Here is a 142,594-nt window from a genome sequence, read left to right as displayed (position 1 = left end):
AGGGTAAGAGAACAATTATGGCATTTTGAACCTCGAGATGCAGTTGAGCCTGAAGCTACTCCATGAGCTAGTAAAGTGCCCTTTTCCCTAAGTGTATTGGATTTTTGATATTTAAAATCATCAGCCTGAGCTAATACAGAAAGATGTCTTTTCCTCCAGACAGAGAAAGTTTAAAGAAGAGGGGATGTATGAGTTGAATTTGAAGAACATGTAGGAGTTCATCAGGCAAAAAAAGTGATATTAGTTTTGGGGATTTAGTAACAAATCATAATTCCCAGGAATTCTTGAGATTTTTACCCCCCAAATGATAAATTATTCTATATTTTTATAATATTTTATGTAGTTCTTTTCAAATAATAATGGGTGACCACAGTAATAAACTATGAATCATGTTTCTGCAGTAGAGTTATAATAAGCATTTCAGAGATTTTGCATTTTTAAAAAGGTATAATAATAAATGCATAATTTACTATTTTATGAGGAAATATATAGTGTTTGTACATTGTATATTTCAGTAACACAAATAATCTCTACCTGATATAGACATTTGAGAGTATAAAACATGAAAAATTATACCAAAATAAATAGCAAAGTCATTAAAATTGAAATATATTATCACAAATACTGAAAGTTATTGTTCTTAAAATGAAATGTTTAAACACAAAGAGCATCAGTTGCCCTGAACAAAGGTCTTGATCTTTGTTTCACGATAAATATTCCAGATAGAAAAAGACCTTTCATTTTGTGTTGACACAGGTTGAATTGTTGAGAATGCATCCAAAACCATCTTCAAGTTAGGCTGGAGAGTCCATGCTGCTTCATGTAAACTCATTTCCTATGTAATGAGGAAAACATTTTGTCTCCCCATCCTGATTATGATTTTGTCTTTAGAATAAGCATCTCTTTTGCTAGTGCAGACTTTAGGCTGTGCCTGACTTTGTGTCGGAGGGGGGCTGCATAACCCCATCATCTTCTCATGGCGTTTCTTCTTTTCTAGCTGGGTACCCCCAGCTACTCAGCAGGGTTCGTCCATTCTGGCTCTGGGGAAGGCCAGCTGCTGGTGGTACTGCTTGGCTTCTGGGTCTCCAGGTAGCTTCAGCCCTTTGTCCAGTCCTTGGCCAAGGACCACCACACTCAGAGCCCTGGGTAGAAACTCCCTTCTCTCTGTTTAACCTCCCCACAAATTCCAGGGGCTTCAGCAAGACTACCTCTCTCTGCATCACCTTGCTGTTGTTCAGAGAATGCCCCCCAGAGCAGGAAGCTGGCATGGATGTGGGGCCGTCCTTGTGTATCTCAGCTCTGAAGGGTCACAGCTCTGAGTTACTCACAGTCCAGTTCCTGGAAACAGTTGTCTCATCTATTTTGCTCATTTTTCTAATCATTTTAGCGGGTGAGTATATCCAGTATCAGTTACTCCAACGTGGTCAGAAATGAAAGCTCACCCTGATTTTCAATAGAATATTGTGACTATGCTTATGATTATTATTATATCATCCAAGTTTATAGCATGTCTGTTCTGGTTTTGTGGCCATAATTCCACTCCTTTCTTTTCTTTTTAGCAATAATACTATATTTAAATAGATCCAATATTCTAATTCCCTAGTGTAATTTTTATAATTATCTTTCAATTCTTGAGTGTTTTATTTGATTCATTCCCCTAAAGTTTTGATTTTAAAACAAAATAGGTGTTTTGTGGTTTTTTTGCTCCAGAAAAGACTTACAGGTGCTACATTCCTGAGCTCTTTCAGGCTTGGGAATGTCTGCTTTTTGTCTATATAATGAAACAGAATCTTATCTGGAGAAGGCGATGGCACCCCACTCCAGTACTCTTGCCTGGAAAATCCCATGGGCAGAGGAGCCTGGTAGGCTGCAGTTGATGGGGTCGCTAAGAGTCAGACATGACTGAGCAACTTCACTTTCACTTTTCACTTTCATGCATTGGAGAAGGAAATGGCAACTCACTCCAGTGTTCTTGCCTGGAGAATCCCAGGGATGGGGGAGCCTGGTGGAGTCTATGGGATCTCACAGAGTCGGACACGACTGAAGCGACTTAGCAGCAGTAGCAGCATCTTATCTGGGCATCATTTTCCCAGCCATGCTTTCTCTATAGTGCTACATATTTGTCTTTATAGTGGTCTATTTTCTTCCTTAATTATTTTCCTAGTGACTAAAAAGGCCTTTAAAAACGTCAAACAACAATGAGATATCATCCCACAACTGTGAGAGTGGCTATCATCAAGAAGCCTACAGATAACAAATGTTGGTGAGGATATGGAAAAAAGAGAACCCTCGCACATTGTTGATGGGAAAGTTAAGTTGGTATAGCTACTATGGAAATCAGTATGAAGGGTTCTCAGAAAAGCTAAAAATAGAGCTACCATATGATCCAACAATCCTACTCCTGGGTATATAGCTGGAAAAAAATTGAAAACACTGATTCAAAAAAGGTACATGCAGCCCAGGGTTCAAAACAGCACTGTTTATTAATATAATAGCTAAAAGTGTGAAAGCAACCCATTTGCCCATCAACAGAAGAATGGATAAAGATGTTGTATATCTATCTATCTATCTACCTATATGTATGTATGTGCAAAATAGAAACAGATTCACAGATATAGAAAATAAGCTAGTGGTTAACAAAAGGAAGACAGAAAGGGGGAGAGACAGATTAGGGGTAGAGAGTTAAGAGATCCAAACTGCTATGTACAAAATAGATAAGCCAACAAGGATATATCAGACAGTAGAAGGAATTATCCGTTATCTTGTTATAACCTTTAATGAAGTAGAATATAAATTAATTACATTAATTAATTTTTAATGTCTAGAATTTTGTTCCCTTTTTACTTATGAAATACTGATACCTACCGTGATGGTGGTTTAGTCTGTAAGTCATGTCAGACTCTTGTGACTCAATGGACTGTAACCCGCCAGGCTCCTCTGTCGATGAACTTCTCCAGGCAAGAATACTGGAGTGGGCTGCCGTTTTTTTCTCCAGGGGATTTTCCCGATCTAGGGATTGAACCCAGGTCCCCTGCACTGCAGGCAGATTCTTTACCGGCTGAGTTACCAGAGAAGCTCAATACCTACCGTTTATAAACTATATATATCAGAAACCATCATCATAAAATGAATATGTATGAATTCATCAGCTAACCTCCTAATGGGTACATTATTACTACTAGAAAAGCTTCCTTTTAGGCACCTCCCCACACTGAGCTCCTCCCACAATCCCTCAGTTCAGTTCAGTTGCTCAGTCTTGTCCGACTCTTTGTGACCCCATGGAGTGCAGTACGCCAGCCTTCCCTGTCCATCACCAACTCCCAGAGCTTACTCAAACTCATGTCCATAGAGTCGATGATGCCATCCAACCATCTCATCCTCTGTCGTCCCCTTCTCCTCCCACCTTCAGTTATTCCCAGCATCAGGGTCTTTTCAGATGAGTCAGTTCTTCACATCACGTGGCCAAAGTATTGGAGTTTCAGCTTCAGCATCAGTCCTTCCAATGAATAGTCAGGACTGATTTCCTTTAGGATGGACTAGTTGGATCTCCTTGCTGTCCAAGGAACTTTCAAGAGTCTTCTCCAACACCACAGTTCAAAAACATCAATTCTTCAGCACTCAGCTTTCTTTATAGTCCAACTCTCACACTCATATATGACTACTGGAAAAACCATAGCTTTGACTAGACGGATCTTTGTCAGAAACGTCTCTGCTTTTTAATATGCTGTCTAGGTTGGTCATAACTTTTCTTCCAAGGAGTAAGCGCCTTTTAATTTCATGGCTGCAGTCACAATCTGCAGTGATTTTGGAGCCCAAAATAATAAAGTCTCTCACTGTTTCCATTGTTTCCCCATCTATTTGCCTTGAAGTGATGGGACCAGATGCCATGATCTTTGCTTTCTGAATGTTGAGTTTTAAGCCAACTTTCTCACTCTCCTCTTTCACTTTCATCAAGAGGGTCTTTAGTTCTTCTTTGCTTTCTTCCATAAGGGTGGTGTCATCTGCATATCTGAGGTTATTGATATTTCTCCCAGCAATCTTAATCCCAACTTGTGCTTCATCTAGCCCAGCGTTTCTCATGATGTACTCTGCATATAAGTTAAATAAGCAGGGTGACAATATACGGCCTTGACATACTCCTTTCCCGATTTGGAACCAGTCTGTTGTTCCAAGTCTAGTTCTAACTGTTGCTTCTTGACTTACATACAGATTCTCAGGAGGCAGGTGAGGTGGTCTGGTATCCCCATCCCTTGAAGAATTTTCCACAGTTTATTGTGATCCACACAGTCAAAGGCTTTGGCATAGTCAATAAAGCAGAAGTAGATGTTTTTCTCAACTCTCTCGCTTTTTCGATGATCCAACAGATGTTGGCAATTTAATCTCTGGTTCCTCTGCCTTTTCTAAATCCAACTTGAACATCTGGTTGGACAACGACCCTTAGAGGAAGTCATGATACTAAATTTTCTATAAAACTTATCAGGAAAATTTCCTTAAGTAATATAGTTTTTTTTTTTTTTACATGAAATATGGAGTCTCTTTCTTTTTTTATTGGGGCAGTAGTTCATGGGGTTGCAAAAGAGTTGGATGCAACTTAGTGACTAAACCACAAAGAAGTTGCTTTACAGTCTGTTAGTTTCTGCTCTACAACAAAGCCAGTCGCTAGTTGTATACATATGTCCCCTCTCTCTGGAGTTTCCCTCCTACCCCTACCCACAATCTCACCTCTCTAGGCCATCACAGAGGGCTGAGCTGAGCACCCTGTGCTATACAACAACTTCCCACTAGCAATCTGCTTACACATGGTAATGTTTATAAGTTAAAACTACTCACATAAATTTATCCCACCTTCCCTTTCTCTCCTCTGTGTCCATACACTTGTGCTCTACATCTGTGTCTCTATTTCTGCTTTGGAATAGGTTTGTCTGTACCATTTTTCTAAATTCCACATATATGTTAATGTATTTCTTTTTCTCTTTCGAACTTACTTCACTCTGGACAACAGACTCTAGGTCCATCCACATCTCTGCAAGTGACCCATTCTCATTCCTTTTTATGACAGGAGATCAAACCAGTCAATCCTAAAGGAAATCAACCCTGAATAGTCATTGGAAGGACTGATGCTGAAGCCCTTCCAAACTCCAATACTTTGGCCACCTGATGCAAAGAACTGACTCATTGGAAAAGACCCTGATCCTGGGAAAGATTGAAGGCAGGAGGAGAAGGGGATGACAAAGGATGAGATGGTTGGATGTCATCACTAACTTGATGGACATGAGCTTGAGCAAGCTCTGGGAGTTGGTAATGGACAGGGAAGCCTGGCGTGCTTCAGTCCATGGGGTTGCTAAGAGTCGGACACGACTGTGTGACTGAAGTGAACTGAATATTCTGTTGTACGTATACACCACATCTTCTTTATCCATTCGTTTGCGGATGGACACAGGTTGTTTCCACGTCTTGGCTGTTGTAAATAGTGTACAGTATGTTTCTTAAGATTTGGTCACATTAATGTGTAGCTTAAGTTTGTTTATTATCACTGTAGGAAAGTATTCAATTTTATGAATATGCTACAAGGAAACAGTGGAAACAGTGTCAGACTTTATTTTTGGGGGCTCCAAAATCACTGCAGATGGTGATTGCAGCCATGAAATTAAAAGATGCTTACTCCTTGGAAGGAAAGCTATGACCAACCTAGACAGCATATTAAAAAGCAGAGACATTACTTTGCCAACAAAGGTCCGTCTAGTCAAACCTATGGTTTTTCCAGTGGTCATGTATGGATGTGAGAGTTGGACTGTGAAGAGCACCAAAGAATTGATGCTTTTGAACTGTGGTGTTGGAGAAGACTTTTGAGAGTCCCTTGGACTACAAGGAGGTCCAACCAGTCCATCCTAAAGGAGATCAGTCCTGACTACTCATTGGAAGGACTGATGCTTAAGCTGAAACTCCAATACTTTGGCCACATGATGTGAAGAACTGACTCATCTGAAAAGACCCTGATGCTGGGAGAGATTGGGGGCAGGAGGAGAAGGGGACGACAGAGGATGAGATGGCTGGATGGCATCACCAACTCGATGGACATGAGTTTGGGTAAACTCCAGGAGTTGGTGATGGACAGGGAGGCCTGGCGTGATGCAATTCATGGGGTCGCAAAGAGTCGGACACGACTGAGCTACTGAACTGACTGACTGACTGACTGACAAGGTATCTATTCTCTTGTCAATTGACTGATTGTTTCTAGTTTTTTTTTTTTCTATTATGAGCAATACTGTTATGAACATTCTTGTGCTTGTCTCCTAGAATATTTACAGTAATTTTTGTAGGATATACATTCAAGGGTGGAATGGGTGTGATTATAGATATGCATTTTCAGCTTTACAATCTAATGCCAATGGAACAGTTAAACAAATACCCATGCCCACTGTAAGGGGCTGGTCTTGTCTTTGCTTGGTGGTTTGTCTCTACTCTCTCCTGGCCTTGAATGTTGCTTGTGAAGAGGACTGAATCTTGCTGGGTTTTGCTCCTCTAGAATGATTTGCTTTTTCTGTCAAGATGCCTGAAGAATTTTTATCATCAAAGTTCACTAGTTTAATTAGACTATATGTTGGTATGTAACACTCCACATCATGTTTTCTTGGAACATAGTGTATTCTTCTTATTTATATGCTTCAGTCATGTTTGACTCTTTGTGACGCTATGGACTGTAGCCAGCCAGGCTCTTCTGTCCGTGGGATTCTCCAGGCAAGAATACTGGAGTGGGTTGCCATGCCCTCCTCCAGGGGATCTTCTCCACCCAGGGACTGAACCTGTATCTCCTGCATCAGCAAGCGGATTCTTTATCACTGAGCCACTGGGGAAGATGGTTGGGCCCTCTACCTAAGGGCTTTGAGTAATCTTTATATTCAATCATTACTTTTCTCTATTTCTCAATCTCTCTCTTCCATACCTATTTCTTTCTCATTTACATTCACATGACTATCTCAAGTTTTTCTCCTGCATAATAATTCAAATTTCAACAGTATCTATTGAGTTTCTTATTTTGTTCTTATGTCTAATCTATATTTTCATTCTATAATAATATTGCCCTCTGTTTCCTTAAATCTGAAATCTTCCTTTTCTTCTCATTTCTCTTGTTTTCCCATCTTGTCTTTGAGTTCTTTCACTAGATTCCTGCTCTAATTAAGCCATATAACATGAAATTGGGAGGAATGTCCTTCCGTTGCTTAAGATTTCTTCTTGTTCACAAGTTGCTTCTCCCCGACCCTCACTCTGCAGGATGGTTTTATAGTTCTCATACTCATGCTTTCATTTTGCTCACGCATAGGGAACTACATCTATTCGGATTATTTGCTCTGATAGAGCGTGGGGGACTTGTGGACCCTCCCTGCTGTATCTGAGATCAGTTGATCTGAGATCACTATTTCATTGTGAGGATGGAGACATCTGTGGGGTGGTGGCGCCAGCAAGGAAGCTCAGTGGGCAGAGTGTTGGTGGTTGGAATTCCTGAGCGCTGCTGTCTTTGCTGTGATTTTGCAACAGTACCAAGATTTAATCCTCAGGGTTGGCGTTGGATAGTACATACCATTTCTTGAGGGGGCAGAACCTCAGGATTTCACTGTTGCCGAAATTCAGTTTGCTGCCCTGAAGCCTTTACTGAGGTCAGAATCAATCCGATTTTTCACTCCCCCTATTTTACCCACCTCTCCCCAATGGCGGTTTCTACTACTTTTCAGTCAGTGGAGGAAATGGAAGCAGACACCTACATGCTTGGCTTCTCTCGGCTTTGGGGATATTAGTGAGAATTCCCAGGACTTGGCAGATTCTCCACTGAAGCTCCCAGGGCCCCAGGGACCAGGTTAGGAGTCAAGCCCTGCTGGCCTTCTCTACTCTACCCCAGCATCTTGTTTTCCTGGTTAATGGTTTTTGAAGTTTATTGTATTGGGCGTGCCTCTTTCCTTATTTGTTTTTTGGTGAATTTCTTCTGCTTATTTTTATATGGACCATTTTTAAAGCCTTTATTGAACAGCTAAAATATTACTTCTGTTTTATGGTGTTTTTTTTCCTTTGGCCACAAAACGTATGGGATCTCAGCTCCCCACCAGGGATCAAACCCACACCCCCTTTATTGAAAGGTGAAGTCTTGATCGCTGGACCACCAGGAAAGTTCCTATTCTGTTTCTATTTCTTTTATTCTTTTGGCTGTTTTTGAGGTACTGGCAGAACAAAACTTTGAGAAAGTTTCAATCTGCCATCTTAGTCCAGAAGTCCTTTACTTGTTGTGTGTTACCCGGTGACCCCATTGGAATGTAAATTCCATAAGGACAGGGATCTTGTTAGGTTTATCCTTGTGTTCCCAGGTCCAAAACAGTGCTTGGCTTATAGTAGGGGATCAGTAAAAATTTATGTGTAGAGTGGACAGACTAATGGATGGATGGAGGGATGGAGAAACAAATCAACCAGAAGGTTATCACCTTAGTTTCATGCAGGGGTGATGCGTGCCTAAGCAGTGGAGGCAGACATGGAGTGGAAGCGGTGGATTTGGGTCACAAGTTGGAGTAGAATTGAGTTTGATAACTCAGGTGTGATGAGGGGCAGTGAGTAAGAAGCCCTGTCACTCCCTTAAGGTAAACTGAAGACTCTAGGGTTTCTAGCTTGGATGGTGATATCATTAGGTCCTGAACTGAGAGAGGAAGAACCAAAGGAGCAGAAGATACCGGCTCACTGTGAGTTTGATTCCATCTGGCTGCTTTAGATACGAGGCTGATTTGGGGAGAACACACGGCTGGGCAGTCAGAGGTGTAATCAGCAGAGGTGGAGTTAGAGAAGAGAAGGGCAGAGGAGGGAACAACTTATCTGTATTTAAGGTGGAGGAGGGATGAGTGGCAAAGAAATCCAATTCATTAAGCTCCAGATCCCAGACAATGTTTCTAGAAATAGAAAAAACAATTATGCAGATGTGTATCACATTTGTGCCCAATCTGACTTCCTGCAGGGTCTGCCTTCTCCCCCATTCTACCATGCTTCCGCCTCCATCAAGTGTTTCCAGGGTACAAAAAGAAGATGCAGATTTATATAATCTCAACAAGAGTGAAATCACTACATTTGGAATAGGAATGGTTTGCTTCTTTTTGCATTCACTAAAGTGCACGGTATGATTCATTTGAGATTCTGAAAATTCAGCAGAAACTGGGCATTTTAATAGTTTAATCAGTGGGGTGAAGGGGAATGGGGGTAGACAAGCATCAGACAGGAGGTGTTGAAGGTCAGAGCAGGGAAGATCCCAAGAAGGTTTACCTTTGGTGATGCCTCTGGGTCTGGAAACAATGACATCAGCACAAATAGCAGTGCCTGATGGTGCCAGCTTGCCTCTGGCTTGGGTCGAGGACCCAGGGCTGGGGACACTTCCCATCATCTCCTAGCCTACCTCGTCTCCCCTGTCCTCACCCCCTTTATCCTATAGTGTATTGTGGGCTGGGGTGATGAGCCCAATCTCTGGGAGCTACGCCCAAGGCCATCCTGAGCAGTGTCATTCCTGACGCTCACAAAAATTGGACGCTGGGGATGTGGGTTGAAGTGGAGGCTCCCTGGCCTCCCAGGGCTTCAGTTACTGAATTGCCATTTGCAGATCTGAGCCAGAAGGCATTGCTCTGTCAGGTAGACAGGAGCTCCTGTTTTGCAAGTTTTCATCTTTTTTCCATCAAGTAGCTGAGACTTCAGAGTAGGGTTTAATGCCAACTGTTACAAAAATAAAATTATAATCATTAGTAATATAATTGGCTAGTTATTGCTAAATTAATATCATTTATTGTAGCTAATAATTATTCTCATTTATTATGGACTAAAAATGATAGACTAATTAACTTATACACATAAGCTCATCTACACTTTCTAATGACTCCTGAAATACACATTACCAATTCTGTTTTATTACTGAGGAAACACATTCACTCATTTATTCGTTCAGCCAATGGTTAGGGATGCAACGCGAGTGTAACAAATGCTGTTGATAGCTCTCCCAGATCCCTTCACTGGGCAGGTGGGCCAGTCCCCAGTAGCTGTGTCCACTGGCTGCTAATGCCTCTTGGAATTGCCGTTGACCGAAAGGGAGACGCTTCACCTGGGAAGGTCTGCTCTCTCCTCTGCAGCCCATAGCCAATGACTCACCGGCACCAGAGGAACAAGAAGTTGGTTGCCTTCTTGCCTCAAGTGGGACAAATTACTCTGTGGTGTCATTCATTCTCTAGAGCTACTGATGCAAGCAGCTAAGAAACTACCTGTGTATGTCAGCCACTCAGTCGTGTCCGACTCTTTGTGACTCCAAGGACTGTAGCCTACCAGGCTCCTTTGTCCGTGGAATTCTCTAGGCAAGAATACTGGAGTGGGTTGCCATTCCCTTCCCCAGGGGATCTTCCTGACCCAGGGATCAAACCCAGGTCTCCTGCATTGCAGGCAGATTCTTTACCATCTAAGTCACCAGGGGAAAATCTACCTAGCCTCAGCTAAGACTACATCCTTCCCTTTACATCCTTCCCCGTCCTGACCCCCCTTCCTTCATGAGCACTTCAAAATAAAAGTGACAGAGCCTCGTGTCTCAGGCTCTGTCTGGTGACCCCACCAGTAAATGAACACAGGCTTTTGTTTCAGACAAGCTGAGTTCAAATCCATCTGTGTGGTGGTGATCTTGGGCAAGTCGATTAACCTTTCTGAGTTCTACTGTCCTCATCAGTGTTTAAAAAGGGAAGTAATACTACGAATTTAATCTTCATTTCTTCCTCCTTTCAATAAAGTCTAACATTAAACTCTATGCTGGGAAATAGAGACCCAAAAGGTGAGTTTTGACAGAGAGCAGGTTCTGCGGCTCGTCTATCCTTTCCTCTTGCTTTTATTCCTTCCTCTTGCTCCCAGCCCCACCCTGTTCTGGAATTCTACCAGGCTTTCTCTGTGGTGGGAGCTTGCCTAAAGGGGCCTTTCACTGCACTCTTGATGATGAATAATGGAGGAAGGTTGAGAGCCCTTTAGGAGCGTATGGGGACGCTGGGCCCTGGAGTTCAGAAAATCTGAAGGACTGAAGTGCTGTCCAGGAGAGAGGACCCCAAGGGACATAATTTATTGTGTTTACTCCAAGCCAAGCATGGATTCCATGGGCTCTACATACGCAACATCAAATATTTACGATAACACGAGAAGGTAGATATTATTATCACTACTGCACAGATGAGGAATTTGAAGCTTGGAGAAGTTTTTATTGCTTTGCCCAAATTACACTGTAATTGCTGAGCCAGTTTTTGAAACCAGGCACACCTGATTCCAAAATGCATACTCTTTTACACCCTCCAACACTGAATATGTTGCAACATCTTAACTTACAATGAACAACTCAGCATATAATAGGAGCTCAATACATACTTTTCATATGAATGAATAGATGGACAGGTGGATGGGATGGTTTGGGGTGCCACAAGTTGCTGTCAATTGAACTCTAGCCCTTGGTTGACTTTTCATCTGTGTAGGAAAATATTTGGCTCTGCATATTTGGCAATTTATTTACAATTTTTCTAAATAAAGACATTATTCATCGAACTAATCATTATCAGTGACAATTTTTAAGCAATAACAAATACTTGAAATCAAGGTACTCTTTAAATGTTCATTGCAGACACTGAGAAAACATGAATTACTTTTTTAATGTTTATAATGCAAAGCAGGCAAATGGGACAATGTTTTCTTTGTGAGCAATGAATTCATGGATGTTCACAGCTAAGGATTTAGCCATTATTCCTCCCAATACCCTCGTTTTACAGTATTTTTTTTACGTTTTACAAGTATTTGAGCCGCAATGAGGAATGTATATGCTTACCTGTTCACTTAATAATTATTCCATGTTTCACTACAGGGAAATCTTCATATCTCTATAACTGGTCCTTATGTAAATTATATAATCTTTCTGTTATTCAATTTCAGTGCTTTTAAGGAGGGAATAATGATCTTATTTACCTTATGCCATAGCTGTGAGAATGAGATGACTAATACATGTAAATGTCGTATGCAAGGGCCTTAGAACAGTGCCTGGAACACAGTAAGCACTCAAACAATTTAAATATCATTGTGATTATCATCTCCTGGTGGCAAGGAATTGGATTGTTTAGTCATTAAATCATGTCCAACTCTTGGGACTGTAGATGGACTGTAGCCTGCCTGGCTCCTCTGGATTTCCCAGGCAAGAATACTGGAATGTGTTGCTATCTCCTTCTCCAAGGGATCTTTCCAATCCAAGGATCAAAACTGTGTCTCCAGCATTGCAGGTGAATTCTTTACCACTGAGCCACCAGGGAAGTCCAAGCAATTGGGAGAATGTGCTAATTAATTCTTAGCTGTTGTTCCTTGAACGCTCATACGTGCTCCTGCGTCAAGCCCTTTGCTCAATCTGTCTTCTGCGTCGATGATCCTCCCCCGCAGGGAGCCTCCTGATTCTCCCCTTCACTCCCTGCAGCTGTTTGTCACCTTAGCAGGGCAGATCTTCCCTGATCTGGAGTCAGAAATGGCAACCCACTCCAATATTCTTGCCTGGAAAATCCCACAGACAGATGAACCTGGTGGGTTACAGCCCATGGGGTCATAGAGTCAGACATGACTGAGTGACTGAGTACAAACACGTGCTTTTCTGATCAGTTCAGAAAGCAATACCTCTGACACTCTATGGCCCTCTTACCACTCTTGTTCTCCGAAGTACTCTGCAATACCACAAACACAGTCACACACTCAATACGTGCTTGTTACACTTGTTTCTGACAGAAGTGTCATCTTTCTAAGGTCAGGGATTGCATCTGTTCTATCCTCACAGTCTAGAATCTGCCTGCTCAACAACATGGTTAGGAATAAATTTGTCTTCTCCCTTTTTTACAGGTAACCGCTTTTTAATTATTTAAAGAGAGAAGGTTTTAAGAGACCTGAAATAAACCCCAGTGGACATGGACCATTTTTAGCTGCCCAGCCTCTGAACCCCACATTGCAGCCTCCCTGCAGAGGGCACAGATCTTGACCAGGCTCCGCCTATCAGACACACCCACCAGATTTGGATGCAGAGAAGCAGGGGCCTGGCAGGGTCACGATGGTGGTGATGGGGCAGCCGTGGTGGCTGCACCCAGGAGGAACCCACTGCACCACGAGCTGTGTTGACATGGCCATGCCTGGTGCTGGACTCGTTCTTGGGCTCAGCACCACCCCCTTTCCTCCCCCACTTCCTAAGCCTGATTTTCTGGCATTCTTAGTGATTTTATGAGTTCCCCAATATCTTTTACTATAAATTTATCTTCTGCTTATAAAGATTAAACTCAAATTTCTGTTGCTTGCCATTAAGAACTCTGACTACTACGGGGCTCTGCTCCATGATACTCCATACAAAATAAGCACCTGTACCAACAGAGGGTGGGGACGTTCAGTGACCCCTGAGACTGGAGGGACCACTGGAAAAGCAGTGGCCTTGTACAAGCTTCCCTAACCTCTCACAGTCTACCTTCCCAAAATGTAGGCAATTTAGTTTTCTTTGCATCTCACAGTCCACCTCTATCCTTTTTCAGAGTGTCTGTGGTCTTTGGAACAGATGTCTATATTTGAAGTTCTTATGCATCTGGGCATTCTGGAGTCTTCATATGGATTTCCTGCATATGATATGCAGAGAAGGCAATGGCACTCCATTCCAGTACTCTTGCCTGCAAAATCCCATGGACAGAGGAGCCTGGTAGGCTGCAGTCCATGGGGTCGCTAAGAGTTGGACACAACTGAGCAACTTCACTTTCACTTTTCACTTTCATGCATTGGTGAAGGAAATGGCAACCCACTCCAGTGTTCTTGCCTAGAGAATCCCAGGGGTGGGGGAACCTGGCGGGCTGCTGTCTATGGGGTCGCACAGAGCCGGACACGACTAAAGTGTCTTAGCAGCAGCAGCAGCACATGATGTGAGCTATCCAACTTGGTGGCAATTGCACCACATGGAGACGGAATTTGGATGGGAAGTTTTCAACCCAAACATTCATGCTCCAGGACTCCTCTGGGGGATATTCTTCTAGAGCCCCATTTCCAGGATATTTTCTCCTGAATATTCTAAAATAGCTTAAGGTCTGTCTCCCTCCCTAGAGATAGACTCTAAAATGACCCCAAAGTATTTCTGCCTATCGGTGTCCATGCCCTTGTGTAATCCCCTCCCCCTGAGTGTGAGTGGGATCTGGAACTTGCTTCTAAGCAATAGAACATGGAGAAGATGATGAGCTGTGACTTCTGTGATTATTTTAAGATCACCACTTCTGTCTTGCTAGCAGACTCTCTCTATTGCCTTCTCAGATCATGTGTTTTGATGAAGCTGGTGGCCACACTGAGGGGGTCCACATGGCAAAGAACTGAGGGCTGCCTCTGACCAAAGCGAGAAAGCAGCTGAATCCCACCATCGGCAACGTAAGCTTGGAAGCAGGTCCTTCCTCAGTTGAGCCTCAGATGAAACCTCAGCCCTGACCAACACCTTAACCATGGTCTGAAGCAGAGGACCCAGGTAAGCCACATTGCATCTCACACACTCTGGGATAATAAATATGTGTTACAATAACTGTAAAGCAATTATCCTTCAATTAAAATAAATAAATTTCAAAAAATTAAAATAAATAAAATGAAAAATATGTGTTGCTTTAAGGCACTATGTTCCTGGTAATATTTTTTTTAATGTTTATTTAAAAACTGTGTCATGTCTTAACTGTGGCACACAGGATCTTCCTTGCATCATGAAGGATCTTTTGTTGTGGTACACAGACTTTCTAGCTGTGGTAAGCAGGCTTAGTTGCTCCTTGGAATGTAGGATCTTTGTTCCCCAACTGGGGATCAAACCCATGTCCCCTGCATTGGAATGCTGATTCTTTACCACTGAACCACCAGGGAAGTCTCCATTTCTGGTAATATTTATGGTGATAGATAATCGGTATAGGCCCTCACTTGCAAGCTCCTGAAAGTCAGGGATGTCATTCTATTCATCTTTGAAGTCCTAGCACCCAGCATAGGTGCTCTAAGAACATGGCCCCACTGCACTGGCCTCTGCCTCCCCTCTAATATATCCCTCCACATTGCCTCAAGGAGATGGTTCTAAAATGCTAATGTAATTGTGTCACTTTCTGCTTCAAACTCCTCAGAGCCCCTTATTATTTTTAATAAAATTCCAAACTATTAGCATAACAAACAGGGAACTTCACTGCATGTCCCCAAAGTGCTGTTCCAGGCTCTTCTCCCCCACTATTGACCCTCTCCCACACTATGCTCCAGCCACACCCACTTACCACTCTTTCACCTGCTCCTCGACGGCCCAGAGCCCTTATATACGCTGGGCCTCTGCCTACAACACTCTTTCTTCTTTGCCCAGTGAGTTTCTGTGCTGTGCTTAGTCGCTCAGTCGTGTCTGACTCTTTGCTACCCTATGGACTATAGCCCACCAGGGTCTTCTGTCCATGGGATTCTCCAGGCAAAAGTACTGGAGTGTGTTGCCATGCCCTTCTCCAGGGAATCTTCACAACCCAGGGATCGAACCCAGGTCTCCCTCATTGCAGGAGGATTCTTTACTGTCTGAGCCACCAGGGAAGCCCAAGGATACTGAAGTGGGTAGCCTATCTCTTCTCCAGGGAACCTTCCTGACCCAGGAATCGAACCCCGGTCTCCTGCATTGCAGGTGGTTTCTTTACTAGCTGAGCTACCGGGGAAGCCCACCATACTTAGTCTTTATGATCCAGTTCAAACAGTGCCCTTTTCTAGAGCCTTCCCACGTCCTCCCCCAGCCCAAGGGCAGCCTGCCACTGTGCTCTCCAGGTACTTTGATTGCTGGGATTTTTGTTTTTGCTTTTGGCTGCACCATGCAACACATGAAATCTTACTTCCCTGACCATGGGATTAAACCTGAGCCTGCATTGGAAGAGCAGAGTCTTAACCGGCGGACACCCAGGGAAGTCCCTGAATGCTGTTATAACACATATGGCAAGGAGTCATCATTGTTTTCAAGCTCAAATCCCCTTCTAGTCTGTGAGTTCTCTGAGGAACTTCCTAGACTTCTAGTCTTCTTCAAGTACCTCCTCCTGTCCTTCTCTTCCCCTGCCCTGCCCCCCAACTCTGGCCTGGAAAACTCGAGAATGGTTTGATGAGTGAATGAATGGCTTTAGTATGAATAATAATACCCAAGGCTGGAACAAGGTGCCCCTGAGTCAAACAAGAGCAAAACAGGCTGTGTTCATGGGTCTACAGGGGAAGCTCTAGACACCTACAGTGTTGATGGATGGTGGTTTGCAAGCACTAGAGATATGATCTCATGTTGCTAATACTGTTCCTTTATTGTGAGGGACAGGAGAAATGGGAGGCCTAAGAAACTTCCTCTTTTTGCTGGAGATAGTTGTCTATTTTGTATTAGAACCTCACACAGTGACCTTTTCTGAAACTCTGTCCTTAAAGACTCTGCGTGTAAACTTTACACTTCCTTCCTCTTCGTAAAATATTAGTTAAGGGGACAGGTTTGACTCAAAGGCCCTCTCTGGCCCTCTTGGGTTTGCCCGTTGAGACCACTCAAGCCCAAGGTAGCCTATATCGTAACTTCAAAGAAAATGTCTTATAAATGTCATGTAACTTACATGTCCTCCATCTCTTTCTCATCACTTCTTTTTGTCCTGGGGGTTCCACAGATATCACACAAATCCAGTTATCTAGAGAAGTTGTCATGTAGATGCTGAGGCTGCTCCTCATTCCTTCACTTTTTAAACTTTATATTAAGAGCAGCCTCTTCAGTGACAAACAGGCCCAGTGATGGCAGGGGATGCCTGGAGAGGGGGTGTGTGTGGTGCAAAACCATAGAGCCAGTATCTTAAACTGATAACAAATGACTTGGTTGAAATTTGAGCAAAGTCTTGGCACTACATTTCAACTTGAATGTTTAAGTTGGCTAAGTTCAACATTCATTAAGTTGGCTAATTAGGTATGGAAAGCAGGAGCCCATCTTTTCAATCCATCTCTTATCAGGTCACGGTTGCTTGCAGACAATAAAGAAAATGCATTTGTATATATAAACCACTGGCTTAGATCATGGCAGATCCATGGTTTTGGCATGTCTGTGCCTGAATCAGATGTGCAACACAGCCAATGCAACTGTGCAGAAATCTGCTTTTCAGGTGGGCAAAAAGTCTATTTGAAATGAGATAAGTGTTCCCCATGTAAATAGGGTCTACCTATGGATGCTTTGCTGCAGGAACAGATCCAACCAGCTTTGTTTTCCCTTTCCAGCACCACCTCAAAACAGAAAGTCGAAAAATTCTTCTGTTTCTTGTCCATGCCTGGGGTGGAGATACTGCTGCTGCTGCTGCTGCTGCTGCTGCTGCTGCTGCGTCATTTCAGTCATGTCCGACTCTGTGTGATCCCATAGATGGCTCCCCTGTCCCTGGGATTCTCCAGGCAAGAACACTGGAGTGGGTTGCCATTTCCTTCTCCAGTGCATGAAAGTGAAAAGTGAAAGTCAAGTCGCTCAGTCATATCCGACTCTTAGCGACCACATGGACTGCAGCCCACCAGGCTCCTCTGCCCATGGGATTTTCCAGGCAAGAGTACTGCAGTGGGGTGCCATTGCCTTCTCCAGTGGAGATACTGATCACGCAACAAACATTGATCAAGAAACTTTTCTCCATCAGGTCCTGCAGGTGTTGATGGAATGAAGCATTACAATTTCTTGCCTCAAAGAGGAGACAACGGGAGCCAATTACAACGGGGGTGTAGCGAGGGGGTGTTTAGTAAATGATTGACGAATGACTGGAAGAAATGAAGAGTAAGCTCTCATAACACAAGGAAGAACTGATGCTGAGGTCTGGACCCAGGAAGACAAGGGGCCTAGGGGGAGGGTCAAGAGGAAATTTTTCTTCTTTGTCTCAACCTAGAATCACAAATGCACAATTTGCATTTTTCTCCTCCAGATTCTATCACCTACTACTAGTGGCAGAGGGCAACAAGACTGTGTGTGTGTATTTTTTTAAATAGCTTTTGTTTTTTTAGGCTGAGGAATTAATCATGAATAAATATTTATGTGTAAGGTAAGGTATTAGGTGTCTGGGGGAGGGAGGGGTCATTCACAGAAATGCCACAGCTGTTCACAAATCTAAGGGCAGACAGAATGTGCCAGCCTCTTGCTGTGCTGCCAGCTGGTAAGCCAACTCCCTGCCTTTCTCTCTCCCTGTCTTTCATCAGATGCTGCGGTTTCTCTTGTCTCTGTACCTGTTCTGCACTCCCCACCCACCCAGGAACCCTTCCCTCGTTCCTGGTTTCTTGCCTACAGCTCTTGTACGCGCTGCACCAGCCCCAAGTTTACCACATGATCCTTCTGCTCGTTCCTGTAATAAGGATTCCAAAGTCCTGTGAGAGCAATCCCACTGACTGCTTCATATTTTCATGCCAGGTCATTAAGCAGCCTGTGGATTAGCTGTCTTTGGGAGCTTTGTCCATCTCAGTCTAATTAGCTGTGGGTCCAGTGTGGCCCTTTGATAACCCAGCATTTCTAAGCAGGATCAAGCAGCCAGATTCACTTAGAAGGGGATGTGGGCTGGGAACAGGCATCTCTCATGTAGTTTCATGTGCCTGAATGTGAGCATAGGCAGCTAGATGTCATTAGACCTCAGAATTTCGCAAAATAGAGCAAAGAGAAACTGCCCCAACCTCTCCACCCTTAGTGCCAGGAGTATGATTAGAGTAGTGGACCATAGGGAGGAAGGGTCTCTGGGTCCCAAAGAATCTTATACTGGAAACAACTATTTATTATCGAGTACCTGCCTTGTATAAGGCAGATTCTTAGATCCACTAAGTCTTGGATCTTTCTGGTGTGATGGGCTAAAGGACTGAGAGGTACTTTTTAAGAAGGCATATCTTTTGGAGTGTTTCTCCGTGCATTATCTAGTAGATCTTTATAAGAACACCATGGAGGAGGGTATTATAATGCTTTCTGTTTTACAGAGCTCAAAACTGAGGTTCAGAGCGTTTCAGTTACTTGCCTAAGGACACACAGCCACGGTAACTGAAAGCGCCTATAAGAACCTCAAATCTAACTAAGTTGTATCTCCCTCCTACCCTCCTTGGCAGCGGCTGAAAGAAGCGCAGAGCCTGTTCTGGATGCCTTGCTGGTCTCTCCCTAGACTCAGTGGCAGGGCTTATCTTCATCATCTTGTGTCTAGTAGCTGCTGCAGGCTTGATGCACAAGCTCCCACTCAGTTGTTCAATACCTGAAGGAAGGAGTGAGTTATCTACTGCCTTATCCAGATCAGGGAAGGTGAAGGAAACCAGTGAAGAAGGGGCCAGAGAGTCTGGGGTAGAGGTGAAAGGCAGTAGGAAGCTGCTTCTTTGTGGCCTTGCTCTGCGCTGCACAGGAGAGGAGCCTCAGCCATGCCTTGGGCTAATGGTGTTTTGGAAACTTTATAACTAAGATTTCAAGGAAGGAGTGTAGGAGGAGGGAAAAACTGATGGAGACCTCCATCATCACCCCCTCTATTGCCTGCTTGCAGCAGCCAAGTATAGCAGTGGGAAGCACTTCCTTCTGTCCGGGAAATAAAAGCAGGCAGCTTTCCCAATGTGCTGATTCCTTGGCCCTTTTGCATAGTGATTTGATTGCTTAATTCCTCTGTTTTTTTTTGTTGTTGTTGTTGTTTTGTTTTGTTTAAAAACATATAAAACTGGCACAACATTGCAAGTCAACTATACTTCAATTAAAAAAAACATTAAAAATAAATAAATAAAAACGTAAAGATCCATTCTGAGTAAGGCTAAAACCTAAGGCTAGGAAAATAAATAAATCAGGGTCTTTTCCTTGAAGGGGCTTCCCTGGTGGCTCAGCTGGTAAAGAACCCGCCTGCAAAGTGGGAAATGTTGGATCCCTGGGTTGGGAAGATCCCCTGGAGAAGGGAACAGCTACCCACTCCAGTATTCTGGTTGGAAGAAGTCCATGGGGTCTCAAAGAGTGGGACACAGCTGAGTGACTTTCACTTCCTTGAAGAGCTCACTATCTGGTAGGGAACAAAGAAGGGAAGGCTGAAGATTTTTACAGTGTAGCCAATAACTTAACAAGAGGTATATATGATGGGGGAAGGGAGCACAGAATTATTCCATGAAGTTCCTGAGTGAATTACCTAATGAACAATTTCAGATTTTACCCAGAGATCATATTATGTGTTAGGCATTGTGCCTGGTACTAGGATGGGGGCTCACAACAGCCTTGTCAAAAGCTATATCCATCCATAGCTATTTTTTAAAAAGTATTTATTAAGTTATAATTGATACACAGTCCACTAAAGTTCTAGTGGTCATGTATGGATGTGAGAGTTGGACTATGAAGAAAGCTGAGCACCAAAGAATTGATGCTTTTGAACTGCGGTGTTGGAGAAGACTCTTGAGAGTCCCTTGGACTGCAAGGAGATCCAACCAGTCCATTCTAAAGGAGACCAGTCCTGGGATTTCTTTGGAAGGAGTGATGCTAAAGCTGAAACTCCAGTACTTTGGCCACCTCATGCGAAGAGTTGACTCATTGGAAAAGACTCTGATGCTGGGAGGGATTGGCGGCAGGAGGAGAAGGGGCCGACAGAGGATGAGATGGCTGGATGGCATCACCGACTCGATGGACGTGAGTCTGAGTGAACTCCGGGAGTTGGTGATGGACAGGGAGGCCTGGCGTGCTGCGATTCATGGGGTCGAAAAGAGTCGGACACGACTGAGCGACTGAACTGAACTGAACTGAAAGTGCACATATGTAACATTTTATAATGTGATAAATTTTCACTGATGTAAACATTTCCTTACAATCAAGACAGTGAAAGTATCCATTACCTTCAAAAATTACCTCGTGACCCTCTGTCTTCCCTGTCTCCCATACCTCCCCACAGCTCCCCATTTTTAGGCAGCAACCAATCTGCTTTTTGGTATTATAGATGAAGTTGTGTTTCCTAGAATTTTACGGAAAAGGAATTGTACAGTAAATATTTTTTTTAGTCTGGTTTCTTTCACTCAGCATGATTATGCTGAGACTCATCCATGTTGTATGTATATCAAGAGTTCATTTTTTTTTGTTGATGAATAGTGTTCAGTTGTATAGACATATCACAATTTGTTTATTCATTCATATGTTGATGAACATTTCGGTTGTTTGCTGTTTATGGCTAATTCAAATGATGCTGCTGTGAACACTAGTGTATGTGTATTGTATAGACATATGCTTTCATTTCTCTAGGGTAAATACCTAGGAATGGACTGCTTGGGTCATACGATTTGTATGTTTAACTTTTTAAGAAACTGTCAAACTGTTTTCCAAAGTGGTTATATCATTTTACATTTCTACTAGCAGTGTATGAGAGCTTGGTTCCCCAACAGTTTTATCAAGTAAGTTTTTATATTTGTAACCATTCTAATAGGTGTTTAATGGTATTTAATTTGGTTTAGTTTGCACTTCCCTACTGACGAATGATGTTGAACATCTTTTCATGTGCATATTTGTCACTCATACCTCTTTCAATGCCATTTTTATTAAGTTGTTCTCTTATTATTGAAATTTCAGAGCTCTTTATCTCTTCTAGATACAAGTCCTTAATAAAATTTACACTTTGCATGCATTTTCTTCTAGTCTGTAACTTGTCTTTTTATGCTTTTCAGAAGGGCAGAAGTTTTAAATTTTAATACAGTTCAATTTGTCAAAACTTTTGTGGATCATGCTTTCAGTATTGTGTTTAAGAAATAGAAACAATACTTTGCTACTTAACCAAAGGCCCCAAAGATTTTCTCTTCTGTTTTCGTATAAAAGTTTTATGGTTTTAGCTTCTACAATTAGATCTATGAGCCAGAATGAGTTAGTTTTTTATATATGGTGTACGATATGGATTGAAATTCTTTTTTTATATGGATATCCAATTGTTACAGGACTATTTGTCAAAAACATTCCTTTCTCCACTTTTCTGCACCTGTATCAAAAATCAAATATCCACATGTATATAATGGATCTATTCGTCTAACTTTATGCTAATACCACACATTCTCGATCATGATAGCTTTATGATAAGGATTTATCTTGAAATCAGATAGTGTCAGTCCTTTCAGTTTGTTCTTTTTCAAAGCTGTTTTGGCTTTTCTAGATCCTTTGTAGTTTCGAGCGAATTTAGAATCAGCTTGTCAGCTTCTATAAAAAATGATAACTTGCTTCAATATTGATTTTGATTGCATTGGCTCTAAATCTGGGGAGAATTGACATCTTAACAATATTGAGTCCTCCAATTCATGAACATGGTATATCTCTCCATTTATTTAGATCTTCTTTTTCTTCTTTAATTTTTCTTATTTTGTAGTTTTTATTCTATGATTGTATACATCTTTTGTCATGTTTATCCGTATGTATTTCATAGTTTCTGATGCTATGAAAATGTTCAGTATGACTCAGGGAACTCAAACCAGGGCTCTGTAACCACCTAGCGGGGTGGGATGGGGAGGGTGGTGGGAGGGATGCTCAAGAAGGAGGGGGCATAGGTATACCTACGGCTGATTCATGTTGATGCCTAGCAGAAGCAAACACAATACTGTAAAGCAATTATCTTTCAATTAAAAGTAAATAAAATTTTGAAATGTTATTTTTAAAGTTTTGATTTCTGACCATTCATTGCTAATATGTAGAAACTCAATTGATTATGGTATACTGGTATCCAGCAATCTTGTTGTTATGCCTTGATTATGTACCCCCAAATTTACATGTTGAAGTCTTAATTCCTAGTACCTCAGAATGACCATATTTTGAGATGGGGTCCTTAAAGAGATAATTTAGTTAAAACTAGGTGGGTCCTAATCCAATATGACTGATGTTTTTATAAGAGGAGGAAATTAGAACACAGACCCACAGAGAGAAGACCACATGAAGGCATATGGGAAAATAGCCACCTAAAAGCCAAGGAAAGAGGCCTTGTAAGAAACCAAGCCTACTAACACTTTGATCTCAGACTTCTTGCCTCTTGAACTAGGAGAAAATAAATTTCTATTGTCTAAGCCACTCAATCTATGGCACTTTGTTACAACAGTCCTAGCAACGAATACACTAAAAAGTTAAGCTCACTTATTAGTTCTAGTAGCTTCTTTGTAGCCTCCATAGGCTGGTCTGCATGCTGCTGCTGCTGCTGCTGCTAAGTCGCTTCAGTCGTGTCCAACTCTGTGCGACCCCATAGACGGCAGCCCACCAGGCTGGAACCAGGCTGGGATTTACCAGGCAAGAACACTGGAGTGTGTTGCCATTTCCTTCTCCAATGCATGAAAGCGAAAAGTGAAAGTGAAGTCGCTCAGTCGTGTCTGACTCTTAGCGACCCCATGGACTGCAGCCTGCCAGGCTCCCCCGTCCATGGGATTTTCCAGGCATGAGTACTGGAGTGGGGTGCCATTGCCTTCTCCATAGTCTACATAGGCAATCATACTGTCAGTCAATACAGTTTTACTCCTTTCTTTCAAATCTGGATGCCTTTTACTTCTTTTTCTCATATAATTGTGCTGACTAGCGCCTCCAGTACAATATTGAATAGATGTGGCAAATTGCTTACCACTTTGTGCTTCAATTTCTTCATACATAAAATGAGGGTAATAATAGTATGTATCTCATAGGATTTTTATAGGGATTGAAATGTATAAATACATATAATGTGCTTAAAACAGTGCCTGGATAATAGTAAGTACTAAATGCTATATAACTTTTTTTCTTTATCCATGTAAAATCAAGGGAGGCTACTAGATTCTCCTTCAAGATGCAAGCCAACCATGCTGGCTTCCAGATACGGGTTTTGCTCCATCTTTCCCCTAATCTCTGTCGTTCTTAGTAGCAGTTAGAATTTTAGACTGGTAGCACTATCATTTAGTTCTGCTGCCAGTCCAAGGCAGGAATTTCTTCAGTGTGCCACACCTAACCAGTTGCTGGCTGCATTTTAACCAAGAACTCTTCAGGCTCATTGAACACTCAGGAAGCTCGGCTTTCTCAATTCTAGGGAAGGTCAGTGATATCTGGTGTGTGAGGTGACAGTGAGAGTTCCCAGAGGCTGGAAAGCTAAGGTTCTGTGTTCACTGTATGCATTGTTAGGTCCTCCAGCTGTTTCCACCATAACTTCTGACTGACATGGGTGTTTGCATCTCCTATGATAGGAATAAACTCCATGGAGTGGGTCTTCTGAGAACTGGCAGCTCCTGTTTCTTGCCACTGGGGAAGCGAATTAGGGACAAGGGTAGGGCTGACTTCTATGCCTTAGCAACTGCCCAAGTCCTGAGTCAACACCTGAATAAACTCTAGGATCTTTTTATTTAGCCCCACAGGGGATGTGGGCACCCCTGGTGGCTCAGATGGTAAAGCATCTGCCTGCAACGTGGGAGACCCGGGTTCAATCCCTGGGTTGGGAAGATCCCCTGGAGAAGGAAATGGCAACCCACTCCAGTACTCTTGCCTGGAAAATTCCATGGACTGAGGAGCCTGGTAGGTCACAGTCCATGGGGTCGCAAAGAGTTGGACATGACTGAGCGACTTTACTTCTTACTTCTATAGAGGATGGGACCTGGAGAAAGAAAAGGCTACCCACTCCAGTATTCTGGCCTGGAGAATTCCATGGACTGTATAGTTCCTGGGGTTGCAAAGAGTCAGACAGTACTCAGCGACTTTTGCTTCACCTCACTTCACATAGGGAATGAGAGAGGACTCAGGCTCAGTCTTCTCAACATGGCACATTAAAAAATAAGTGGACTCAGACATCCCTGGTGGGCTAGTGGTTAAGAATCTGCCTTCCAATGCAGGTGACACAAGTTCATTCCCTGGTCTGGGAAGATTTTACATGCCCCGGGCAACTAAGCCCCTATGCCACAATTATTGAAACTCACTCGCCCTAGAGACCACACTCTGCAACAAGAGAAGTCACTGCAATAAGAAGCCCGCACACTGCAACTGGAGAAAGCCTACTCATAGCCACTAAGACCCAGCACAGCAAAAAATAAATAAATCAATAAATTTAATCAAAAACAAGCAGGACTCAACATTGTCTCATTCCTGGGAATTCTTAGCTAGAAGATCTCTTGGTTTCAGATTTAAGATGAGTCTTTTCCTGATGGAGCAGCAGGCTGCTTTTGTCACTTAAACAGTATTGTTACATAAACAATCAAGAGACAGTTTTGCCACAAGCAGAGTTAAAATTTCTGTCTAAATTATAACTAATAGGAATATTAGGACTGATTCAGGCTTTAGCATTTTACATTTCCTGAACCTGGCAGCTGGGTTTTTCCTCTTTCCACTAAATGCTATAGTTTAGGATTTAGGGAATTATGCAAAACACACTTGCAGCACCAGAGCTTAAATGGGTAATATCCCTGCTGGGTAGTATTTACTGATGGTGGGGGAAAATGTCTCTGGAAAGTGATCCAGTTGCAAGAGACTGAGCAAGGGGTCCCAGGCCTTCTTAGTTCCAGGACTATCCTTCTTAAAATAAGTTTGAGAATGAAGTGCAAAAAATATGCCAATGTCACATTTGCTGACTGCATTTAATAACAGAAAAATGTGCACTGCAAAGGCGTGTTTATACAACTAGCAACTGCACTGCAAAACCATTAACAGCTCACAGCCCAACCAGTCTTCCAAAATACAACTGTGATGCATTTAACATCTGCAGTTCTGCAAGGAGGTGCCCACAAAGTACCTTCTTCGAATTTGCATATTTGTGTACAAGAACACAAGCCGTTTACGTGAGGCTTTAGCCCGTTTAAAATGCTTAAAAAGGTCCCCATGATTTGCTCTGCTTAAAATGCACACTCAAACTTTATTAAAAACATTTTTCGAAAAGAAAGTTTCATGAAGCTAGCCATCAGCGAGGCTCGATATAGGGGGTGGAAAATGGATCGTATATCTTTAACCCGCAGAAGTTAAAAGGTTTTTTTTTTTTGTTGTTAGCTAACAATGGAAACTTTTTTTTTTTTTTAAGTGTTTCCCTCCCTCGGTCTTGCCAAGCAATAGAAAAAAAAAAAAAAAGAAGAAAAGAAAAACTTGTTCCGCTGAGTTCAACCCCAGACAGGCTCACAACTTCCTTCCTGCTTTCCTCCCCCAAGCCCCCGCCTTACTCCCTCCTCCCTCCTCCACCCCCAATCCCCCACTCCCCCGCCCCAACTTTTTTTTTAATCGCACATTGAACAAACACTGAAGTAGCCGGGAGCAGACACTGACAGGGTAGTATCTCCACCGCCCAGAAGGGCGTGCAGGGCCGGCCGGCGTCGCCACTGCCCGGATCTCCCGCCCCTGCCGACCGGTTTCTCTTCTTTCCCACTCCCCTTTTTTTTGTCTTCCAAACGAAGTGAGGAAATCGTTTCTGAGCTTTTTGAAAAAAGCTTTTAAAGTCATCTTTCACCTATGAGATCTGCGTCCCTGGGTCATGTAGTCTGCACAGGACCCGGGAATCTGAGAAACTGCAGGTAAGCTTGGCGACTTTTTAATGGCTTTCGCCTCCAAACCCTCTTTCCCCTCACTGTCTGTTCTGGAGCGAATCTGAGGAATCTGGGATCCGAAAAAGCGCGGAGAGGTGGGCCGGGGAGACCGGCAAGGGGAGGGCGGCATGCCGAGGAGGCACAGGCGAGTTTTCGCCGTCTTTTCTGCTCTTCCGGACCGCTGGCTCTCCGCCGCCTACCCCGGCGCGCTGCAGGCATTCCCGGGCTCGGGCCGCCGGGCGGCCGGCTTGGCGCCGGGCGAGGGTGCCCTGGATGCGGAGAAGCCCTGCCCTCGGCCGCGCGGCCTCGGGGCTTAGAGCGGGACCCCGGGAGGTTTGCAGAGCCGGGGCTCCAGCGCTGCTGCAGCAACGCACACCCATCGGTGTGGGCGCGAGTCCCGAAGCCCGCAGAGGCAGCCGCGTCCTCGGACACGGGGTGTGTGGAGCGCGGACTCGTTGTCCCCACGCGTGCGCGCGCGCGTACACACACACAAAACACACATACACGCCCCTCCACTGGGGCGACGGCGGGGGGGGGTGGGGGGCGGCAAGTATTGGTTCCGGTACAGGGGACGCGCAGCGCCTCGACACCGGGCGCGCGCAGACGCGCCCACACTCACAAAACACACTTGTTTGGGGGACTGGCGACAAAGCCAGTGCCTAAAATGCCTAGGCTGCCGCCCTGCCGCGCGCCCAGGCCGTCGTAGGCCGAGGGACACAGCATCAAGGCCAGGGTCAGGAAGGTAAACGGCAGGCAAGCAGGGGTCGCCCCAGACCCGGGCGCAGGCAGCGGCCGGGAAAAGCAGGTTCACATCAGCTTTCCTCCGAGTCCGTCCCTGATGGCCAAGAGAAGGTGGAGCGCGGACATCCTGAAGCCCAAGATGGGGAGGGGGGGAGGGAGGAGGCGAAAAGCTGTCCCGTTATACCCGGTATAGCCAGTGTTTGCAAAGCCGAGGCGACCCCGAGACGGTGGAGAGGGTGTCCTCACTCTCAGAAAGCTCAGAATCTGCCGCGCCCCGCACATAAGTAGTTGTATATCGTTCCCCGCCCGTCCCGCGTGGCTCTGGAGACAACTCTTAGCGTTTGAAATTGGAAGGGACCTTCAAGCGTATCACACACAGCTCATCACATCACCACCGCGCTGGCGACCGAGGGGGGGTTGCCCAGGTTCAGGTCCTCGCCGTGCCGCACTGCTCCTGTAAATAAGATGTCCAGGGGCACCAGATCCCGGACAGATTGAGGTTCCGTGGCCGGGGGCCGGTCCTAATCCCCTAGCCGTCCCCCACACCCTCCCTCTGGGGTCCTGACTTGTTTCCTTGTTTCTTCACAGCGGCGCTGTTGTTTATGGACCTCTGGGCGGGGGCTGAGCCTGCTGTCTTGCCCCCCGCCCGCCGCCCAGGCCATGCTGCCCCATCTGCGCGCGGAGCCGCTGCCGCCGGGCCTCCGCGGCTGAGCCGGGAGCCGAGAGCCGCGGGAGGAGGAGACGCCGGCGGCAGAGCCGGAACGGGAGCGGCGGCGGCGGACAGCGCGCAGGACCCAGTACTATGGCCATGTACTGCTATGCCCTCAACAGCCTGGTGATCATGAATAGCGCCAACCAGGTGAAGAGCGGCGGCGGCCCTCGGTCCAGCAGCAACGAGACGCCCCCGCCGCCAGGGAGGGCCGTGTTGAGCCCCGGCAGCGTTTTCAGCCCCGGGAGTGGCTCCTCTTTCCTCTTCCCCCCAGCTGAGTCTTTGTCACCGGAGGACCCCGGGAGCCCCCTGGGCTGGCGGAGTGGCCGGCGCAGGCTGAATAGCAGCAGCGGCAGCGGCAGCAGCGTGGGTAGCCCGAGCTGGGCCGGTCGTCTAAGAGGGGAAGGGCAGCAGGTGGTGACCGCCGGTACCCTCTCCCCTCCTGGGCCGGAGGAGGCCAAGAGGAAGCTTCGAATCCTGCAGCGTGAGCTGCAGAACGTGCAGGTGAACCAGAAAGTGGGCATGTTCGAGGCGCACATACAGGCGCAAAGCTCCGCCACGCAGTCGCCCCGCAGCCCGCGTCTGGGCAGGGCTCGTTCGCCTTCCCCGTGCCCCTTGCGCAGCGTCAGTCAGCCCCCAGGAAGGGTCCCGGTTCAGAGCGAGGAGCGGAGGACCAAGTCCTGGGGGGAACAATGTCCGGAGACTTCTGAGGTCGAATCAGGGAGAAGAGAAGGCTCGCCCAGCGTCTGCCTCTCCAAGGACAAGGAGGGAGTAGTGGCACCTTTTCTCCATCCTGCGGCCCCGTCAGGATCAGGGGCTCAGGGTCCCAGCGCTTCGGAGAGAATGGAGAAGGCGCTCCCTGCCAGACCCCACTGTGGCTCACCCACCGCTATGGAAGTTGACAAGAGGGGCTCTCCTCCGTTGGGAACTCAGAACTCCCGAGCTCCCTCTTTGGGACTGGTCAGAGTGAGCTTAACCGTGGACACAGCAGTGGCAGCCCCAGCCACATCCACCGTTCCACACCACCCACACGACCCTGCCTTCACTGAGCCTTCTGAGAGGGCCCATGGACTTGGGGGTACGCACCCCCTGCAGGCCCTGGCCAAGAGTCAGGGGCAGTCTCTCGGCAGTGAGACAAGCCGGGCCCCAGAGAGGGGCGGACCACGCAGCGGAGAGCCCCCTGAGAAGGTGGGGAGAGGAACTCTGTCCGGTGGCATGCCAGGCTCCCGGGCGCCTGGGGCTGACGGAAGGCCAGAGGAGAGGACTGGGAGCGCACAGAGTCCGGCGGAGCTCCCTGAGGCTCCGACCTGGTCCAGGCAGGGTTCCAGAGGCTCTGCGGGGGCACAGAGTGCGGCCCTAGGGGTCAGGGAGGTACTGCCGGCCTGTGACAGAGTGGATGAAGGGTCCGCAACGCTGGGCTTGCTTGGGGGCAGCAGCTCCGCGCAACCAGGGACCCCGGAGGTGGAGGCGGGAGTTCCCTCTGGCGGAATGCTGAAGCCTTTGCCCCGCTGGGAAGCAGCAAAAGAACTGAAAGAACCCCAGTACTTTGCTGGGGACAGGGTGGGCGTGCAGCCTGGGACCTCCAGGGTTTGGCTGGGCCCCATGGAGGAAGCCTGTCTGGCCTGGACGTGTGGCACAGCAGTGCAATCCAAGGGGACTTGGGGAGGCCAGCCACAGGGCAGAGACGCCCACCTCAGCCCAGACCGGCTCTCCCCAGCACAGAAGGACAAACCTTCCCAGGGAGAGGCCTGCGGCCGAAACAGCATCCCCGCTGTCATCATCACAGACATGGGTACAGATGAGGATGCCCAGGAGGACAGGGCCTTGGAGGAGGCGCAGGGAAGCCCCCGGGGCAGCCTGCCGCTGAGGAAACTGTCGTCTTCCTCTGCCTCCTCCACTGGCTTCTCCTCCTCCTATGAGGACTCGGAGGAGGACATCTCCAGTGACCCTGAGCGCTGCCTGGACCCCAACTCTGCCTTCCTGCATACCCTGGACCAGCAGAAGCCCAGAGTGGTATGTCTTGCCTTGAGATTTTTCTAGAACTTGTGCTGCTTTCATGCCCGCGTGTCCCTTTTTCTTACTTTCTACTGAGTCAGGAAGACCCTGACCAGGGCCCTGGGGCAGTCACAGCCTGTAATTCTCTCCAGAGAATTTCCTGGGGAGGCACCTAGGCCCTGGCCCTGTGCTTTGTAGCTTGGACAGCAAATTGGAGTCACTTCTGTTACTATTTCCATGTACATCTTAAAAGACATTTTTAAAGGTACCTCTGGTAGGTCACCACTCACTTCTTGGGAAGATCATATTCATGAGTGTTACCAAAGGCTTCCTGATTAATCTCCAGAGATAGAGAACAGAGCTGTAGCTTTTGTCTGATCAGGTGAAACACTTTAATTCTATGATTCATTTAGGCAGAGGGGAAACTGACAAGGATGTCAGCAAATTAACTCAGCCTGTACTAATAGGCCAGGAAAATGAGTGATGTGATTCTGTGACAGGTCCCTGAAACCTGTAGATAATGGCTGTGTCTGCTGGGTGAAGAACCACCTCACCTCAGTAAATTGTCAGGATGTTGCAATATTTGTGGGGCCAACAGAAGTAAGATGCAGTTTGCTGTATGATTTAAAATGAAAACCATGCTTTGAGGTAAGGAGACAGTTTCTTTAATGACAGAATATTACAGTAGGTTGAATTGCCTGAGATAAGCACCTGGGTGATACCCTTAGGGTATATACCTCTTCATGGACATGCTTATTGTCTGGTACAGGTACATTTCAAGTACATTTCCAAGTGCATCTGTTGTGATTCAGCACACTGACATGTTGTTCTGGCTATGGCAGTAGACAGGTGTTTATTTCTGTACACGGTTTATCTCAGTGCTAGGCTGTTTTAACTCTTAGGAGGATCAGAGCATCGGACGGAAGACATAAGAGTTGAAGCTAGCGCTTCTGAAAAGGTCTGGACTTTCTCTAAGCTTTTCCAGACTCTGGGGAATTTCCTAGTTTGGTATGTGAGGGGGTTCTTATGCTACCTTGGGGGAAAGTCTACATTTTTATTGTAGTAGGTAGTCTTCCGATTTAATCTTGAATATCACGTACTATTCACTCAATGTGTTAAGCCACAGCAGCTGAGAACTTTGTATTTCTACGCTACATTCTTCACTAAGGTATTTTGGACTCCAAAGCATATTTCTATCACACTTCCACTTCAGAAATCACAGTCTGAATCTTAGAAGACCAAGCGTTTCTTTTCATGAGACTTTGCTTTCTGCTGATGGTGGGGAGGCAAATGTACATGCAAAATGTGGTCCCCATCACCCTGGCATTTTGTGGCCAGCACAAGGCATCTGACATGGACTCGTCTGGTCCACCTGGAAGGGGATGGTGGTAAAGGGAAGGTGGAATATGCTTCTCACTGAAGGTATGGCCCAGATTTCTCTGCCCTCTTGTCCACAATTAAAAGCCCATGAGTGGTCCTCTGTTCCTCTCCTCCCTTTGGCTTTTTAAACCCTGGAGCATAGCCGGCACAGCCAGGTTTTTTTCACTTGCTCTCCAACTTTCCATTTGCCCTTTCTAGTGGTGGATTAGCAGCTCCCATTGGCTGGCTCTCAAAGTATTTCGTGTGTCCTGATGTTTGAAAAGGGCTCTTGTCTGGAAGTGAGTTAAAGGGGAGATAAATAATGACAGGTGATAATTTTTTTTTTTCATTTGCCAGAGGGATGCCAGCTGAGAAACCAGAGGGTTGAGTGGTATCAAGTTAGCAAACAGGTCCAGAGGTGGAAATGAGGCCTGACGGCTGTCCAGCTTACCTCCCTCCTTTAAATAAGATTTCAGACACCCACAGAATAGGGCCAGGGAAAAAAATCCCCCGCCAGCCTTGTTTTCTGAATCACATGAGGCCGAGGGCGAGTTGAAGGGGGGTGGAGGGAGGGAAGGGTGGGTAGCCAACTGGAAATTATGGGATCCTAGGGACTTTTGAGTTTTTGGTTGAGTGATAAACTCAGTTTTCTTTTTTTGTACAGATTGTTATGGTGGAGCCTTATCAGTGACACCGCAACATCTGTTCCTTGGGTCAAAAATCACTTGATTACCTGAGATGGATATTTTGTCTACAGAAGGCCAGACAACTGTATTGACTGGGCCTTTCGGCTGGGCTGTTCAGTGTTTGGCGGATAAAACCTGAGCTGGCGCTGTGCGAGGTTCAGTCAACACTCAGTCCCCTTCTCTGGGCTGTGCTGCTGCTGTCTACACTGCAGCCCTGCACTCAGGGGCACACACATGCCCACACACAACTCCCAGCACCCCACTGGGACGCACAGGTTGGAAACCTGAGTGTTCAGCCTGGCGGTCACACAACCAACCCCTGACCCTCAGACCCATGCAGAGAACAGTGTTTTTGTGTGCCACCCTGTCTTTCCACGGAGTTAAACCTTCTTGTGCTCTTGTGGAGGGGTGTCTGTGTGTGACGTGTGTGAGGGGTGACCGTGTGTGACATGTCTGCCGGTGGAGGTGACGTCCCCGCAAAGCCTGAAGCCTGGCTGCCTGGTTAGCTCTCCTGCTCTTTGGCTTCTCTGCCTGCTCGCTGCCTGTGAGAAGCCCCAGCTTTCGGTGCAGGGGGATTCGAAGACGTCCTTGTACTTAAAAACAAAGTGAAAAGTCGTTTGGAAACACACTCTGAAACTTCTTTAGCCATTTAGATGATGCAAATGAGCAGAGGCCTTTTTACTGAACGGGTGTGTGGTGAGAACCTTCTCTGCTCATTTGCTTCCCTGGGTAGGAGCTGTAAAGACACCCTCAGAAACATGCAAAGTGCTTGAGGCCTTTCCTGGGCTTCAGGCTTCAGAGGAGCCTGACAGATATGCTTGTCTCGGAAATAGAATGTTCCAAATTTTTGCACCTGTGTGTCTGTTTATAAAGGATCAGACGCTTGAAATTTGCTCAGAAGTAGTTGTCGTATGTGCCTTGGGTTCAATGGCTTAAGTTCAGGCATATTCGCATTCACTCTTTTCTGAGATCTGAACAGAAGTGAGTTGCCCTGAGGAAGAATGATGTTCTCGCTTGTTCTTTAAGGCAACTAGAAATTAATCAACAGTTCTTGACTTCTTCTGTTAATTCATTTAAAAGTAAGTGGGCCATTGAAATGCCAGGTTTAAAGCACTAGATTAAGAAAAGCATGCTTTTTACTTTAAAAAATAGGTTTTTATTTATTTATTCCCAAATTGTACTATCAATCATGTGTACAAAAACGAAAACAAAATGTTGGTCTGATTATCTGGGGGGCATATAAAGAAGTATAATACAAAATCTTTGCCTTCTCGGTGCTTACTACTTTTTCAGGGCCTTTGAAATTTTGTTTCCTTTACTTTTTTTGTGTTAACTAGTTTTGTTGTCTTTTTTTTCAGTTTCAAAAAGCAAACTAATACACATGGTGAAAAAATTTGAACATTTTAAAATGGTTTTATGTGGTTTTTAAAAGTGTGAAATTTTTCCAGTTAAAATTTAGAAGTCTTAGAGGGATCTTTGAAGGGAAAATGAATCTAGTGGTAAGTTCTTTTAAGTGGAAAATTCTGGAAGAGAATATTGAAGGCCCAGATTTATGGGGTAAAGAGTTCAGGTTGCATATGTTGTTTTCCTAAGGTGGGGCACCCTTCCACCTCAGGTGTGTGGCGAGGGTCTTTCTGGAAAGGGCTTAGGACCTTTCAGATCTGAGAGAACCCCAAGTCATTTATGTGAGGTTCTGAATGTTACCCTGATGTGTTTAGGGAGGAAACCAAGACTCAGTGAGGCAAAGGGACCTAAAGACTGCAGCTCTGGCTAAGATTCCTCCTTTTAAAATATGCACTCTGCTTGAGAATGATCTCACGGGGACCTATAGAGTTGTAACTCCGCGTGACTATGTAATTCTAGAGATTGGATTCAAAACCTGCTGTATATGAAATAGGTATCAGAGTGTCTGGAAAAGTGACAAGATTTCTGTGGTGTGGATCCCGGCAGTTGAGTCTGAAAGAGGGCACATTGAATGGTGTGCTTTTCTCTCAGACCCATTCATTGATCTGTTTCTCTTGCTTCTCTTACCTGAAAGAATGGTTCTTTATAATTCCACATTGAAAAAGCATCATCAAAATAAATCAGTACTATACCCAAGATTCTCGTTAATGATTAGACTGATATTAGAGGCTGTGCTTGGTAGGATGCCAGCATGCTAACCTGAAAAGTGAAAAATACATTCTGTTATCTGAGGGCTTTGACCTCCTCAGATATTTAAGTTTGGAAATTGAGGCTTTGCCTGTGCAGAGCCAAAACATCACTTCAAAGAATTCATTTTATCAAAGATGAAAGTATAATTCATCCAGCTTAAAATCCTTCAAGTAAAGGTGAGACAGAGAAAAACAGAGATGGGTATTTAGGCATCACAAAAACACATCTCAAGATTTACCAGGCTTTTAGGTTTAACAACAACAACAAAACCAACATTAAACTGGACAGTTTCTGCTTTTAGAGAACTGTATCAGGTGTTACATAAAGCATTTTCAGAACTTTTGTTTTTAGTGCTGAGTTGCTACCGAGTCTCTTCTCTTATTTTTGTTGGCATATACCAGGTAAATGTAGTTACAGATTAGATTAGTCCTCTGTAGTTTGTTTATATTCCTAGGAGCATTGATAATATTGTTTAGGCTTGTTTTATTTTGTGAAGTTTCAATTTAGTTATCTAAAGGTAGAATTTAAAGTAGTTAATGGGAATAATTTTATGTCCTGGTTGAACAAACTTTGCAGACTTCAGGTAATCAGAGATTTGGGATTAACTCATAAACTCTTCTATATTGTGTTGTGGGCATGCCCTCCTCATGGAAGGGTCTATAGATTTTTTTTTTTTAATCTTTATTGAATTTGTTACAATATTGCTTCTGATTTATGTTTTGTTTTTTTGGCTGGAGGCCTTGTGGGATCTTAGCTCTTGGACTAGGGATCGAACCCGCATCCCCTGCATTGGAAGGCAAAGTCTTAACCACGGGACTGTCAGGGAACTCCCGTCTATGGGTTTTGTTAAGAGACGAAATACTGGCATTGTAGGTTATGTATGTCGTGCCCTCCAGTCCGTGACAAATGTGTCTTGCAATTATTTTTTTCCTGACTAGGTGGAATTGACATTGTGAATGATTTATTTTTCATGTATCGGGGAGCTCATTGTTTACAAAATCACAGGAAACCCAACTGTGAACTTGTTGGTAACATGGAAAGCCATTTAGAGTGCCAGTGGCTGTTGTCTCATTGGAATATTTGGGGTTTTGTAAGTCCAGGTCTCCTGAGACTGTGCCATTCCGTGGTTGCATACTGTTAACTTAGTTAACTACGGATTGTGGCTCTGTAGGTGACCTAACAACATAGAAACACTCAGCTTTATAGCATTCCCTCAGACCAGTGGGTCCAGTCTGCTTGACTGTGGAGGCCACCGGGGGGGCTGGAAGAATCTGCCAACCTGGCCCTGTGACCCTGTAGTCAAACTCAGCTTGCTGTAGCTGTGCCCTCAACTCTCTCATTGTGGTCCCACCAGATACCTGGGCATTCATTTTTCCAGAGGTGAATTATTATTTTAAAGACACTTCAGGTCTCCTGGGCTAAAAGACAATATAGATATAAATATGATCTTATTAGGAAGGTAGGCCTCTGTTCTTAGAATTTAAAAAGCCAAAATTTTTTCTATGACCTGCATAATGATCATAATATAAATCTGAGTCTGGGAGAGGCTTTAGAGCTCCTTTCCTCTAATATCCACGTTTTACAGACGAGGAAAGTGAGGCCAGAGCGTATTCAATATAGTCATGTTTTACATTTTTCTTTTCATTTATAAAACTTCATTAGTGGATAAACTCCTTACTCACCTGGGAAGATCCGCCTTGGCTTTCAACATAGGACGTGTTTTTGAAATGTTGGTTAATGGAATGGATGAATGCATGAGTAACAGGCACTGGCTCTGCTGCATTGTCTTCCTGTAGAAGAACTGTGGAGTCATCTGTAAGAGGAGGGACAAAGAAAGGGGGGAAAGAACAATGAAGGCAAGCTCGTTGTTCATTCCCGAGACCTTGCTGCCACAGGAGTAGGGGTGCCTGACTGAGATTTCCGAGAACTGGGTGAAATCCAAGACCACACGTGCCTGCAAACCCTCTGAAAAGTGAGGAGCGGAGGCATGACCTTGCAGAGTAGGGGATGAGAGTTCAGGGGTGCCTTGTTTTAAAAGTGCCTTAGATGGTTCCCAGAATGTAGTAGAAGCTCAGTTAATGTTAGTGGAGGTGGAGTTAGGAGACATCTTGGGTAATAATGTCTGGAAAATCCACTGGGCCTCTTGGAAGAAATGCTTGGTAGCAGCTTAAGATTTCGGAGGAGGCAACAGCACCCCACTCCAGTACTCTTGCCTGGAAAATCCCATGGACGGAGGAGCCTGGTAGGCTGCAGTCCATGGGGTCACTAAGAGTCGGACACGACTGAGCGACTTCACTTTTACTTTTCACTTTCATGTACTGGAGAAGGAAATGGCAACCCACTCCAGTGTTCTTGCCTGGAGAATCCCAGGGACGGGGGAGCCTGGTGGGCTGCCGTCTCTGGGGTCACACAGAGTCGGACACGACTGAGGTGACTTAGCAGTAGCAGCAGCTTAAGATTTTGTTTAGGTACTACATTCACCCAGTACAATCCTAGAAAATGATTCTGCCTCACCCAGTAAGGCTAGAATGAAATTGATTTCTCAAAACCCAGCGTTTACAGTCTACTTGTGAATTCACCAGGCTTCCCTGGCGGCTCAGACTGCAAAGTGTCTGCCTGCAATGCAGGAGACCTGGGTTCGATCCCTGGGTTGGGAAGATCCCCTGGAAAAGGAAATGGCAACCCACTCCAGTACTCTTGCCTGGACGATTCCATGGACGGAGGAGCCTGGTAGGCTCCAGTCCATGGGATGGCAGAGTCGGACACGACTGGGCGACTTCACTCTCTCTGTGTGAATTCACATGCTACTGTGGGAGCACAGCAGCTTCTTGGAGTGCAGTTCATAGAACAGTGAGAAGGCTGGTCTCACCTTCTGTCTCTGTCTCCTAGTGTAGTTTCCTTTGATTCAGTGATGGGGTTGGGGATCAAAGACCAGCACAGGCCTCAGGGAACAAGATCTCCTGGAGTGTCTGAGCAGGGAAGACCACTCTGATGATTCTCACAGGAAGGCAGGGCCCTCCAGGCTTTCTCTGACATGTGATCGTCATTTCACTGGTAAGCCAACACGCAGGCTTTTGACTAACTTGTCTGGAGTGTTTCTAAAACAGTTTCATTAAGAATTCACTCTTAAGAGATCTGATCTTTCCCCTCTGTTGAGTTTTACTTGGGAATTTTACTGACTTGATATTACTTAATGGAAACCCATTCAACAAAAGATATCTCTTCAGGCCACTGGTCAGTACTACATGTTTAATTTGCTGATAATTTTACTTCTGTTTTGCTCCAAACCAGCTGATAAGTTTTATAAGTAACCAAAAAGAAGGAGGTACTGACAGTAAGCAAGCAGAATGAGCCTTTGCAGTTCATATTTATGTAGGATTTAAAGAGGCGGGGGTGGAACATGGAGGGGTTTTTATTTTCCCATCGTAGAATAAGTAGAAAAAAAACTCCTCATTTGATCTGGTGGTGACAAATATTGGACTGAAGAGATCCCACCCTCTTGAAAGTCACTATTATTCTGTTAGTCTTGCTTTTTACCTTTGTGGTAAGATTCTGGGTGGAAAGGGAAAATAAAATGATACAGCATCTCAAACAAAGGCATTGAGATCATTTCCATTGACCTGGTGACTAAGATTAGGGTTTGCCTAACCCAGAGATGGGGCTTCCCTGGTGGCTCAGTGGTAAAGAATCTGCCTGCCAATGCAGGAGACACGGGTTCCACCCCTGGATCAGGAAGATCCCCTGGAGAAGGAAATGGCAACTCACCCTAGTATTCTTGACTGGGAGATCCCATGGGCACAGGTGCCTGGTGGCTACAGTCCATGGTGTCACAAAAGAGGCAGACACGACTTAGCAACTAAACAACCACAACCCAGAGATGATACAAGTCTTACGATGCAGGGTAAGCCCTTTCCTTGGTCAGGCAGAACCTGGTCTATTTGCTCACGTTTATAAAGCTGACCTTAATGCGTCCAGAGAGCAGGAACGAGGTACTTTGGCTCTGGGCTTTTGGAACTGTGACAGCAGTTTTCTTTCTTTACCCGTCTCAGTGGGTCTTCTGCTTCCTACTCCCCCCACCATCCATTTAATCAGGATGAATAAACTGATTGTCCTGTTTCCCAAGAAGAAGCTGTAATACATTTTATATTAACAGCGCTTAATATTTTCATTCACTATGGGGAGTCTTCAGAGTGCCTCAGAATGGAGGGATTTGGTTCCCCGGTGACTAGCCATCCACCAGCTCACCCCGCAATCTCTCTTGGTATGCTGTGAGTTTGTGGGACCCCGGCAGTTACTGGGGAGGTCCCTGCACCCCCAGGCGGTTCCCAGCGAGTGTTTTTCCAATTTCGCTGACATTCTTTCCAGGCTCAGCTCAATTTGTTTTCTTCTTCTCTATGGCAATTGATGACTGAGTCGTAAAATGTATAATTCAGCAGGATCTCGTGTTAAGTGCTTCTTCCACAGTTGTGTAGGAGCTGATGTTTGGCTAGTCCTCTGCTATGCATGGGTGTGTAAGGTTTTCTTTTTGCAAGTTAGCTATCTGAAGAGTAGGTTTAAGAAAATACACCTCATAACTATGGGGAAAGGATACTGGCTGGGGTACAGAGAGGAACTCAGGGAGTATCACTTCTGTAATCCTTATCTAACCTGAATCTATTAGCAGGAAACTGAAAAGGCCTGTGTATGACAATGAGATAAACAGTTTAATCTGTTAACAATGTCAAGTGGAAAATCCAACCGCAGCCAGTAGCTTAAGAAATGGCTCTTAAGAAATGGCTAGGAGGTTTTGTTGGGACAGCAGATCCTGAGACCCAGGTTGCTGAGCCAAGCATAGGAAAATGGGTCGCTGTGTGTTCAAGCTGGGAGGTTGGGACGACACTGGTTTGAGAGACTTCTGGAAAATCCTTACAGATAGAAAAATGTGCTGACGTACAGGACATTTTGAATGCGTTATAACTGGATATTTTAGTCTGCATGAGACCATCGAAACCTTTTCCTCCTCTTCACCATTGTCATCATCTTTGTCACAGCATTAAGTACTCATTAGTATTCAGCATTTAGCTAATTCCAGTAATTTAGGACACACAAGACGTTCTCTGAGAAGGTCTTGCTCCAGGAGTGCAGTGTGCTGGAAAGACTAGGACTCTCAGATTCGGCCCTTGGCGGCTTTGGGTTTTGGTGATGTCATTTGTAAAAGGGGTGTATCGATCATCTTCCGATCTCGTGTGGTCTTTTGTGAGTCTCAAATGACATTGTGTTTGTAGAGTCATTTTGCGAGTATATGCTTTCCCGCCTAAGTTTTTTTTTTATTATGAATTCTATGACGTTGCTTTTTTCTCGCAAGTTTTCTCTTTATTTCTCCAGTACTCATTTGTTTATTTCTGTCATGCATACTCTTATGTATACTTGTTTTTTTAATAAACAATGATCTATATTATTTTTTAAATTTGACATATAGTTACCTTACAGTATCATATTACTTTCAGGTGTACAAATATGATGTTGTTTTTTAAATCTTTCCAAAAGTGGATAGATGAGGGCAAGCACCATACCAATGTAAGATACGCCCACATCTGTATGGCCGGAGAAGAAATTGCTAAGGAGTGTGTCAGAGACAACCTTTGTGTCCCTAGCAGAGCCAGTTCTGACGTGGGCATGATGGTGGGGCTGGGGAGCAGGGATGAGCAGACACTCAGAATTGCATCCTAGTTCCACTCCAGCTGCTCAGTAGCGCCTCTTCCTGCCTGAGTGACCATCGCGGCCAGTGCACTTCATGCGTCTGTGGTTTGCTAACCCTGCGAATGCGATGGACACGAGGAACGGCTGGCAGGAGTGAGGAGCGGGCACGGAGCAAGGGTCTGATGTACCTGGAGCAGGGCTGTCGGCTCCTGAATAATTGAGACCAGACCACAACTCCATCTGGCGTCCAGGGATGCTTAATGGGGGCATTGATTTTTCCAGTACCGTGTGGTGGTTTTCTCTTGTGTCCTAGGAAGTGAAAGAGAAGAATTCAGCAAAATCTTGAGTCTTTAAAGCAGACATTTCATTTGGCAGTTAGATGCTGGGCACTTCTGAAATGTGGCTGGGCCCTGGTTAGATCCCGAAACCTGTGCCCAGAGCTGGACCTCCTTTCTGTTGACTGCCCACGTTGAGAGGTGGAGGTGGCACCCCCGTAGCTGCCCAAACAACAGGCATCTACCATCTCTATCTGCAGTTACCTCTGCTGAGGAGAATGGCTTAATTGATGCAATCCCTGTCCCTGGGGATGTGCCCTCTAGGGCAAAGTGGATGCCATCAGACATACTTGAGATTTGCAAAATGCAAGAACAAGTTGTCTAACCATTAAACAAGCACAGTCATTAAATATGAGTTAATAAATAATGAATTGGTGTTGGCATGGAAAATGCAGGAAGCCTCAGTGCGTGTCGTGGAATAAGGAATAGAGGAATTGAATCTGGGCAGCAGCCACGGAAGACAGTCAAGGCCTTGAAGGGTTTCCTATCTCTGTTAGAAGTGGTCAAGCAAAGACACTATTCTGGATCCAAAGGCTCTTGGAGGTTGGAGAGGATGGGGGCACCCACCTTAATTCAATGCTTAAATGACTGTGCTGTAAATATGCTCTTGTGAGGCTAAAATGGGGTCTTGGGGGACCCCTCCATCCTTACCCTAGTCGACCAGAGGCACATGGTCAGGAAAACTTGGGAGGGGCTTCTACTTAGTTGTAACTAAGTTGTGCTTAGTTGCTCAGTCATGTCTGACTTTTTGCGATCCCATGCACTGTAGCCCACCAGGCTTCTCTGTCCATGGGGATTCTCCAGGCAAGAGTACTGGAGTGAGTTGCCATGCCCTTCTCCAGGGATCTTCCCAATCCAGGGATCTAACCCATATCTGCTGCATTACAGGCAGATTCTTTACTGTTTGAGCTACCAGAGAAGCTTGAGGCTGAATCTTTGGAAGAGTTCTAGGGAGGCTGGCTGGGCTAGGGGCTGTGTAGACCCTTCCCGGGAGAGAGCCCTGGTGTGGAGTCAGGAGAGTCCTGGGTTTGAGTCTAAGCTCTGCCACCTCCTGACTGTGTGACCCTAGAGAAATGTCTTACTTTTCCGTTCCTCGGTTTCAGCATCTGTGCGGTGGGGCTGATAATACCAGCCTTAAGATGGTGAGCCTTAAATGAGGCCATGTGTGAAGTGCCTGGCACCGTGTCTGGACGTATGAAATGCTCAACAGACAGCAAGGTGGGAGGACTTAGAGGTAGCCCCGCTCTCGTTCCTGAGCAAATTAAGCTGAACTTGCAATGTCCACCATTCTCTTTGTTTAGGTGACAGTGCTAAGGGTACCCAAGGGAATATTGCCTGCTGGTGCCCTTCTTCCCCTAGAAGAAAAAGTAGGGCCTGAGGTCTCTTGGATGCTGAGTTTCGTGGGAGGTGTAGGGAAGAAGTTAAGGGGGTCTGCTGGAGAAGAGGGCTCCAGCCAGCCACAGGTGAAGTCACACCCTCACTCTGTCCCAGAGTTCGGCAAGAACTTCACCTCTCTGAGCCTCTATTTGCTCTGTTTCCTGCCGAATGAGGATGACCACCCTTCCTCGTGGGCTCTGGTGCTGATGAGCTGAGATTGTGTGTCTCAAGGTCCTTACACAGAACAGGCAGGGATAGAGGCAGCCCGTCTCTGGCCCCTCGTCCCCAACCAGGACCCTAACTTGCCTTCACGGAGTGGCCCCGGCCACCTCACCCCAAAGTGCCGTTAGTTGTGAAGGATGGTGATGAAATGGGTGGCAGGATTTATTTTTCCAAGAAGATTTCTCTGTTGTAGGAGAGGCCTCACTTTGTCACCAGGGCTCAGAGCTTCAAGTGTAGAAAACAATCCTTTAGATCCAGCTGCTGGGCAAGAGGTGTCGGGTTACTCACTTGGGATCTGCCTCTTGTCCTTCTGTTTGGGAGGTGGAAACTGACAGCTCACCCAAGCAGGGAGGCCAAGCCTTCTGGGGGTGAGGAACCCTACATCTCTTCTCTCCCCTCCCCTCACTCCTCTGCTTTCTCACTGCATTTTTTAGAGTCACCGTCATGCATAAGAGAGAGGATGGAGTGTGTGTGTGTAAGAAACACCACCACTTTGTCTAGCTGTGGCTCTTCCCACCAGGGAGGTCTTTGAACTTGTATGTGGTTTGATTGGCCTTCATTGCTTCCCTGTACCGTGTCTGCTGGTGGGCTGGGCACACGCTTATTAAGACAGGATCTTTCTTAGGGTTTCCCTGCCAGTCCAGTAGTGAAGACTTCACCTTTCAATGCAGGGGGTGAAGGTTCGACCCCTGGGGGAGCTAAGATGCCTCACAGCCAAAAAACCCAAACATAAAATAGAAACAGTATTGTAACACATTCGATAAAGACTTAAAAAAAAAGAAGACAGGATCTTTCTTAGGTGGCTCAGAGGGTAAAGAATCTGCAATGCAGGGGACCCAGGTTCCATCCTGGGGTTGGGAAGATCCCCTGGAGGAGGAAATGGCAACCTACTCCAGTATTCTTATCTGGAGAATCCCGTGGACAGTGGCCACAGTCTGTGGTGTCACAAAGAGTTAGACACAACTGAGAGAATAACACTTGCACTTTTTCCACTTTTTCTTAGATTTAAGAGATGCTTTCTTCCACTGCAGACCCAACGGAGGCCTTGGGGCCCAGGCTGGGTCTCTGCAGCCTGCTTTGCACACCCCAAAGGACAGTGATCACAGGAGAGCTTGCCCAACATTTCCCAGCCCTACAGCTGCTTTTTGCCATTGTCCTGGCTCAGCAGACCCTGGGCCTCCTGAGCTGCTCTTGGGGCCGGGAGGGCGGAGGGTGGTGTGGTGGGAGAGCACAGTCAGGTGGCCGGGCTGAGCTGGACCACCCAAGGCACACTAGCACACTTCGGCGTTGCAGGAGGGCCTATAGGAGCCTGCGTAGACTCTCCCAGGAGCTGGGGCTGTGTGGCCACAGCTGGGTCCCCTCCCCCAACCCACCGAGCAGCACAGACTATTCTGGGCCACACAGCCCCACCGTCTTGGGCACCCTGCCTGCCAAACATGGGCCTCTCCTCTGCTGTACTGCCAATGTGAAAATCCCCCTTTCCTTTTTGACTATAATATGGGGCGACAGTCTATGGTATGATTCCTTGGGGTTCATATCTTTCCTGCCTGCCTCTGGTCCACACTCACCTTCCCACCCCCAAGTCGGCCACTCGATGTCTGGGCAGAGTTTCTAGGCCCTGAACTGTTGAGTCCTTCCCATGACGTTAGTGGATCACATACCCTTCCGGAGAGATGGGTCTCAGGGCGGGCCTACGATAACATGCCCCTGAGCCCCAGTCTCCTCCTGCTCTTCGCGCGACGGAGGGGCTGACGTCTGGGAGGAATGAAACCACGAAAAGAGCTTGTTAGCATGTGGCAGCCTTGACCTCAGAGGCGGTCTGGATGGTGAATGTGCTGGACAGTAGCTCCCTTATTGCTCCAACCTGGAAATATACACAGGATGGTAATTAGTTTCCATCCCAGGCTAAAGCCATATGGAGCAGTGTCTGGGACGCTGTTTACCTTGCGGTATCACACTGTACATTAAGCATCAGCCCGCTCCCTCCAGGGAACCGCCTCCCGCCTCACTGCGGGCTGCTGGTTCACGCCGAGAAACTGAACCAACTCTTGCAGGTCAGAGGTTCTTCCTGGCACTCTTTCTTTGGCATTCTGGACTGGCCTAGATTTTCTGGTCTGTCACCATTGGCCTCAAATACCACATCCCCAGAGGAAGGCAGTGAGTCTCACCAGGAGATGCAGAGGAAGGGAGCTGGCCCTAAAGGTCAGCGTGGGTTAGCCTGGTGGGAAGTGCCCTGAATGTCCCAGGTGGCACATTGCTGGGGATTATTAGTCTGGGGCTTCTGACTGTGGCTTGCAGACATATGACATGTGACCTTGGAAAGAAGATTTCAAGAACTTCAGAAAATAGTTCAGTATGACTCATGACCAGGTATTGTAAAAGGGAATGTAAGGTCTTTGGTAGCTCAGTGGTAAAGAAAATATGCCTGCCAGTGGAGGAGACACTGGTTCGATCCTGGTCCGAGAAGATCCCACATGCTGCAGCGCAGTTAAGCCTGTGCACCACAACTATTGAGTCTGTGCCTGTGAGCCTGGGAACCACAACAGCTGAAACCCCCATGCCCTAGAGCCAGTGCTCTGCAACAAGAGAAGCCACTGCAAGGAGAAACCCACGTACCGCAACTCGAGCGTAGCCCCTGCTCTCCAAACTAGAGAAGAGCCCACACACCGATGAAGACCCAGCACAGCCAGAAATAATGAATGAATAAGTAAAATTCTAAAAACAAAAGAATGTAAGTCCTGAATAGAAGTTTTACAAAGTCAACTGCACAAAGGATAGGATGGCAGAGGCCTGGCTCAGAAATTTTTCTTTTGGTATTCACGGGGAGTTATAATGTTACCAATCATTCAGCATGCGCTAGTTGGTGGCACCTCTGTTACAAATGCAGTCTTAGGCTACACAGTACTAATAAAGTAACAGCAGCTGTGATTTCTGAAGTATATGTTATGTACCAGGCATGTTCCATAAGTTACTTCATTTAATTTCTCCCAGGCGTCTGTTAGTTTCCTCCTTTTACAGTGAGCAGACTGGGGATCAGTCAGATGAGGTTGCCAGTTCCAAGGGCACAGCTGGTCAGTGGCAGGGCTGGGATTTGAACCTATCAGTGTCTCCCAGGTCCCTGCTCCTTCCGTTGTATGTTACCTGGAGAAGAGACGAAGTGGGTGGAGCTCCATGCAGCGGGGTGCTGAGCTTAGTTCCAGGCCTTGTGCTTTTGGAAGATGAGGACTAACTACTGAACGCAGAGGAAGATTGTTTTCCCCTATGGCTTAGTGGTAAAGAATCAGCCTGCAATACAGGAGATGCAAGTTCGATCCCTGGGTTGGGAAGATCCCCTGGAGAAGGAAATGCTACCCACTCCAGTATTCTTGCCTGGGAAATCCCATGTACAGAGCAGCCTCGTGGGCTATTGTCATGGGGTTGCAAAGAGTTGGACCTAGTTACCAAACATCAAAGCAGAGCAGATGCTGGGTTGATGAGAGGTTTGAACCACAGGTTTGAACCACATGTGGAGGGAACTAGAGTTGCTTGCTGCTGCTGCTACTGCTGCTAAGTTGCTTCAGTCATGTCCGACTCTGTGGGATCCCATAGATGGAAGCCAACCAGGCTCCCCCATCCCTGGGATTCTCCAGGCAAGAGTACTGGAGTGGGTTGCTATTTCCTTCTCCAATGCAGGAAAGTGAAAAGAGAAAGTGAAGTCGCTCAGCCATGTCCAACTCTTAGCGACCCCATGGACTGCAGCCTACCAGGCTCCTCCGCCCATGGGATTTTCCAGGCAAGAGTACTGGAGTGGGGTGCCATTGCCTTCTCGAGAGTTGCTTGCTGCCTTGGACTTATTCCACCTGGGGGGCAAGAGAGTTGTCTTCACACAGGTGCCTTGGAGTAGCACTTTAGTCTGTTCGAGATAAGGTTTCTGTTCACAGAGGTGAACTAAGAGAGTATTCTTTTCCTTCTAATGAATAGGCTTTTGTGCAGAAACAGATGGGTCGATGGAACTGTAGCAGAAGTGAGCTTCTGGAGCCATCTCTGCCCCTGGCCTGAGGGAGGGGTAAAATGAAGAACTCCTAACCCAAAAGGACAATAAAAAGTGAAAAAGCTGCTCACTGCTCAGCTGGTGAACCTCTGACCGTGGCAGGAGGGGAGGGCTTCAGGCCTTGGTTCTTGCAGCCTGGGATCTCTCCTGCCTCCTCCCGTAGGAGAGAGAGGGCACTGCTGCCGGAGGGCAGGGGTCCTGCAGGTACAGAGCTCTGATCTCCAGTGTCCCGGTTCCCCAGGCCACCCAGCGTTGGTGTCACAGGCCTCTCCATTTCACAGGTTCCTGGATTGATTACACTCCGCAGCCCCAGGCTTTCTGGCCCCTTTCAAACGGCACAGGTAAAAGCCTGTCCGGGGTTTATATTTCAAACATAACATAAGCACCTAAACTGGAAGTGGGTAGCATCAGGTTGCATCACCTGCCTACAGACTTCAGTTAAATTAGGAGACACCGGATGAGCAGAGGGAGGAAGTTTATTCCAAAGGGGCAAGTGGCCAGGAGGCCCCAGCTTCCCACAGATGCTTGTCTCAGGGTTACTGACCTGCAGGAAGGGACCTCTTTGTTGGTAGCCTCAGTGGGCAGAGCCAAGACCACAGGGCGTGAGCTCGGAGCACCTTCTTAAAGAGGAGCAGAGCATTGTCACCAGTGAAGGTGGCTTCTGATGAGCACTGTGTAGGGGCCACATGGGGCGGTAAGTGGCCGCCACGGGGCAAAGGCGTGGGGCGGAGTGAGTGCCACACTCTCAGGGGTCCCTTAGCTTGTCAGTTGGAATTCTCACCATCAGCGTGGCTTCTGAAGAAACTCTCACTTTTAGGAGGGGACATCTGGGTGGTTTCCATTATTTGGCAATTTAGATAGAGCTGACGTGAACCTTCATGTACAGGTTATTTTTGTGGCCATAAGCTTTCATTTCTCTGTATTGAATGTCCAGGAATGCAGTCGCTGGGGCATAGACTGTTGCCTGTTTATTAAGTTCTTTAAGAAACTGCCGAACTGTTTCCAGCATGCCCTCACCCTTGTGTGTTTCTACCAGCAGTGGTCCAGTCTCTCTGCATCCTCACCAGCAAGTGGTGGTGTTGCTGTCTATTTTTCTAGCCACTCTGATAGCCAGGCAGGGCTGTCTCATGGTGGTTTTGTTTTTATCTAATGGTGGGCTGCCCAGGTGGCGCAGTGGTAAAGAATCTAGCTGCCAGTGCAGGGGACAGGGGTTCGATTCCTGGGTCGGGAAGATCCCCTGGAGAAGGAAATAGCAACCCACTCCAGTATTCTTGCCTGGGAAATCCAGTGGACCGAGGAACCTGGCGAGCTACAGTCCATGGGGTTGCAAAAGAGTCAGACACGACTTAGCGACCAAACGACAAATGGTGTTGAACATCTTTCCATGTGCTTAGTTGCCATCTGTATATCCTCTTCGCTGAAACGATCTGGCTTTGAAAGAAAATTCCACAGAGAGGCTGTCAAACAAGAGTCAAAAACCCTGGGTGCTGGTCCCCCACCCTGGCATAAGCTTCCTCTTTCAGGACTTTGGTGGGGGGTGGGGGTGGGTGCTTGGTCATCTCTGAGGTCCCTTCCTGGCCCAACCATCTCTTGATTCCAGAAAAAGCCTGGTGACCCAGAGCAGCCGCCCCCACGGCGGGACAGCGGTGTGCAGGGGACTCAGGGCGCCCCCACCCACACGCTGCCACCCCCCAGCTCTGTCTACTCAGGATCCCACCCAAGCTGACTCAGCGGGTGCTGTATTTAGGGAAAGGTGTTGTTGGGCCTGGAAATACCAAGAACAACCAAGGAAGAACGGCCGAGTGTCTCCATGCCGCCTCCCTGGCCTCCTGGAAGGCTGCGGCCCGGCAGGCCCCCCTCCCTGAGACGCTCCTTCCCTCTGCGTCTCTTCAGTGGCGCCTGTACTGTGTGGTTGAGTTCTGCACCACGGTCCTCCTGAAGGTCCCAGCTATGCTTCCCTTTTTATGTTAATTAAACAAACAGAGAAAAGTGTGTGTATCATTTAAAACCGTTGAAGACAGTGGTGACCGCAGTCATTTTTCAGGGTGCCCTGAATGGCACCCTCTCTCCCTTAGTTGCTTGGAAGTGTTGTTGATGTTTTGTCTTTTGCCTCCTGGGGGTGGGGGTGGTGGCAGGAAGTGGTCCTGGGTGTTGATGGGATTGCTGCCAGTTTGAGGACCCGCAGGGGTGTTTGGGCTCCCCTGGGAGGCAGGGTAGATGACTGAAGAATGCATTTATTTTTGTGTTTCTGCCTAATGGTGTATACGGGACTTCACAGCACGTGAAATAAGCATCCTTAATCTTCACGTCAGTGAGTCATAAGAAATGAAAGGACATGGTTGTTTCTCCCTCGGTCTAATGAAGTATAATATTTGCAAAATCTCCTTTGGTGAATGTGCACAAACAATCCATCACAAAGAAGGAATTGTTTTCTACGTGGCCTCAGAGGAATTTTGGAAAACGAACAGAGGCTTTTTACACGTGTCGCTTGAGCCCAACCCAGGCAGTGAAGATAGTGGACGGTCACAGGCTTTCCACACAGTCACCTTGGCCCATTAGAATATTTCAGCACATTTCAGCGGGTCATTTGATTGGGCCTGAGATCAAAGATGGAGCTGAATCACATGGTGGTTTGGTCCAAAATGCTTTTCTGATTTGGTACTTTTTGAAAACCTAGGTTTATGTCTGGTTTGAACTTGTTCAGTTGAGTTAAGAAAGGGAAAAACCCCTCTTATTACATTCCTGGTTCAAATTAAAATTTTATATTTGCCCTTGGTTTGAGTTTGAATAAATAAAAAGTATTATGGCTATTGGTGAGAAGTTCATTTTGATTCAAGTCACTTCTCCAGATAGCATCACTGTTATAAAACTCATTTCCCATGAACTTGCATTCTTCCAGGATGGTGTGTGTGTTGATCTCATTTCTTAAATATTCTGGTTAATGAGAGTTACTATACTTGCAATAGTACTCTGCAGTGAACTAGAAGTAATAAAATACTTGGCACAAAAACCAACAGAGGTTTTGCTAAATGCACAGACTTTGTCTTCTTGGGACCAGGTGAAGGGTTTTATCTACTATTTGCAACTTGCTAACTTTCAGGGAAGGGTGAACTCTTAATAACTCTTTATTCATACAGCCACAATATTTATTGTGTGCTGTCTGCATCCAGGTTGTCCTGGCAGATATGGATCTGTGTATTAGTGAATCTTAGTTCCTACCCTCTAGGAATTTTCAGTTCAATCAAGGATGCAAATGACAATACCCAACACCTATTACGCAATAATTTATTTCAGTCCTTTTTTTTCCCCCTCACACTCATGACTTGTGTGAGCTTAGTTCTCTGACCAGGATCAAACCCACAGTCCCTGTAGTGGAGAAACAGAGTCTTAACCACTGGACCGCCAGGGAATTCTTAACTACGCTTTTATTATGTAGTCAGCATTGAATGAGGAGTTAATCTGCCTAAAATCACAGTAATAGAAGAGTCAGAATATGAATATGAATTCAGACATTCTTACTCTAGAATTGGTTTTCTCAACTTTGACACTATTGACATTTGGGGCCATAATATATATATTTGTTTGGGGGGGCTGTTCTGTGCACTGTAGGGGTCTTAACAACATCCCTGACCAGCTGCACCTTCTCCAGGTTATGACAACCAAAAATATGTTCAGGTGTTGCCAAATGTCCCCTGAGGGGCAGATCACCTCTGGTTGAGTCACCGCTCTAGAGCCTAGTAACCATGGTGCCATACTGCCTACCCTGGTAATAGTGTTCAGCCCAGTATCTGTGTGTTTAGAATGATAAGTCCATTTGGAGTCCTGCTGGAAGCAGAGGACAGGTGCCACTCCATCTGGGATTGTTGGGAAGAGAAATCTCCAAGACGGTGCTGTTTGAGTTAAATTTTGGAGGCATTCACTTAGGCAGAAAAAGGGGAAGGATATTTGGAGTAGAAGGACCCCCTTGCGCAAAAGCATGAAATGTGAGAAAGCAAATCTGGCTTAAGGGAGACAGATAATTCCCTCTGGACCCTTCGCTTCCCTCTCTGTTGCTGTTTTCTTGTCTTAGCAGCAAGCTTGGTTCACAGCAGCCATATAATTTTTACTTTCAATCAAAGGTGTTATATTAGTCAGGAGGAGCTAGGTTTTATTGCATAACAAATAGACCCTAAACCAACAAAGGTGTGTTTCTTGCTCATGCTGCCCACCTGACCTGGGTCAGCTGTGGGCTCTGCTGCTTGTTATGCTCGCCCCATGGCCCAGGCTGGTGGTGCTGCCACTGTCTGGAGCTCTGCTGGGTACCAGGACAGAGCGAATGAGAATGTGGCAGATCCTGTCCTGGCTTGTAAAGCTTCAGCCCAGAAGTAGTACCTGCCACTTGTGTTTATGCGCAATTGGTCAAGAAAGTCTCACACCCTCACCTAACTTTAAGGGGACAGAGGACTCAAGACCTACCACGTGCCCGGAAGAAGAACTGGAAATGTGCTGGAGATAGCATCCACGTCTCCCATAGATGTCAAAGGCCCACACCTGGGATATGTGAGCATGGACACCTCATCCTCTCCCCGAGGCCCTCCTGCTTGGCTTTCAGTGATGGTCTGTTGCCAAAGCCACTGTGAAATAGCCGAGCAAAAAGAGAAAATTAGACAATCAAGACTCCAAAAAATTTTAATTCTCTGAATTAAAAGAGGTCTCTGTGGGTTAGGACCAAGTCACAGGCCCCCATTTTAGAGTTAGAACGTCGAGGGGTGAGAGTGGGAGAAAGGATTCCAGTAAATACGGCCTGGATGCGGTAGTTTGTTTTATGGAAGTGGGTGTAGGTGTTCAGGACACACACAGGTAGTCGTCTTTAACATTCAGGATGCTGGCTGTCCCTATTGTAAGTAAGTAGAAGAGCTTTCAAGCCTGAGCTAAGTAGAAAGATGGTCTCCTTCGTGGGCTGTTCTGAGATACCAGGAAACACTGAATGAGAGCAGGAGCCACCAGGAGCATTTGGGATGATTTTAGAAAGTCTCCACCGGTGCCTTATAAATAACCCAGGAGAAATTTTCCTTGTTGGAAACTCACTCAGACCGCGCCTCTGTCCTGGACCCTGGGGCGAGGAGATAGACACACAGACGGGCTGCTGTGGATCTAAAATGGGAAAAGACCGGAAATCTGCGGGGAGGATGCAGTCCTTGTCACCCCTTGGCAGAGGGGGCACAGAGGTCTTAGAAAAATAGAAATAAATATAGCAGTTGTTGGCCACTTCCCTCCCCAGTGAAGCGCTCTTTCCAAACCTGGTTTCCCCTCTGTTTCCGAGCTATTTCTCACCGTGGTGTGTGTAGGGAGCCAGGGCAAGAGAGGTGGAGAGAGATGAGGGGGGCGGGGGGACTCACAGGCATCGACTCACGGTGAGACAGGATTAGTCACAGTCTGGGAACTCGGTGGAGGGGGCCTCCAGAGACCAGAGGAGTGGAGCATAGCCAGCTAGGTCCAGAGTCTATTCACCTCTGGGGTCTTGGTGGAGCATCTCGCTGCATGGCTGTAGGCGTGCACGTGGGAGCCTGTGCCCGAGGGAGGGGTGCCACAGCAGGTGTGCAGTGGGGGAGCACTCCAGGCCAGCCTGTGGTTTGCTGACAGCTGCCTAACCTGGGCTGTATTAACTTCCTCCCTCTGCTGTAGTCAGGTACCCCAGGGTGCTCCACGATGCACCAGGGCTCCCTAACATTTTTCACAGCCCCAGCCTCTTCCTCTCTCGGGGAGCATCAAGGTCTGTGGTGCCCTTAAGCAGACTATGCAGGACCAGACAGGAACAGACAGGTGGGCCTGCTGAGCGCAGGGCCAGGGCCCAGCCAGCCCTCTCTCCTCCCAGGCCATGCTCCCCCAACCAGGACCACTGTCCTTTCAACACCTTTTTCTCAGCTGTAAAGTGGGCACGTGGCAGACAGCTGAGCAGGAACTGTGTGCAAGTGCATGGGCTCTAGGGATCTGTTCAGGCAGAGGAGGCGGATAGCCCAGCTGCCCCTCGCCATCTTTCTCAGTTGCCCATGTAGTGTGGGGAGTCTTGCTCACCCATCACTCATCCTCAGACTGGCCCTGCTCCCACAGTGGCCAGGAGAGCAGGGGATCCAGGCTCTGTGCCCCTCCCAAGGGCCCGACCCTTCCCAGCAGGGCTCCGAGAAGGTAGGTCCCAGTGAGCCCTGCCCACCCCTGGGGAGGCGGGAGGTGGTTAAACCTGCCCTTCCTCGCTCTGAGGTCTCCGGAAGACACAGGTGCTATATATAAAACTGGGCGATTATCTCACGCTTGCTAAGTTTCCACCCTGGTGGCTCACAGCAGCCACCGCAAGGAGATTTCCTGAAGCCCTCCTCCCAGCTCTGGGCATCCGTGGGACCCTCCCCCATCCCTCCCTGGGCGGCCCTAGTAGGGCTTGCTTTGGAGGAGGAGGAGAGAGGAGGGCAATGAAGGGCAGCTAGAAAAATCACCAACCTCACACTCCAGCTCCTGCATGGTTCCAACCTACAGTGAAACTCCTCTTTCTTCTCTTTCTTGCCTTTTAAGGTAGGGCCTCGGGGCCAGGGATGGGCGCGGTGGGTGAGGGGTGCTCAGTATCGGCAGATGCCCCAGCAGGTTCAGCTCAGAACTCGAGGGGACAACAGGCAGGACTCCAGAGGGATTCTGTTGTCGCCTCCACGACAAAGGAGAGGAGGCGGCCCTGACGGGTCAGTTTCCACTGAAGCTTCGGTGACTTGAAATTCCCCTGTGTGGTTTTTCTAAGTGGGTGTCACGGCTGTGCTGGGGGGACCTGTCTCATGGTTTGGGACTGCCCAGCATGCTACCGGTCAACTAATACCTTCCGCCCCTTTGCCTGTAGTGATCCCCTTGTCCACTGTGCACCCCCCTTCCAGACATCCACTGGGCCCAGCCAGGTACTGCTGCTGGTTAGGAACCACTGAAAGGAATTATTTACTTGGGCAGCATCTCAGGAGGATATCAAATGGAGCCAGAGAATTTTAGGGGCAGTGGGGGAGGAGACAGGGGTCGGGTGTTAGGCTGAGAAATGCCTTGTTACCTTGGGCCAGGTATGGGCCCGATTTTTTTTTTTAAGTGATCAAGTTTAATTTTTCATCCTGAGTTTTTCATCACTCAGCTTCCTGAGTGAACGTCCAGTGCAATCACACAGGGCCCCCTGCTCTCTCTCCCACCCTTGGGCTTAATGCTCTGCAGTCACCATCTTGAAAGTCTTAATAATTCTGTCTTTGAGTCGTGTTTTGTAAATGAAGTGTGGGGAGACTGGGTCCCCTGGACTGGGCTCCATCTGCCTCCTCTCCCCACCCTACACCCCAGCAACTGATGATGTCCCAGCGGGGGCCTGGGGGAGGGCCCAGGGAGGGCCAAGGTCTGTGCCACTGGTGGGTCGTGGCAGCCATCCCACCCGAGGCTGGCAGCGCTACAAAGCGATGACTCAGTGGGGTTGAGTCTCCCACTCACTCCCCATCCAGGTACCAAGTGTGTCCCACGGGGAGGTTCTGATCCTGTGGATGCTCCTATCCTGGGGCAGGCCTGTGGGGAGAGGAGACCTCCCTGACCTGGTGGCTGATGGGAGGGGACCCAGCAGCTCCCTTGAGTGGCCACAGTCACAGGGCGAGGCCGCTGGGTCCCATGAGGGTCTGCCCGGGCCTAGAGATGTTTAGACAGCAGAGATCGACACTGTATCAGGTAGAGAAAGAGAGACTGTGGAAGAGAGGAAAAAAGTTTTCTATTTTAACTGCCATTCCTGGCCCTATTCCCCACTTTGTGAATACAAGGTGCACCTGTTTTCACTTTGCACTGGGTCTTGCAAATAATACAGCATTTTACCTGTCATTTCTGTTTAGTTCTCCTTCCTGTTTCTGGGAAGAAAAAAGGGGTCACTGTGAATGCAAGAGATTCCATTTGTTTCCTCCCTTCTGTCCTTCTGAAGTTTGTGGTCACCAGCTCCAAACTTTTCCGAAGATACCTTGTTGGCACAGCCCCTTCTACAAGAGGCAGCAAACTGGGACGAGGAGAGAGGGGCTGGGAAAGGGAAACCTGTCATGTGGCTAAAACATGGCTGGAGTTTTTGGTCAGATCTTCCTTAGTCTGTGAGATGTTTTTTCACAGGCACTTACTGTGCGCCAGTGCTGGCCTGGGCAGGACACTGGAGGGATACCAGACAGGAACCATAAAGCCAGGTTCCAGGAAATGAGGCTCTGCTCTCATGGGCCAGCTATATTAAGGGATCGCTTGTGAGCAGGTGTAGACAGTGTCACACCAAGCAAATTCCACACACCTTGTCCTTGGCCTGGGGGATGGTGCCATAAGACATGATCTGCTGGACGAGACCATGCTGCCATCGTGACCACAGATGAGGTGAGTCTAGAGACAGGGGACCAGAGTCAGGGGACTCACATTCAGACAGAGTAGGCTGGGGGAAACATCTCTTCTGCTTCATCAATGAAGTTCTTATGGGGGAAGTTGGAAGTCAGGAGCCACTGTGCACCCCCAAGTCCTCCACCACCTGCTGCCTAGCTGCCCACCTCCCGAAACCAGAGCGATGCCTGCCCCACCCCTGCCTTTTAAGCATCAGCCACTTCTTGTCTGTTCCTCTAAACATGTGAACCAGACTTTCCTAGACTCATCGGAGACCTCATGAGGCCAGACGCCAGCCATCCTCCTGCCTCTGGGCCAGACACACTGAGGGATGCCCAGATGATGAGCAGGGGGCAGGGAGGTCATCTCCGTGTCCAGTGTGCAGGCAGAGGCCTGTGTCCTGAGTCTGGCACCTGGCAGAGATGGGAGAACTGGAGCAGAGCCATGCAAGCCTCACCTGTGGGATATACTTAGTAAAAAGTTACTGTTCTTTATCTGACTCAGACTTAACTGGGTGTCCTGTGCATTTCCTGGCAGCCCTACTCCACAGGGCAGTTTTGTCACAGGCTTTGTGAAACATGTGAATCCAGAAATGAACACTGGAGTCCAGGAGGCCTCTGCCGGTCCCCTCTTAAGGGACCAGACGTCGGGAGCTCAGCCGGCCCGTGCTGTCACCTGCTTGCTGCACCGTCTGGAGTTGTCCTTAGGCCAGGGTAGGATGTCCTTAGGCTGGGTAAAAGCCTAAGTTGTCCTTAGGTCTTCTGTAGGATGGAGATAGAAGAGCCACTGCCTTTTCTCCTTCCACCCTGAGCATGCTCCAGGATGGGCTCCAGCGAGGCCTCCTGCAGAATCCACAGGGCACAGGGCTTTGAGGGGCTGCCAGGCTTCCATCAGAAGGCTGTTCATGCTCCCTGCCCCATCAGTGAAGATGCTCTCGCTGCAAGTAACAGAAAACTGCAACTCTGCTGGCTTGACCATAAGGAAAATGTATTTTGTTGCTGTTGTGGTATACTTGCTAAGTCATGTCCGACTCTTTTGTGACCCCATGGTCTGTAGCCCACCAGGCTCCTCTGTCCACAGGATTTCCCAGGCAGGAATACTGGAGTGGGTTGCCATTTCCTTCTTCAGGGGATCTTTCCGACCCAGGGATTGAACCCAGGTCTCCTGCATGGCAGGCGGATTCTTTACCACTGATCCACCTGGGAAGCCCACAAGGAGAAGGTGCTATTTCACCTTAATTCACAGGCCCCAGCACAGGCAGCTGTGGCCTCGGGTAGTTCCTTAGAGCAGCAGGGTCACTCCTGTCCTTTGCATCAGTCTGCCGCATCCCCAGGGCGTGCTGATGCCCCTCTTCTCTGGGATGACGGGGCAGCTGCTGCAGATCCAGGCGTCCCGCATGGAGGGGAAGGGGGGTGCTTCTTCTCTGAGTCTGAGACATTTTTCTCAGAAGTGCCAGCAGATATCCCCAGTGTCTCACTGACCAGAATGTGTCGCCCAAGTCCGCCTCCAGTGTGAGAGGAACTTAATTAGTACGCCGTTACTCCCAGGGAGCTCCACCCAGCACACTTGCTGCTGGGTTCCCTGGTGCAGTGCAGACACCCAAACAGTACCAGGTCCCTATTTCTGTTCCCTGCCTCATCCTGCCAAAGGTTTGAGGCAGTGTTGATTATCTTCTTTATTCTTTTCGATTTTTAACATAAACATTAAATAGAGTCTAACAATAACAGGCAATTTAACTTTTTATTCTCAGTGGACTTTGATAAGCTGCATAACTTTGTTTTACATACTTATAATCCGATTGTAGTAGTTTTATCTTTTGACTTTATCATTTGAATGTTATCCCATGTTTTCAGGAACGGACATGGGGTCATCTGCTTGTCATTTTAAGTGAATATTTAAAAGAAAAAAATTTTAATTTATTTATTTGACTGCACCAGGTCTTAGTTGCAGCTTGTGGGATCTTTAGTTATGGCATGTGGGATCTAGTTCCCTGACCAGGGACTGAACCCAGGCCCCTTGCATTGGGAACATGGAGTCTTAGCCACTGGACCACCAAGGAAGTCCTCTTTGTAAGTTAATATATAATAATGGCACCTAACTTTTATCAAGCACTTACTGTAGAACAGGCACTGTTTTAAGAGTTTTCCATGGATTATTTTACTTACTCCTCATAGCAACTCATTTTCAGGTGAGGAAACAGAGGCACAGACTATCTAGAAAGGGACTGCAGCCTGAGTCTTGAGCCTCAGCTTTGAACCACTACATAATTTACGTGGTCATGCCTTTACTGTTCAGTTCATTTAGTTCAGTCACTCAGTCGTGTCTGACTCTTTGCGACCCCATGAACCACAGCACGCAGGCCTCCCTGTCCATCACCAACTCCCGGAGTCCACCCAAACCCATGTCCACTGAGTTGATGATGCCATCCAACCATCTCATCCTCTGTCGTCCCCTTCTCCTCCTGCCCTCAATCTTTCCCAGCATCAGGGTCTTTTGAAATGAGTCAGCTCTTCGCATCAGGTGGCCGAAGTATTGGAGTTTCAGGTTCAACATCAGTCCTTCCGATGAACTGCCAGGACTGATCTCCTTTAGGATGGACTGGTTGGATGTAGCTGTTGCTATATGCGGCAATGAGCATTTTTTAAAAAATTGCCTTTTCTCTACTTCTGTTAGCTACTAACTTGGGAGATGGTCTTCTTAGTGGCATTGTCTGTCAGAGCCCAAGAAGAACTTGTGACTGTGTCGCTGTCCCACCTTACCCTCTGGAAAAACTGAACCAACTCAGGGTCATCTGCAAGGTCTAAATGCTCTGGCTTCCCTACCACCACTGGGTTTTCTTTCTAGTCTGGTATTGTCTAATTGTCCTTTAATCTTTTTTTCCCTTAGGGTTTTAATTTGTAATTCTTTAAGTGAGACTCTACACGTTTCCTTGTGATGATGGCCTTTAATTACTCATGTGCAAATGAACTGTCTATCCCCATTGAGCAACCGTGTAATTAGACTGCAGTGTTCATGGCCCCTGTTGATAGCACTTGCAGCTATTAGTTCCGTTATTACAAATATATTTCTATTCCATGATTTTCTCTGAAAAAAGAGAAAGTGTTTCATTCCAATTTATTCTAATCAACCTCTGTTTTCCCCCTTGTGAAATTGTTAATTGTCTTAGCCTGGAAATAGGGACCACCTGGTACTCGAGGGCAGTGGTTTTTACTGATTTTGCTTATGCAACCAACCTTTGTGATGGGTCCTTAGAGGACTGAACTGTACCTCACCCTGTGAAAATGGATTTTTTGAAGACCCCCTTTTGAGCTTCCAGGAAGCAGTGTGATGTAAGCTGGTGCCCAGCTGCTAGCTAGCTGGCAACTGGCCACATCCAGCCACCCCCAGGCCCCTGGCCATCTGTACACCTTGGCAACCAAGTGGTGACCGACACACCCAGACCCAGAAAGCCAGACAGAGTGGTGGCTGGAGACTTCATGGAATCCTTGTAATTAGAATGGGAAAGAGCCTGTTAGTGCCTGCGGTGTCCTCCCCTCCCACGGGCCCAACCAGCTTTGGAAGGTGGCATGTAATTTGCTCTGTCACCTGGAGCACTCAGTTGAGTTTCTGAGCCTTATCTCTGAAGCCCGAGAGTTGGACTAGATTGATGGTTTTAACCCCATTTTGGACCTTGTGTTTTGGAAAGGGGTTGAAAGTAGTGCATCCTTTCCCTGGAAAGGTGCATAATTCACACATCATTGTGTGTGCTCTTTCAGGACATTTATAGCTAGAAGCCCATCTCCACTTCAGTCCACAGTCTGCAGGTTTAGAACCCAAAGATCTGTTGATCTCTGAGGTCCCTTTTTAACTCAGAAAGCCAAAGTTCTAGAAAGTTTCTGGTCAAGGAACCTGGGATTGGAAGTGGACAAAAGGGAGCCTCTTATACTTACTTGGAAAAAGCAACTATCCAGCCCAGAGTTTTACTGTCTGGTTTTTTGGTTGGTTGGTTTTGTGTTGTTTTTTTTTTCAGGGTTGAGTTAAACTCTGTGATACCACGTTCTTTCCCTGTATCTTATTCTTTGAAAATTTTGTACTGCCTCCAAAACCATTGAAATCTTTCAAGTGTATGTGGTGTGGAGGGGAGCATCTGCCCAGATGTCCCTGGCAACTCCCAGCAGCCCTTAGCCTTGCCTGCTGACCCTTCGCCTTTAAAAGCCTGGAACATGAGAAAATGGGCTGGTTGCATTGTTTTTGTGAACAGATGGGTCCTTGGGAGTTGGAAGAGAGGGAGGAAATTTTCTTCTGGTTGATCAGAGTGCTTTCTCAGCACCTCTGGGCTTACTTGGTTAAGAAGCTTTGCTTCAGTTCCCAGGGACTTTTTTCTAATTCCTCATGTGATCTGCCTGAGAGGGAGCTGAAAGGAATGACTTGGGCCTCAAAATGTGTCTTCAGGAGTCAGGAGAAAAGTCCCAGTATCATTTGGTATTAGCTGGAGGGAAGATGCCCATGGTCCCCCACTGAGCCTCCAGCCATCCAGGCCAGCTCAGCCTCCTGCAGCGAGGTGGAGACAGTCACAGATCTTTCTGGTGGGAGGTTAAAGGCATGTGTGCATATATGTGTGCACCGCTGCTTCTCAATACTTGGATTTGACCCAGGAAGTCAACAGGAGTTGGGGCAGAAGGGAGAGAATCAGAGTCTTCAACCCCGATTTTATGTTTCTAGGATCTCTTCTTTCCCTCTGGCCATTGAAACGTTTCTAAATTGGAGGGCAAGTGATAAAGGCATTAGCCCCTAAATATTTTACAGGATGAATATTTAGCCCCTAAATATTAGGATGATTTCACTGTGTAGGACAGTGGCCTGAGTGTGGAGAACCTGTGGATCTGGTTCAACCACACCGTTGATGCTGTTCTTGTTTCCTGCCTCTTCTAGAACTCATCTCTGAACATTTAGCACCTCTAACCAAGCAGGAGCAATGCAGTAATTCTTCTAAAAAACACACCAACAATTTTGCCAGTAGCTGTCCTTCCCAGTTCTAAACTTTGAGTTTTTTTCACAGTGTAAAGGAGCCTACAACTAAGAAAATTCAGTCCAGCTCAAGAATTCAAAAGTTGAAGTTGTGTGAAGTCACAGGTTTTCCTGTATCAGCTGCGGAGCCGAAAGCCTCTTATTCCTAGACTGGGCACTGCATTGTTGAACTTCTATTACTTACTGTTTAAGTAGCCAGTGATCCCTGAAAAAAGCCTGGCTGTAAACTTGCCAAAATGATGCACTGCTTTGTTTCAAGCCACTGTAAACTCTTCCCCCACAGTCATTTTTATCTCCAGTGCTTTTGTGTAGGTCTTTCTATTTGTTTCCCTAGAATGAGAAAATGTTGCATTCCTCAGAGACAGTTTTCAATGTTGCCTGCTCATTCAATTCTTCATAATGACCCAGGAAAGAAACTAGATGGGGCTTTTTTTCCCCCACAGTCTCATACATTTTCATCAGCACACACAAGGTTTATACAGGGAATTCTCTCAACTTTGATCAATTATATTTGTTTTTTTGGGGGGGGCGTGGCTAGCCTAAATTATATAGCAATTTTTAAAAAGATAAGTTGTTTTATTACTTTCTTAGTCATGTACAGTTACACTGGGGATCTAATTTAATAAGTTTATAATTTGTAACTGATATTTTATAGCATGCTAAATAGACTTTTCTTAAGTGCTTGTACTGTTAGGTTTATTCTACTCTAAATTCTGATTTTAGCAGCCTCTGTTTTTCATACCCAAAGTATATTGAATTCAGCCTAAGACTGAATTATTCAAAGTTCTCTGGGCTGTGAACAAATAGTACTAAGGCCTGACCCTCCCAGTCTTTGAGGTCTTGGGAAGCTTAAGTCTGCTGGGTTTGGATGCAGAACTGGTCGGTATCTTTCACAAGGTGTTCGAGGGGTTGGGCACACTGTTTTTTGAAGAAATGAAGGTTTCTGTTGACTTGTGGCTTTTTTTTTTTTTTTAATCAGCCTTACACAAAGTTAACAAACAGTGAGACCAAAAGCTCCTGGGGGTAAGAGGGATGGGGGAAGATATAGTCAGTCACCCAGTCGTGTCCAACTCTTTGTGACGCCATGGACCGTAGCCGACTGTAGTCAATGAAATTCTCCAGGGAAAAATACTAGAGTGGGTTGCCATTTCCTTCTCCAGGGCATCTTCCTGATCCAGGGATTGAACACAAGTCTCCTGCATTGCAAGCAGAGTCTTCATCAACTGAGCCACCAGGGAAAACATGAGAGCTGATAATTTCGGGAATTCAGTCTAGGCTGAATTCAACATACTCGGCGATATGAAAAACGGAGGCTGCTCAACTGAGTGGTATTTAACAGTACAAATACTCCAGAATAAACCCGTCTAGCGTGCCATAAAATATCAATCACAAGTTATTGCTAACTCAGTAAAGTAGGTCAGCACACCTAGAGTATCCCTTTCGTTTTTCACAAAATCCCGAGAAAAGAGCTATTGTACCCATTTTTACAAATGCGTAAACTGAGACTTCTATAAGTTCTCGAAAAGACCGCGGAGCTGGCAAAGAGCGGCGCAGGGATTCCTTCCGAAACCGTGCAGTGGAGGTCCCCAGGTCTTTACCACCGCCGAGGAAGCAAGCCAATAAGCAGGACAGGATCTCCGGCTCCATTCACCCCGCCGCGGCCGCCGCGTGCAGACGCGCGGGCCCGCCCCTACCATCACGTGACCACCACGGGCGCGCGCCCCGCCGCCGAGCATGCCGGGAGGCGGCGCCCCCTCCCCTGCCGCGGGCTTCCGCGCGTGGGCGGCAGGCGGGCCGCCCGGGAGGAGCCCGCGCTGGGTTTTGGGGCTGGGAGCCCGGAGGACCCGAGAGGCGGCCCTCCCCAGACCTCTCTGGCGGGGCGAACCCGAACGGAGGCCGGAAGGCCCGCCGCTCTGTCGGTTAATTGTAAACAGCTCGAGTGGGAAATGAAGTCAGGCCGGGTCTCCTGGGTCCCCGGTGCAGGCTTCGTTGGTTTCAGGGGAGGCTCAGCCCTAACCACCCAGGGGTACTGACTGATCCTCGCTTTTTGTCATGCTTAGGCGATGGGACTTTAGAGTGCGTTCTCATTTTTCTAGCAATATCTGCACCCCTTTCCCCTTCACCTACTCAGACATTCCCATTTTTCTTCATAATCACTTTCTCCTACTTAAACATACACACTTAGCCCTTGGCAAGCGAAGTGGAATCTTGGGTCCTTGTCAGACCTCAATGTTTAAGCTGCTAAAACACAGGGCATATTTGGTTTAGATATTTTACTGTTGTGAAAATAAACCACCTCCTGCAGTTACACCAGCTCAGATTTTTTCCTCGATAGGGTCAATGTAGATTATCTACTGGAGGAAAAAAATGTTTAATTAGGAAGGAATGAGATTATTCTGACTCCTGGTTCCTTGATATTGCAGGGAGCTGGGGCAAGGAACAGTTCTATAGATCAGCAGAAAACACACCAGGGACTAAAGAAAGCCCTTTGAAATGTTGGTTCCTGGTGATGACCCTCCTTTAAATTCGCTTTCTTGCTCTTAGCACACGAACGGAGGTTCCCTGGTTCTGGGTTTCCCGGTTCTGACTCCACCCTAGACTTAAGACTTGAATTTCGGACGGATGAAGTAGGGAAGTGCACTGTTAATGAAACCGCGTTAACACCTGCCCAGTAAAGAAACAAGTGAGAAGTTGTTCCATGGGTTTCTCAGGGCCAAATGATTTGACTTAAATCTACACTCTTGCCCTGCAAGTGTAGTCGGCTCAGTTCGTCTCTCTCTAGGCGTGGGGTGCCTGCTGTGTCCTGCCTTTTTAACAGAGATACAGTGAGGCCCTAGAAGAACATAGGCAGCCCAGCAGGAGGTTAGTAATTCCTTCTTGGTGGTTCATTGTGTTGAGATCAAGGGGGAGTCTCAAGTTGATTTTTCTGTTGGGGAAACAGTTGCCCTGCTAGACAAATAGCTGGAGATTTTTTTTTTTTTGGTCTCTTTCTGTTCTCTGATATTTTCTCCGGTCTTAGGCAAGCATTTCCTGCCTTTTCTGATCCTCTCAGTGTGTGTGTGTGCACACGGGTGTTAGAAGAGGAAGGAGGAGGAAGCTTTCTGATAAGGGAGCAATTGGTGAGCAGGAAATGGCTATTTGGTACTGGTTGTTCTGCAGAAGTAGGGATGTTTATGGTGCTGATGCTGTGTGAGGTCAGTGAGAATCATTCAGTGCATAAGGAAGGAGGCGGCTTCCCGTCACAAGCAGCTGGGTTAGTGAGTGTCCCTAAAGTATGCTCATTTCAGGCCTGGTAAACAGTGGGAGGACTCACCAACTCTCTTACTCCCTGCCATGCTGACAGTTCACTGAGCAAGTCTTCATATGTCTGCCGCACTTAAGAGATGAGGTCCTTAGAGAAAATGGGGAAGGTCAAGTTTTTGAAGTACGGCCATTGTCAGAAGATGTTAGAACCCTCAGAGCCTTACAGGAATTCTCCTTTGGGGATTGTACTCTCTGTTCTGTAGAAATGGTACTTCTTCCAAAAGCAGGAAGTTCCTGGCTAATATAGCAGGGAGCCTTGCCTGCAGCTCCCACCGATCCTGTGTGGCTGGCTTCTGATCAGAATGCCAAGAGCATTTGAAATTCTTGGAAGTGTGTTCACACGAAGACTCATAGGTGCCGTGAGCAGTACCCTGTGCAGTTGGAATTCCAGAGTCAAAGGGAAAGCAGCAGATGATGACAAGCTTAGGTCCAGAGAAGGACACAAGCTTTTATAAGATAGTGAATTTCTTCCGAAGTCTACAGCATCTCTTTTTGTATTCTTGTCCTCTCTTATTTGACTGCTGTTTAAAGGGCTTCTGGTGCCGTCTTGTGCTGAGCAGGTGGTAGTCAGCAGTCAGGCAGCGTAGCCTGTGGCTCTGGAGTCAGAGGCTGAGTTTCAATCCCAGGTGGCCAATTACTGGTATCATTTTAGGCAAGATAGTTATCGTCTGTCAGAATACTTCCTGCATTGGGTTTATGTGGGGACTGAGTGATGTAAATCCCCAAGATGCATACATGGTAAATGGTAGTAATTGTTTTTGTTTCACACTGATGAGGCCATGCTGGGTGCTGTGGAGAATATCTGAGTAAGGACTGCTCTCAGAAAGTTGTCAGTAAAGATGCTGGTAGTTAACTCTTGTGGGCTTAATATATGTCAGGCATTGTTCTCGGTGCTTTCAGTATCCTGGCTTGTTTAATCCTCATAATGGGCCTGTGAGATCAGGCTGTTAATATATCTATTTTGGAGATGATGAAACTGAGACACAGGTTAAGTAACTTCTCAAGTGTCAGGGAAAGTTCTAGTATGTGAACATAGGCAGCCTGGCTCTGGAGTCTGGGGTCAGAACTGTTCTGCTCTCCCCCACCTCTCAGTGCAGACTGCAGACTAGGGAATCAGTGTTGTCAGAGCCAGTGGGTGCCTGGTGGTGCTGAGACCCTCAGAGGTCATCCCCCAGGCATCCCGCCCTTGCACCTTTGCTTTCTCTGTCACACAGCCGCTGTGGCCAGAAGGCTGCTTATTCAGCCTTCCTATTGAGCAAACAGCCCACTGAATACTCCGCTTTGGGCTGAGAACTTTCCCTTTCTCTTGGCCTGACAGGTCTTTATTATCAGTGTGTTAGAAAGTCAAGGCTGCTCTTTATGAGAGATGGTGGTGGGGTGGGGGGAATGGAGGCCACAGGGCCATGGAGAGTTCAAGGAACCCGAGGAAAACTTAAGGCATTGTTCCTTGCCCATCAGCTCCTCCTTGGGTCCTCCCCAGCAGTATGTTTGAGTTTCCAGATGACCTTGGTTTGATACTAGTTTTCCAGCTCTTTCTTGAGCTGCCAGGCTCAGCCTTCTTCATTCTAAGCAAGTAAGTGCAGCAGTTTGGAGAGGGCCCCAGCCTGCGCCATGACCAGAGTAACAGAGCTGGTGCAGCCGGGTGCTCTTCCTGGAGCCCAGCGGCAGGCCTGCGAGTGCTGAGTCACCAGGACTGGAGGAGAGGCCAGGTGCAGAGCTGGGCTCCAGCTCCGTGGTCTGACGAGGAGAGGGTTGCCCCATTGGGGTGCAGCCTTCCAGAACCTTCTGCAGATGATGCCTCTCCTCTTCTGATGCCCTGATCTTGGCCAGGGGCTCCGTGGCTTTGTGATCAGCCACCTGCAGGAGGAGTGTGTCTTTTCCGTTTGTCTCCAGCTGCTGGAGTGACAGAATTATGACCCATTCAAACGTGAGTGAACCATACGTGTCCCCTGGCCTTTGTCTTTCCAGGTGTGGTTTAGGTGGGCCCTGCTGTGAGTCTGGGAAGAGGCAAAATGCAACGAGAAGGCACGCACTCTTCAGCTTTATGATTCTGAAAAGCTCTCCTCCTCTCATTAGCTCAGAGCATCCGTGTCTCAGTTAAGACAGGTTTCTCATCACCCATGGGCTCAGCATTCCTAGCCCTGCCCCTCTGCCCTGAGGTCAGCCCTGTTCAGTCCAGAAATGAGCTGTAACTGCCACATTAGAGGCCTTAGCAACTCAGTGACCTTTCTCATCTTGCACATCAACAGAGATTTCCTGAACGTCTACCCTGTTTTCCAGGCACCATGCTAGGTGCTGTAGAAACAGAAATTCAGCACAACTTCTGCCCTTAGGAAACGGTCCATTGTGGGTCCTCTTGGCCTTTGACAGTCATGCCCATGATATTTAGGGAACAGAAATGAGATTTGATCTGGTTGGGCAGACAAACCCCAAGGTGCCTTTCAGCCTGTGGTGCCACCCTGCCATGGGGCAGTGCCCCTGCGCCCCATCTGTCTGGAGAGGGCAGCGTGACGTGTGTCTGGCCGTAACCGGCACTTCCCCAGGAGGCCATTCGTTCCTTGGGCCCTTTACATGCAGACGTAAAGGCACCTGTGTGGCCGGCTGTTCTTTCTCGTTCTGACAGAGAAAGATCCCTTCCCGGGAACGATCTCTGAGAAGATGGTTTAGCCTTCATGCACAAGGAAAGGCACTTCTCAGGGATAATGTGTAGCAGAGGACTGGACGCATCACCACAGTCTGCCGTCCCTTTAGAGTTCAGTTTTGGTAATTATGTTTTCCCCTTGAGGGCTTGGCTTGGGAAAGGCAGGCTTGGGAGCTCATCGCCCCTCAGGCCTGCACTCACTTTGGTGAGGTCTCCCAGGAGACACCATCAACCCTAGCTAAGGGCCCTGGCCTGGGGTATGGCTGGGGCCCAGGGTGCCAGGAGAGGACAGAGAACCGTGGTCTTGCAGGGGCTGCCCTCACCTGGAGAGCTCAGGGTTCTGTGCAGAGATGCTGAGAGCTGTCTCTCTCTCTCACTGCCCAGAGCGAGGTGCCAGTGTCTTCCCCCGTAGTCACCCCCGCTTCTAGCCCCCATGGTCATGTCGAGAAGTGAGCGAGTGCGGGCAACCGCACGCAGACCCTCCTCACGAGAGAGACGCTGCATTTCGGTGCTTCTTCCTCAGCATGGAAGCGGCGCGACGTCATTCGTAGAGAACCAGAGCGAAGGGAACCCCCACCCAAGGGCCGCACAGTGAGGGTGCCCAGAAGAGGAACCAGCGCCCTCGCTGGCCCCTGCCAGGGCTCCATCTGCCGCGCTCACTTGTCTCTGAGGCAGAGATTCTATTCCTTGTGTTTGCTGTGCTGTGTGTGTGTGAACTTTCAGATTGGCCTATTTGTGAAGAAAGGGGAAAGAAACTTAACCTCTGTTGAATATTTGCTAAACACTTCACGGTGCCCTTAAATGCGTCATGCCTTCATCATGCCCCATGATGATGATTTCTGCCATCTCTCAGCCAAGGAAACAGATGCAGGAAGGTTGACCACCTGGTCACGGGCACATCTCTTTCATCAGTGGACCTCTTCCTGGACCTCCAGCTGGTAGTTGATGCTTGCCCGTGTTTTCTGGTTCAGTGAACTCTGCAGCATTATTCTCAGATAGTGACACCTCCAGATTCAAGTGAACCAGTTTGGTTAGTGGTTTCTGATATGACTTGTTCCCAAGAAGGCCAGGTGAATGAACGTCAGGGTGTGCCCTCTTTTTAATCAAGGACACACTCTCTGTCCTTATGTAGGAAGTTGGTATCCCCAAGTGTAATCCGTGGTGGGTGTGTTTCCTGGAAGTGGGGACTGGTTATGCTGAGCCCCCTGCAGTCCCTATGAGGGTAGGGGGTACTCACGCCTGAGTGGGAGTCTGGGACCATGTCACTTCTGCAGTGTCTTAGCTCTAAGATTCTGTGACTTTAGTAAGTGTGATGAAGCACTTAGAAACTATTCAGAGCCCTCACTGGATATCAAGGCGTGGTGTGTTGTTTTTCTCATTGCTAATAGCAACAGTCACTTTTTTGGAGAAAATCAGTCACCTTAGTGGGCACTTTGTCTCTGAAGGGACCCTGAGAAGTAGGAGCAGCTAATGCTCCAACAAGAAGACAGTGTCCTCAGGAAACAGAGGAGAAAGTGCAGGGCCTGGCCGGCCCCTGTTTCATCTCTTAGCTGTGGCCTCGTCAGAGGTGGGAGCTGGCCTTTGGGGCCGTAGAATAAGATTACTCTTTACCTGCCAGGGGTATCCAGTACATCTCATTCTAGCTACAGGGAGCATTTTCTGTGTGCCAGCTTAGTCCTCATTTAATCCCAGAGCAAAGCTATTATCCCCATTTCACAGATACAGAAACTAAGAGGCTAGTACTTGGTAAAGCCAGGATTTTAACCAATTGTGTTGAATTCCAGAGACTCCCAGGTAGGGGCATTATGAGTGGGTAGTAGGTGAAGCTGGGTGTCCCGGGTGAGGGGCCAGGCAGAGGCTGGGGGATGAGGGAAGATGATGAAAGTGGGAATGATGGAGGGCTGAGGAAGAGGCCTGGGGGACACACTCCACCTTATTCTCTTTTTTCCTGGTCCTAGACTTAGGAGCCTGCCCTCAGCCCCTCCCTCTCCTCACCCCCACCCTCCTGCGATGCCCCCCGACTCTGCGGCTCACTGTGGTGGTACTGGCCTCTCCATGGTTTCTCCGTGCCCTGCCTCCTCTTCTCCCAGCCCTTTCCCCCACCTTTCCCCTCTTCCTTCTTGCAAGCTGTCTGCTGGTTTCATTGCACACCAGACTCCTGGGAAGGGCAGGGTGCGGATGGGGAGGCGGCAAGTTCAGGGCGGTGTGCACTCTGCAGTGTCTTGGGGTCCGCTGCAGTGGGTGGGGAGGGGAGAGAGGACCATAGGGCAGTGCTGGGGCTGTGGAGGCGGGGAGGTGGGGAGACACCTGCACTGCTGTTCACACACTTGGCCCCCGGGTCCACCATATATAACAGCTCTGAAACCAGCACCCACCTCACTATAGAGGGAGTATCTTTAACACCAAAACGTAGAACCTCCATTTTCTTTTATTATTGGTTTTGGCCTAGCATTTGCTCAAGATAATTCTGATTCCTGATTTCTGTGTTTTATCATACTCACTATCCATCCCAGCTTTTTGAGAGGGTAAGAAGAAGACCTACAGATATTTTTGTCTATCACAACTTGAAGAACTGCCACTGCTGTTGTGTGGGTAGAGGTCAGGGATGCTGCGCGACACCCTGCAGTGCACAGCAAAGCCACAAATTACTCCATCTGAGCCGTGAATGTGGCAGAGGTCAAGAAACCCTGGTGGCTGAGTCTGAGCTTCTTAAACTGCAAAATTAACGTCATGGTCCCAGGCTCCCTCACTTGGGGGTCGGGGTGGCTCAAATGAGATAAAATATGTAAAAGTACTTGATAAACTGTCAAGTGCAACATAGGTGTCCAGTTCATTCATTTATCGATTATGATTGAGGCCGCTCCAGACCAGTTAGTCCTGCTGTATTTACCAGTTAAAGAAGTCATTGATCAACAGCTTGCCTGGGACTTCCTGGTGGTCCAGTTGTTAAGAACCTGCTGCCACTGCAGGGGACACGGGTGTGGTACCTGGTCTGGGAGGATCCCACATGTTGCAGAGCAACTAAGCCTGTGTGCCGCGACTACTGAGTCCAAGCACCTGGAGCCAGTGCTCTGCAATGAATAGTAGCCCCGGCTTGCTGCAACTGGAGAAAGTCGGTGGGCAGCAGTGAACACCCGACACAGACAAAGATAAATAATAAGTAAATAAATAAAAATTAGAAAAGGTTACCTAGAATTCGACTTAGGAAGGAACCCTCTGGGGCCTTAACAGAAGCATTCCTTGAGGTTAAATTTCTGCTGTCAGTAGCCCCCGGGATATAATTCAAACAGCTTCAGAACTAATTACCCACTGTCTAGTACAGATTTTATTTCTGTTTTTTCATGCAACTTGATGAGCTATAAACTCATTCTCTGTAGCGTTCGTCCTGATTTTGTAGCCTGCATCCAAAGAAGAGAGTGCTTTGCTGAGATTTTTTTCTTGCTGAACCCATGAGACTGGTAGTGATGTCTGCTTTTCGCTGTAAATGCTTACAACTCACTTGTTCTATAAACCAGCCCTATGTTTGCCAGTCGGAAGCTTCCAGAATCCAGTTTGGCAGAACAGTAGGCAAATATTGACCTGTCTTTAGTCCTCTGACCCTTTTCCTATTCTCTGTGCTGTCTTAAAGGTTACAGCAACGGTTCTGTGAACACGTAGTTGAGTTCTTTGGGGCTGTCCCAGAAGACAAGGATAGTCAGCAATGTGTGCTGGGATGTTCCCCGTGACTGGGGCCCTTGGATAACTTGAATTCTCTTAAAAGCACCACCGTGAGGCTTTGTGGGGAAATTGGAGTTATCCAGGCAAGAGGAATAAGGTACAGATGAGCCCCCTGATGTAGACCTTCCATCTGATCCATGGTGTCAGAATGTGAGGCCTGCCTCCTGTGAACCACAGCGGTTTTAGAACTACAGAGCATGACCTCCGTGGGGGTTGGCATAGATGGTTGCAACCAACATGTTAATGAATAGAATCGAATAGAGACGTCAGAAAAGCATCACACAAAGCACTGGTAAGTATGTTTTGCGAAATGTCAGTTTTCAGGTGTGTGTGTGTTTTGTGAAACGTCTGTTTTCGTGTGTGTGTGTGTGTGTGTGTGTGTGTGTATGATGTATTGGGGCATGCTGTAAATTTGATTGCCCCAAAAGGGTCACAATGAAAAGTTTGGCCAAGCAGCAGGCAGTGGTCTCTAGACCCACATAGGAAGTGGTGCTAAAGTCTAGACATTAAATTCTAAAACCATAACTCTTAGACAAGGGTTTCCCTGATCTCTTTGTGTAAAGAGATTCTCAGCATTGCTTGATGGTTGTTTGGTTTAGACCAGTGAGGAGGAGGCAGGAGAGGAGGAAGAAGGTGACGGGGCGGCCTGACCCCCATCGAGAAGCCCAAAGCATTCCTAGCTCAGTGTCTTCTGTGCTCTTCTGCTCTTGGGCTCCTGGGCCTCCCCGTCCCCAATAGGAACTTGAGTTCAGCTTCTGGAAAAGTAAGGCTCTGCACTGTCTGCTCCTAGCAGTTGACTGGAGGATTTATTGGAACAGTTGCCTTGAAGGGCTCTTTGGTTTCCAGATTAAAGAAGCAGACTGGATCAAAATGCCTGCTTTGTACCGTGACCAGCGAGCTCTGTTCTACTTGGGTCTGAAGCAGTTCCAGGGTCAGGAGACTAAAGCCATGGACGTAGGGCCAGATATTGAGAGAATATTGTCTGCTGACTGTTGGTACGTGTGAGGAGAAGAAGAGAAGGAGAAATGAGAGACAGCGTTTGCATTGGCAAAAGTATTTCTACGGAGTAGTGTCACTTGGTATGCTGGTCTTTTTCTTTCTTTCTTTCCATTTTTTAAGAAGTTGGCACCTTCCTCAAACCTGAGTATTTATATTCTGGGCACTAACAGTTTTGCAGGTGAAGGCTGTCTCTAGAATGCCACATGCCCACCAGCTCTTTTTTTTGGGGGGGGAATAAGCTAGGTGCTGGTGTGACGTGACTTTTCCTTACAGTGGTGGCTCAGAATTAGCCACCATGGCCCAGACCCCCAGGCCCTCTGGAGGCCAAGTTCAGCCTCTGAGGGTGGGTAGGGTGAAGATCAGCCCTGGAATCCCAGGGAGGGAAGTGCTTTCTTTAGAAGCTTACCCCTTTAAAAATAATTTCCACTTTCCTATTTATTTAAAGAGGCTTTTGGACTTGTGTTTATAAAATCTCTTCCCGCCATTTCATGTGACTTGGGACACAGCAGCTGGGATGATGTTCTTTTTACCCAAATGGAAAGTTGGACTGGGTTGGGGCCTACAGAAAACTTGGGAAAGCAGAGCATCCAGTCAAGTGAGATTTAAAAAGAATAAAATAAAAGTCATTCTGAAAGGCAGCTGAGCGTAATGGAAAGAGTGTAAACCCTGGAGTCAGATGACTTGGAATTGAGTTCTAGCTCTGCTCCTTGGGCAGACTGCAGAATTTCTTCCCTTTCATTAAACTGGACAATTACAGGGCTGTGATGGCTCATGAAAAATAAAGGCCTAGCCCCTTGCACATAGTAGGCTCTTGATAAATACTGATTCCCTCCAAGGACTTTTATCCTTGTTTTTCCAAAGTGGTTATGTTTTACTATTGGTCTGTCATAGGTCACTCATTTGGGCTCCAGCAGGTACCTGGGAGCCCAGGACGAAGAGTACCTGGGACTCAAGGTATAAAGAGTACCTTGCTCTGGACTTGGGTGGGTCCTGGTTAGGCCTCTTGGGACCCACTGAAACCTGCCTTCAGGATTAGAGCTGGTACAACCTAGTGCTGCTCCCAGAGCCCTTCTGTGTTTATTTTTCTTTGGGGGGTCATTTAAAATTGAACCCATCATGTACAAAGACTCGATGGGGAGAGATGGAAGCAACACAGGACCGTTTGGAAGCAGAGCGCACAGCTGCTGCGGTGACAGGGCAGGCTGCTGGGCATTACGGCATTATTCTTTATTAGGGAAAGTTGAACTTGGTCAGAGAACAAAGTTTTCCTTAACACATCAGTCTTAATACCAGAAGTCTCTTTTCATTGTTCCTGTGTTGAAATTATTTGCTGTGCTCTCTACTGGGCCAAATATACAAGCCAAAGTACTGCTTTGCAAGTTGGGAAGGGGTGTATGTCTGCTAATTTTAGGTCCTCCCTTTTCTCCTGTTGATTCAGGCTTGGGCTAAGGCATTTATATATATTTGGGGGATTTTTCTGGGGCTGATTTTAGACTGTCTGATGACTGTACAGTCACATTTGGCCGCCACCAGTCTCCCGCTGCTGTTACTGGAAGCCGTATGGCCTGAGGTTGGGAAGAGAATAGAAGAAACTGATCTTATGAACAGTTTATAACTGTATAAACAGCTATGTAGTTATACACTATACATAGACACATATACACACATTATATATTCTTTTTATCATGGGTTACTGTAAGAAATTGAATATAGTTCCCTGTACTATACAGTAGGTCCTTGTTGGTTTCTAGTCTGTATATAATAGTTTGTATCTGTTAATCTCAGACTCCTAATGTATCCCTCCCCCACTGCCTTTCCCCTGTAGTAACCATAAATTTGTTTTCCATGTCTGTAAGTCTATTTCTGTCTTGTAAATAAGTCCACCTGTATCACGTTTTAGGTTCCATGTTTACGTGATATATTTGTCTTTCTCTGACTTCACTTATTATGATAATCTCTAGGTCCAGCCATGTTGCTGCAAATGGCATTATTTCATTCTTTTTGTGGCTGAGTAATAGTCCATTGTATATATGCCCCACACCTTTATCCATTCATATGTCAGTAAACATTTAGGTTGCTTCCATGCCTTGGCTATTGTAAACAGTGCTGCTGTGAACATTGGTGTGCATGTATCTTTTTGATTTAGAGTTTTCCCTGGGTATAGGCCCAGGAGTGGGATTGCTAAATCATATGATAACTCTTTTTAGTTTTTTGAGGCACTTCCATACTGTTTTTCAGAGTGACTACATCAGTTTACATTCCCACCAAAAGTGTAGGAGGGTTCTCTTTTCTCCACATCCTCTTCAGCATAAAATTTACCATCTTAACCGTTTTAAAGTATGCATTTCTGTAGCATTAACTGCATTCACATTGCTGTGTAACCAAGACCAGAACCACCCATATTCAGAACTTTTTCATCTTCCCAAACTCAAACTCTGTACCCGTTAAATACTAACTCCCCATCCTCCCTCCTGGCCCCTGGCAACCACCATTCTACTTTCTGGCTCTATGAATTGGACCGCTCTAGATCCCTCACATCAGTGGAGTCATTTAGTATTTGTCTTTTTGTGACCGGCTTATTTCACTTAGCATAATGTCTTCAAGGTCCTTCCATATTTCAGAATTCTCTTCCTGTTTAGGGCTGAATAATATTCCCTTGTATGTATAGAATACATTTCATTCATGCATTCATCCATCGATGGACACTTGGGTGGTTTCCACCTTTTGGCTATTATAAGATACCAGTTTTGATGTGTTGGGATGAAGGCCTGGTTTCCTTGCCTCCTTGTGAGGTTGACAGGTTGCATGGACAGTACTCTGTGTGAGTGAGTAAAACACGTCTGGATGTGTTTGGAAGTCTGTCTGTCTATGTTTATATAAATAGGAGATGAACGTCCTGGCTCAGTGGTAAAGAATCTGCCTGCAATGCAGGAGATGTGGGCTCCATCCCTGGGTCAGGAAGATCCCCTGGAAAAGGAAATGGCATCCATCTCCAGTATTCTTGCCTGGGAAATCCCATGGACAGAGGAACCCGGTGGACTACAGTCCATGGGGTTGCAAAGAGTCAGACATGACTTAGCGACTAAACAACAACATGTCCTATTTTATATCTGGAAAAATCTCTTTCTGCCCACCTGGCTTGTCTAAAACCCTTTATGAAAAGGTGAACAGTAGACATGTGCAAGGCCAGCTCCTGATGCAAGAGGAGACATACATGACAAGCTCCTCCCTCAGGTCCTGGGTGCCCAGATCAAGTTTCCCTGCTTTGAGCAGTCTCTCCCGACCTGCCCCATCCCACCTTGCCTCCTATACTTTCTAGTGCACACATGCTCAGTCATGTCTGACTCTGTGCAACCCCATGGACTGTAGCGCACAAGGCTCCTCTGTCCGTGGAATTTTCCAGGCAAGGATACTGGAGCGTGTTGCCATTTCTTAGTCTAGGAGATCTTCCTGATCCAGGGATCAAACCTGCGTCTCTTTATGTCTACCTGCACGGGCAGGTTAGTTCTTTACCACTAGTGCCACCTGGGGAGCCTCGTGTATTAGGATGGCCTGTATAGTGCCGGGTGCTGCAGGGGCGGGAAATCCTAGCTGGGAGCCTGACAGCCTGGGGCCAGCACCAGTCCTACAGTTCCTGGGTTGTATGATATCGGCTAAATCACTGAACCTCGCTCAGTCTCAGTCTTTGCATTTAAGAAGACTTTTTTTTTTTTTTTCCTGGTATGCGTATTAAAGTCAAGTATCGGCAGCTGTTAGCACAGAATGTGGGTTATGGTATACAGTCTCCAAAAAAATCTTTGTTCCCTTGCTCCTCCCTTTTCTACCAAGTAGTGTGCACTTGGCTAGGACAGGCCTTGTTTTACTTACCTGTTTGGCCTCGGGGCCTAAGCAGTGCAGAGCTCACCGCAGTGGTGGCTAGTTCAGTGCTTACTAATAATATGCTGGACTGTATGCAAAACAAAGGCTCTGCTACAACCAGGCTTTCCAAAAGTATTCTGAACAAACACAGCACCAGTGGAATGAGGGCAGGGCCTCCTAAGGAGAACACTTTGAAGAAATATTATTTGGATGGGTAGATTCTGGCCGGATTAAAACCCTAAAACCTGATACTGGTCTTGTTACTTTTTTGGTCGTCGCCTCCTTGTCTGTGTGTAGAGCACTTCTCAAAGATTATTAGTTGGGATTTTAAAAATAGGCCAGTTGTCAGATGTCTTGGCAAGAAAACATATCCCAATAGCTTTAGGTATTTTCATAAAGCTAAACATCTCTCCTTGGAGAGAGATGTTTGGATGAAAAGTCACTAAATACTCTGAGCAGGTCAGAAAACAAATTCAGCCCCTCCTCAGCTAGTGGCGTGGAATCTAAAGGTCAGTCAAGCTGGGAGGGCTTGTGTGTTGGGGGTGGGCACGGATGGATTGGTGATGGGAACAGAAGGGGTTCCGATCATTCTTTCCAGACCACCACCCTCACCCCCACTCTCACTAAGGGTGTCTATCTTTGGTTTGACCAATGCATCATACCAGTCTCTGTAGACAGTTTGCGGCTTGGGCAGAGAGGAGGATCCAAGGGTTGTTGGTGGGGGGTTCCAGGAGCCAGGTAGAAGGCAGAGGAGAAAGTTCTAGCATAAAAGCTCTGTCCTGCACTGGACAGGCTGCTTCCACTCATGGGAATGTTGTACTAGCTCTGAGATCTGTCTGGTGGCTCTGAGCCGTCTGCTCATGGTGATGGTCCTCGTTAGCATCAGCAGCATCTCTGCCATCAGGGTTGCTTTGGTGACAAGACTTCCCTTCCTCCTTTCTCCTCGTGGCCTTCATGTAATGCCAGATGTAGCCGGATGGGATGGCTCTTCTCTCTCTCTTACGGGAGACCCTAAACAGATGGGACCATCCTGCAGTGCCACGGGTTTGCATGCTTGGTCTCCGGGAGCAGCTCTGCACAGCACAGCACCTGTCCCCGATAGGACTGATTAAAGGAGAGCTCTTCTTTTCTCTCCCTGGTGGCTCAGAATTTGTGTGCAATGCAGGAGACTCAGGTTCCATACTTGGGTCGGGAAGATCTCCTGGAGAAGGAAATGGCAAACCCACTCTAGTATTCTTGCCTGGAGAATCCCATGGGCAGAGGTGCCTGGTGGACTGCAGTCCATGGAGGTCACAAAGAGTCAGACGTCAGACAAGACTGAATGACTAACGAACGTACTAACACTTCTTTTCTGAGACCTCAGGGCTATAAGGATCTTCTTTACAGTGATGTCACTAGTCTGATTTGTCATTTCAGAGGGACTCAAAATAGGTGCTACCATTTAATGGGTTAAGTCCAGTTTGTTTGTTTTTTTCCTTGCTGTGGATTTGGGGCGGGTTAGTGTATAAGCCTCCACTTTTCCTTATCCTCAGGGAAATTTATGGACATTGGTGCTTTCTCTTGTTTCTTGTTTAGAAAAAAGGGTAGGGGAGGTGGTTGCTGCAGACTGGTCTGGTTGCAGACCCTTGACTGGTCCTTGTTCTTGGGAGCAGCTCTTCCCTCTTCCTAGATGCCCAGGGGAGCTGGTGAGCTCCTCAGAGAGGTGGGGGATGGTGTCTTTTGAGCTCAGCCTCCCTTGCCTCACTTGAGGGCCATGTGTAAGGGGACCTGGAAACCGTGGAACGATCCCAGAGCTGTGCAGGCCTCCGCTGGCCCTGGCTCACTGTGTCTACTCCAGGCCGAGCCGCGCAAGGCACCAGTCTCTGGGTGAGGGGAGCTGCCAGGGCAAGATTTCAGGGATCTCGTGGGTTTCACTGGCTTCACATCGGCAAGTTCAGGAGCAGGCTTTGTGTCAGAGCTCGCTCACATTCCTTTTTAGTCCAGGAAGCTGTTTCCTGGGCTGACCCCTGAGCTGGAGAACAAAAACCAGGGAGCTGCGAGGGACACAGGCCACGGCAGGTGGCAGCTGAGACCCTCACGTGACCCGTTTTTCAGCCCACTTATGGCAGCTCCGTGTGGGCAGTGGATGAGGTTTTTGTTTCCATCCCAGCATGGGAGCTGCAGACTCTTGACTGCAAAAGAGCTCTCTCCGCGGATAATTTATGGTCCTGTATCTCATGGTCTATTTGGCGGCATTCCTGTTTTGTGTTCCTCTGCGCTGTTTCTGCCTTCTCCTCTTAACCAGAGTTTACGTTGCTCCACCCTGAACTTATTTCAGTCCACGTGTAAATTACACTATAGGAAGATTCCTTATAGGAAGATTCCTTTTTAAGGTATTCCTTCTTGCTCACTGACTGTAGAACTAGAAATGCAAGGCAGCAGATGACTTGAGCCGCATCAGTGAAGCAGGACTTGGTCCAGGGCCACAGTGCTCCCTGGGTGCATCCAGTCCGGTGAGCCCTCCGGGGGCATTTGTTGTTAACACAGTTGGATCCTACCGACCAGCACCTTCTCCCCATGTGTCCTTCTGCACCTCTGCTCTGCTTCAGCCCCTCCCACCACCATAAACCAGCCACAAGCGGCCCCCTGGGTACAGTGGCCAGTTCATACTTGCCATACAGAACAGCCCTTAGAAAGACTGGATGTACACCCAAACCCTTTGAGTGCCCTTTTCCAACATTGTACGTAGTTAATACTATATTTCAGAAAGAAATCATAGGTAGGCAGGAGGGATGTATAACACTGGGTTGGTCTGTATTGGGTGAAGGGCGCTCACAGCTCAGGCTGGAGGAGACTGGGCTCTCTCAGAGGCTGGGGAAGGGCTGGGTGTAAGGAAACGTGAATGGGCTGATCTTTTAAAATTTCTCCCATTTTTCCCAAAGCCTGGGGCTTCTTTGGTGGCTCAGATGGTAAAGAATCTGCCTGGAATGCAGGGGACCAGGATGGATTCAATCTCTGGGTTGGGAAGATTCCCTGGAGAAGAAAATGGCTCCCCATTCCAGTATCCTTGCCATGGACTGAGGAGCTTGGTGAGCTACAGTCCATGGGGTCATGAAGAGTCGGGGAAGGCTGAGCAACTAACACTTTCACTCTTCACTTATCCCAGAACCCAAGGTGGATCCCCAGCTCTGGACTGCAAAATGCTGGCGAGGACCTGAGCCCAGTAATGCTATCCCTGTGAAGCTGAGGGACTTTTCCCATGTCCGTTAGTAACTAAACATGACCTCTTTTTCCATCAGTACCAAGCATGACCAGAGGTGAAATTAGATACAGTGGATGGCTAAAGAATTAGAGATATTCTCCAGGCACTGGAGCCTCATAGCTCGTCTAAGGGCAGATGCTTCTGTGACCTGCCCCCCTGCTCACCTACCTCCACTGCCTCATTACAGCAGACAAAACCGGTTCAAAAGCCTGCTGCCCCACATGGCTTTCCCATGGGCTTTCCTGAAGTTACCTGTGGGCATGGGCCTTATCTACCATGCTGGAGGAGCTCTTTGCTTTCCAGTGGCAGCTGGTCCTGTTCATCAGGATATCTTTATCCTCCCCCGACTCTTTGCCCAGCTTCCACAGAGCTGCCATCAGCTCCCATGTTGCTCTGCTCACGTTTACCTGCTCACGGAAAGTCTCTTCCTAAAGACTGCCTGTCAGGCCCCTGCCCTTCTGGCACCCAGAAGAAGCCACTTCACTTCCCCAGGTCTAGAGCTTTGTAATCAAGAAAGGGGATTCCCCCCAACTCTACAGTGTGTTTGGACTTTTCATTAGTTCATTTTATAAACACTGAACTAAACACCTGTTACATGCTAAACATTCCAGCTGAGTGAGGCCCTGGAGGAACTGGAGATGTAGCTGATCTCAGGTCCAATCAGATCAGGAGCCTGGGAGCGGCAGGGCAGGGCTGTGGGGCATGCTGGGAAACCTCCAGCCCAGAGCCATCCCCGAAGGCTCCCTGGACGTGGTGACTGTGGAGCCACGTCTTCACTGGTGAACTGGACATCAGTGCCTGAACAAGGGAGGGAAGTCGGATTCCATGTCAAAAGATCCAACAGCCAAGAAAGTTGAGAGAATGTGGCGGGACCGGGAAATGGTGAGTGAGTGAGTATCCTAGGACTAAGGGGCAGGGCTGGGGAGCAGCTGGAGTATCTGTACTGCTGTACCAGGTGTACTGAATACTAAGCTGCTCACGAGTTGCACTTTAGCAGGCCTGCACTCTTAGGAGAGTAAGATACCCTGTGGGTGATAAGAGAACATGTCAAGTTTGGGGAACATCATCAATCTATTACAGAGAGGCCACTCTGTTGTTCCTGTAGAAGACTGTTTCCTCGTGGTATGTGGGAACCTCACCTTGGCTTCAGTGGACCAGGATCAGTCTGATTCTGAGTTCTGTATTCTCTTGCCCTGGGAATGCTGACCCATGGGCATGAGCGGCAGAGGGCAGGAGGCCGGTGCCAGGATGGAGGGGCCAGCTCATGGCCTCTGAACCCACCCGTGTGTCCTTCTGGACAAGTTGTTTCGGCCCCTGTGCCTTGGTTTTCTTCTCTGAGGATATGAGTGACTGCCTTCTTTCTGGATTCTCCCTGAACAGCAGATGATACCCCCGAACGTGTTCATTTGCAGCCCTGTATCGGCCCTCCCAAGGGCTTGCACGAGCTTCCTCCATTGTGGAAAGAACATTCGGCCCCAGGAAAAGGGCCCTTAGAGACTCCAGTTCTAGGCCAAGTATGACTTCGGGTTTGTGTGCACTGTACCTATGGGTCTCCCTTTTTGGTTTAAGAAAAAAAAGATGCTACCTTTTTTCCACTCCTGCCCCCTCATTGACAGACTCTGTGAATACAAATGTAGACATTCCAGACAGGGTTTCAAGAAAGATTGGCTCCCTGGCTGGTGCGCATCTCCTGGAAGCCTCGTGCCAGGAGGGCGGGTTGGAGAGGAGCTGGTAACAGACGAGCAGAAATTTCTCCTGCCCCGAGTTCTTTGGGGGCGAGTCTGCTGTTTTCCCGCATTTCCTGCTGCTAATGCTTGTGCTGGTTCCATTTCTTCCCCCTTGATTTTGTTCCTAATAGCCCAATGTCCATCCTTGATGCTGAGGGTGAGAGTCCCATTGATGAGACTTGGGTGCTGTACAGGAGCTATTTTTCTACTAGTTTAAATTCATTTACTCTTTGTATTGGACATTTCCCTGAGACCCGGAAAGCCAGATGGTTTGTCAATACAGAGCACGCCTTGGGGAATTAGCCGGATATCTGTGCCTTCTGCAGCTGGAACTTAACATTTCCCACTTTGGGCCAGCAACTAATAAAATCTCTTTGCAAAATACCTTGCACTATCCTCATTGCCTTAGTTTTTTTTGTTGTTGTTGTTCTTTTTTTTGACCATGCTGCACGGCATGTATGCTCTTAGTTTCCCAACCGGGGATTGAATCTGTGCCCCCTGCATTGGAAATGTAGAGTCTTAACCACTGGACAGCTCGGGAAGTCTCTCATTTCCTTAATTTTTAAAAATGAAGTTTGGTAAGATTAAAGCTCTGTTCTGGGGGCATAGACCTTGTAAGGGGCTTGGAGGTTGGTTTTTTAAGTCCTCCTTTAATCTTTGCATTGGTAGCCTTGCCATATCTCAGATGAGGATAGGAGAGAGGGAATGAGGTGTTGCTTAAACTTACAGTTTCAGAATTGAAAATCAAACCAGCTACCTCTCCTCACCCTCCTCTCCCCACCATTTCACAATTGATTTATACTGCACAGCAAGTGGGAGGGCTATTGAAATGGTTAGGGGCAAGGGGACATAGCATGGCAGAGAGAAATAGGTTCTCAGTACACAGACATGGATTCAAGTCCTGGCTCTGCCTCTGATAAGTTCTGTGAACTTGAGCAAATCATGGGATCTGCTGAGCTTCTACTTTCTTATCAGTGAGTGGGGGTAATTTAGTCTCTGCATCTCTTGCCTCCCACGGCTGTTTTGAGCATCATAGGATATAATATATGCAAAAAGCCCCATCAACTCTGCAGATGAGGAGGAGGGAGAGGAGAGGAAAGGAGAAATAATTATGTTGGAAGTAGGATCTTTTATGCTGGGCTGCTCAGAGCATGAATTGGCAACTGTTGTTCCAGAGTTGGGATTCCCCCTTGTCTCTGCCTTGGGACACCTAACACAGATTGCCAAGCTCTGTCTCCTCCACCCAGGTGTGCACACATTTGTACAGAACAGGGGCCAGGTTGCAGTGGTTTGGCCGCCCCCTGGGACCTGGCTTTCCTCAGAGCATCATGGCATCATAGCCTAAAGTAGGAGGGAGGGAGGAGGTGTGGGTCCTTGGGCAGACACACCTGTCCTGGGCAGAGCTGCCATGCGTGGGTGACATAACCGAGGGTGACATAATCCAGTCTGATGGCCACCCACTTTAGGAGGTACAGCTGTAGCCAGATGCTTTTGGACTCTCTCCCTAAGTTGCCACCTCCCTTTAAAGCTGAACTTGGAAGTGAAAAGGGGATTGGACATGGGCAACCAGAGTGGGACATGTCCTGGAGGCTTGGAAGGTTGTCCTGCCTGTCTCCCACGCCACTTTCAGTTTCATGGGGCTCTTCCCCAAAGAAGTATGACTCTCACTCACTCAAGAAGCCCCCTCTGAAGGGTACTGTCTGCCCACCACATCCCTTCTCTTCATGCCAACCACGAGTTAATCCCAGGTAGTCTGTTAACAGTCACAGGCGTCACCTACCGAGGACCTCGTACGTGCCAGGCAATGTCCTAGTACAGCTAGTTCTTAACACAGTCCTGTGAGGGAGGTATTATTATCACTCCCATTTTACAGACCAGGAAACTAAGGCTCAGAACCATGAAGTGGCTTGGCCTAGGTCACACAGTGGGCCAAATGCTGGAGTTAGGGTTCAGATTTCTGCTTGCTTGGCTCCAAAAACCTACCCTCTACACACCTTCACTGCCGGTCAGCAGAAGTCCTCAAGAACCCTGAATGGCTTGCTTCATGCATGTTACTTCCATTTTCCCAGCTCTTTGGGCCACTATGACCAAACACTAGCCCCAAAGTTCTTCCCCAGGCTGCACACTGGAAATGTGGGAGCATTAACCAATCCTGATGCCAAACCACAGTCCAAACCGAGTATGTCAGCATCTCTGGGAGGGGGACCCAGGCAACAATGGTTGTAAAGCTCCCAGGTGATATTGTGCAGCCAAGGATAAGGAATGTCACACTTGTCCACGAGGCCTCGAGCAGGTGGTGCTCCTTTGAGTAATTGAGGTGAAAGGTGACTGGGATCCTTCAGGAGGCTGAGATATTCTTCAGCCCTTTAGGTGACCCACCTCCATGGCAGCTCCACTCTTTCTAGATAGCTCTGCCACTGCCTTTCTATTTAATGGTGTCAGTCAGCCTATAAACTTTCTAAGCAGCATCTGGAACTCCCAGCTTGGGCCTCTCAAGACAGATGCGGGAGTGCAGGTATTTGTTTTGAAGGGGGAGATACAGTGTTGTCCAGGGGAGCGGTGTCCTGCAGGGCTGCCAGAAGACCTGCATTCACTCCCGTTTTCAGCTCTCAGGTTGAGCCATGTAAATGTCATTGCAGGTGGGAAAGGGTAAGCACAGATCCAAATCTGTACAATGCAAAGATATGCAAATTGGATTTTAAAATAAAAGACTAATTTTTAAATCAAATCTTCTGCCTTGATGTAGGCAATTGAAGGAAGGCAAGCTGACATCTAGCAGACCTGGGTTAGACCTCGACTCTGGATTTATAAAAATTTCTGTACTTAACCCACCCTGTGCCCTTGCCACAGTGGCTGATAAGACTGAGGGAACAGACACAGTCCCTCTTGTGCAGTGCCAGGCACAGAGTGTACACCCAGCACATGAATTCTTTCTCTTTCCTTCTCTGCCCCATTGTAAAGATGAGGAGGTTCACTATTCTACAATAGTAAACCTGCTGGTCAACCTGATGGTAAGTGAAGTAAGACCCCTCAAGAGCAGAAGGGCTGGTCTAGACAGGATCCACAGGCTGGGAAGAAAGGTGCCAACAGCCCACCACCTGGTGTTCGATCTTCTCTCAAGACCACCAGGTCTAACTTAGTAAAAGGAAGCAGATGGTTAATTTCCTGACCAAGGTGCTCAGCTGAAAGGCCACCAGAAGTGGCACTAATAATTTTGCCATCCCAGGTGAATTTTGGTTTCAGAGCACAGTGCCTCTCAAAGGCATCCTCAGGCACAATAGGCTGACCATTTCCTATGTGGGGACTTTCTCTCAGTTTATGAAGAAACACTCACACAGACCTAGCTTATCCATTAGGTATGTGTGCGTGGTGGGGTAGGGTATGGCCTTGCATTTACCGGGTGGAACATTCTCCCCTGTTAATTGCAGGGATAGGCTAGCTGTCTTGTGTCCAGTGGGCTTCGAGGCAAGAGGGCAGCATAAATCCCTGTTCTGAGAGAAGACACTTTAATATGTATCCCGGACAACAGGGCACTCCTGGCTTAGTGCCCTTGCTCTGACTTTTCTTTAGTTTGAGTTGCATCCCAACTCAGCTGAAAAGCCTGGGTCCCCCTTTTTGCTTCTCTGCAAATTGTGAGACTTGGCTTTCCTTTTCAATAAAAACCGTGAATAACTTAGTATAGTTGATCACGGTGAAGTCACTGTCCAGGAACTCTCTTCCACCCGCTGTTCTTAGACAAGGACCCTGACACATTCAGCCTAATCTCCTTAGAGGACGAATTTCTGTTCCTCCTCTCGGTACTCAGCTGCCTTTGGGATTTCTGCCTTCCGCCTCGCGGCCAAAAGGGACTGAGAACCTCGATGCTGCCTTTCAGACCTCAAAGGAATGAGAATTAAATTTGCAGCAGCCGGGGGCTCTTTCGGGGTCACGCAATTTCGGGCAGCAAGTTGCACTCCGGCGCCCCGCCTCGCCTCGCCCCGCCCCGCCTCGCCTCGCCCTCTCGCGCCCTGCCGGGGCCTCCGGTGCCGTGGCTCCAAAAGGTAGGGGCGGAGCCGCGCTCAAGCGGTTGTTCCGAGGCCTAGAGGCCCCGCCCTCTGGCTTCTGGGTTAAATTTCAGCCCCTTTGCTGAATCTAGGGAGGTCGAGGCGTTGACCAGCATCTCTGAGATCTGTTTTAGGCTTGGAGGTGTTCTCTATAGGCAGGTTAGAAGCGCAGACGTGGGGCCAAGGTGTCCATAACAATAGGAAAACAGATTTCGGGGGACTTTTCGCATTTCCCTTTCTCCCACGTCTGGCATCAGTTTAATTCTCCGATTTCTGCCTTGTTGCGCCGAGTGACAGCAGCTTATGCTGGTGAAGAGGGGGATTTCTTAAGTCAGATTCTTTCTTAACCCTGTCTCCGGCACTTAGTAACGTAAAACGTTATGTCTATTGTAGATAATTGGATAAATCCAGAAAACTATAAAAATCACTTAAACTCATCGTGCTAAATACTTGAAAGCGTTTTTTGAAAAATTGCTTTCATACTGTCAAAATACAGTTTAAAGTATATGCTTCGGGTTACTCTGGTAAGGTAGAAAATTTCCATTCTCTTATCTGCTTTCTCCTTTAAAAACCACTTTAAAAGGGAAGCAGAATATTAACGCAGATCAGTAACCACAATTCAGCCTTTTTTGAGAGTATCCCAAGACCACGGAATTTCAGAGCCAGCTGTTATTTTTGAGTTTATGTGGTGAATTCGTCTGTTTTATGGACTGAGGCTCAGAAGTGACATGACTTGCTTGGGGTTGCCAAATTAGCTCCCCAGACTCTTAAGAGCACAGAATAGGGCAACTCATTTTCAGGTTGGAGACTTAAAAGAGAAAGCCTAAGAAGGGTAGAGGGGAGGTAGGCAGTCACATTAGAAAGGGACAGTTTTCTTTGGAATTTTGATACATTCTGATTTTTTTTTTTCAACAAATGGAGCTAAAGTGACATATTCTAAAATTCTAAATATTGATAGACATTATCCCTCCATGGAAGAAAATAAGGAGACAGATACATAGAGAAGCAGAGGGTGCTGTCTTAGAGAGGCATGCGTTTCTTTGGGATACATGGACCAGTCTATGAAGAAGTCAGTCCCAAACTCCTCTAGCCTAAGACTTTAAAAAAAAATAATTTATTTTAATTGGAGGATAACTATTTTACAATATTGCGGTGGTTTTTGCCGTCTACCAGTATGAATCAACCATAGGTATACATGTGTCTCCACCCTCCTGAACTCCCCTCCTACCTTCTTCCTCACCCCATCCCCCCAGGTTGTCGCGGAGCACAGGCTGTGGGTGCCCTGCTTCATGCATCAAACTGGCACCGATTATCTGTTTTACACACGGTAACGTGTATGTTTCAGTGCTGTTCTCTCAGATCATCCCACCCTCTCCTCCCAGAGTCCGAGCATCTGTTCTGTAAGTCGCGACAATGCTTTCTGCTGGGCAGCCACCATTCTTCCTTCCTCCATGATTAGTACCTCCACCGGGCCTGCTCCTCAGCAACCCCTCTGGGGCCTGCCCCGTCTCTCCTGCTGGGAGTGTTAATTGTCGACTCCTCATCACTTCCTGGGAGGCCGCCGTCTTCACACAGGAACCTCTTTCCTGACAGCAGCCTAAAGGAAGCCTGTTGTGAGTAGGGTTGTCAAGACCATGTGAAAACCTGACCAAAGCCCAACGTTGCTCTTTTTGGAATAGATAATTCACTCTTTTTCTGTCTGACTGGGACTGTAATGATAATACAAGTGAACACCTAAGAGGCAGGAAGGAAGAGGGCAAGGCACAAGGATTAAAAAGAATGACACAACCATTAAGAAGAACAGAATACCATAAAAACAGGTTAGAACCTCCTAGGCCCAAGATGGTGGAAGATTCGCTTTCCAGTGGACCTTGAGCCTCATTGCACGCTCACTATAATACATTAGCATAGACTAAATGACTCACTAGAATATTCCTCCCACTCATGAGCCTGTGAAATTACCCAGCCCATAAAAACTGCCACCCCCACACGTCGGGGGCCTTTTCAGAGAGACCAGACAGCAGCATTCCTTCTATGGAATGTGTTTCTCCCAGTGCCTTTGGAGAGGCCCGGACCCACTATCCTGGGGCTCTTGCCTTGCCTTCCGTGGTGGCCCATTCTCTCTCTACGGAGTGGGTATCTCACTCAATAAGACTGTTTTCCCTTTACTGTGGCTCACTCTTAAATCTGTTCCTGCGCGAAGCTGAAGAGATTGCACTTGGAGTCCCGTGCTGAGGGCTCACGTGAGACCTGGGACGTGACCGTCGTCTCGCGCCTTGCTTTTTCCTACAACACCTAGAGAGCGTCTAATGCTATCTCACCATGTCCCAAGCTCATTTCACAGATAAAGCGACGGGTGAGGCACAGACCAGCTTACCTGAAGTCATAGAGCTAGTGAATGGCAGAGCCGGAGTTCACACGGCTGGCTCCAGAGATGGTCTTTCTAACCACTAGACTAGGCGAATTGATTTCCTTTATGGGCTCAGCCCTTTCCCCAAGGGGCAGTATGCTAGAAGAGGCCTCCGCCAGCTGCACAGGGATTTTCTTTGCTTCTTTCCTGAGCCAGACTCTGGTGTCTTTCAAACACTAAGTTAGAAGCTTTTGTTCCGATGCCCTGTCCTCAGTTTACGTGGCAGCCAGTTTTCATTTTGTGTCATTTTGTTTTCTTTTCCATAGGATGTTTTCTGTCAAGTTTAAGAACTAATTTGTCACTGAGTAACTTTTGTAAAACTTTTCATACCAGTAATGTTAGAAAAATAATCTTCATTAGCTTCCATGTCCTAGTTTGGGTTTGCACAAGTGCAAATGTGTGACCAGAGAGAGCATATATGGGATTGGACAGATCTGTTTAAATACAAATCCTACCAGTGACCAGCAACATATCTTTTTAAAAAATTCCTTCGTTTGATGTTTTTCAAACTGTTCCAGTAGTGCTTATACAAGCTTGATATAGCGTGTGAAATAAGTGAAATACCCATACAGGCGGGATAATACAAGATGTAGAGAAGTGAAGTTGGTCATCTCCCCCTTCAGCTCTGTCCTTCTTAATCAGTGTTAGATACTTTCTTCTACTAGGCAGTTTACATAGCCTCTCCAAGCTTGTTTTCTTGTCAGTAATACAAGGATGATGCCCCACTCTGTTGAAGGACTAAGCATAATTTAAAGGGCTTCCCTGGTGGCTCAGACAGTAAAGCATCTGCCTGCAATGCAGGAGACCCGGGTTCGATCCCTGGGTCGGGAAGATCCTCTGGAGAAGGAAATGGCAACCCACTCCAGTATTCTTTCCTGGAAAATCTCATGGATGGAGCCTGGTAGGCTACAGTCCATGGGGTCGCAAAGAGTTGGACTCGACTGAGCGAGAGCATAATTTATGTGGAAGGTTCTCTTTAAATGGTAGTTGTTTGTGGAACCTAAAAGAATGATACAAAGGAACTTATTTACAAATCAGAAATAGACTCACAGATATAGAAAACAAATTTATGATTACCCCAGGGGAAAACAGGCTTCCCTGGTGTTACAGACAGTAAAGAATGTGCCTGCAATGAAGGAGACCTAGGTTCGATCCCTGGGTTGGGAAGATCCGCTGGAGAAGGAAATGGAAACCCACTCCAGTACTCTTGCCTGGAGAATTCTATGGACAGAGGAGTCTAGTAATCTACAGTCCACAGGGTCGTAAAGAGTAGGACACAACTGAACGACTAATAAACATTGAAAAGTGGGGTGGAAGTAGGGGTGAGGGGGTTAAATTAGGAGATTGGGATTAGCAGATACACACTACTATATGTAAAATAGGTAGCAAGGACCTATTGTGTAGCTCAGGGAATTATAATCAATATCTTGTAATAACCTATAATGGAAAAGAGTGTGAAAAGGAAATTATGTGTGTGTGTGTGTGTGTGCGTGTGTGTGTGTGTGTGTGTGCGTATAACTGAATCACTTTGCTGTGTACCTGAAACACTGTAAGTCAACTATATTTCAATGACATAAGCAAATAAAATGGTAGTTATTATGTATTGGGAACATACGTCCATTTGGGCTGCAGTAAGGTGCATTTTTGCCGTGGAAAGAAGGGTTCATCAACTTTCCCGCTCGCTCAGTTTCTCCAGTCTCCTCTGTCTTGCAGCCTGTGGCACAACCCAGAGCTCAGGAGTGGGCAGCTGCTCCTGGGAACCCCTAGCCAGGCCCAGAAGGCAGGTGGAGCTCTTTTCCCCAACCACGAGCAGTAGTCAGGGTGAATCTGGGTCTGAGCTCCAGGCCTTCTGATCCTGGGGCTGGGCTTGTGTGAGATTCAAATGAAGTTAGAGGACTGGAGAGGAAGGAGAGCCTGCCTTAACTCCCCCCTCCCTCCCCGTCAAACCTCAGACAGCTCCCTGTGCTTCTCTCCTGCACATGCACCTCTTCCTGCCTTCTCCACCTGGATGCACAGGTCTCTCCCCGGCCAGGTGGCGTCTTGCCTGGGTGCTAATAATAGACAGGAGTAAATCTGCCAGGCAGTGCATTCAGGAGACTGTCCCAGCTCTGCTCTTTCACCGTGATCCTGGCAAACGGGCAGGGCTGACTTGGTAAATAGCCCTTGTGAGCAGAATAAGCCTTTGTGTGTCCTAGAAACTCCTGCCGTCCCTCCCTGAGGGCAGCACCCTCCTGGAAGGGTGATGGGGATGCCTTCGCCCTGGAAATCTTAGGGAAACCTGGTTTCCAAGAGCTCTAGACTTCCAGGCCGTCTGGGGGCTGGGAAGGGACACTGCAAGACGGCTACTCTTCATCAGTTCAGTTCAGTCGCTTAGTCGTGTTCGACTCTTTGTGACCCCATGAATCGCACCTACCTAAAAGGCAACACGGTATGTTTGTGTTAGTCCTTTTCGAGGCTCTAAAGCAGAAATCAGAGTGAAAGAAGAAAAACAAAAGATCTACAGTTTTCCTATTTAAAAAAAATAAGAATCCCCAAAGCCTGCCTACCCAATGCAGTAGATAGTTCTTGTAACTTGCTTGTATAAACTTCTTTAGAAATTGTTTCAGCACCCCTCTGGGCAGCTACCTTAAATTCTTTTTAAATTTCAAGGTAGGATATCCGTCCATTAATGGATTAAATGAAACACTTCCAGACTTGGGGGTTATTCTCCAGGACTTTTGCTAGATACCTTGCACTTGGATGATGTTTTGTGGTTTGCAAAGCACTTTCACATCTGTTTTCTCACTTAGTTGTCACAATAACCTTGGGAACCAGGCAGGGCATGTCTTGTTATTATCCTTGCTTCACAGATGAGGAAGCCATGGTTTTGGAAGGTTGAGTGGCCTGCTCAAGGTCACACGGGGGGGTGGAGAGGGCCCTAGAGCTCAGACTTCTCTTAATTGGCCTGCTTCCCACTGAGATGAAATAGCAGGATGGTTCCCGGGACCCAAGATCTGGGGTGTGGGGGGATGGAGTTAGGGGGAATGTTCTTAGATTAAATTAATTCATAGTTCTTCTTTATGAGTGTGTGGACTCGCTGGTTGTGGCTACTTTTTTGCTTCATTAGAATCTGCAGGTAAGCCAAGATGGCTGACTTTGTGTCAGGCCGTGTGCAGTGGCATGAATTAGCATGGGCGTGTCCATGACTCTCCTTTCTGCATTGTTTTACACATCAAAATTGCCCTGCAGGTAATCATGAGTTAAAAGACGGTACACAAAAGGCATCAGGCAGCAGCCAGATGTTCATTTTAATAAATGGAAAATATGACTCAGAACTGGGGCCACTCTGACCCTCCAGGCAGGCAAATTAGCCCTTGAGGGTAAAGTCTTTGTCTTTGGATCGATTGTAGAGGATGTGGGAGCAAGGGGCCCAGGGTCAGGTAGTTTTGTTTATTTCTCCCCACTTCTTCTGTTTGGTCTTGCTTAGATTCCTCTGGGCAGAATATTCTACCAAAATTCTGCAGAACTGGGGCAGTAATAATAAACAAGGCTCAGAAGGATGAGTTGGGGAAGTACTCAAGTGGAAATGTAGCTGAGGGGATAAACTGGAGGAGCCAGAGTTCAGTGCTCAAGAAAGCTTTGTAAGTAAGGACTTGATTCTTGTTGATGGTAAAAGGCTGCCTTTGCGTAGCGCTTTGGAGTGTCCTGAGAACCTTCACCTTTATGCCTTATTCCGTATCACTCTGACAACCAAAGCTGTGAGCAGAGCAGTTAATAATATCCCCGTTTTATAGGGGAAGTAGAAACCGAGAAGCAGGAAGGTTGAGTAATTTGCCCAAGCTTCCACAGCTAGTAAATGGCAGAGCTGGGCCCAGAGCCCTGGTTGTCCAACCCTTGCTCGGTTGAGTATTCTTTCCAATCTACCATCCAGCCTTCTTCCCCCTCTTCCTCCCCTCAGCTGCCCAGGGGCTCCTGACCATCTGTCTGCTTAGAGGTAAGGGAAGCGATAGTGAGAAGTTTTCCAATGCTGAGATGTTTCTGGAAAAGAGTGGACCTGTATCTGGATCCTGATCTGTGTTTTTTGGGGGTAATGAGGCTGAGCCTTAGACACTCTGCTCTGGAGAGTGCTGTGCAAGCATTTCCAAGTGTGGCCGGGCTTCTTGCACACTGCTAGTGGAAAGTAGTAAGAGTTCCATTTTCCTGTTTCAAGCGAGCATTTCCCCCTTGGGGTTATAGTAACCACTTCCTCCTCAGCACCCAGTGGAACATGGTAAACACCAGTTACAGCAGAGTATTCCCTTCTGAGAGCAGGGTTCCTTTTTTTCCTCTTGTCTTGAAATACACACAGGGTCTGAAGGATAAGTCTCCTTCCCCTCTGATACAGGGCTTGGGGAGTACAGAAAACCCACATGCAGGTCAACTGCAGGTCTCCCAAGGTGCTTTGTCATCCTGCTTCATTTTGGAGGAAACTGGGTTGGCGTTCCACCTAGTAGGAATATGGAGCCGTTAATTATCAGGAGTTGGGGGAAGCACACTGCGTCAGGTTGCTAGGAATGAGAAGGAACAGACCCTGCAAGGTTTTTTGAAGACTTTCAGGGGAGCAGAGCAGAACTTGGTGGTTAGGTAATGATGAAAAGGAAGCAAATAGGGATTCTAGAGAAATGAAAAGAGTGTGGGGGATATAAGTAAAGGATCAGTAAAGAATGAGTAAGATGTTTGAAGAGGGGCTGTTGATTTTAGATATTTTAAAACTAATACTTAAAAATATATATTTATAATTGCTGGTTTGCCATACACTTGGTACAAGAACTTCTGAATCCACCCCAGTCCTTCGTAGAACCTTGAAGACCATGGAATCCCACCCCCAGAAGATGCTTGTGATGTAGAGCTGATCACACCGACCTTGGAGGGCGGCAGCTGAGGTGGAGTGGCATGTGGGTGAGCTTGAGGCATGTGTGAACCATAAAACCTCCTGACTCTGTCCTCCAATTATGCAGTGACTGAGCCAAAGAAGGGGAAAAAGTAAAACCACTCTTTGTGAATTTGTGCTTAATCTTTATGCATTATTAAACGGAACAATAAAAGAGCAGGCCTCTGAGCCTATCTGGAAGAGAGATCTCGGCAGAACAAGCTGGAGCTTCCTGCAACTCTGGCGGGTTTGCAGGACAGTCCAGATATAGAAACTTAAATTGCACACAGGCTTGTAACATTTCCCACTTTGTGCAGATAGATAAAAAAGCCGAAAGGCCAAGAAATAGAAATATATGACATACATCTCATATATGATGTGTGTTATGTATCAATCTATGCTGTGCTATATTCTGTACTCTATAGGTGCCAAAGAGCCATCAAAACTTCCATACATCTTGAGAAGTTAGAGGAATCCCTTGATAGGTAAGAGTTGAGACTCCGGCTACAGGTTGGGAGTTGCCTGGAGTCACAGTTCCTGTGACTGTGTTTAGACTGCCGAGGTCTCTGTGTTGGTCTTCTCCATGTCATCCCTACTCCTCAGCAAGACTGAAGGTGTTTTCACAATTGCTCCAGTGCTTCCCTTTTTAAAAACAGGAATATCTAGAAAAACATTCTTGCCATACACTTGGCACAATTTAAAGCACGTTCTCCATGTTCTCCACTTGTCAGAAGCAGGCTTCTGGTTAGGAAGGACCAGTGTTCTGAGGGTAGTGGGTATTTCTGATCACTGGAACTGGGGGACTTAAACCAAGTGCAAGCTCTGTCCCCTAGACCGTCTTCCTGTTTGTCTGCCTGAGTTCACACCTCTCATTAGGAGCTGCAGTCTGGAGCGAGATATCTACAAAGTGAAAGTGAAGTCGCTCAGTTGTGTCCGACTCTTTGCCACCCCATGGACTGTAGCCTACCAGGCTTCTCTGTCCATGGGATTTTTCCAGGCAAGAATACTGGAGTGGGTTCCCATTTCCTTCTCCAGGAGATCTTTCCGACCTAGGGTTTGAACCCGGGTCTCCTGCATTGTAGACAGAGGCTTTACTGTCTGAGCCACGAGGAATATCTACACCCCTTCATCAAACCTGAAATTCCTTTCACCTCCCACAGAGGCACACCCAGGGCAGCACCCCTCAGCAGCCCACAGACAGGTTCTTATCTCTAGTCCAGAATTCCTTCCTGTTTCCATGTTGTCAGGATCCCAAGGCCTTTGCAAGCACCTCCTTTGCACAGGGATCTCGCCTCCAGGCTGGAGTGGGCATGTGAAAGAGTCGTGCTCTCACACCCAGAGATAAAACAGTCATGGTCCAAAGCAGAGAGCTGTGTTTTTTTTTAATCCATCTTCCTTTCTTACCTGGACAATCACACAATCTCAAAACTAATCTCTCTGCCTTGCTTTCTCTTCCCCAGGTCTGCTCTTCACACAGGCTGAATGAGATCTTTAAAACCCAAAAACTGATCACAACGCTCCTCTCCCAGAACCCCCATTGCCTTCTCATATCTCTCAAATAGAAGCCAAGATCCTCAAGGCAGGCTAAGGAGTGCTGCCCGAATGGACCTGGTTTCTTTTCCCATCCCCCTTTGCTCATTCCATTCAGGCCGCTTGTATCTCTTGCTGACCTTTGATCCTGCCTAGCACACTGTGTCTCAGGCCCCTGAACTGGGCTGCTCTCTTGACCTTGGCCAGGACCAGGCCGTGTGCAGGGCTCAGCTCCTCACTTCCTGCAGGAAGGCCTTCCCTGAGCGCCCGGCCCAGATAGCAACCCCTCCCCCTGCCCTGAGCCACACCCTTTCCTCTGCCTCCCTTTATCTTTCTTCAAAACACTCACTGCCATCCGATGTACCCGGTATTTATTTATATGATGTACCATTTATATATTTATGCCTTTTTCCACTGGGAAGGGAGGGGCTTTGCTGTGTTCACTGCTGTGGCCGCTGTGCCTCGGACCCAGCATGTGGCAGATACTCTATAAATATTTGTCCAAAGGCCAGCAGAGAAATGAACCCACCAGCAGCAGCATTTATTGAGCTCTTGATTGGGCACCGTGTTTGTAGCGAGGGGTTCAAAGATGACTCTCACGGTCCTGCTCGCACCATCTTGCTCTCGTCTCTGTGGGAGGGAGTCACACATAACTCTGTACGTCACTATGTTCCTACCTGCTCTTTCTGAGTATTGGAAAGGCCGCTCACCCTGTTATTCCAGCTGTTATCCTCCTCTACTGTCCCTGGGCTTCCAGAGTTCCATGGGGCCCCATTCAGGGAACAGTGTCCAGTCTGGATCTTGAGGAGCCTGCCCAGAGGGGAAGGAAGGCTGCTTCTCCCTCAGATGAAGGGGCATTTTGGAGGTGGCTGTGTTCTTGGATCAAATGCAAGGAGAAGCACTGAAGGTGCTGGAGGAGACAGAACAGCAGAATATGCATGTCACACGTGTGTGTGTGTGTGTGTGTGTGTGTGAGAGAGAGAGAGAGAGAGAGAGAGTGTGTGAGATCTGGGCTTCCCAAGTGGTGCTAGTGGTAAAGAACCTGCCTGCCAATGCAGGAGACGTGAGATGCCGGTTTGATCCCTGGATTGAGAAGATTCCCTGGAGAAGGGCATGGCAACCTGCTCTAGTATTCTTGCCTGGAGAATCCTATGGACAGAGGTCACAAAGAGTCAGCCATGACTTAGCTTGCTTGTGACCTCTACATTTTTAAAATTGTAAAAGCCAACTAACTGTATGACATTTTAGAAATAAAGTAAAAGAACCTATAACCCAACTATCACCATAACCCTAAAATTTTAACCAAGTCTATTGATTTGTTGATTATTAATTAACCAGTTAATTTATATTCCATCTTCTTTTTAAAAAATTTATCTATTTCGCTGCATCAGGTCTTAGTTGGGGCTTCCCTTGGGGGCAACTTAGCATGTGGGCTTAGCTGCCCCAAGGTATATGGGATCTTAGTTCCCTGCCCAGACCCCAAGGTATATGGGATCTTAGTTTCTGTCCGGGGATCGAACCAGTGTTCCCTGCACGGCAAGGTGGATTCTTAACCACTGGGTCAACAGGCAAGTCCCTGTATTTCATTTTAATTCAAAGAGGTTTGAGAATGCTTACAAGCTTATATGTAGTACAATAGAATATAATAAATAACTAAGAAATCAGAACAAAGACTTAAATAGGTTTATGGAAGTCAATATAAACTTAATATGCAGAAATGCATATTAATGTAACTCCTTATATAAATTCATGTATTTCCTCCTGGCCTTTTAATTATGCACATTCTTCGTAGACTATTCTGCTTTCCCCCCTGCCACCACTTAACACTATACCAAATTTTCCAAGTTACCTTCTAACTGTTATTGTTCAACACCAAATGATGAATCCCAAGGATTATTTAATCATTCCTCTATTGTTAGATCTTGGGTTATTTTCAATGCTATTGTTAAATAAACAATAGCTTAATTAACATCTTTGTGCTTGTAACTTTTTCCATATTTTAGAGTATTTCCTTAAGTAGATTTCCAGAGCTAAAATAACTAATGAAAGCTTCAGACATTTATATGGCCTTTAAAACATATTTGTGAACTGATTTCCCTCAAGGCCCTATACACTTGGGGTGTTTCCAGCAGCCTTCCACTGTGCACTGCTCCTCACAAGCACTTGTATTGATTATGTCTCTGTTTTTTGCTAACTTAATGGGGAAATCTTATATTGTTTTTTTCATTATGTGTTGGTTGAATTTATGTTGCCAAGTTATCTATTGGCATCTTGGAGGTTTTTTTCACCTATTTCTGTGAGTTCTTTATGTACAGAATGTGTTAACCCTTCCATCATAATGTATTCTGTAAAATCTTATTTCCAGTTTGACTTGTACTTACATTTGGGGGTTGCTTTGCTCTTAATACTTGGAAGTCTTACATTTGGGATACTCAAAGCTCTGTTAATTTCCTCTGTTGTTTCTACTCATTTCCCTAGAGACTATAGTCCAGGTTCATTAGCCCAGCAGTCCAGGTCTTAGTGATCTTGGCTTGGTTCCCTTCTCCCAAAGCCTCACCTTCTCTTCTCCTCTTGAAACCATCTTGTCAGAAAGCTGAACCAGTGGCTTATCTAGCATATTTGGCATGTGGCCTGGATTTTTTTTTTTAAAACACTCTTCTGTATGACAAAGTTATTTTCAGTGATAATAAAGAAATAAATAATAAAAATGGCCAGGAAAGATTTGCAGACAATAAAATGTTTCTACTATTGAATTTTGCACATACGATCATGCCAGTCAATAAACACTCTGTGGTGGTGCTGGTGGTTGGGGGTCGGGGGCAGAGGCAGAGATGAGTAGTGGATTTAATACTTGCTGAAGACAGTAATGCATCCTTTGGGAAATGGGGAAAATTTGCACTTACATATTGGTCTATAGCTGTAATGACTAATAACATTATAGCTACTATTTCTTTGCTATTGTTGTTTAGTTGCTAAGTCGTGTCCAACTCTTTTGCGACCCCGTGGACTGTAGCCCGCCAGGCTCCTCTGTCCATGGGATTTCCCAGGCAAGAATACTGGAGTGGGTTGCCATTTCCTTCTTCAGGGGATCTTCCCAATCCAGGGATTGAACCCTCATCTCCTGCACTGGCGGGTGGATTTTTTACCACTGAGCCACTGGGGAAGTCTTCTATTTCTGAGGCTGGTATGTATTTGTCAGACTTCATAAAAACTGACCCTGCTTTGCATATTCATGTTAGGTAGACGAGCCAGATTTCTCCATCTGTCTCCACTTGTAGTTGGTTGTAGAGAATTTTTTATTCATCTTAATTTTGAAAGTTCTTTCAATTGAAACGTCAGGTATACAAGTAGAAAAAAATCTTAATCATAAAGGCATGTTTGGCAGAAATTCACCAATTTCCCATTTCACAGTAAATCCCGAAACTGTAACATTGTCCTTATCTGTCTGTCTTTGGATTTGATTGTATGTCTCTGCTTTAGAAAAAAGTTGCACATAAAAAACAAAAACAAAAAAAAAACTCCACAAGTGGTCTTAACAGAATGTCAGGGAAGCCAACTTCTGTGTAGAATACAATACATTTATTAAAAGATAAGTAATGGGCTTCCCTGGTGGCTCAGACAGTAAAGAATCTGCCTGCAGTGTGGAAGACCCAGGTTCGATTCCCCTGGGTCAGGACGATCCACTGGAGAATGGAATGGCTACCCACTCCGGTACTCTTAGGGCTTGCTTGGGCTCAGATGGTAAAGGATAAGTAATAAATCTGTGAATTTGAAGCTTACATATGTTATTTAAAATTAAACAGTCATGTGCTCAGTTGTTTAGAGTTAGATAAGAGGCTTGGAGGAATTAGACAGAATGTTAGGTTAGGAATATGTTCAATCAGAATTGCCAGCTTGTGGTGATAATAAAAAGCTGATCAGTTTTATTATTGTTGTAAATTCCCAGCAGACTGTTAACCCTCTTAATTGCTTGCCTCTGAGGCAAACTGCCCCCCTCTGCCACGGCTTGATGCTGAGCTAAGCTGCTTGCTGTTCTGTTTGTGCTTTTATTTCTCTGTTTTGCTTATGTTTTACCCAGGGCCGAAATCTTACCTGAAACACACACATACCCTCTGCACCATCCTCATCTTCCAGGATGTAGCTTAAATGCCACCTTTCCTGTAGAGCTTCGTTAATATATTTCCCCTGATTCCCAACTAAGCTAACTTCCTATAGCCCCTATCTGCATCTCTATAAAATTGCCGACATTTTCTACCCTCTAATGTAGTTTTGTATCCCCCGTAAAGGACTCAGCACTGAACCTAAGACATAGTATTTGATGGTTGGTGTACTTCGCTGAATTGGAATGGTACAAACTGTCCTGGATGGTAGAGGGCAAAACGAGGAGAAGTAGGCAGGAGATAGCACAGGATTTTGGATTTCACCAGCAGGGGAGGTGAGTGGAGGCTGTTGTTGTCGGGACAGGGCCAAGGAGAGAGCAGCACTTGACTGTTTGCTCTCAGTCAGGACAGAAGCTTCTGGAGAGGACACCCAACAAAGGGAGGTGGCATACTTGTGGAACCGGCTTTGGCCTGGCTTTGTAGAAACCTGGATTCTTCTCTGTTGAGCTTGTGATCTGGGCAGGTCCCTTCCCTCTGGGCATTCTTTGCAGTGAGGGACCTGCACAGAGTGGCCTGAACTCTAGTTGCTTCTTGCTCCAGCATTCACAAAGTGAACTTCAGGTGCTTTTAGGGGCTCCTAAAGGGTTTAGGGTTCACACAAGGTGCCTTTAGGGGCTCCGCCTTCCTTTTGTGTCCAAGTCCCTGGCCAGCCGTGCCTGAGTCTGTGGGAGGAAGCCAACCCCTCCTGGGAGTTGTGTGCAGCCTGGACCAGCCTCTGATGGGGATGGGAGAGGCCAGGGAGCCTGCTCAGGGTGACCTGTCTGGGTCCTGGGTGCTCCCTGAGAGGCTGGCCCTGGCGGCGGGACCTCATGAAGGCCTCAGAGGCTGCTGCCTCTGGTTCTTGACTTCTTAGTGTGTGTGAGGCTCCTCCTTCTGCTTCAGGAATCACAGCTTTCAGCCAGACTCCACAGTGAGGACTGGGGCTTCTGGAGGAGTCCCCCTCTTGCCTTCCCAAGCAGCCTCTGAGTCCAGGAGGGCACTAGCCCTTTAGTGTAACAGGCACTGATTGCTTCTTGACTCTGGGAAAGTCATGCGCTAGGGCCTAGGGTTTCAGCTGTTCACTGACCTTACGGATTGCTCGCTGTAGTTTGAGTGAAACCCATGGTACAACCAGATAATTTGATTTTACTCTAAAGGGAGCCGCAAATGAACATGCAGGGTGTGGAGGAGCAGTTCTCCAGGGAAGGAAGCAATGAGCTTCTTCATGTGTTGGGCAAGGGGACGTGTGGTCTGGGGAAGGGCAGAGAGGAGGTGACAAGTGAGCAGGGTTTGAGAGAATGGAGACCAGCTCTCTGGGCAAGTCAGGAGGGTAGCTCTCCAGCCAGAGAGGGAGCAGCATGACAGGCTCAGAAGCATGAAGCCACATGATGTGTCTTGGCGGAAAGGTCAGATTTTCTTCTTCAGCACAGGGGGTGAAGGGGCGTGCCCGGGCCAGGGCTCTCAAGAGCCCCTCTGAAGGAGTTTGGTCTCTGTTCTGAAGACTTTGAGGAAGCTGTTGAGGGTTTAAAGCAGGCAGGGGTCTGCTGAAATTGGTGAGATGAGCTTTACATTGTAAGAGATGCAGAGGGGGAATTGGAGGAAGGTACACCTGGAGAGAGGGAAGGCCGTATAATCCAGGAGAGATGGGAGGAGCACAGGATGGTGCAGATGAGGATCGGAGAGCCGCTGGGGAGGTAAAATCAGGGGCCTTGGACCATCTGCACCGGAGTCTCCTTAGCTCCCCTGAGGGGGATCCCCAGGTCTCCCACATAGTTTGTAATCCTCAGTTCCTGTCACCCTGCTGAATGGGTGTCAGGGCAGGACTCTGCCCAAAGCCCCTTAAGCTCCCAGCCACCAGGAAACCAGTGAGGTATGTGGGCAAACAGTGGGACTCCTGTCTTCCTGATGCTCTCTGAAGGAGCTGGTTGTCTTGGGAGCAGTGAGCAATTGGGCTCTGGCCTCTGAGAGCCTCTGGCTTTGGAGGAGGCACCGTGATTGGGTGGTTTGGTCACCTCGGCATCCTCAGCCCCCAGCCATAGGCGCTCTGGCCACAGGATCCCATCCGGTGGTCCCTGCTCTTCTCGTTTCATAGCTGGTCTCTCCCCAGCCTTCCCTGCAGATAGCCTGTGCTTCATGCGTCGCCTTTGGGAAGACTGCAGGGCGGACATGAGACCAAGGCATTTATCGCTCACACCTTCCCTTATCCAGGAGACCCTTGGTGGCTGGCCCTCTACCATCCAGTTTATCATTTTATTCTCATTTTCACCAGATTTAGGGGAAGAGAGAGGCTGGGCAGGAGCTTTGGCTCTGGTGTGGGCCTGTACCTAAAAAGCGCGGCTGGCACTGCCCTGGGAAATACGCAGAGGCCATGGGACCCTCTGGTTTCTCCTAGCATTCTTTTTAAAAAATTTTTATCGGAGTATCTATGTGTGTGTTAGTTGCTGAGTCGTGTCTGACTTTTTGTGACCCCATGGACTATAGCCCACCAGGCTCCTCTGTCCATGGATTCTTCAGGCAAAAATACTGGAGTGGGTAGCCATTTCTTTCTCCAGGGGATCTTCCCAACCCAGAAATTAAACCCAGATCTCCTGCACTGCAGGTGAATTCTTTACCATCTGAGCCACCAGGGAAGCCCATACTTAATCGGAATATAGTTGCTTTCATTTTAGTTCAGTCCAACTCTTTGTGACCCCACAGACTGCAGCACTCCAGGCTTCCCTGTCCATCACCAATTCTCGGAGCTGACTCAAACTCATGTCCATTGAGTCGATGATACCATCCAACCATCTCATCCGCTGTCATCCCTTTCTCCTCCCACCTTCAATCTTTCCTAGCATCAGGGTCTTTTCCAGTGAGTCAGTTCTTCGCATCAAGTGGCCAAAGTATTGGAGTTTCAGCTTCAGCATCAGCCCTTCCAGTGAATATTCAGGACTGATTTCCTTTAGGATTGACTGGTTGGATCTCCTTGCAGTCCAAGGGACTCTAAAGAGTCTTCTCCAGCACCACAGTTCAAAAGCTTTACAAAGTTGTATTGGTTTCTACTATACGGCAAAGTGAATCAGCTATACATATATCCATCCCCACTTATTCGGATTCCCCTAGCATTTTGAGTGTTAGGTTTTGTGGCTAAGACATTAAGGTTCTTCCTGACCCACTGTGGTGATGCCATGGTGAGCGTCTCCTCCCCAAGGCTGGGCCACAACTAGTGGTTCCAAGTGCCAGGCACCCCGAGTTCTAAATTCTGCTCTGATTTGAAGCCCATCAGAGCCTGTTCTGTTTGGCCATGACCCAGTGATGTCCCACCTCTCTGGTTGAGGAGGCTGGGCCTGGTTGTGTGGCTCAGAAGTCCTGGGTTCTCCTTCAGCTTCCCTAAGTAACCACTGAGCCACCTCTTGCCTCCCTCTCCCTGGCTACTAATCTAATCAGAGAGGGCACCTTTCTTCGAGTGTTTTATTTTATCCTTAGACCTAAATGGCCATGTCTCACCTTGCCTGTGGGGTGGGTGGTGTTCAAGCATTACCCTTGTTCTCCCACATCATCCTCCCTACAGTCCGAGAGGCAGGGTGGTGCTGTGCACTGTCTGCAGATGAGAAATAGAAACTCAGGGGAGTAAGTGACTTGACCGTGTTGCATGGCAGTGAGTTGAGGTCCTAAGGCATCCTTGGAGCCTGATCCCCTTCGTCTGTCATCCAGAAACTCAACTTGAATGCTGTCGGAAGCCAGGCAGGTAATGCAGTGAATACCCGGTGACAGGTGACAGAAGGCCCATCTCAAGGTGTGGAGTTAGCTCTAGCCCACAGATGGTCATCACCCCAAATGGGGCGGGGGGTGGGGGGCGCGATGTGAAGCACAGTATTTCAAAGAAAGCTGGAAATCTGGATGTTTGTGTGAAATGTCCTGATTTTTAAATGTTGGCAACTAGTTTCGAACAAAACAAATTGTTGGCAAAGAAAGCGAGTCTGCTGGCCACTGGCTGGAAGCGCGGCCCTGTGTCCTCCAGCCGCTCGGTGGCTTTCCTCTGGGTCTGGTTTGGGGCTGAGGGGGAACTCCACCGCCTGACTTCCCCGGCCAAGGGTTTGGGAAGTTGGGAAAGAGGAAACCGTCCCAGGAGCTGCCGGTCCATCCACGCCCTACTGGCCAAGCACTCTGTAAATAGCTCATCTGCTTGCATTCCCAGGGCAAATACTTTCCATTTTCCTCTTGGGTCACCGTGAATTCTGGGGTTCTCTGGCAGTTTATTGCCTCGCTTCCTTTTCCAAAGATTGAAATGACGGCAGCTTGAAAATATTTTCTCCATTTGGGTTTTTCCTTGGTGACCTCACTCAGAGACAGATGTGCCCTAATAATAGCATCAAAAATTGAGGGGGATAGATGAGCCAGCTGGTTCTGTTCCCTAGAAGTTATGTTACAGTTCCCAAATGTGGGCTGTCTCCAGGGACCTGGGGTGGAGGCAGAGCCTGTGACAGGGCCGGGGTCACCGTGAGACTCCGGAGTGCCCCCCTCTCTGGGACAGAGTCCCTGCAGCTGTGTTGAGGCTCTCACGCCTAGTCCGGGCTCCCAGCTCAGCTGCTGGGCTCCCGGCACTCGGCAGGTGGACAATGCAAAGGAGGTTTGCGCTTGGCCTGGATTGGCAGACAAAGCGCTTTCTCAACTCCTGCCTTTTCCCTGTGCCCAGAGGCTTGGAACTTGGCGAGACCTAAGCCCAGTCTGTCTGAAGCAGCCAGTCTTCCAAGGGTCTCTCTGGTTGCTTTGGCTCAGGCCTGCTGGCTGGAAGGACCCTCGGTCATTAAGCCAGTTTCTCAGCTGCCATCTGAGAATACGTTTTCCAGACAACCCACTTGCATCTCTCAATAACGTTTCACTTCCCCCGACTTAGTTGGAAGGGGCTGGAAACACGTCTAAGGGAATCAGAAGCATTCCGTTAAGCCGTGTCAGCAAGAAGGGGGGCTTTTGTAGCTCAAGCTTTGAGGCAGAGGGTGGGGTGTCCCTTATATAGAAAAGCTTTCACCATCCATATGCAGGTGCTGATGCTGGGTTGTGGGTTAGCTCCTCTGTGCATCTGAGGGAGAAGCTGGGAGAGACTGGCAGAAGCTGGCTTTCAGTTCCGTTCAGTTGCTCAGTTGTGCCTGACTCTTTGGGACCCCACGGACTCCAGCACACCAGGTTTCCCTGTCCGTTACCAGCTGCCCGTGTCTTCACACAGGAGATCCCCAAGGCGGTGTTAGGATCCGTTCCCTGTGTAACTTAATTATCCCAAGAGCTGCTGTTAAATACTTCAGTGTGTTAATGCATTGTAGCCTAAAGCAGGAAAGTGAAGGAAACAGTTGTTGGGTGTGTGGGAGACCCCTCTGAAGTTGGGCATGTGAGGGATTCATGGGCTGCCAGGGATGGGAGTTGGGGTAGGAGCCCCAGGTCTGTTCCCTGATTGGGATCCGAGCCTGGCTGAACCCCTTGGCCCCTGGGGGCTGCTCAGGGAATGAGAGGTGCCCTGGGAGGCTCCTGCTATGCAGTAAAGTGCTAAGTAAGCACTCAGGGCTCCAGTTGACAGAGAGGCATGGGGATGGGCGATGAGTCAATCTGTTTATGAAAATCACACATACCGACAGACGTCAGGATGACCCGGGGGACAGCTGCACTCTGATAGCTGACAAGTCTTGCTCATACTTGGGGGTTCGCTGGTGTGTCTTTCTGGCAACCCATTTCCTGTGCCTCCAGCAGTCTGCACGTGAACAGATGCATGACTGCCTCACTGAGACAGGCCTCTACCCAGAGCAGCCCTGGTCGGGAGAGGGAGGCTGGGTGACTCAGAGCTCTGCCTCAGCTCTGTTGGGCAGGGCCGCTGCAGTTGGGTTCCAAGCCTCTGCAAGCCCGCCTTCCTATTTGCTGAGCGCCGCTCAGCCACAGGCAAATCAGTGTCATCTGTCAGAAACATGAATTGCACCCGTGTGTCTTGCTTGGAAATATTTTCTAAATATAGCTAAATATTTGATACTGCACATGATTTGTTCTCATGTGGTATTCACGCTCTTCCTGAAAAGTTTCCTTGTTAGAAATGCCTTCAGTGGGAGTTCCCCCAAAATCTGACTTTGGAGTCAGTCCAGAGTATCCCCTTTTGACCAACACCTTTACAAGTGCTTTCTGGGGTCTCAGAAACTACTTAAACAGTAGTGTTTAATTTGTGAATGTTCTTCCCTAGAGAAGAAAACTTTTATCAAGCTGAGGAGTGAGGAGTTCTTGTCTCTTCTAGTTGTACTATGTATACAGTAGGATCCTCAGGTTCTTAAGTTTATAACCAGAAGATTTCAGTCTCAGAGCATCTTTGAGAAAATACAGGGAGAAGCTAACGCAGGAGAAGCTTGTTTCCATAAGCAGCACTGTTGTGCTTGTGAGCACTGGAGGGAGAAAAGAGGACATTTTCCATTCTTCCACATTTTGCGGAAAACTTCCTTTCCAATTCCTGGCCAAGAAAATGTCATCTTCTAGAAAGGAGAAGGGGCTTCCCACGTGGCGCTAGTGGTAAAGAACCCTCTTGCCAGTGCAGAAGACAGACGTCAGAGACTCAGGTGCGATCCCTGGATCGGGAAGATCCCCTGGAGGAGGGCATGGCAATCCACTTCAGTGTTTTTGCCTGGATAAATCCCATGGACAGAGGAGCCTGATAGGCTACAGTCCGCAGGGTCACACAGAGTCAGACATGACTGAAGCGACTTAGCACGCCAAAAAGAGAAGGGGCAACAGAGGATGAGATGGTTAGATGGCATCATTGACAGTGGACATGAATCTGAGCAAACTCTGGGAGATAGTGAAGAACAGGGGAGCCTGGCGCGCTTTAGTCCATGGGTTGCAAAGAGTCAAACATGACTTAGCAACTGAACAACAGCAAAGCGTGGGGTGAAGAAGTCTGTTTCCACATGGGCCACCTGTCGGAGCTGCCTGGGGCCTGTTGCCTGGGAACAGGCAGAGTGACTTCTTTCACACCTTGGGTCCCTGGGGGAGACTGGGGTGGTGAGAGGGAGGGTCAGCAGTGAATAGAGGAACTGCTGGTGGTTGCTGGGCAAGGGTGCCTCTCATACCCGTCCTAGAAGGGCTCCTGGGAGTTCTGGACTTCCAGGAAGTCTCTGCATAAGGAAAGAATCGACCTGTTCCTGGGGACCCACTGCCTGATGTCTGTGGCCTTCACCCTCTGCACTTTCCTCTTGGAAAGGTGGCCTCCGAAGGCCAGGGCTGGGGTGGAAAAGGAGGTGATCAGACCCTGCTGAGCCAGTGCAGAACCCCCTTCTGTGTGCTTCATCCCGTGGACGGGCTTCTGTCCTCAGGAGGCTTACAGACCAGACTGGACACACGAGAGGTTTGCAGTACTCTCTACTGAGGGCTTCTTCTGTAGCAGGCACTGCGTAGAGAGACTTTAATGCAGAAAATAACCCTGCCGGGTAGGTGGTATTCCCATTTTAAAAATAAGGAGGAAACTGAAGCTCAGAGAGGTTTGGTAACTTGCTTAATACCACCAGCCAGGAATAACAGGATCTAAACCTGGGTTTATCTGGCTATAACGGTGCATGTTACAGATGACCAATGAGGCCGCCTAGCAGAAGGATGGACAGCTTGGACCCTGAAGCCAGACTGCCTGGGTTCATATCTTAGCTTTGTCATTTACCATTTTTAATTGGGCAAGTTGCATTCTTGGGCAAGTTGCTTAATCTCTGTTTCTCAGTTTTCCCATCTGTGAAATGGGCTAATGAAATGACCGAGGTGACAGGTTGAGATACTTGTATTATGTATACATAATACTTACAAAGCACTTAGCATTGTGTCTAGCTGTAGTAAACACTCGAGCATGCCTGCATGCATGCTCAGTCATATCTGACTCTTTGCAACCCTATGGACTGTAGCCCCCCAGCCTCCTCTGTCCATGGGATTTTCTGGAGAAGAGTAATGGAGTGGGTTGCCATTTCCTCCTCCAGGGGCTCTTCTCCATCCAGGGATCGAACTAGCATCTCCTGTGTCTCCCGCATTGGCAGGAGGATTCTTTTACCACTGAACCACCTGGGAAGCCTAAACACTAGAGACATACAACGTATTTATGTGTGCTCTTGGCTCCACCCCACTGCCTGCCCAACCTTACATCCCAGAAGCTGAGAAGGAGGGACTGGGATGAAGGAGGGGTGTTGGAGCTGAGGTTGTCCTGACTGGTCCCTGTGAGGAAGTGGCTCCGGGAGGGGCACTGGGGGTGCTCAGCCTTCAGTGCCAATTGTCTGTTGACCAGTAAAGACCTCAGTAAATTTCCACCCTCTGCAACTTGGCCTTGTTTTTTGCATTTTAACCAAAGTAAAAATAAAATCTCTGGGGAGGGGTGGACGAGGCGACGGGAGGGACGGGAGGGAAGGGACCTGTGTGTTGCGGGGCAGCCCCCACCAGCTGGGCAGGGCCCCGGGTGCCCTTTCTCAGAGGAAAGGCTGAACCTTTCTGTCCTGTGAGCTTTGTCCATTAGGAAGTCAGCTGCTTGAAGCTGCTACCCCCACCCCCAGGGCTCTTCCCCGGCCCCCTGACCACTCCCTGCTTCCTACAATTGTTGGCTCGCCCCAGCCTCTGCTTCTGCGGCCCCAGCAGGCTCCTGGTGGGAGAGGTGGGCTAGGCCCCTGCACACCAAAGCATTTCCTATGCTTTCAGCTGCTTCCCCTGTCTTGCCTCTTTCCTCTAGCGCTCCATTATTTTTAGTTCTTAAGAGGATGAAGTCCAGAGGGAGGAGGAAAGAGGAGCCAAGCCTGTGACCTTCTCAATCAGAGATGGAGCATTTGCTGGGGCTGCCTGGTAGGGAGTGTTCAGAGCATTTCCATTTTGGGTGAAGGATACCTCCATTCCTGGGTAACAACAACAACAAAAGGGTGATTTGGCAAGATTGTGAGCCGGTTGATTGCCAGCTCCTGTAAAGTTAAGAAGAGGGGAGGAGGGTGGATCTGAAAGAATTATTGGTAGAAGTGCTTTCTTCACAAACCACAGTGAAAGAACATCCTCCAGACCTTAATGAGTGCATGTGAAAAGGCCCCTGGGGCCGGGTCCGCTGTGCTGGAGCCTGGTGGTGTGTAGTGAACCCCAGGCAGATTGGACAGGAAATCCCCACAAGTATGCCCCCTGGAGATGTCTCTAGAAAGATCCAAGCTCAAGCACGTGAGTGTAAAGAGGTAGAAGCTGGTTTAGGTCTGTTTCAGCCCCTACAGGACTTCCCCAGTGGCTCAGTGGTAAAGAATCTGCCTCCAGTGCAGGAGACACAGGAGATGCAGGTTCAATCCCTGGGTCAGGAAGATCCCATGGAGGAGGGCACTGCAACCCACTCTGGTATTCTTGCCTGGAGTATCCCATGGACAGAGGAGCCTGGCAGGCTACAGCCCATAGGGCTGCAAAGAATTGGACACGACTGAAGCGACTTAGCATGCGTGCATGTGGTTCCTAGGAGGTGGGATGTAGCAGAACCTCAGTCCTCACCGTGTGGATGGGTCTGTGAACTTTTCTCATCAGTCACATGGCTGGTTGTATGGTACTCTGCTCTGTCCAGCCTGGGGGGCGTCTAGCAGTGTGAAGACGCACTCCTGGTTCTCCAGAAGCGTACCCTCTGATGGGAGACACAGTACAGCCCAAAAGAATCCCGAAGCTCTCAAAACCTGTTCTGCTAGGAGGAGGCTTCCTGGAGTGGTGTGTCGCTGGTCTAAGAAGCTTTATGGAGAAGATAGGGCCACCTCACAGATTCTAGCACTGTCGGCTGGAGCCACAGGTCAAATGTGGATCAAGGAAAGGAGGACAGAGAGCTTTGTGGGCAGAACACCTGCATGAGTGAGGACCTTGGGCTGGAGCAGTCGTGGGACGAGAAGATGGCCCTGGGGAATCAGAGAGGGCGGTGAGGAGCCTGTGTGGGCAAGGAGGGCGCACAGATGTCTGGGGTGGCCGCCTGTGCCTGTGGGGCCTTGACCCTGCCTGCAGGTGTTCAGAAAGTGCTCGGTGGGACCTGCCCTGGCCAGCTGGGCCTGGGCAGCCTTGTCGGGCAGGGACTCTGGGTGATGGTCGAGGAGGGAGAGTGGCCATGAGGGCCGACCCCTGTGTGCCACACCAGGTGCTGCCCTGGTCCCCGAATCTGGGCTTCCGGTTGCAACAAGACAAAGGCCGTTGCTCAGGAGAGAACAGCTGGGCCACTGCTCAGGGTTTTCCTGGCTTTGGCCAGAATGTGCCACTAGGAGTTGACCGACTGAGGTGGACATCCCTCAGGGAGGGCCAGGCTGAGCTGCACACTCCTGTCGGGAGCTCTGGGTCCTGAGCAGGACCTGCCCTCCAGACCCGGAGCAGAGCAGCCCTTGAGTCGGACCAGGACTACCCCTGAGAACACGGAGCCAGAGCCCGCCTCTCGGGCGCGCAGGAGCCAGGGGGTCCGGGCCTGCCGAGGCTGGTGAGGACCAGCTGTTCTCGTTCTCCGGCCCTAGAGCAGCCATTGGTTCTGCGGGAGGTGCTCCACCCACCCCACCCCTCAGCGTGATTCTCAGCCTCTGCTGTGGGTTTTTTGCAGGACAGGTGAGGAAATAGCGTGCCAGGCATAGACCCTGTGAAAGGTGTTCTGAACCACCCAGCTTGGGGGAACATATGTAGGGGCAGGAGGGGGGTACAGATTAAACTCAACACTACTCAGATCTTTCTCAAAAAGTGTTTTTGCATTTGGCATTTAGGGGAGTTTTCTGTTTGTTAAAGGAGGAAGACGGTTAGTCTTCAAATCCAGATCCTTATTTTTAGCCGGAGCTACCTGCCCTGCCAAGTCCTTGGGCTTCATTTTTCCGATCCTTGGTGTCTAGGTTTTGAAAGGCCTTCCCTCCTCCCCTCCAGGCTCCCTGCTCCCTTTGGCAGGGGCAGGTTTCGCTTTTGGCCCCAGCCAGGTTTCTAAGCAGGGCTTCGGGACGGAGCTATTGAGCCAGGGGCCCCTACCTGCCTGGGCCTGCACCCAGCTGCCGTCACAGGCGGGCTCTGCCAGGGCGAATACAATGAACAAAGTTGGCTGGCCTCAGCTCTGCCGCCTGGGAGAAGCACAGGCTTTTCCCCAGTGGAGGAAAGAATGATCACTAGGGAAACCCAAGCTGCTTTTTTAGAAAGACCAAAAGAAGAAAAGAAAGAAGAAAAACGCATTTTTTCCAAACATGGACAACTCAGTGCTTTTCGCTCAGACTTCTGCAAGAGCAGAACAAAGGCACTGACACAGAGCGAACCTCCCGGGGCAGGGGCGTCTTCACCCACTTCCAGTGCTTTGTCACTGTGCCTTCCCGCAGTGTGTGTCAGGGAGGCTGTTCTGGGAACAGCTTGGAAAGGAGGGCAAGGCAGGTCTTTATTCAGACCTGCTCCATCTGAAAGGTCACTCTTCTGATAGAGCACTTGCTGTTTATCCGAGACCATTTTTTAACTGGAGGAGAGACGATGGGGGCCCAGTTATCCTGTTGGCTGAAACAGAACAAGATCCTTGGAGCACACCAGGAAGCTGTGTGACCTTGGGCAAGTTACTTAACCTCTCTGAACATGTTTCACCATTTGCAGAATGGAGATAACTGGATGCATGTAGTGAGTGAGGATTACATGAAATATTAGCATGGTACCTAGTGACATGTTTGGCATTTAATAGGTGATTTCTCTGCCTCTTTTCCCAGACAAGCCAGGTTATCATCACTAAGCAACACACATATGCACAGGCATACTTGCGTGCACATGTGTGCAGCAAGGCAAAGGATTATGGCTGCATTGCTTTGGAGAGTCATGGGGTACAGAGATAATTTCCCTTTTCTGATGTTTTAGAGATTTTCCTTCATCTCTTTCACTCAGAAAAAAAAAAAAGATACTCTTTATAATTATCTGAAAATAAAAATTAGCCAGGTGATCTACTTAAATGAAAAGGGAAGTGCTGGAGGAGAGAGTAGAATATTGAGGGAACAACTCAGGTGAGAAAGGGGTTGAGAAGAGTGTGTAAACCCCAGTATAAAGTGAAATCCGTTCAGCAGTCTCACTGTTCATTATTTTCTTCACTGGAGCCTAGCAGAGTTACACATGTGTGAAATGGAGTTCTTTGGGAAGCTCTTCTTTCTCTTTTTAGCAATGTTACTGACTTTCTGAACCAGAAACTGGTGTCCAGACACCTGGGCACTGGCCGCCTCTGCTCTCCCTGAGTCATGGAGCTCGGAGGCCCTGGGAGCCGCCCTGCGGGTTCCCAGCTACCTCGAACATCCAAAGGGAAGCGTTGTAAGCAGTTAATCACACGATTAGCTCATCTTCTTGCCACTGGCAATGATTTGACCCTCTAGAAGTGCCCAGGGGATTTTTTGCCAGTCTTATGCCTCGGAGGAGAAAACCATTCAGTTTTCTAAAAGAAAGAAAGATAAAAGCTTGTACACAGAAGTACAAACAAAGTGAACATCTAAGGTTCACCTGTTCCATGACAGTATACAGAGCACCCATGTATATGTGATACAGCTTCTTCAGTTCTCTCTCTAACCTGGTGGGGTGGCCAGTGGGAGGTTATCATGCCCAGTTTACAGATGAGAACACTGAGGCAGGAGAGGTTCGAAGACTTGCTCACAGCTGCAGCTGGGAAGCAGCAGAGCAAGGGATCATTCTAGCTCCAAAACCTAGGTCGTGTGCCTTCTGGAAACAAAATCCAATTCTGTGGCCTGCCTCAGAGGTAGAGGACTTTGGACAGACTCGAGGTGGAGGGGAAGAGTACAGAGAATCTGCAGGGCGGAAACAGCGGCAGGCCTGGCAGAGCCAGTGGGAAGGGAAGCTGCAGGGAGGCCGGCTGCCGTGGATGAAGTGGGGTTGTGAGGAGCTGTCTTCAAGAGGCCTGCTTGTCTGAGACAGTCCAGACTCCGCTGGGGCTGTTAGGAGGGGAGCAGAGCCCACAGAGGCCTGCAACTTCATCTGGCTTCGAGCAATTTTGACCGGGTTCCTCATGGGTGACGTTGGATGTGGTTGCCCTCCTGCTGAGCCATGGGGGACCTCTCACAGCTGCAGGCCTAGCTAATGGTGGTGGCCTCTCCCGGGGACCCTCTCAGCAAGCGCTGGCTGAGTATCTGGTGGGGCCAGGTGCAGGGACTCCTGGGTCTCTGGAGGGTTACACTCACCCAGAGGAAAAGTGGGGAGCAGGTGTGCCCAGGGCACCTTGGGAGCACCCCGCTCAAACAGAGGAAGGGCTTCTAGGGAAAGGGGTCTCTGAGCTGCCTAGGGGTTAGTGGAGTCCTTTGCCTCTGTACCCATGCTTGTGAAAAGTCCCTGGTGGCTGAAAGTGTTGAGGGCGGGTGGGGAGGGGTTTATGGAGCCAGGAGTTGCCAGCGGAATCTCACAGTCCTGAGAGAAGGTGTGTGTGTGTGTGTGTGTGTGTGTGCTTAGAGGCTCCGTTGTGTCTGACTCTTTATGACCCTATGACTGTAGCCCTCCAGGCTCCTCTGTCCATGGGATTCTTTAGGTAACTGGAGTGGGTTGCCATTCCCTTCTGCAGGGGATCTTCCCAACCCAGGGATTGAATCCAGGTCTCCTGCATTGCAGGCAGATTATTTACCGTCTGAGCCACCAGCAAAGCCCGAAGGTGTGTTTAGTGACCTGCAGATACCTCCGTGGTGAGGGAGGGGCACCAGGCCTGGAAACCTCCTACTACGTGTGAGGCAGTCCTCTAGCAAAGGGGCATCTGCTCCCCCAGGTCACTACCCCTTTTTTCTCCACCCATCCCAACTTCTGTGGAGAGACACAGCGTTGGTTTGGAGGGGCAGGCAATAGCTCAAAAGACAGGAAGCAGGCCCCGGAGGGCAGTGTGGGCTGAGCTGAGGAGAAGATGGTGTTGACCTTGGGCAGCCCGCCCTCCTGTTGTGGGGTCTGGATTGGTACTTGGCTCCGACGCCACTGCCGGGCCCATTCCCTACTCAGTGGATGAGAAAGAGGTCACGAGCAAGCAGAGAGCAAGGCCAGGCCCTGAGGAATGTACAGAGGGTGAATGAGAGGGGAGCTGAGGACATCAATCCCCTTCTGCGATTTTTGGGGTGTACTGCTGGGAGCCCCACAAGGAGAACCTTAAGCACCTTCAATCTCCAGCCCTCCCCTCCCAGCAGTCTGTGGCCATCGGCAGAGAGGGAGCAGGTCAGGAGCCAGAAGGCTTTGCAAGCCCCAAGTCACCTGCTGCTACCTAACAGCAGGGCTGTTTCCACCCCAGGAGGCAGAGCCGGCCTCCCGGGGGAGTGAGAGCATGCAGTCCCCAAGGGCCCTCAAAGGGGCCCCACGCTCGGTCCATGCCGTGCCTCCCCATCCTGATATTCTTAACAAGTTCTGGACCCAGGGCCTGAATTTTGCTTTGCACTGGGCCCTGTGTATCATGCAGCCGATCCTGACGGCAGCTGAAGCATCCTGTGGGTAGGGTGGCCGGAGGCCCCCTCATCCCCTAGCCTTGGCTCTGGGTCCCTGCTTTCCCGCCTTCATCTTTCTCTTCTTCATCTCCACGAGTCCTTCTTGCCTGTTTGATGGCCCGGCTTTGAGGTCATCCTATTTAGCCCTTTGTTTTAAGGCAATGTTCCATGCAGCACAAGGCAGATAACTGGCTGAGGGAACCATCCGGAAGGCGGCGTTTGCCCAGGAGCCATTAGCATCATTGGGAAGCTTGGAGTCTGGTTAAGATAAACACAGAATCAGAGACGCTGCCCAGGCTTCCTCCCTGGGGCCCCGGCAGCCCCACCGGCCAGTGGATCGTTTCCGCGTTGGGCTCTCAAGGGCTCCGGGTGATTGGAATCTAGGCCAGAGTGGGGGTGAGGAGCAGCTTTCCTGGCCAGGGCTGCCCCGGGCATTCTGAGGCTCATTTGCTGGGTGGAGGGGTCGCCTATAGGGAGTAAACTCACATCTGCCCTGAGGCCTGGAATCTTCGGGTAAAGATGTGGAGGGAAAAGTGAGACAGGATGTGTTAGGCCCCAAGCCTTCCAAAGGCACCTAGAGGCTGGAGAGGGCTCGGCGCATGTTTGCCAGGTTCTGAAACTCCCTTTCCAGGTGACTGCTGTCACCTCAAGCTTGAAGAGGGTTGGGGTTTTGTTGTTGTTGGTTTTTTTTTCTCCCACTGCAAATCCCTCTCCGCATTCTCTGAATATTTGAGCTCCCGTCAAGTCAGGTATGAAGGGAGGGAACCGGCCAGAGCAGTGTCAGAGCACCACTCATCTCTTGAGTCTTAAAGGACCAGCTTCTGCCCGCTGGGGCTCGCTGTTTTCTGATCCTCCTGAACTTCTCTGGGTCCATTAGGGTTCTGCGCCTTTTCCTGTGCAGCCAGAGTAGAGAGCAAGACCCTGCCTCTCACAGAGCAAGGTCAGGGCTGTAGCAAACGTCAGCAGAAGGCCCTCCAGCCCTGCATGCAGGTAAGAAAACAGAGCAGAATCCAGACCAGTGCTTATTTAGCCCAGGCGTGCAGGCAGTCATCTAGGGATTTGTGGAGCCAGGTCGTCCAAGCCCACGAGGAACCTTACTTCCAGTCTGCAGTTGACTTACATCCAGCACAGAATCAAAGTGAGAGATGGGCGCCTCCGCCCCCCGCCCCCCTGCCGTCTTGCTTGACAGGCCATCAGCTTTGTGGGGCTCGCTTTCCCCTTGGAATGCCGCCCAAGAACATCCCAAGTGCAGGATCCCAGCCACAGTCTAGGAACGATTGTCTGGTCTGATCTGACTCATGGGCGAGCCCAGTGTCACCTGGTGGCTAAGCTGGAAGTGGTCCCTGCCCAGCTCCAGAGTGAGACCTGTCTGGGATTTTAGTGGTCAGTCGTGGAGCGTCTCCCAAAAACTCTGGGCCCCTCTGCTGAAGAAGCAGCCTGAACATCCCCTCCCCCTGAGCAGCATTGTGCCCTGGCTGCCCAGGAGAACCGCCGTGAAGAAATCTCGTCCTTCCCGCCCGATTTTCTGTCCCCGTCACCTCGTCCAGCATGCTCTGGGCTGGGAGGGGCCCTGCTTGTGGATAGACACTGCTGTTGGTAGCTTGGTGTGGGGTTCCCAGGATGAACTGGCACCTGGGGCTGGGAGGAGAGTGGAATGAGTGGGAAACAATTCAACTAGTAAGATTCTTCATCTTCCAGAGGTGGACTCCAGTCCACCATGGGGCTGTTTGAAGATGAGAAATGAGGCCCGGCCCAGCTCCTGTCACATAGTGAGAGCCTATAAGCGATGAGTCAGTGCTGGGGTAGGCTGGCGCCCATCCTGTTGCACGTCTAGGGAAATGAGCCCTCCTGGTGAGACGACAGACGATGCCAGCTTGCAGGCACTTTCTGAGAGCCGTCCCCTTTGCTCTGTCATGCTCAGCAGACTGGAGGGGAACACCCCAGCTTATCCATTTAGTTAAGCCGCTTCCAGATCTGGTGTGAGTAAGGAGTGCATCAGAGCTGAGCTTGCCTGACTCAGCTAGCTGGCTTCTCAGATTGACATGTAAGGACTCTGCCGCCCAGAGAGGTCAGGGGGCGTGTCAGGCAGGTGGAGCTTCGGGGGCATTCCAGGGAGGGTCAGCGGAGGGTGTCCAGAGAGCCCTGGTGACTGGGAGGTGATGGAGGACCGGAGCCAGCGAGATTAGCAGGCAGCCAGCGCTGCCCTGGAGGAAGGGCCAGGCACCCTCGGCCACACCACTTTCAAGGCCTGTGAGGGCTGCCTGTGTGTCTGACATAGCTAGGCTCAAGAAACTCAAGACCTGGGGCTGTGGTCTGATTCCAGTGACTGACGCTCTTGGGGCTCTCCCCGGAGGGAAAAGATGATCAATTCCTTGAGATGGAATTCTTCCAGATTGTCGGGCTGTTCTCCTGTCTTGCTGGCCTCTTGTCTTGGGTGGGGGGAGAGGCCTGGCCTCCACTTCTGAGAACTGTGGCTTCCTCCAGCGAGGGGCTCGGAGGGAGACTGCTAGCCCCCGCCTGCCTTCTGGAACCGGCTGCCTGGGACATGGCTTCTCCCTGGAGCAGGTGGTCCCTGGATGGGCGCTGGAGTCTCCGGCATCATCGTAGGGGAACTGATTCTCTGCGACCTCCCACCTTTCTGTTTCTCTCCGCTCCTATGGGCTGGGGGTGGGGGGACTATGATCACCCTGCAGCCTCCTTTCCTGGGCCTGGACCGGGATCTGCTTTTCTGTTTAATGTTTGGCAGCGACCTTAGGCACGGCCTGGGTGCTGCTATTTAAAACCACAGGAAAATCCCCTGCGTGCTGCTGCCAGCGCAGTTGAGAAATCCCCTGGTGTGCACACCCGGCCCAGTGGAATATTCCACCTTGGAAGGGGCGGGCTCTCTGGCCTTGGCCACGTGGGGCCCATTTTCACGTTGAAGAATTGCTTCCTTGTGGAGGAGGTGTGGGAAAAGGGAAGCTACCCAGAAAAAGGTCCCGTTTACTTAGAGCTCGGCCATGCTGGGAGGCTCTTGGGTCCCATAATCCATCAGAGGACCCCTGCCCTGGAGCACCCTTCTCCTTTTTAGACCCCTGGACCTAAAGGTTTCATAGCTCAGATGCCCCTGCTGGGCCGGAGCCTGGCTTTTCTCAGCCAGCATCGGTTTCTTCCTGCCTCTTGCGTCCCAGGCCCATTGCCCAGTGGGTCCCGGTGGGTCCCCAAAGAGCTGCATCCCAACTGGGTGGGTCTGGCCCAGCCCCAGCTCCATGGCCTTTATTCTTTAGTAAACTTATCTCCAGACTGACTATTCCTGGGGTGGCTTCAAGGACACTCTTCCTTGAACTCAGACCACTAAGACTCTTCCACAAACACCTCTGTGCCTGTGAGCTCCTAATGGCTTTACCTCCTGGGACCAAAGGAAGCTATGTGTTATTCCCATTTTACAGGTAAGATAATAGGGCCTCAGGAAGGGTCCAGAACATGTCCCAGGTCGGTGAGGAGTGGATGGAGCCAGGTCTCCCCCACACCACAGTCCCCTGAGTCCAACCATCTCAGCCCGGCATCCAGAGCCGGTCTTGCCTACTCGCCCTTATCAACCACTGCTTCCAGCTCACGTTCCCAGCACACATGGCCCAGTTCCTCTAAACCCCGGTCCTGGGCCCCTGTTCTCACAGGCCCCGCTCCCTTCAGGAGTCTTCTGCCCCCTCAAGTCTGCCCTTAGACCGCTTCTGGGGGTCAGCCTTCCTTCCCAGCAGGCCTTAGTCTTTGCATCAGCCCACCCCCAGCCCCATCCCAGCAGCTGACACTCCTCCCTGGGTTCTCTGCTGTTACTACATCTGCAGATCAGGGTCTCTCGTCTTTCTCTGAGGGGCCCTTCATCTTGGGATGTGAGAAGGGTCGTTTTTCAGAGTTCTAGAGTGTCCACATGGAGAAGGCGATGGCACCCCACTCCAGTACTCTTGCCTGGAAAATCCCATGGACGGAGGAGCCTGGTAGGCTGCAGTCCATGGGGTCGTGAAGAGTCAGACATGACTGAGCAACTTCACTTTCACTTTTCACTTTCATGCATTGGAGAAGGAAATGGCAGCCCACTCTAGTGTTCTTGCCTGGAGAATCCCAGGGACGGGGAAGCCTGGTGGGCTGCCATCTATGGGGTCGCACAGAGTCAGACACAACTGAAGCGACTTAGCGGCAGCAGCAGCAGCAGAGTGTCCACAGGACCAAAGAGCATGGGGGACCAGTTGTCCATCTCTCCCTAGACAGATAAGAAAACTGAGGCCCCAAGAGGGTTTGTGAAAAAGGGCAATGTGGGGGGACATCCCTGGTGGCCCAGTGGTTAAGAACCCAACTTTCAGTATGAGAGATGCAGGTTCGATTCCTGGTCAGGGAACTAAGATCCCACATACCATGGAGCAGCTAAGCCTGCAAGGCCAAAAAAAAAAAAAGGTCAGTGTGGGTTTAGTTGACCTCTTATGGGGGAGTGGTATAGGATGGGGTCAGCTTAGCTCTGGTTGGAGAACACTGTACCTTCCCCCACCTCCGACCTGGCTCTGAACCTGTCGGCCCCTCGGCCCCTCTGAGTTCTGTTGCAGGAGTATGATCAGAAGGTGGTGACCACTATGCACTTTTCTTTTGGACCCACCTAAACGTCTTCCCCCTGTGTCGAATAGACCATCACTTGATTCGTTGTCTCCTGTAACTAGATTTTCCCATTGCTGCCCTCATACATTGTCTGCCCTGAATATTTATGCAGCCTTCTGGGTGCTTAGATAAGAAACACTGGCTTTCCTTAGCCTTCTTTGGTGATCTCCATCAGAAGGACCTAGGAAAAACACCCTTGTCAATGAGGCCAGCCCTTTGTCCTGTGGCCAGACAGCGCTGCCCTCACTTAAGGATAGAATAGGTCTTAATGGTAGAGCGAGGGTTTCTGGGATGGGGCAAACATTGGCAGGTTCACGTAGGGAAGAATTTTTCTCCTTAAACAGATTTTAACTTGAAAACTTGATGACAGAAGTAGCTGAGTCTCACCATGGAGAAAAAAACAAAGGAGACCAATTTAACCTTGATTTACCCTTGGGGAGTCCATTCAGCATCCTCTGGGTGGCTGCTGGCAGATGGTTCAGGACAGGAAAGGAAGAGCTGCCTCTCCAGGGTGCCCTGTCCAAGCATGACCCCCTCTTCTGCAGAATTCCCAGCTTCTCCTTCCCAGCAAAGAGTCTTGGGGGTTTACTGTCTGAGACACACACACACACACACACACACACACGTTGGATTCGAGGTCCTCGGAGCCGCCTGCTTTGTGGGCGTGGCACTCACCTCTCGTCCTGTGGCCGGAGCTTACCTGGCTTTGAATTCATCCTAACCAGAAAGTAGTAGTTCTGCTTCTAACGTTGAGTTTTTTGTTTGCTTGTTTCTAGAGCAAATCATGGAGGAAAATAAAAAACATGGTGCACTGGTCTCCGTTTGTCATGTCCTTCAAGAAGAAGTACCCCTGGATCCAGCTGGCAGGACACGCAGGTAGCTGCAGCTCTCCCGGGACACCTGGCTCTCTGGGGAGGCGACCAGCACGTGTCGGGGGCGGCCCTGGATATTCCGGGAGTTCAAGGTTCCGAACAGAGATGCTCTCCAAGAGAAGGGCGCTAACACTGCCTTGAAAATGCACGTGCCTGTCGCCCTGTCCATAGTCTGCGTCACCCCTTCACAGATCACACACCTCCCCCTTCAGTCGCTGTCTCTTTCAATCTTTCCTTTTAACTCAATAAAACAAAATCATCCATCTTCTTAGCTCGCCTGCCATTTGTCACCCTGGACAAAGAGACAAAGCTAACTGCTTCCCCAAGTGCCTGTTGTATGCTCACCTCACTGTACTCCTTGGGTAGCTGCACGAATGCAGATACAGTGTCTGCCCCAGAGGAGACTTGTAGCTGGTGGGAGAGACGGGCAGGCCGCTCCATGAGTGTTAGACGGTGTGGAGTGCTGGCTGCAGTGGCCAGGCCCTGGGCTAGCCATGAGGTCTCCAGGTGGCCCTCAGTGACAGGAGAGGACGTCTAGAGCTGTCTAGCCCACTAGCCGTGGCCCTTTGTCACACATCATCTTTTGTGATGATCCATCCATCACCAGGGGGTTTTCAGCGGCTGCCTGTGGACTTCAGGGCAGCACAAGGTCTGACATTTTTTTATATCCTCAACCACGTTGGCTTAGCTCAAGGTAGGCCGATGGACACCCTTCCTCAATACTTGGCTGAGGGTGTGGCTCAGAAGTGTGGGGTCCCCACTTCTCTGCCAGTCTCCCTGTCCTGGCACTAAGTTCCATCCTTTCAGGGCTTCTCCACTGAGAAGGAGACACCTTCATGGCTGGGAAGGGTCAATGGTGGGGTGAGCGGTAGAAATCACATAGAGGGGGTACGTAGGTCCTGCCCAGACCTCTACTAGCCTTGCTTACCCTCCAGCTGTGAGCATTGCTCTGCTTCCAACTTCAGAGGAGGAGCCTAGGGTCTGGGAAGTCAGGGAACCAGCCCAGAGTTGCCGTCTGGGTGTGGGGGAGACTGGGACTTGCCCCCACTCCCCCTAAAGGGCTCGTTCCACCAGCGGGGACCTGGGCACGCCCTGAGCCCTGTGCTTAGCCAACCCCGCAGCATCCCGTGATGGAGGGCATGTGTGCAGGGTCAGAGGTCAGGGCAGGGACGGCCCGGGCCAGAGACCCAGGGTCTCCTCCCACCTTGCTCCGCAGGGAGCTTCAAGGCGGCTGCCAACGGCAGGATCCTGAAGAAGCACTGTGAGTCGGAGCAGCGCTGCCTGGACAGGCTGATGGCCGATGTGCTGAAGCCCTTCGTGCCTGCCTACCATGGGGACGTGGTCAAGGACGGGGAGCGCTACAACCAGATGGACGACCTGCTGGCTGACTTCGACTCGCCGTGCGTGATGGACTGCAAGATGGGCGTCAGGTGAGCCAGGCTTCTGGGGCGGGGCCGCCCACTCCTCGGCACCCAGCTGGCCAGGCAGCAGATACTGGGCAGGGCGGCGCTCAGGGATCCCAGGAGGCGGAGGCTTTCTGGGCTGTCTCTGAGGCCTCATGTGTGCGAGGATGGACCAGGGGTCTGGGTGGACCCCACCCTGGTCATCTCGCATATGTGCAGAGGGGACCGGGAGACTGGCTCTGCCCAGGATGACCCCTTTCCTTCTTCAGTGAGCCAGGGACCCAGGGGACCTGGAGGAGTGCGGAGCCTCCCCACGGAGAGGGCTGCCCATTTGGTCAGGCGGGATTGCTGGGGCGAGCAGCGGGGGCGGCTTCCTGTTACATGGGTCACCAGGGGGGCAACTGGAGGAGAGGCTCTTCTTATCCCATTCTCCTACTCCTGTCCCCATGCCAGTGAGTGGGAAGAAGGAACTGGTCAGCAGATTGTGTTGATTTGCCAAAAGACTCGAGCTTGCCATAACGGAGCAATGGAGAAGGAAGTCCAGGGGCACAGGAGGCCCTGACAACAGGCACCAGCTTGCTGCCTCCTGGACTGGGGCTGGTGGTGGCCTCAGCCTGGCAGCTGCGTGTTCCCGGGTCAGGGGCAGGACACATGGCCAGATGGGTACATGGGCGGCCTGTATGTGGAATTGGGTCCCCCCACCCCACCCCAGACCCTGCCCAGACAGGACCCAGGAGGGAAGGAGACAGGAGGAGTGGGCTGGAGGAGACAGGGTGGCCCTGAGACCTGGCCACCAGCCGTTCTTTGCTGGTCGGGTTTCCTCATCTCTCAGACTCTGACCATCTCAACTTAGGAGTCACAGAGTAGCTCCTTCTCCCCAGCAGGGCAGCGGGTGGGGAAGTCCCTGCAGGCCTCAGAGAGCCGCCCAGCTGCAGGTGCCGAGAGGAGGCGGCCAGACGCCGGCTCCTCCATCCCACCCGCTGCTCGCTGGGGAGACCAGGTTCCCAGCCGCAGAGCTCACAGCTGGAGCCTGTGTTTGCTTTGGATGGTTTAGCAGTTTTACTTCTTAAAAGAGGAGATTGAGAAAGAGGAGTGTGTGTGAGAGTGTGTGTGCGTGCGTGCGTGCGTGCGTGCAGGAGAGAAGCAGGCAAGCCGGTCAGTGTTCTTTCCCTCTTCATTCCTCCTGGGAGTTGTGTCATAAAATCAGACCCTGCAGGCTGGCCCGCCATGTCCCCTTGGTGCCCCGAGGGTGGGGACGAAGGGGTGGGTAAGTATAGGTCCCAGTCTTTGCTCTGGCACTGTCCCCAGCCTCCCAGCCTTCTTCTCCCTCCATCCAGGGGTCTCACCATCTCCAGCCCACCGGGGAGAACATCCCTCCAGCTACTTCTTGGCCACTGCTCTTCTGCAGAGTCTTAATTTCTGTGCCTGGAAGGCACTCGTGCGATGCACTAGGAACCACCCTCTCAAGGGGAGACACATAAAAATTCTGATGGCTGTACAGCCAGGCCATGGCCAAAAAAAGTACACCCCGTGGGAAGGACGTGCGGCCAGTCAGTCCCGAAAGGCTGCTGGTGTGTCTGTCTGTCCCCTGGCAGGCTGTGGGGGACAGGAGCCACGCCCTCTCTCCAGGGCTGCCCACTGTCTCTGCCACCTGTCCCGTTGCACCCAGGGCTCTCGGGAGCCACCAGCAGGGCTGGGACTCAGTTAGCTCAGTCCTGGGCAGAGCTTGGAGACTGAGAGTGTGGGCAAGTGAGGGCCCGAGTGGAGGGAAAGGGAAAGGCCTCCCCCAAACCAGTCCCCCTCCAGCCCCACCTTCCCTGTCTCCTGGGTCCTGAGTGTGGAGGGCCCTTCTGTGCTCCGAGTGTTGAAGACCTCGTACAGCCATCCTGGCAGATGGGCCTCAGGTCAGTCTGGGGCAGGAGGCTTTTGTCACGAGAGGCTAAGGGACTCGTCAGGGCCATGCAGCCAGATAGACACACCGCCCACCTCTGCAGCAGGCCTCTGACTGCCAGTCTAGCCTGGGCTGCAGCTTGGCCCTGCCCAGGGGCTCTGTGGTTGTCAGAGGGAGGAGGCTGGAGCCAGGGCCACCACAGACCCTGCATCCCCAGCAGGAGGGGCTCAGACTCATCACAGACTTGTCACGTGGTGGAAGGACCGATCAGCAGTCTGAGCCTCAGCTGTGGTGGAGCCTGAGGAAAGGGTGATGGAGGCAACTGTGGTGTCCTAACGAGGGGCGTTCTTGGGACCCCGGTTCCACAAGGACATCAGCCTGCTTTGCTCTAGGGAGTTTTCTTCGATTTAACCTATAACTCTGTGTCTGGAGAATCAGGAGTGTATTCCTGATGTTCGGGCCGGGGACTGGCAGGCAGAGACCGGGCTGCCTGTAGCATCTCTGCCCTTGTGGAAGCAGGTTGGAGAGGGTGGTGGGAATGGGTGGCTTTGGTGTGTCACCTGTTGGCTCCCCATGGGCCGGCTGCCTTCCTGAGATGAGCCCTCCCTCTGCTTCATCTTGTGGCTTCTCCCCTCGGCCTCTGCTCCTCCACGTGACATGGAGGCGTGACCTTCCCGCGGGGGGTGGGGGGGGGGCGAGGTGGGCTGGGCCATTGTCAGGACACCCTCAGTGGACCCCTGACCCCACCACCCGGCTCATGACCCTTGTGGGCATTTGCCCAGCTCCTTTCCTCCCTGGAAGGTGAGCAACTCTGCCCAGATTGAGCTGCGCGGGTCCCTTTTTGAAGAAAGCCCTGTGTGGAAAGGGATTTGACATTGAGGCTTGCTTCCTGTTTAAGGAGCTGCTGAGAAATCTTTGCAGAAGTGCACCCACCCACCCGCCCTGCAGGCCCCTGGAGTGCACTCGGGAGCATTGGGATGGCAGCCCCTTCCACACCGCACACACAAATACACACACAGGCCAGCACGACACAAGTCCACACAGAGGCCTGCTGCCCACAGCCTCTGCCCTGGAGCTCTCATCATCACTGCCCTGGCTTTGTACACAGTAGTGTTTGTGTGCATGGGCGTACATATAGTGGTGTGTGTATGCATGTGTGTGTGTAGAAGGCACAACCAAGGCAGACCACCTCCTTTTGGTCTTCATCATTCCCTGTGCTGTGCTGTGCTTAGTCGCTCAGTCATGCCCCACCCTTTGCAACCCCATGGACTGTAGCCCGCCAGGCTCCTCTGTCCATGGGATTCTCCAGGCAAGAATTCTGGAGTGGGTTGCCATGCCCTCCTCCAGGGGATCTTCCCAACCCAGGGATCAAACCCAGGTTTCCCGCATTGCAGGCAGGTTCTTTACCATCTGAGCCACCAGGGAAGCCCAAGAATACTAGAGTGGGCAGCCTATCTCTTCTCCAGAGGGACTTCCTGACCCAAGAACCAAACCAGGCTCTCCTGCATTGCAGGCAGATTCTTTACCAGCTGAGCTACCCAGGAAGCCCTCATCACTCTCTGGAAGGCCCTAAATGACCAGGCCCAAGTTCACACCCAAAGATTTGCTTCTTTCTTGTTAAGAGTTGGTCCAGTGGTTCTGGAAACTTTTTAATAGATTTAGATTTGACTAGTGTGTTCTGGGTCCCACACTGGCAGGTTAGAGGTGGGTGGCCATGGAGCAAAGCCCCCCCGGGACAGATGGTGAGCGGAGGCCAGGCTGGTTGTCACAGGCCACCACGTGGGCAGTGTCTACCCACACTGGCCCGGGGAGAAAACTTCCCTCTACTCAACTGACACTGCAGATTTCTGTCTCAGGAAGGGTCACAGACAGCAGCTGAGCTCGTTGTGGGGGTGATGGGGAGTTTGAAATAGGAGCAGGGAGGAAGGTGGTCGGCTGATGTGCAGCAGGGGGGTGACTCACCCCGTTGGCCCTGGGGTGTGCAGCAGGGGAGTTAACTCACTCCATTGGCCTTGGGGGTCAGGGAGGCGGCCTGGGGCCAGGAATTCAGTGCCAGGCTGCCCAGAGTCTGTACCGTCCCCACTTCTGTTATGTCCGCTGGTTTCTAGGGGACCCCTGCCAGTTGGGCCTGCAGGCTTCCCCCCCGCCCCGCCCCCGACACCTGTGCAGAGGACGCGGTGGTGAAGCAGTTTGCTTAACTGTGTCTTCTCAAGACCTGGTGTCCGAGAGGCAGAAAGAGCCCAGCACGTCTCTTCTGTAGCAGAGGGAGCCCCGAGGCTTCCCTCTCCCCGCCGTCTGCTTCTCCCTGCAGCACTGTGGCTCCTTCGGAGACTGCCTTCTGGCCTGGCCTTTTCACTCAAGAAGGTGTTCCCTCTTCAGAGAGTGCCCTCAGGAGCACCAGGGAGATGGGCGGGGTAGGGGCACAGAACATGCTCCCAGACCCACACAGGTGCTAGCTTCCGAAGCCCTCACTTCTTGGGAGGGTCCCAGGCAGACGCTGAGGGCAGGGAAGCTGGGCCCTGAATGGACCTGCCTTCAGCCCCCTCCCCATCCTCACCCCAGCTGGACAAGCTCCTAAGCTGCCCTGCCTCCTCCTCCCCTGCTGGTCCTGTGAGCTTCCCCGAGAAGGAAGAGCTCCTTGGGCTTTGTCAGGCCTTCCCAGTGGTCCCGGAATGAAGTTGCCCCTGTTAGGCAAGGCTGCCCCGGTCTCTGTCAAGAGCCAGGCCCAGCCCAACCCAACGTGTGCTCGCCCTGCGTAAGCCTGGCTTGGCCAAGCTGACTGCAGCCCTTGGGCAAAGCGCCAGTGGGCCTCGGTCCAGCCAGCAGCCCTCATGTGGCCTCCTTTCCCTCGCAGGACCTACCTGGAAGAGGAGCTCACAAAGGCCCGGAAGAAGCCCAGCCTCCGGAAGGACATGTACCAGAAGATGATTGAGGTGGACCCAGAGGCCCCAACCGAGGAGGAGAAAGCCCAGCGGGCCGTGACCAAGCCGCGGTACATGCAGTGGAGGGAAACCATCAGTTCCACGGCCACCCTCGGGTTCAGGATCGAGGGCATCAAGGTGAGGATGGCCAGGGGGGGCCTGAAGCTGCCCGAGCCGCCCAGCTCCTGGATGGGAAAGGACTGGGTCCTTGGATTCCACCAACATTCGCCCCAGGGGTCCTTCAGAGGCTGTAAGATTCCTCCCAGTACAGAGCCAGGGCATGGGCAGCCAGCCCCAGGGACAGACGTTTGGGGAAATTGGCCTTCTCTTTGGTCTGAGGTGGGATGGCCATGGAGGGGGCTGGAGCCTTGGAGCAGGGGTGCCTTCTAGCCCTGCCCAGCAGTAAGCGCTCTGCCAATGACCCTGCCTTCAGTCCAGACCATGCCCGGCATTGAGTACCCACCCAGCAGGGCCCTGCCTGGATGCCAGGGCTGGGAGTTGGCTCATTCTGCCCAGGGTCCCAAAATGAGGACTTTCAGTGAGATGCAGGCAAGGGAGGGAGCCTGCTAGCTCCTTTGACATCCGAGTCTGCCCAGGCGGGCAGGACTAGGCACTGCTCCGTCCAGGTCACCAAACACCTCTGGGGAGCCTGCTCCGAGGCCTTCCCCCAACTTCCGAGTCACCTCATTCTCCTTTCTTTCCCCTTCACTCATTTGAGTAGGGCCTGAGAATGCTCTCCCCAGAGCCAGGCTCCCAGACACTGCCCTTGCTGTTGGATCTGGGCGTCTGCTCAGACGTCTGTTTCGCCCCAAGCAGCATGGTGTGAGGTGCTGGCCCCCCGGTCTCAGGCAGCCATCCCTGCCTGAGATGGGTGCTGCAGATGACTTCATTTGCAGTTAGCAGAGGAGGACAGTCCCTGAACGTTCTTGGATTTCTCTTCTCTGTCCATTCTTGGCTCGTGTTGGCTGGCCCTTGCCCAGAGTAGGGCATGACTCCCGAGCGAGTGAAGCCGGGGCGGCCTCCCTGCAGATGGCATTGGGTGGAAGTTTCTGCTGGGCAGTGGCCCCTGGGACGGCTGCTTTATGAGCTGAGAAAGCCGCTTGCCCCTCCCCTGTCTTCTGAAGTCAGCTTTTGCTGTTTTTTGTGTCCAGTGTTGTTATATGCACATTGTCTTCCTCTCAGCACTCCTTTTCCTTTCTGGATCTGTCTGAAGCAGTCTGCTTTCCCCCTTACCTCTCTCTCCATCTCAAGCTGGATCTTCTGGTCTGTCTGATGTCCAGCTGTGTGGGAGCAGCCCACAGCCCGTCTTCTCGGGCTCTGAGAGAAGCCAGCTGCCTTTACCAGCTCTCCATCAGCCTCTCCCCTCCATTAGTCCCCCCTACAGAGACCCTCTATGGGGTGGGGAAGGCCCAGCCCACCGCTCTTTCCCTCTGCCCAGGGTCCTGCCCATTCTTGCAGAGGCAGCCACAGTGCCTTAAGCTCAGCTCCTGGGGTGCACAGACCCATGTCTGGGCGCTCCTAGGAGAGACATCCTTTCTCACTCTTTGATCTTAAAGAACAGATTTCCTCACAGAGGTGCTAATTAACCCTCACGTGTTGCCTGGTCTGCCTGGAACAGACATAGCACCCGGCTCAGGAGATGGACCCATTTTGTGTGCTGGGCGGGGCTGGGAGCTGGATGGGCTGTTAAACCTCGGCTTTCAGGGAACCTAAGTCAGAGACCTATAATTACAAAGGGAATCTGAACGTGGGACAAGGGGCTTCTCTCTCCTGTGGGGAGCAAGGGTGTCCCTGGGCAGCAGGGACCTTCTGGCACCCAGGTTCCACGGTGCTGGCACTCCGGGCCTCTAGGGGCAGCGGAGGCCCATACGGCTCCCTCAGAGCCCCGCTGCTCACACTCGGGACCCTCAGGACGGGCAGCTCTCACGGCCCTGCTCCCGCATCTTGGCCCAGGCGCCCCTCAGGCCTCCAGGCCTCCCTGATGCTCTTTCTCTGGCTGAGACACTGGTGCCAGCCGCTCCCTCTCCTCAGCCAGGGCCCAGGTCGGGCGCCCCTCTGCTGTGCTGTCCCACTAACCGCCCCGTGCGTGGTCAGTCCGGCGCCTGCCTCCTGGTGCTGCACGCGGGCACCTCACTGCCTGGGGGTCAGTTTGGGGCTCCTGGCTCTGAGGCATGGGCTGGGGGAATGTGTGCAGTGCCCACCTGTGGGCTGTCTGCTGAACTGCCTCCCGGGTGGGTGTCATTCTTTTCAGAAAGAAGACGGCTCTGTGAACCGGGACTTCAAGAAGACCAAAACGAGGGAGCAGGTGATTGAGGCCTTCAGAGAATTCACTAAAGGGAACCCGAACATCCTGGTGAGTCGGGTGCCCCCCCACAAAGGGGGCGGGGCCCTCTCTGGGCGTTCTTGCCCAGCCCGAGACTGAGCTGTGGTACCCATGCAGAAAAACCTGGCCCCAAACCTCTGCTTGGAAGGTGGAGAGGGAGATGGTGTGGTTGTCAGCCTATCGGCGAGTGAACATGCGCTTGCTTTTTCCCTTCGCCAGAAACTCAGCTCCCCAGAACGCCTCCATCCCCTTCAGACCAGTCCTTTCCAAGGCTGTATTCCTCTAGCTACCCGCCAACCACCGCACCCCGCCCACTGCCTGCCAAGTATTACACCAAGTGCTCACCAAACCCTCAGAGCAGCCGCCTGCCGCGGCTCGGCATCCTTGTCCCCATTTTACAGATGAGGAAACTGAGTGGTCAAGGGCACACAGCGAGGAAAGCAGGGGAGCTGGGGCTCACACCCAGGGGGCCTGCAGCCTGCTGGTCCCTGCACTTCTAGGCCTGGCCAGCGCTCCACCAGGCTGAGACTGAGGGAGGGAAGTGTGCGGGGGACGGGGGTGAGATGTCTCATCACCCTCCCCAGCGGGAACTCACGGGCTCTCTGAGCCTGGAGGTGGTGGCAGAGGTTCGTGACAGATGACTTCATTTGCAGTTAGCAGGCTGGACAGATGCTCTGAGCACTGGGATCATGTGAGGTAGGGCGTGTTGAGCCCCCACACCCCAAGGACAGGGCACCCTGTGATGATCAGGGACTTCACTACACCAGGGAGGTGGGCCCTGGAGCCCTCCTGAGGGGCACCTTCTCCTGCATGGGCTCGCCAGGACTGCTGAGCAGGAGGGCTGGACCCAGACAGCCCTTCTCTAAGGAGACTCAGCACCGGCTGGTACTGGGCAGTCTCCCTCCAGCCTTTTCCAGCCGAGAGACTTTGGCCTGTGGTAATAGCTGAGGCTTCAGTCATGGGACAGGTGCCCCAGCTCAGCAGAGCTGCTTCAGAGTGCACGATGCCCCTGCCTGGACAAGAGGGGTTTATTCCTGGCACTGAGCCCCAGGCTGGCGCTGCTGCACATGGGCGTCGAGGGGACCCTATGTGCCTGTGTGCGGCGGGCTTCCCTCCTCGCAGCCCCCCGGGAGGGTGGACACCCCAGGGCGAGCACAGCTCTGCGGAGAAGCCACTGGCAGAGAGATCTGTGGCTTTGGCTCTTTCATGCTGTTCTTTTCAAAAGTTCAGGGCACTGAAGTTTGCGTCAGGAAGTTCGCACCATGGCAACCGGGCTCCCTGGGTGCTGCCTCCACACTGCTGGCATTCCAGAATAGACTTAACCCCTGTGCGAGGGGCTCCTGGAACTGACTCCCCTCCACCCCAGCACCTCCTGTCACGAAGCAGTGTGGAGTAAAGGAAGCGTGGGACCAGGGCCCCAGCTGCCCTGCCTTTATGGGGCCTCAGTTTTTTCATTTCTAGATGAGGAGCTTGAAATAATCAGAGTGTGAGGACCCTCTCACGCTGACCGTCAGTAACTCTTAACAGGCTAAATGACACCTAACCCCACCACACACATACACCCCCCCCCCCCCGATATATTTAAAAATCTGGGCATCTCTCTGTTCTCAGATTGCCTACCGGGACAGGCTGAAGGACATCCGGGCCACCCTGGAAATCTCTCCCTTCTTCAAGTGCCACGAGGTAGGTGTCAGGCGTTTGTCCTCAGGGGCGGAGACCTGTGCTGTGTGGTGGGCCATGACCTTGGGGCGCGCCTGCCTGAGTGGTGGGCCTGCCCCCCACGCTAGCAGACCTGCTCCCGAAGCCCGAGGGTCGTCCTTAGGCTGACTGCAGCTGGGTCAGGTCCCTCACTCCACGCGGGAACCACACTGCAGCCATCTGCCAGGTACCCTAGGACGGCCACAGGGCCTGCGAGCTGTGGTACCATCGCCCTCTCCTCCCTCTCCCTCCCGACCGCGGGGGCTCCTCCGTTCTGAGTGGCTGTGGCAGGACTTGTGTCTCCCACACCCGAGGATCTCTGAGCTGCTGCAGTAGCCAAGTAGCCCTCCATCACCACCCCGAGATCTTCAGGAAGGGCGGGCAGGTCTTGGGGTGCCACTCTGGAGCAGGGCTCCTGCCTCCCTCTGCGGGCAGAGGGCAGCACCCAGGGAGCCTGAGAGAGAGAGGATTTGGGGACTGACAGCAGTACCCGGAGGGGTTCACAAGACCCTGACTTGCTGGGGAGCCCAAGCCCACGTGTGAGCGTCCACACACACACACACAGGGTCTGCCATCCTGGATGTTCCTCCCTGGCTCTGTTCACACTGCGGGTGGTCTTGTTCTGGATCCCATGTACTCTGCCCTTGGCATGGCCTCCCTCCTGGGCTCAGCTGCCCAGGAGAGAATGGGGTCATGGAGCTGAGGGCTCTGGGCCTCACCTGAGTGCAGCTCTGCCCGCTTCACACTGAGGTCTCTGACTTTCCCGAGCCTGGTCTGCAGCAGGGTGAGGTCAGGGCGGGGCCTGGCCCTTCCCAGCCTCATCTCCTTGCTCCCCTCCAGGTCATCGGCAGCTCCCTCCTCTTCATCCACGACAAGAAGGAACAGGCCAAGGTGTGGATGATCGACTTTGGGAAAACCACGCCCCTGCCCGAGGGCCAGACCCTGAAGCACGATGTCCCGTGGCAGGAGGGGAACCGGGAGGACGGTTACCTCTCGGGCCTGAACAACCTCATTGACATCCTGACGGAAATGTGCCCCAGTGCCCCGCTCGCCTGAGGCCACCCTCCACCCCGCCTCACCACCGCCCTGGCCTCTTCTCGCCCTTGCTTTCCTTCTCCTTCTGAATTTTTCCTTCATGCCCCCACTGGGTGCAAGCCCCAGAACTGACCCTCCTGATCGATCGGCACTACAAGACACTTTGTAGAAGAGATGAGATTTTCTAGTTACTTCCTAATTGAAGGGCTTGGAGCTGGGGATTCCACTTTCTTTGTCAGTAGGATCTCCTACTGGCAGAGAAATGCACAAACCCAGGCTTGGCCACCTGCTGGGTGACCAGTAGGGTCTAGAGCTGGAGGGAGGCTCAGGCAGCCATGGAGTTCCTGGCTCCAGAGGGGACCCTAACAGAAGAGCGCCCCAGCCTCTGGGCAGGTTACCTGTGGGGGCCTGCTGCCCCCTGGTGGCTGGTGCGGATGATGGCACTGTTAGATGTGGCCTTACCCTTTGGGGATGGGCTGACTGTTGCTCTGGATGTAGTGGCCTGCTGCCAGGCTTTCTGGTGTTTGGGGCACAAAACCACTGGGAACAGAATGTCGGCCGTGAATGAAAGACTCTCTGCTTATCAGCTGAGGGACTCCTAGAGATGCCTTGGTGGCCTTTGTAGGTCTGCCAAAGCAGGGACCCCTCCCATTGGGTATTGAAACACCCCAGCACTGGGATAGACCCGGGATCCAAAAGTCCCAGGTCCAACTTGACTGTGCGCTTGACATTGAGCTTCCCGGGAGGGCACAGGCCGGAGCTTTGTTCTTCCTTCTGTGGTCTTGGCATGAATTCAGGGGGACATTCTGCAAACCTGAGCTTTCAGAGATGTCCCCTGACCCCCAGGGCCTTCCACATGTGCCTCCCACCTGTGCCTCCCACTCCCCTCCTTACTTTGAGAGGTCCTGAGGGCTGGATGGCAGTGGGCCAGGGCCCAGGCAGCCCCAAGGGAAGACAGAACCTGCAGAGGACACTCCTCTCCTGTCCTCTCACCTCCCCGCTTCCTAGTGCCAGCTGGTCCCCCTGATGCACACCCGGGGCTCTCATGAAACCCAGAGTGTCCAGCAGTTATGGGGGCAGAGCCTCAGGCCAGTACTGAGCAAGGAGGAAGCAGGACATTGGCTCACTGGCATCATTTTCCCCCTGAAATAGCAACCTGGAGGGCTTAGACCCATTTCCCAAATGTGGTGTGGGCAGCTTCCAGAATATGTGGAAGGTGCCAGGCATCTCTTCCTGGGGTTACTAGGTTGTTTGAAGATTCATAGGGAACCACTTGTAATCCATATTTTAGTTGTAAAGCAAGTAGGTCTGTATTATTGAGAAGGATGTAAATCTCACATGACTTTTAAAGAACAAAACTCCAGCTCTGTGGCCAGTTGGTGCTGTGGCCCAGTTGCTCACCTGTGCTGCAGGAGGCTGGACCCATTGCTCTGCAGGGAGATGCTCCAGGGACATGTGGAGTGGGTGTGTCCCCAGGTGTGTGTGCCTGGAGGACCAGTCCACAGTGGGGGGCTTCCTGGGCTGCCCCCTGTCACCCAGGGTCTCTGGGGGAACTGTCAACTTGCCCACGTGACTTATGTTTCCCTTTTCATCCTGGGTGAGTGACAGTTGGTGGGGGCAGAGGGTGGGACACACGAGGATGTGTAAGTACAGATTTTAAAAAAGGAAATCACTTTTCAACTTCCTGGCTCTTGTTCAAAACAGCAGTGAGCTCCAGTGTGGGCTGACTTGCTAAAGGTCACACCCCCGCCTGGCTGAGCACTGGAGAGCTCGTGACACCACGTGACCCTAGAAGGCAAAAGTGCCCAAGTCAGCTCGGGGTCTGAGAGCTGTGGTCAGCTGGGTCAGAAGGGACCCCGGGGGTCTGTGCTGCAACTGTCTGGGACATCATGAGTTCAGATGTAAAGCCCCCACTAGGGGCTGGCCGAGTTACCCTCATTCTATCTATGAAAAAATGTTTGTTAAGCAAAATAATGCTATGAACAAAAATTACAGGGGACCAGCTTAACCAATTGAAGAGAACAAACTTTCCAAGCACTTTAAGCAGACGCCAGTTGTTTGCAAACAGTGTGCTAATATACAAGTAATTTGTTCATTAAAGGTGCCCCAGAGGGCCTCCTCTTGGCAGTTCTTTGCTTTGGGTGACAAGTATATATGTGAATGGAAGAAAGTGGTATCTCTGTGGGGTTATTCTATTACTTAGGGGTTTGAGGGGTTTGTATTTCCCGTGCTATTTCTCCTGCACACCTCCTCTCTCGCACCCCATTCTCCCCGCTGTCCCCCACTCCTCTGTTGTCCAAGCGGGATGGATGGATCCTGGAATGGGATTCAGGCAGTCTGGAAACCTCCCCCCAGCCAGCCCGGTCCAGGTGGGGACCCCCTGGGTCCTGGCCCTGCAGGTGTCAGGAGGGAGGGACGAGGTGTGCACACCTGCACACAAGTGGGTGGCCCCGTGGGGCCCTGGGGCTCCTGGGGTTCAGCACTGCTCAGCAGTGGAGGGTGGGTTCTCAACTGCTTGTCCCAAATGTGCTTTCAGTATCATGTAAGAGGTTTTTAAGTTATATTTATTTTGTGGGTTTTTCAATTGCACAAAACACTAAGTCTGAGAGGCTGGATGTTGTTTCTCCTTTAAAGCTCTGCCTTCTTTCTGAACGTCTTTTCCCACCCAGTGGAAAGAGCCCGGATGTAGCCTTGGCTACTGTCCCCCTCCCCTCCCTACTCCCCACGGACTCTCCACCGTTAGCTGTATTTAGCTTTGAGTTTCTCTGCGTCTGGTCAACCCCCGTGTGTATATAACCCAGGCCCTTGCTTAGGAAGAAGCAAGGTGCTCACCCCCTGCCAGTGCCTTTTTCTGGAGAGGAAGACTCCCCTAGGTGTTCTCCTTTCCTCTGCACCCCTCTCCTTGCCACACCATTGGAGAAAACTGAGCTGTTACAGACCCTCGCAGCGTGCCTGTCAAACAGACTTTACACGCCCTGTACCTTCCTGAATAAAGGCCCTAGAGACCATGGTGCTGGGCGCCATCTGTGTGCTGTCCTTACCACCCCACGACCTTGAGGGGTGTCTGGGGGCGGGGGCAATGGTATCTTTGTAAATTGGAGGATATGACAACTCCCAGGTGTGGGGGTCAGATTGGGTAATATTTTAATCAGCAAAGGATTTTAAACACTTTTCAAAACTCTTTTCTACTGTTCCCATGAAAACTTCACATAGTAGCTCAGGGATGAAGCCACAGTATGCTCCCCGGCGGAGCTGGCAGAGCTGCCAGCAGCCTTTGTTTATGCAGCCTGGCTCTGGGTGCTCACGTCTCTAGTCCCCTTGGATCCCAGTATCAGCTCTATGAGTAAAGCTGTGTAGTCTACCAGTGGGGAAACTGAGGCTTAGAACAAATGCCTTGTCCTGGGTAATAAGTGGGAAGCAGGGATTCAGATCCAGAATTTGCCTGTTTTCAAAACCAATTCTGTCTTCTCCCTCCCTGGGAGGATGTCTGGAGGGCAGAGAGCTTGTCTTGTCTTTGCCACGCATCCCAGGCACTGAGCACCAAGCCTGGCATGAAACAGTCCCCCAGCGAGGGTCTGGTGGGCTAATGCACGGCCGTGGGGCTGGGTTGGCCGAGGAAGACCATGGAGAGCAGGAGCCCTGGCAGTACTTCAAGGACTCGACGTGCCCTTCCCTTCAGGCCTCTCCCAGCTCTGGATTGCTGGCACTTCATTTGCAGAACCCAGCGTTCTGTATCCAGGGGGCTGGTTCATCCTTATCATTTTGAAAAATTACAGGACAAAAGCACAAAGCAGCCACAGTGCCTTGGCACCTCTGTCCCTCCTGGCTGGACTGCTTTCCCCAGGTTATCCCATGGTAACTGTGCTCATTCTCACGCCTGTATCTCATCTCTGTCCATGCCCCACACTAGCTCTATGGACTCCAACCAGGTTCATCCCAACTGCTTCCTGCCTTTCCTTTCCTCTCAGCCCAAAGCCCTGGGACGTGCCCAGGCCTGTGCCTGTGTAACCCTGAAGTCTGGGGAATTTGTTCCCGCTCCCCGTGGTACAAACCTTTCCCCAATGGGAGACAAGAACAGGTCACTAGGTCCCTGTACCTTCACCACACGCCCACCGGCCTGATGGATGCAGCTCTCCAAAGGTCCTATTAGATCAGACCAGCAGCTGGTCTTCATTCTGAGAACCTTCATTGGAGAAATCTGAGCTGTTACAGACCCCCTTAGCGTGCCTGTCACGGACTTTACACGCCCTGCACCTTCCTGAATGAAGGCCCTGGAGACCACGGTGCTGGGCGCCATCTGCGTGCTGCCCTTCCTACCCCACGTCCTTGGGGGGCTCTGGGGGCAGGGGAAAGGGTATCTTTGTAAGTTGGAGGATCCAGTGGGGCTTCATTCTGACAAGCAGGAAGCAAGCCTCCTCCTCAGGCTTTGCTCCCTGGGGAACCTCAGCAGAGAGAACCATCCTTTAGCTCTTGGCTCCCATGTTAACTCCTTGGAAAAGTCTCTGAACCCCTGGCTAAAGCAAGTGCACCCCAGCCACACTCATCTCCCACATGTTGCTCAGGGTTCCAAACCATCTACAGGACTTAGGGTCTGTCTCCTCCATTCCGAGAGCAGAGACTCGACCTTTTGACTACAGTTTTCCACATTTTGCAGTGCCAGACACAGGGTAGGCGCCCAGGCAGTGTTGATGGGGTCACTGAGCACCCCCAGTGACCATGGCTTTCGGGCACACAGATGCCCCTTCTTAGGAGCAGAGCTGCTCCCAACTGGCATGGATTAGCTGGCCTCCATCCTCTGCCGCCTTCGTGTTCTGAGTGTCTTTCTCTAGATCTTGCCATTGCCAGTAATTGCCCGGTAGAGGCACTCATGGAGAATACTCCAGTATTCTTGCCTGGGAAGTCCCGTGGACAGAGGAGCCTGGCTGGCTCTAGTCCGTGGGTTCGCAAAGAGTCGGACATGACAGACAGACTAAACAACGAAGGCTCACGACAGGCGCCTTCTGGGGTGGATGAGTGTCACCCCCTCTCCTCACCGCCATCACCGCTACCCCCGCCAGGCTTTGTGATCACTCCCAACCCACGTGCAGCTCCTGTGGCTGTGACACCCTGGCCTCATGTCCGCCTGGTTTCCCTGCTCAGCCTCCCATGTCTCCGGCACAGACTGATGGAGACATCGCTACAACCCACCAGAGGTGCCATCTCTACACTCTGCCTGGGACCTGGGCCACCCACTCAACCGGGGCTCCTCTCCAGCTGTGTAGTCCGGGGACCAGGAGCATCCAGGCCTTCTCAGCTTCCGCACTCCTCATCCTGCTAACCTGGAGTGGACCCTGCATGTCCCCTAGAGGCTCGGGCCACAGAGAAAGGACCAGACCCCAGGCTGTGGGGACACTCTTAGAGGAGCATGGGTGCCACCAGGGCACACGTGCCCGTGAACGGGGAATAGCCGTCCTCTGGCTTAGTTCATGGGGTCTTCAAACTGCAGTGGCCAAGGTGGCCCGTCAAACCCTGCCTGCCCTGGGGACAGAGAGTCAGCATGTGAACCAGTGGAGCTCAGGGACCCTGCTGCTACAGGCCACACACTTCGTAGGTGGAGACAGGATAGGGTGGTGGGGGCGGGGTGGGGTGGGGTGGGTGGGGTGGGGGTGGGGGTGGAATCACTCCAGTGCGGCGCCACTGCCTCAGAAGGGTTTGACCTTGGCGCAGCGGGTAAGTGCAGACCCTTCCAGAACTAAGTCAGCTCACGTACCTCGGCCAGTCACAGGGGCCTGCCCCTGCTCACCTTCCACCCACGCTCTACTCCACTCCACCGGAACAAAGCGGGAGAGCCCTGGGCACAGACATGGCCTGGTGGGCAAGCTGATATCACCACCCACCCCTGAGGTTCTGCTTCCTAAGCGTGACCAGCTGTTGGGGACCTGTGTGGTGGGGAACTGGAAGGTCAGTCACCCTGCCACTTCCCAGAACCACTTGTACCAGCTGCCTTGGCAGGCTTCCCTGAAACGGACGCCAAGGTAAAGGCTGATGCGCTAACACTTCAATGGCAAGAGCAGTCCCTGGGGGCAAAGGTGAGGGTTGGGGTAATCGAGGCAGGGATGAGGGCAACGTGAACAGGAGGGAAGCTTACAGAGGCCTTCACACTAAGGTCACGGGTTGGTCCTACGGGCCAGGGAGGAATGGACATTCCCACTGGTTATCTGCGTGCATCTCTGGGGTGACACTCCAGCTCTTCAACAATCTGAGCACAGGTGCCCGTGCTGGGTCAGTGCTGGGTGGGGGTGGAGAGTAGGGGGACGATGTGGCTCCTGGACTGTGGGGGGCAACACAGGGCTTCACTGGGTTGCTCTGGTATCTGGGGTGGTGTGGGAATTAAATCTGGTGAGGAGCTTCTTTTCCATAAATTATACCAACAGGGCAGCTCCCATCTGACATTCCTCTCTTCTGCCTCTTGCATGTCCCTGACTGAAGGACTTACCCCCACACCCAACTGGGCAGGACGCTGGACACATCAAACCGCCCTGCAGGTGTGCCAGGTCTGGGGAGGTGAGAGAGGCTGAGAAGAACAGAGCTCTCTGAGAGTCTACGGCAGGCCAGCTGGAGAGTTTTCGGCTGTCTGGACAACATGGAGGCTGTCTCTGCCCCAGGGATCAGCAGGAAACCTCCTTGAGATAGTATGAGGCCCCGCGGTTAGGGGAAGTTCTTGGGGGGTGTGGGCGGAAGGTGCAGGGAGCCCCCTACCTGCCCTCTAAGCAGATGTGGCCTGCTTAGCCAAGGGACCTCTCTTCCCACATCTGACATGGCCCTGAGGTCTCCCCAAGAATGTCACTGAAATCAGGGGAATCATGTGGCTTAACACAGTGGTTTTTCACCTTTTGAGGGTCACGGATGCCTGAGATAATCTAGAGCAGCAGTCCCTAACCTTTTTGGCACCAGGGACCAGTTTTCATGGAAGACAATTTTTCCAGGGACTTGGGGTGGGATTGGACTGGGCCGGGGGGTATGTTTCAGGATGATTCAAGTGCGTTGCATTTATTGTGCACTTTAATCCAATGTCGCCACTGATCTGACAGGAGGTGAGGGTCTATGGCCCAGAGGTTGGGGACCACTGATCTAGAGGGAGCTATGAACCCTCTTCTCAGAAAAATGTCCATGAGCATAGGCACAGACAAATTTATATATGAATGCAGGGACTTCTAGACACTCCACAAAGCCCCTTGAAAAATTCCCAAATAGTATATGGGCCCTGGCTTAAGAACGCTTGGATTGTAATTGCCCTTCCCAACAATACATTATGGATATGTGCCCCACCCCTCCCCTCACTTCAAGGACTTCTCTGCATGGGAGACTTGCCCAGCCTCTGCAATCCCTCCGTCCTCTCCCTTAACCATGTGACCTTCTAAACAGGCACCATCTAGAACCGCAGTCCATCTGTCTTTAAGCAGAGCTTTGTGGGAAACAGCCGTGCCCGTTCCTTCATGTACCACATATGGCAGCTTTCGCACTAAACAGCAGAGTTGAGTAGTTTCCAGAGACTGAACAGCTGCAAAACCTAAAATATTTACTATCCGGCCCTTGACCAAAACGCCCTCCAGCCCCTGCGGTGACCACTGATGAAACATTGCTACCTGTCAGGCACCATATCAGGTGACTTAAGGCTACATAAAAACTTATAAAACTTCACAAAATGGGCTTTGTTAATCCCATTTTGTACACAAGAGACACAGAGAGGGTGAATAATTTACCTAAGATCACGCAGCTGAATCAGTCTTTGAACCAAAGCTCTAGATCTTTCCATGACCCTACATGACCGAGCCCCCCACGTTTGTCCCCACACTGGCTGCATCACAGGATTGCTGGGATGGCTTGTCGAGCCGTGAGTCCTGGTTTCGGTGGCTATAAATCTGACCAGGCCCTGGGGATGTTCGTCCCAAGCATGGCCTCTCCTAGGGGTGAGTGCTGAGCTGCAGAGCCTCCAAGACCAAGAGGCTGCACCTGGTCTGCAGCCAGCCTTGGGGGGTTGGGCGGGGGGGACCCTGGATCAGGAGGTGTCCGATGTGGCACTGTTTGTTCTAGACTCTGAGTGACCCTTCAGGGAAGTGCAGCCGGCCCAGCACCGTGACACCACTGCTCGCCCCGCCTCACCCCAGCAGCCTGTGCAGAGTGCACGTGCTGGCTCACGGGGGGCCTTTCCACAGAAAAACAGAAAACACATCCTAACTTTTGAAAACACCAGGAAACTGCTCATGCGTCATTTTTCTCTCTTTACTGTGATGGCGTTGGCCCGCTCCTGGCTTCAGTGTGACACACGGAGGCCTAAGATGGCAAATTCACCAGAGAAGTCAGGGAGGAAGTGGAAAGTCCTGAGTGAGAAGAGGGCTTTCACTCTTTAGCAAAAGGTGAGGGCTTAAGGTTATCTTTTTCTAATGAGAAAATAACTAGTTTGATATAATACTAACAACAATAATAACCTAAGAAAGGGAAGGGCTTCCCTGGGTAGGTGCCTGTCTCAAAACGTAACCCAAAGCCATACACTGGGCGGCTTCAACAACAGGGATTTATCCAAGTTCTGGAAGTCCTGGATGAAGGTCTGGCGGGGACTGGGTTCTGGGGTGAGCTCTCTTCCTGGCTTGCAGACAGCTGCCTCTCTCTATGTCCGAGCAGCGGGTGGGGAGGAGTCAGCTCTTGTGTCTCTTCCTCCTCTTCTAAGGGCACCAACCCTATCTGATGAGGTCCCCACCATTATGACCTCACATAACCTTTATCAGGCCCTCACAGGCCCCATTTCCAAATACAGTCACACTGGGCGTTAGGGCTTCAGCATATAAATGGGGTGGGGTGGGGGTGCTGTGAGAGGGGGTGTGGGGGTTGGGAACACACATACATAAAATCCATAACAGAGCTCCTGTGCTACCTAATATCTAGGGCTATTTCCAACTCCACCTTCCAGTCCCGAACCTTCCAAACTTGTGAATGAATAAAGCAGTTTGAAGGGTAGGGACGGGCCATGCAATGCTAATTTCTGTGGTTTCAATGTGGCAACATGTATTTGGGTTATTTTAAAAATAGTTTCTGCAAATCATGGACAGGCAGTATCTTACTGAGACAATTTGCTGTTGACAGCAGCCCTGTTTTACTTCAATGGGAGAAAATGCCCAAGTTTAGTCATGCTTTAGAGAACACCTGCTGGAGTGAAATCAAGACGGCAGCCTACAGAGGCTGCTGAAGTAGAGAACAGTCAGAGGAGGGTGCCGCCTTCTGGACAGATATGTGCATTACAGCGTACAGGAAAAAATGGAAGATGATGGAAGATGGGTCAGTCAGTCAGTTCAGTCACTCGGTTGTGTCCAAGTCTTTGCGACCCCATGAATCGCAGCACACCAGGCCTCCCTCTCCATCAGCAATTCCTGGAGTTTACCCAAACTCATGTCCATTGAGTCGGTGATGACATCCAACCTTCTCATCCTCTGTTGCCCCCTTCTCCTCCTGCCCTCAATCTTTCCCAGCATCAGGGTCTTTTCCAGTGAGTCAGTTCTTCCCATTAGGTGGCCAAAGTATTGGAGTTTCAGCTTCAACATCAGTCCTTCCAATGAACACCCAGGACTCATCTCCTTTAGGATGGACTGATTGGATCTCCTTGCAGTCCAAAGGATTCTCAAGAGTCTTCTCCAACACCACAGTTCAAAATATCAATTCCTCAGCGCTCAGCTTTCTTCACAGTCCAACTCTCACATCCATACATGACTGCTGGAAAAACCATAGCTTTGACTATATGGACCTTTGTTGGCAAAGTATTGTCTCTGCTTTTTAATATGCTGTCTAGATTGATCATAGCTTTTCTTCCAAGGAGCAGACATCTTTTAATTTCATGGCTGCAGTCACCATCTGAAGTGATTTTTGGAGCCCAAGAAAATAAAGTCTCTCACTGTTTTCATTATTCTTCCAGCCTAGTTATGTCTTTAACTAATATGGACACAGTGGCTGTGGTAGTGTTGAAGGAATCACCAGTGGCCATACAGAGGGTTTGCTGGGGCCAGTTGGGGGGGATGATGGTGAGCATGGTATATACATTACCTCACTTAATCCTTGCAACACCCAGCTGAGGGAGGTACTCTTAGTATTATTGCCCGTGTTGTCTAAATTAGAAAACTGAGGCTTAAGAGAAGCTAGATAATTTGACCAAGATTATACTGCAAGAAAATACCAGAGCCAGGTGTGAAGTGAGGCATGGAGGTGGCCAGGTAAGCCGGCACGTGCAATGCAGTGTGAGAGGGCCGTGCAGGGGTACACATGGGGCTCTACAGGCTCACAGGGGAGGGTACCTGCTCCAGGAGAGGGGCAAGAAGGCCACTCGAGGACAGGGGTCAGCTGTCACTCCAGGTGGCAGGAGCAGAGGGTCTATATGGAGCCCGGGGTGGGGGCGGGGGGAACACGTGGGGATGGGACGGGGAGAAGGGCAGGGCCCAGGCACACCTCTGGTGCTGTGTGTGGACTCTGTCCCACCGAGGCTTTTATGCCAGGGCGTGATGAGATCACATTGATAGCAGTAGATGGCTCTGGCTGCCTGTGCCTTGGGGGTGAGTGGAGGGGACAGATGAGGTGAGGGGACTCATTAGGAGGTTAGGATAAGCCAGAGGGTCCTGAAAAGAGGCGGAGACCATGGACTGAAGAAATGGGAGAGGCGTAGTGTGGGTGTCCATCCACCCGTGGCTGTGGGAGGGCTGGGCCTGGGTGCCCAAGGGTGGCCAGCTGGTAGCCTGGGGCAGGGGAAGGCAGGAGGAAAAGCAGGATTGGGGGTGGGCGAGGAGGGGAGACGGCTAGTTTAGTTTGTATGACTTGAGGTAGAGTGCCTGGGCGACATATCCAGGTGGAGCCGTCTGCCGGCAGCTAGGCATGTGGGGCTGGAGTTCAAGAGCAGGCCTGGGTGGGGAACGGGCTTCTGGAGTCATGGGAATAGACTGTGGGCTTCCCCAGGGAGGCTGGAGCGGGGAGGATGTTCACAATATCACGGTAAGTGACAAAAGCAGCATTCAGAATTGTATGTGCTATTTGGCCCAAGCTTTAGAGTTAAAAGGAAAACCTCAGATTATTCACAGTGCCTTTTTTTTTTTGAGTGATGGGATCATGAGTGTTGTGTATTTCCTTCCTTACAGTTTTCAGTTTAATCAAAAATTTCCCAGCAGACATAATTTGCTTTAATCAGAAATATGTACGTGTGTATGTATTTTGGAGTCGCAAAGAATTGGACAGGACCTAGCGAATTAACAGCAATGTGTTTTGTTTTTAGTCACTACCTCTGAAACCAAAGTGTCTGCAACCCTCCCTTCCGAGCCCCCGAGCCCTGCTCCTTGGGTGCTTCTCACACACTGCTGCATTTGTTCGCCTGTGGGAGAGTCTGAGTCCTCGTCATCCTGGGGTCCTCAGCTCCAGCCCAGAGCCTGGCATGTAGAGGCAGCATGAGAAATCTTGCCTCAATGGAAAAAGGAAACTTAGAAGGCCCGCCACAAAGCATGTACCCAATGGCCAGGCAAGACCAAGGGCCCCCAGGCTCCCTGACAGTGCCCTTGCCAGGATCTTAGGCTAGGCAGGGGACAGGAACTTGCTGTTTATGGAGCTCTCAATCCTTGGCAAAATCTGTTTATAAAGAAAAAAATTTATTTGTAAATGCTCGTGAAATGCTAATATTAATTATAAGGATCAGCAATGAATAATATATTAGTTCATAAAAGAGCTCATAAAAAGCAACACTACTTGCTTTATGACGATTTGGCAGTAAATAGTCTCAGCTTTTTAAAGTACATATCCACTGACTGAGCAAAACTGACCAGGTACTTATTTACAGATACCATAGCCCATATATCCGATGACACTGGCACAGGAAAATTCAATCCAGGACAGCCAAAGATTGCAAATGCCTTTCACGTCATTGTGGGGCCAGGCTAAATGAACCCTTTCCAATGCAGCTGTTAAATATGACGCAAATGAACCTATCTATAAAACAGAAACAGACAGACATATAGAACAGACTTGCGATTGCCACGGGGATGGGGATGGGTGGGAGGGGAATGAACTGGGAATTGGGGATTAGTAGACAAAAACTATCATGTTTGAAATAGATAAACAACAAGGTCCTACTGTACAGCACAGGGAACTATATTTAACATCCTCTGGTAAACCAGAATGGAAAAGTATTTTTAAAAAGAGTGTGCATATATATACACACTCACCTCAGTCGTGTCTGACTCTTTGCATCCCTGTGGACTGCAGCCCACCAGGCTCCTCTGTCCATGGGATACTCCAGGCGAGAATACTGGAGTGGGTTGCCAGGCCCTCCTCCAGGGGATCTTCCCGACTTAGGGATAGAACCTGCACCTCTGATGTCTCCTGCACCTCTGATGTCTCCTGCATTGATGTCTCCTGCACCTCTGATGTCTCCTGCAGATATATATATCTGAATCATTTTGCTGTACAGCAGAAATTAACACAACATCGTAAATCAACTATACTTCAATTAAAAATCGACAAAAAGGAATAGACGTGAAGTAATAGAACACGAGAAAGTTCAGAAAGAGATCATACATGTGTTATGAATTCTTTTTCAACAAAAAATGCAGAAGTAACTCCATGAAGAAGGGACAGTGTTTTCAACAAAAGGTGCTGGAACAACTGGACATCCATATACAAAATAAAGTGAACTTTGACTTAAATTTCGCATCACATACAAAAATTAATTCATGTAAACTGAACTCAAGTAAAACCTAAAATTATAAAACTTCCAGAAGAAAATATGGGATAACATCTTGGTGATTTAAGGTTAGGCAGAGATTTTCTTGGATATGTCACCATAAAAGAAAAATACGATAAAGTAGACTTCATTAAAATTTAAAGCTTCTGCTCTTTTAAAAACTCTGTTAAGAAAATGAAAAAACAAGCCACAAATTGAGAAAAAATATTTGCAAAACACATATCTGACAAAGGATGCAACCGCTATATCCAAACGTATTTTTTTAATTGTGGTAAAAAAGCCACATATCATGAAATCTACCCTCTTAACAAATTTTTAAATGTTACATTATACTGTCGTTAACTCTATGCACATTGTTATACAACAAACGCTGGAATTTTTTCATCTTGTATGACTGAACCTCTATATTCATTAAACAATTCCCCAGTTCCTTCTCCACGCAGCCCTTTGTAGCCACCGTTCTATGCTCTGCTTCTGTGAGTCCGACTGCTTTCGATACCATGCGTAAGTGGAATCACGCAATATTTGTCAGTCTGTGGCTGGCTTATTTTACTCAGTGAAATGTACTCAAGTTACAGCACATGACAGGATTTCCTACTTTTTCAGACTGAATACTATTCCATTGCATGTATATTCCACGTTTTCTTTGTCCATTCATCCATTGATAGATATCAGAAACTCTTGAAACTCGCCAGTAAGGAAACAACCTTCCACCAAATGGGCAAAACATCTGAACAGACATCTCACAAAATAAGACAGGGAATAAGCACAGAAAAGATACTCAACATCATTAGTCGTAAGGAAAATGCAAATTAAAACTACAGGGAGCTGCTACTACTCACCTATTAGAATGATAGGCTTTAAAAAAAACCCGCCTCTGATAGCAAGTACTGGTGAGGATACAGAGCAAGGGGGACTCTGACTCAATGCTGAAGAGAATAACATGGTAACTCTAGAAAACAGTGTGACAACTTCGTATGAATGAAGCATATGCTTATTGCGCAGCCCAACTATTCCACAATCCTGGGTATTTACCCACAAGGAACGAATATTTTATGCCCACATAAAAACATTCTCAAATGTGTATAACAGCTTCATTCCTTATCCTGGAAACTCTGCGGATCTCCTTCAGTCTGTGAATACGTGAAAAATGTGGTTATCCTTCCAGTGGCATACTACTCAGCAGTGACCAGGAGCAGAGTACTGGTGAAGGCAATGACATGGATAAAGCGCAAATGCATTATGCTGGGACTTCCCTGGCGGTCTAGTGGCTAAGGCTTTGCTCTCCAGTGCAGGGGGTGTGATGACTGAGCGACTTCACTTTGACTGTTCACTTTCATGCACTGGAGAAGGCAATGGCAACCCACTCCAGTATTCTTGCCTGGAGAATCCCAGGGACGGGGGATCCTGGTGGGCTGCCGTCTATGGGGTCACACAGAGTCGGACACGACTGAAGCGACTTAGCAGCAGCAGTAGCAGCAGGGGGGTGTGGATTTGATCTCTGGTTGGGGAGCTACGATCCTACATGCCTCAGGATGAGAAAGCCAAAATATTAAAAAAAAAAAAAAGAAGCAATATTGTAACAGATTCAATACTTAAAAAGAAATGCATTATGCTACGTGAAAGCAACCATGATTCTAGTTGTAATTATAGATGAACTTTCCAGGTGGCCCTAGTGGTAAAGAACGCATCTGCCAATGCAGGAGATGTAAAAGATGTGGGTTCAGTCCCTGGTTTGGGAAGACCCCCTGAAAGAGGGCATGGCAACCCACCCCAGTGTTCTTGCCTGGAGAATCCCCAAGGATAGAGGAGCCTGTCGACCTCAGCCCTTGGGGTCACAAAGAGTCAGACATGACAAGTGACTTAGCAGGCGCCCATGACTCTCATGATATGACTTCCTGGAAATGTAAAAACTGTTCAGCTGTATCTGTTTGACAAACTGTACATAGGCTTGTATATAGAATTATTTGCTATAAAGGGTGAATTATGGAAATTAGTTCTCAAAAAAACTGAATGAAAAATTAATTGATGTCCCTTATTGACTCATTTGAAAAGATCCTGATGCTGGGAAAGATTGAGGGCAGGAGGAGAAGGGGACGACAGAGGATGAGATGGTTGGATGGCATCACAGACTCAATGGACATGGGTTTGGGTGAACTCCGGGAGTTGGTGATGGACAGGGAGGCCTGGCGTGCTGCGGTTCATGGGGTCGCAAAGAGTTGGACAGGACTGAGCGACTGAACTGAACTGAACTGATGAATAAAAAACACCTGAAACAAATCACCCCGTGTCACCCAGCGTCACTGTTAGTGTCTTGGGCTATCTCCTTCTACGTCTCTTTTTTGTGCCTGCTCTATATCAGCTCTGCTCTAGGCATCGTGCACATGTTATTTCATTTATCCTTAAACACAGTTATTAATTACAGAAACCAAATTCTGTGAGGCTACCTCATGTTTCTGTGAAGGTATTTTATATCTGTGTTTAAAGTCCATCATCAGTGAACTTTAAAGTAAGGGAAGACTATCCTCGATGACCTGGGTGTGTGCTAAGTTGCCTCAGTTGTATCTGACTCTGTCACCCCACGGACTGTGGCCTGCCAGTCTCCTCTGTCCCCGGGGATTCTCCAGGCAAGAATACTGGAATGGGTTGCCATGTGCTCCCCCAGGGATAACCTGGGAGGGCCATTGTCAATCAGTTGACAGGCCAGAGAAGCAGAGCTGAGACTTCCAGGAAAAGAAATGTCACCTGTGGCAACTTCCGCTCATGCCCAAGAGTTCCAGCCTGCCCTTCCGGGTGGCCTGCCCCGAAATGATAGGATTTGCCACAATTGCCTGAACCAATTCCTTGCTACCTGTGTGTCCCACTGGTTCTGCTTCTCTGGTTGGTATGCCTGAAAGATACACCAATACTCAGAGACATCACAGACAGGCATCGGCTTACCCAGCGAGTTAGTAGCTCAGGGGTCCTGCTCTTTCCCACTGCGTTATCCCAATCAGAGACAGGAGAGAAGAACATTGGGGGGTTT

The 142,594-nt window shown here is 49.4% G+C and overlaps 1 protein-coding gene across 3 annotated transcripts; it reads left to right on the top strand.

Annotated features, from left to right (window-relative positions):
- Window positions 26,207-129,839, top strand: ITPKB (inositol-trisphosphate 3-kinase B). 3 transcript variants are annotated; one of them, XM_018060231.1, is made up of 8 exons: window positions 26,207-26,484; window positions 27,826-29,959; window positions 115,461-115,560; window positions 116,773-116,986; window positions 121,705-121,909; window positions 124,023-124,124; window positions 125,706-125,777; window positions 126,633-129,839. In XM_018060231.1, the coding sequence occupies exons 2-8, from the start codon at window positions 28,040-28,042 to the stop codon at window positions 126,846-126,848; spliced, it is 2,829 nt and encodes a 942-aa protein (XP_017915720.1). In that variant the 5' UTR covers window positions 26,207-26,484; window positions 27,826-28,039; the 3' UTR covers window positions 126,849-129,839. The 3 variants fall into 3 exon arrangements, with proteins under 3 accessions (XP_017915720.1, XP_017915721.1, XP_017915722.1); XM_018060232.1 differs by lacking the exon at window positions 26,207-26,484 and adding an exon at window positions 27,122-27,238; XM_018060233.1 differs by lacking the exon at window positions 26,207-26,484 and adding an exon at window positions 27,285-27,348.

This window comes from Capra hircus, chromosome 16 (assembly GCF_001704415.2).
Source record: "Capra hircus breed San Clemente chromosome 16, ASM170441v1, whole genome shotgun sequence".
Taxonomy (NCBI): Eukaryota; Metazoa; Chordata; class Mammalia; order Artiodactyla; family Bovidae; genus Capra; species Capra hircus.
This window is presented reverse-complemented; position numbering and strand designations above follow the sequence as displayed.

Bases quoted from the DNA above. Each gene is read 5' to 3' on its own strand.
- ITPKB (XM_018060231.1), top strand. From the start codon at position 28,040: ATGGCCATGTACTGCTATGCCCTCAACAGCCTGGTGATCATGAATAGC. The intron at 115,561-116,772 runs GTAGCTGCAGCT...CTTGCTCCGCAG, and splicing joins CCAGCTGGCAGGACACGCAG to GGAGCTTCAAGGCGGCTGCC. The intron at 125,778-126,632 runs GTAGGTGTCAGG...GCTCCCCTCCAG, and splicing joins CCTTCTTCAAGTGCCACGAG to GTCATCGGCAGCTCCCTCCT.